This window comes from Cyprinus carpio, chromosome B6 (assembly GCF_018340385.1).
Source record: "Cyprinus carpio isolate SPL01 chromosome B6, ASM1834038v1, whole genome shotgun sequence".
NCBI classification, from domain to species: Eukaryota; Metazoa; Chordata; class Actinopteri; order Cypriniformes; family Cyprinidae; genus Cyprinus; species Cyprinus carpio.
Window position 1 is genome coordinate 24,943,078 of NC_056602.1, and position 144,179 is coordinate 25,087,256.

A 144,179-nucleotide genomic window follows, 5' to 3' on the forward strand; every position below is an offset into this window, starting at 1 on the left:
ACAGTTTTTTACTGTAAAATTACATGAATAGTGCTGTTTATTACAGTTTTTCAGTTTTAAAAAAACTCAGCACTAACCAATGAACATATTTTTAAAGCAGCATTTTTACAATGAAAATGAAATTTTTTTACAGTACAGCTTCAGAGAATTGTGGGTAGGCTCTTGATTTGGGCCACTAAGTTAACACTGAATGTGACAGCGAGAACTATACAGCCATTAGGCTGGAACATAAGTACTGCTGGCAGACGTCAAACAGATTCTGCATCCATGCTGCGGGGGAAAATGTCACATGTAGGCTAAAGAAAACCAATTTGTATATGCTCTGCAGGGGTATTCATGCCATAATCATGCTAGAAGCTGACATGCATGATAGTCACAAGTGTTCTAGTGAGTTTCAGTTGTTTAATATTCTGATTTAACCATACAATTAAATTCTAATTCATTTTCACTACATTTATGTAACTGCAATGAATAACAGCCAAAGTTTAGCTATTATAATTGGTAAATAGGTCAGTAATAATAAGCAATGTTCAATGTTTCAAAAACAATTTTAATAGCAAACCTTCTTATTTTGCTTGAATTTCACCTCAAACCCAGACATATTCTTTTCGTTACAACACAAAAGACAAACAGCTTCCATGTCTGTGATTTTTCACAGCAGGATGAATAGCATGTCACTGTTGCAAGATTTATCTTCTTGTTGTGTGGTAATAACACTCAATTATAGTGTGAAAAAATAAGGATGTGTAGCAGTTTCTAAAGAGCTAAACCTGTATATCACTGTCTGCCATTTCCAGACTACTGCTGGTTTATTTATGAACCCCAAGGGTTTGGGGGGGGGGATCTCGAGCAAAGGGGGCATGATAGGGCTCACTATGACGGCATGATGAGAAGAAGAGAATCCAGACCAATTTATTATTCCTTCTGTGAAGATGTTTTGGCCAAAGCCTGAGCCACCAGATGACGAGAGCCAGCTGTGATTAAAAAACAAACCTCGTCTTAATTGGTGCATCTGTCAAAATATACAGGTCATATTTCATCACAAATTATATTCTGCATAAAGAAAACAAAGCCTTTCTCTGCGGCATTATTACTTTAAATGACAATTAAACAGAATTCTCAACAATTCTCTTTACTGTTACAGAAAAAACTTACCTTCTCATATTGCATCATTGTATAAAGTAATGCTATAGAAGTAGTATACACACAATTTGAAATGGTAAAGTTTGTAAATATGCATCACGGTCATTTTTTACCATGCATTGAAATTTATTTTCATTTCAATATTACAAACGTGTATGGGTGAGACATTATTTCATTTTTGCAATACAGTAATGACAATGAGCTTAACCTCCTAATATTAAAGTGCGTGAAAAATAAATATAATCATATGCCATTAATATGTTGTATTTAAAAAAAAAAAAAAAAATATCTATGTATGAAAATATGTAGGCCTACATATAAAAATCTAAATAATACAAATGTGTAAAAAAAAGTTTCCTTCCTTCCTTTGGGGTGAAATAGGATGTGGACACACATGAGGTTCCATAGAGAAGCTCTCTTTTCTACTATAATTGCAAAACATCTCACATTTTTCACGGTACAAACCATTTTGATGTTTTTTTTTTTTTTTGCTCTGCCGTTCTGCTCTACATCCTGCTGGTCCTCGGGGATTGTCCGAGCAGCAGGAGTAAATCAGTTTCACTCTCAGTGTTGCCAAGTGCCGAGGCAATTTCTCAGATCAGGAAACCAAGTAAACTGCTGCCTCATTTCTAATGTCCACAGGTCAACAGTTCAATGGATTTACTAACACAGTCAGCAGGATATTCATTTTTCAAAACCAAAAGGAACCGCTCTGTGAGTGAGGCAATTATTTCACTTTTTCGTAGAACACGAAAGCTGATATTTAGCAGAACATCCCATCTGCATTTTTCTATGAAATGAAAGGGCGTTTCTTCTATAAGAACACCAATCAGAGATATAAACATTAAACGTGGGACTGAAATTAACTGGGTTCTAAATATTGGTCATATGACTCTTGAACTGTATTCCAAGCTTTCCAAAACCATCCAATAGCTTTGCATGAGTAAAGTAAAAAAATTGAAGTCATCATTAAGTTGTTATATTTTTGGAGCTTAATCGTCACACTCACCATCCATTTTCACAGTATGAAAGCAATGCTAACCAAAAATGAATTAAATGCTAATGAATTTTGTCTTTTATTTACAGATATGACCCTCATTTTTGCTACAACTCAATAGTGTCCTCTACACAGCATATCAGACAACGTTAAAACTCATTCTCAGACCCACAGGGATTAATTACATTGTGATGGGTCTTAGCCCAAACGCACATCAGGCTGTTTCGTCTGAGCAGAGGGGAATAATATCTTCTGGCAGCCTCAGTAAAATGGTAAGAAACGTGAACGGACCTCATGAATATCAATTATGCATTAAGCAGAACTGTGGTAAATTAGTAGGCTGGTCTATTGTGGAGGCATTGGGAGCATGCAGACTTGCATATTCATACCGGTTCACCAGAGTCGACTAAACTCAGATATTTGCTTGAAAAACAAATCGATGTTGAAATTGATTCATGCATGCACTGATGGTTAATTCTGATAATGGTTACCACAGTAACACCATTTAGACAGACATCTGCATATCAGCTTGTTTAATTACCAGAGGAGCATTAGTAGAATGCCATTATCATTCCCAAGGGTTGAAAAGGGAATTTTGTGATGTGAAATTGGATAATGAACCACATTCCATGTCGAGAATGTGCTATATTACAATTAATGACTTCCCCTCTGCTTCTGTTAAAACATCACGGCTAACAACAGGTTTGAAATGCTAATTGGTTGTATTTATAAATGCATAAACTGAATTTGCAGAATTTTTTCCTGAATCATCCCAAGGCAATTAAGATAATGATGACTGTAATCGGTTTTCTGTGGAAGGGCCGCTGTCTCTATTAATAGGTGCTGTTGTTGTATGAGCACTATTCACATGTCTAATTAGTGTCTAATGGAAGTTCGCTTATGATCCATGTGTTTCTGTGGGGGTTGGATGAACATCAGGGAAGAAAATTAAATTCAGATGTCAAATACATATATATATAATAATTTTATACATATATATGGAAGCCCATTTCCACCATTGAATTAAATAAATGAAAAATAATAAAATAAATAATAAAAAAATTCTCAAAATAGCATGACATAAATCCGCAATTCTGAATTTTTTCTCAGAATTTCATGATATAAACTCGCAGTTCTGATTTATAAAGTAAGAATTGCGAGACAAACTTCTCGCAGAGTTTTTTTCTCTGAATTCTGTGATATAAACTCACAGTTGCGAGTTATAAAGTCAGTTAACAACTCACAATTGCGTAATATAAAGAAAAATATAAACTCACAATTGCAAGTTATAATATCCAAAAGACTGATATGCTCTCTGAATTGCAAGGTTATGTCTCACAATTGTGACTTAACAACTCACAATTGCGTAATATAAAGAAAAAAGTCACAATTGTAAGTTTACATCTCGCAATTCTAACTTTATTTCTCAGAATTGCAACTTTAAATCCTGCAATTCTGAGGTTTTTTCTCACAACTGTGAGTTTATATCACACAATTCTGAAAAATTAAATTCAGAACTGCAAGCTTCTCTCACAATTTTGACTTAATTTCTCAGAATTGTGAGTTGACATCTCACAATTCTGAGGCAAAAAGTCAGAGTTACGAGTTTGTATCACGCAATTCAGAATTGCGAAAAAAGTCAGAATTGCGATTAGTTTTTTATTATTTTTTTTTATTCAGTGGCGAAAACAGGCTTCATATGCATAAATCTAGATTTTAAAAAAAAAACAAAAAAAAACAACATATTAATATCATATAAAAACTTATCAGATAATTTTAAACAAAAAAAAAAAATCAAAAATGGCGGGATAGCATTGTAACTTTGCTTTGCATTTATTACTTAAAGAACACTATGTACTTCTTCAATGACACAACAAAAACTACTAGCCTAACTAATAAAGTTCAAACATGATTAAACATTTACAAGTGACCAGTAAGTAATAAAATTATTAAAATAAAATACACAAATCAGAAGCATAGACACAATAGAACAAATTTACTAATAAAAAATTAGGCCTAACAGGTACAGGTACATAAATGTCACAAGTAACATAATACTTCATAGTGTTCATTGTGTAAATTAAATCCAGATTAAGCTTTGTTAAAGCTGTTTTGTTGTTTGATTACCAAATGACTTTAAGACTGAATACACAGATCCAATTTCTTTCTGTTTACGTTCATATCACTTAAGACACAACCGACTGTGTTTATGAAAACACTTGCTGGGATGGGTATTTTGAGATCATTTTATGTATATGAGAGAACTGAATTCTGTGTTTGGGGTCTGTAAGACTTTTTAATGTTTTGTTTTTGAAAGAAGTCTCTTATGCTAATAAGGCTGCATTTATTCAATATAAAATACAAAAACATGAATATTGTGAAATATATTGCCATTTAAAATAACTGTTCAATATATTTTAAAATGTCATTCATTCCGGTGATGCAAAGCTGAATTTTTAAAGCTGAATATCATTACTTCAGCCTTCAGTGTCACACGATCCTTCAGAAATCATTCTAATATGCTGGTTTGCTGCTCAAGGAACATTTCTTATTATTATCAATGTTAAAAACAGTGCAGTCCTTCACAAGTCTGTCTCTATTTGACTACTCAATTCTCACTATGCTACACGAGAGAAAGACTGCAGTAAGACACTTTCGGTTGTCCAGAGCCTCCATTAAATTGATCAATGATTCAATCACACCACTTCCTGGATGTAGGTGCATGTGTGTGTGCCTTCCTGTAATGAAAGCCCTTTATAAACAGTGTTTTAGAGAGAGCAGACAGGTTGGGAAAGCTCATAAGACTTGTGGGCTCCTCTAATTTCTTTTAGTGAACTTTCAAGTCATCGACTCGAATTGAACTTTGTCTCCAAAGACTGCATGCATTCACAAATTACACATATTAGGTTACAAACTGCTTCTGGTTCAGCCCGATGTTTTAGCTAGTCAACTTCACCACAAGAGGATTTTATTGTGCACTTTCATAGCTCATGTGACTTAATCCAAAAATAAATATTCTGCCATCATTTACTCACCCTCAAGTCATTCTGAACCTGTTTGACTTACTTGCTTCTGTGGAACATAAAAGGAGAAATTCTGTACAGGTTGCACTTTTCCATACACTTAAAATGAATGGAGTATAACACAAAAGCACCATAAAAGTGGTCCATCAGACCGGTGTAGTATTTCCCAAGTCTATTGAAGCCATACAATATCTTTGTGCCACGAACAGACCAAAATGAAAGTAGTATTAGTCACTGTGAGCTCTTATCCACTTCAAACGCAACACTGAGAGAAGGAATCATTTTGAAGTTAAAATAGTCTTAATGATGGATTTGTTTAATACAAACATGCTTTTTTTTGCTTCACAAGATGTTTATTGATAAGTCGTGTGGATTTTTTGTTGGAATTTTTTTTATCAGCTGTTTGAACTCTCATTCTGACGGCACCCATTCACTGAAGAGGATCCACTGATGAGCAAGTGATGTAATGCTAAATTTCTCCAAATCTGATGAAGAAACAAGCTCGTTTACATCTAGGATGCCCTGAGGGTGAGTACATTTCCTGTAAGGTTTCATTTTGGGTCAACTATTCCTTTAAGAAGAGCATTAAGACAAGCAAATGATTAAAAAAATATATATATATTTTTTTTTTGGATAAACTACTCCTCAGTCATATAAAGTATAGGCTACTAATATTCTCAACCCACAAATCCCTTAGGAAAAATACAAATAGAAAGAAAAGAGAAATGTCGGCAGTGCAAATCAAAATCTCTGACATTTGAAACTTTCCGTGAGACATTTACTAGTCTTTTTCCCACTGGCAGCATGCAACTCTCACAAGCACCTCATTTGCACCCCATTTAATCTAGAAGGAACAAATGAGATGTTAAATATCTTTCCTTTCTATTTGCAGTCAGTCAGCAGTGTTTCCTGTCACTGTTGGCATTTGTTCAGAACGCCTTCGTGATTCTAAACATGTTTGTTTGGTACGTTCGCTCTCCATCTCAACGTGACAACTAGAACAGCATCTGCTGCAATTCGCGTTTAACATTGAGGAGCCGTCTGAGCCGTCTGGAAGCTAATTGGGGTCGTGCCATCAGAGAAAAGGGCTTGAAGAATAAGCCCGGCGAGTGAAACAAGTTCATTTGTTCTAACTATAACACCAAGCTGAGCTGCAAACATCACAGTGATAGCAAAATCCTTTTATTACATCATATACTTTTTTGTGGATCAGAAGAACAGTAACCCGTGGACAATTCTAATATAATGGCAGAATTAAACCAATCAGAAATATTGTATTTGTGGCTGAATGGCAATTAAGTCAACACAATAACACAGAGGAGAGCTTACAGCAAATAAATTATTCAAATAGCTCAGCAGCAACCTAAGACTAATGACAATGTTTATTGAATTCATCCTGATGTGCTCCCTATGCCTCCAAATAATTCCCCTAAAGGTACAGCAGGAACGATTGACAGCAAAAACACAAACTGAAAATGTAAAATCAAAGAAAAAATGACTTATATACTTACACACATATACATATACATATACATACATATATATATATATATATATATATACATATCAGTTTTCAGTCTGTGACAATCACCATTATTATTTTTGGATGTATACAAATGAACTAAATCAACTAAATTACAACCTTAAATGGCACAAAAATGCTTTCATATGTGCAAAAATTTAACAAGGATTTTCACATGTAAAAAACTGAACTGAGGTTGGTCACTGTTTATGTTGTTTAAAGTAGACAGACAAGCTGGAAACATTAACTAGACTTCATGATAGTCAAAAGTCTAACTACACAGACTTTTAAAAAATACTTCTTGGTCTAAAGAAAGAGTCTCTGAAAGACATGAGAGGAATAAATCAAGTGTAAAAGCCAAGTAATGGTGGGGGAATTACAAATGACTGTTATAAACTAAAAATACAACATGACAGAATGGTACATAAACAGATTACCACACAGAAGGAGACGCTGAGAGACGGAGAAAAACAGAACAGGTATTCAGCGACAAAGCATGATGGTTATAAACACCACTGGAACACAATTAAGATAATTGCTCTGCTTCGGTTTCTGCTCTCTGGGGAACAACTAAACAATTTCACTTATCTCCTTGACATTTCACTTTACCAGATGCACTACTGTTTGTCTGTTTGTGAGGGTATAAATGAGTGTCTGTGTGTGTATGGTTTATATTTGTGCTTGTTCTCCCCATGCCCCATAGAGATTTTGACCTATACGGCACACACTTAATGCAAAGGTTAATCTATCATGCTCCTAAGCCTGATCGGAGTTCTCAAAACACAATCTTTTCTATTTTTCATTTTTATGAAACTTCAGAACAACTGCCTATTAAAATTCAGAAAAAAACCTTACACAAGTATTTAAATCATCACTTGAGTTATACATTAACATTTAAAAAATTGGGGTCAGTAAAATATTTTTGTGTTTTTTAAAGAAATCTCTTATGCTCACCAAGGCTACATTTATTTGATCATAAAATAGTAAAATTGTAAAATATTTGTACAATTTAAAAGAACTGTTTTCTATTTGAATTTTTTTAAATGTAATTTATTCCTGTGAAGCAAATCTGAATTTTCAGCATCATTATTCCAGTCTTCCGTGTTGCATGATCCTTCAGAAATCATTCTTATATGCAGATTTTTATTCAAATATTATATTAATAATAAAAAAAAAAAATTTAAAAAACAAAATTAATTATAATTATAAAATAAATTATAAGAATAATAATACAAAAGTATAATTTTTTTGTAATGGTTTTCCCTGGAACTTTTGAATTTTTTATGTATTGACATGAATATTGCCACATATCATGCAATTTGCTGTGTAGAACTGTGTAATAATTTTTCTAAGCAATCACCTTTATTGTAAATAATAAAACAAACTTTTGTGCTGTGTATAATTTCTAAGCAATCACCTTTATGGTATTGAGGACCTGATTCATAGGTAAGTTACCTAAATCACTTTTTGTACCAATCCGGGAATGATATTTTCATTTTATCTCCAAAAAATAAAAATAATTCAAATTAATAAAAAAAAATTAACAACCAACTAATAAATATTAACTAACTTTTAATAACATTAACCATTTTTTTTTCTTTAACTTAGCTAGTTATTTAATAAAGAGTTATTCTGAGTTATTTACTACCTGTCACCATACCATGCTGAGAAATGATTTGTAATTATGCACTTTAGGGCACAGTATACTGTATTAATATGAAGGAATTTTCCATATTCATGTTTTAAAGATGTTCGTTGATAGGCTAGGGTTAGGGTTAGGTGTGCGACAGCCCCCAGACTCACAGCATAAAAGCAAACAAACGATCAAATGAATAATATGCATATTACACACATACCACAAATATCTAACACTTGACACTTAAGTCGCTGACTTAGTAATACAATAACAAAAATCCAAAAATACATTGTATGGGTCAAAATTATTGATTTTTCTTTTATGCCAAAAAATCATTAGGTTATTAAGTAAAGATCATGTCCCATGAACATATTTTGTAAATTTCTTACCGTAAATATATCAAAACTTAATTTTTGTTTAGTAATATGCATTGCCAAGAACCTAATTTTTTACAAGAATTTCACAATATTTAGATTTTTTGCTCCCTCAGATTCCAGATTTTCAAATAGATGTATCTCGGCCAAATATTGTCCTATCATAACAAACAAACTGACTGTTTTTGTAATTGTTAAATCACAATACAACAAACACAACATACGAAAGTCCCCACATATAAAACCGCATCCAATATCTTAAGCACAAGACATTAAAGAGAACTTAGTTTAGTACTCACACGTCATGTGACAGCCGCTTTCTATACGCGTGCTTCGAATGTCTGCGCTTAGAAAACCGTCTATCAGATGTTTACACTGATATGGCTTTAAAACTCATGATTTCAGCATGTGATAATCATGATATGATAATGGTATGACATGATACAAACGAGCTGTAAAGGCAAAGTCCTTGTCTGGAAAAGAGGAAAAGGAGCAGTAGCTCATTTGGAAAAGAGGAAAAGGAGCAGTAGCTCATTTGCATTTAAAGAGACATGCACAAAAACAGTGTGTTTCTGCTTCCACTCAAAATAGGCATTTACAAAATGATATAATAAATGATCTGTGGGGTATTTTGAGACTTATATGTGACCCTTGACCACAAAACCAGTTTTTCGAGAATAAATAAGCTTTCCATTGATGTATGGTCAAAAGATTAGTGAGAGCGACATAGCACCCCCCCTAGAATTGCTCCCTAGAAATATAGAAATAAAAAAATCGCAAACAAAAAAAAAACGGATATTATATTATATAAAATATAAAAACCCTATATAAAAAAAAAACAAAATATAAAAAAAAAAATGGCACGTTTGGTCACCCTAGCATAACAGGTCTCTTTTAAAGGGGACTCTTTAATTTGCCAGTAAACATTCACCTGGAAATGTGTTAAAACACTATCAGAACACCTTAGCAACCAGATAACCACTCACAACCCAGCGATCACACAAGCACCACTCACATTTTCTCCAAATCTAGTTGAAATTCAAAAATACACTTTTCAAAACCCTGCGTGGGAGTAGGCACCACATATGCACCCTTTCCAAGAGACTGTGTGAGATCTCTTTGAGATTACGTAACCTGTCCTCACAAAAACACCCGAGGTTGACACGCGCATTATTCTTCTTTTCCCTGAGCATCTTCTCCATCCACTCGCCCTCCTCTGAAACCTTTCTTCCCGTCATCCACGCATCCATCCGTTCTGAAGCACTCTGTCAGGGAAAGTAGACATGATAAGAGAATCTAATCTCTTCTGTTCGTTTACCCCTGTCCTTTCATCATCTATCATTCCATCAGACGGTGAGAGGCGATCAAGGATCTGTCAGTGACAAGTCTTTCAAACCGAGGCTGTGCTCTGAGGAAACTGTGGGGGTGGAAGCGGAGGACAGGCAGCCAGACTTCCTCATATCAACTAGATCAGAATTAATGATCTAATCAGAACTAACTCAATGGAACAGGACTGTGTGCGCACACAGGCACTCACGGCTAAGCCTTCTTGTAGTCTACATCACTCTGGCAAATGTCATAGTGTATTTAGGATTAGGATTCATGTACATACTATAAAATGACATATAGATTTCTTTTAAGGGGATAAAAGGAACAGCTCACACAGAAATTAATATTATGTCATATAGACACATACAGTGATATTTTCTAGTGCAGAATGATTAATCAAAATGAAACCAAAAGTCCAACATGGGAATTTGGGCATGCAACAAGCATCGATTTGGAAACAAAATATGTGCTAGCATCTTCCCAAACCGTAAAAATAAAAGCCTGATAGTTAGCCATTTGTAAATTAGTTTACAGTTACACAGTAAATATTAGTTTACAATTTACAGTTACACAGTAAAATAAAATATTATTATTCTAACTTTTTTTATTTTACAGTAAAATTTAACAATAATAATAATTCTTATTATATGTAATATTTATTTTTTTATAATAATAATAATAATAATAATTTGTTGTTATTATTATTATTGATACATGATAACAAAATATTTGGCCAAATTGTGCAGCCGTACAAACAAACACTGCAAATCTAAAGATTTAAGCATTTTTAATTATAATCACAATTTTTATCAGAAAAAAAGCATGATACAAGTTCTCTCTTAAAAAAAAATAAAATAAAAATACTACATTTTTGTTTGTTCCTCACACGAAATGAATTATCTTTAATTTTGAAGCTTGTCAGCCATGGTCATATAAAAAAGAGACTCAGAACAACTCTGCCACAAAAAAAAAAAAAAAAAACATAGAAGATAAAAAAAACACACACAATTCATGTTGTACCAATGGGAAATATCAAACATAATTTTCAAATGAATGATGGTGTGTAGATGACAAAATGTCTTTTTTGGGTAAACAATCCCTTTAAGAAATAGATGTCTGATTTCTGGTCACACAAATTTGAAACGAAGCTTAAAAACACTGCCTTGGGTACACTGGAGTTAATCTAATTGAGAGTTATATATGGAAATCTCCCATCTCTAATCCAACACCAAAAATGAATAATGCAAAACAGATATTGAAAAAAAGAGAAGTGACTCAGAAAAGCTGTGTTAAAACAGCAACCGTTAGCTGAAGTGTTCCAGGAGGCGTCTGATGGAGTGCTGTTAGCTAATCTAATACCTCTTGACAATTCAGACCACTCCTGCAATCAAATGCATATTGAATCATAGTCATTTAGAAATTCAATCCAGTCTTGCATAGAAATGCTTAGATGTAGTGGCTATACACCAAGCACACTACATGTATTGTATAAAGCAACAATATTGTTGCATGCATTGGTTAAAATGAAAAAAGAACGCAGTTTCAATAGCAGAGGTAGCAATGATCGTAATGCCAATCTGACAGTCCAAAGATCGTTGGTTTTGTATGCTGAACTGGCACACTGGCATTTTTAAAGGTGAGCTGAAGATGAAAGTTGTGTGATTGACATGTTGACTACGCATGTTTGCCTTGACCATGACTCATAATGACCCTAAAGGCCCGTATGTGTCTGTGTGTCCGGGTGAGCACATCTCTCACCCACCCTGGCCGTCTTACCTCATGCCCACAGCATGTCTCAGCACGCCTGAAGCATATTTAGCAGGACTGTCTAGACCACTGACTGCACACAAAAACACACACACATACAGCAAGGACAGACACTGCAAACTGATTTAAACAGCCATGCAAGAATGCATATTTAATATTCAGGACATTCAATAAAAAATAAATAAAATGAATGAACAGAAATTACAAAAGTGGCCTTGTAAGTCATATTTTGATGTCATTGAATAGGCTATATTTTTATTGACTTATAGTTCATAGAAGATTTAAGTTTTGAGAACTAGCACAGAAAGTACTGCCATCAAACAAATTGACTGACTAATTGCTGATCCTATTAGACTGCAAAAGTTAAATCCCTCAACATCACTGACAAAAAATTAAAAAACCTTCAAAAAAAAAACAATATCACCTTAACAGTACTGTATGTATCATTAAAAGCATCTAAACTACTAAACGAGTCAAGCCCTGACCTGCACTGACATTTAAAATGTTGCCTCTCTAAACATCTCTTGTGCCTTCCAAAACGCCATTTAGAACTGTTTAACTTTAGCTTATTTTGTCCTTTCGGTATGGACACCTAGTGTACAAATACTGTGCACAGTAACTCACAATCTGAGAGATGCTCAACCGGCCTCGATTTTGCAGTATTGAATATGTATGATTCCTTTCTACATACACAAAATAACAGGCTCTTTCCACGAAGAGCCTTTAACATCTATGGAACCTTTCCATTGCAGAAAAGATCCTAGTGGGGAAAGGTTCTTCAGATTATTGAAATATTCTGCAGAAAACAAATGGAACCCAAAAGGATTCTTCTATGGCCTCACTGCGAAAACCCGCTAAAGGAACCTAAAATTTTTAGAAGTGAGAAGGCAATAGGAACTGCATACTGTACAGTGTACTGTCAACCATATTTTTTCATTATGTGCAAAACAATGTATTATGCAATACTTAATGTTTTAAACTGTAGTATGCTACACTGATGCAATGCAGTGAGCTCGTGACATTTCATTTAAAGAGTGCAGAGCTGTTATCATCTCAGAAATAAAAATGGTTAGGCCTATTTGCTATGCAATTTTTTTTTGCAAAAATGTCCTAATTCTCTAGAGTCTGATTAAATAAAAAGAATGTTAAAAATTGCTGTTCATATTATTTTATAGTAATATATATATTGCACACTGCAGAAATAGTAGAAGAAGTATGTTATGCCATAGTATGGATATTCGGAAAATAGTCAGGAATTTTGTCAAGAAGAGAAACCAAACACTGTGTTACTTTAGAGTACAAATAACATGAAATGCATATTCATAAAACAAAAAATGTCCTCAGTATACAGTAGTATAACTGTTTCCAACTCACTTAAGATGGCAGATGTCAAGGCTGTGATATCCGACTTATGCAGAGATTGGGCTAAACACAGGCAATCTTCAACCATTTCCTTTACAGTTATTATTTGAAAATATTGGCTTGTGTTGCTTATTTTCAGAATACATGTAGTAAAATTTGAATGTCAAATTAAAGAAAAAAAAAAGAAAAAAAAAAATCAAGGAATTCATAGCCAACTGGAATTACATGGAAAAAGCAATTATAGAACAAGGCCGAGCAGGAACATCCTTCAGAACAATGCTCTCGCAAAACCACTCTTTCAGTGGCAGGTGCTCCTTCAAACTAGCCCTTTTAATTCAACAACTAAAAATGTGATTTGGTTAAAAGGTTTTCTTTTTGTTTACAAATGTTCACATGAGAATTAATATATCAAGCATTATGTTTTTCCATGCGAATTGCTTCAAACTGTCTGCAAGCTTTGGTTTCAATCAAAGAACATGAAAAAATTTAAAATTAAATCATACCCAACAACCAATGATTCTTGTACCTCATTTGCATGCATTTGCTTTGGCTCTGGACCAACGGACAGTGAAATAAGCACAGCCAAGCCCACACACACACATTCCAGCACTACAGTCTGCAGTTAAACTATTAAAATGACTGGAGAGACAAATCACAGCCAATCACAAATATTTTCTCTAGACACAACAAAAAAAGCAATGAATGTGTCATCAACAGTGTTACACAAGCCATTTTTCTAAAGACCAAAGCATTTACAGTATGCTATTCCATTTCATACTTCTAGATGCACTGACACAACAACAACAACAGTAATAATAATAATAATAATAATAATAATAATAATAATAATAATAATAATAAGCACATAATTTAAAAAAATATATTGAAATTTGTTAGGGTTAAAATTCTACTTATTTTTTATTCAATTCAAAGGACTGCAACTTTCTCCCTCCACAAGATCTAATGCTAATGCAAAACACCCCACATGCAAAGCATCTGTTGTCTTCAAAATATTTCCACAAACAGTAGCAACATGGGGTGGAGTCGTCCACAGACACAGCTGCTGCTGATATTCTGCACATGTTGTGAGGTGAGAAAACAGTGACAGAATCAGCGGGCACACAAGGCAGGGATCAGAATACTTGTAAGCAATATTATTGGACACATATCTGCATAACGCCTTCACTGAAACTGATTCAGATGCTAAAGTTTTTCAACATGAAACAGCATTTGCAACCCATTTTATTTCTAAAAATAAAAGTACAAACTACACATAGAGAGTGAGAAATGAAGACAAAGAAGCACAAAACCTGAGAGACAGAATTCTAAATCGAAAGCAACACATATAGTGTGACATGGGTCTTTGGCCCGACCCCTGGTCTCCTTCTCCGGGGAGTCTACAGGGGCCCGGTGTGTCCCCCCGAGGACCTCTGTTTAAATCTTTTACACTGAGAAAGCATTACTCATATTGTGCTTGAGGTGTCCCCACTGACCCCAGCACTATGACTAATAGACTGCTTTACCGAGCCTGTCTCTTTTCCCCCAGAGGAGCAACAGTGGAGAACGAGAGAGAGAGAGAGAGAGAGAGAGGAAAGAAATAACCATGTAATATCTCAGGAGATTAGTCCCAGTGACAATTACATATTCAACGCCCTCCTTCTGAAGTCTTTCTCTCTCTCTCTCTCTCAATCTCTCTCTCTCTCTCTCTCTCTGTCTCACACACACACACACACACACAAATGCAGGCCAATGACATTTTTTTAAAGCAGGGATCAAAGTAAATATATGTTAGAATCTCAAAAATTTGTCTGCAGGTGAAAGAAATGGGAAAAATTGGCCTGATTTAATTTCTATACTGTATATTATTTACATTAACTTTCATAATTACTTATGTGAAACCAAATTGGATTTCAGATAACCTCTGATGACAGTGATGGCATTTACTGTAGATTACTAGCTGTACACTGCAAAGACACCTGACACTGGGAATCTGGCAAGAGCACATTATCTTTAATGGACACTGACAAGAAACCCATCCTTCGCGTGTTACCTTGAGTTACAGTGGTGTTATCCAACTATCTGTCTGCACAAGTGATATGAACTGTTTTTATAACCTCAGCTTTATCCAATCTATCATTTTTACCGCCCACGTTCTCTTATTTCTTGGAGGTCGGTAGACAGTCCATCATCAGCTCATGTCAACAGTAGGGGTGCACGATAAATATCGGCCGATAATTAATGCGCATCTCGACGTTCATTATCAGCGTGGATTTGCGCAGCTTGTCTGATAACAACGGCTCCGTGTAGTAACAGCTGCTCTGTGTGAAATCACGCACCTGATGGAATTTACCGCTGATTAGAGAACCGGCTTTACTGACGAGATGCGCATGAATTATCAGCCGATATTTATCGTGCAGCCCTAGTCCACAGCACGGTCACACGTCTCATCTCCAAACCGTATTGTGTCACCTAAAGGCTACAAGCTCCAGTATGCTTTATGTCAGTAGTTTAGTACATTTACATTTACATTTAGTCATTTAGCAAACACTTTTATCCAAAGCGACTTACAAATGAGGACAATGGAAGCAATCAAAATCAACAAAAGAGCAATGATATATAAGTAATACTAATACTAGTAATACACACTGCTTTTGACTTAGAAATTTTTGGATGGAGGCATCACTCAGAAATTTTCAAAGATTCTAGACAATTCATTGCATGAACCAAAGCCACAAACTACTAAGATATGGGATCATCTTACTTTTTAGGATCTCCAGTTTGCATTCACTTATAATAAAACTCACTCTTAACAACACAACATCATTATATAATCAAATCGACAAATTCAAACAGATGCAAGGGCTTCAATCTCAATCTAAACTACTTCTATTAGAATGAAAAGGAAAAGGAATAAAGCAATTCCAATTCAATCTTTTGGAGGAGATAAATTTGTCACTCTGAAAAAAATTGTATAATTATGTTTTTGTATTAAACTAGCAACATCCTGAAGGTAAACTATTTACAACATGACCCACTGACTCAAGCTATAAACTCATTTGATTTAAAACCAAAGGCACTGGGAATCCCAAAGCACTAAAAAAGAATGAATTCAAAGCAATCCCTGCTGAAAATGATTCTGAAAATCAGTAGAAAAGGTTTAACACAACTGCCCCAGATAAAAGCAATTGTTCTATCACTGACTGTACAAAAGTATGCTGTACTTTCTTCAAACATGGTTTTTGTAAATCTCAGTCAGATTTTTTACCACCAGTTTTTTTTTTATTCACAAGTCAAGTTCGATGCTGGTGGCTCTCTTAAGAAAAACAAAGAAAAAGTTATTAATACTATTAAAATTTTTATAATGCATGTTTTATTGTATTCTAAAGATGTCTTAGTCATCATTGTGCAAGAAATAAAGAATAAACAATTACTGGGCATAAAATATGCATTGCAAGTTTGCAACGGTAGCTAAAGGTCAACAGAAGTCAATCTCTCCTAAATGTTTGAATTTTCTACTTTCATGGTGTCACTGAAATATCTGCATTCTGAATTACAATTAGTCTTCTTTCTTGCATTTATTTGCATACTGAATTGTGACTGGTCTTTCATCGAGGTTACCAACTACATTTGTCCTTATGTGGACAAAATACAGGACACGCTGTTTGTCAGGACGACGCAGCATTTAAAACTTAAGTCGACCAAAAACTTTACCACTATTATTTTTCTGCCTTGTTCAGCATTTGATTCAGGAAAGCAAAGCTATAGCTGCTATTGTTGTTTCTGTAATAAATGAATTCCACAGAATTTTTCACAAGGTCCAACAGCAGAGATGGTGCTATAAGAAGTACAGCAGGTGCAATTTTGCAACAACACAGAACTGTAAGAACGTCTCAGTCCTAAAAGTGGTTCTGATCACAAAAGGTTTTGCTGTTGTATTCTAGGTCTGCAGGAAACATTCACTCTCCCTCTTCCACTCACTCTCTCCACGTAGTGTACACTCCACATCCTTGGCCTTGATTGCCCTTGCTGAAAATACTTACTGCCTCAAGCCCTCAAAAAACATGTCCTTGTCCCAAACTATTATGTATTATATGTACTGTAATCTACAATGGTATGATCTTCTTAAAATCATCAACCCGATTTAACAAATGAATTCCATTGATGAACAGCAATTTTAGATGCATGAGGCTGATTTTGAAAAGACATCATTCAGGTTCCCTCTATTTCCCTTCTATGTTTAAAAATACACACATTATCCCTTGCTCATAGATTCTGCTCAATTACCGTTCAGCTCATCCATCTTTGCCCTCTCATCCATTTATTTCTCGTCTATAGCCAGGCCTAAAACGTACAACAGCACTGAACTTTTAGCCTTGGCCAGCAGCTAGACTGAACGGTCAATACTCCTCCACTCGCTCTGACTAATCTAATAGTGTTATTGTTCTGTAGTGGAAAGCGCTGCGGGGTCATTAGACTTGTGAGATGGGGAAAAAGCCAACAATCAGGAAATAGCTGCAGGAACTCTGGCCCTCCGTGGCATCTCGACATCTGTCCATCTCTTTAAACAGACGGACCACAGAATAATGTTAGCCACAGGCGGGGAAAGCAGAGGGGTGAAGCGTGTTAAAGAAAGAGAGCGGGGGAAGAAACAGGAGGGAGAGGGGAGGATGAAAGAGCGTGATAGAAGAGTAAGAGAGAGAGATGGTGAAGGTGAGAGAGTAAGATCGCGAGCGAGGGAGAGCGAGAGGAATGGGGGAAGCAGATAAGAGATGCTGAGGGGACAGACGGGAGGGTGGAACACGGGCGATAACAGGGTGGAAGAACCAGACCATTGGACAAACTGTTCATACGTCCCACTACAGGCTCAACTAAGATTCAGACACTTTATAAAATGTAAAAGGTGGTTAGTGAAAGGCTAGTGACAGTGTTTAGAAAAGCTCAGAAATCCTTTTATAATGGATTTGTGTGAACTGCTGTTAACAGCAGTGACTTACAGAAGTAAAGCTGCAGGTAGCAAAATAATAATGCTGTAAGCCAATATGAATTGGTTTACACCACAAAATAATTTTTAGAGAATTAATTCACCCAAATATTGAACCTCTCTCATTCCAAACCCCAAATGATTTTTTTCTTAAATTGAACACATAAGCTGCTCTAATCAAGCTCCAAAAAAGTGAAAGTGAAAGTGACGTGACATACAGCCAAGTATGGTGACCCATACTCAGAATTCGTGCTCTGCATTTAACCCATCCAAAGTGCACACAGCAGTGAACACACACACACCGTGAACACACACCCAGAGCAGTGGGCAGCCATTTATGTTGCGGCGGCCGGGGTAGCACCACAAAAGTCATCTGTATTCCACTATATTCCAAGCCTTCTGTCCTCACACATTGCTCTGTCAGAAAAAGAGTCAGAATTTGTTCTCATTGGCTGAAAAACTTCTTAATCGTTGGATTTAAAGTTCATTCAAAACAAGAGAAATGTGATAAATTATATTTGGCATCACTGGTCAATCACATACTATGGTATTTTAAAGGCGCATTTATACTGTAGTTCTTTGTGTACTTTTTGGAGCTTGACAGCACCAATTACTTTTATTATATGGAAAAAAAGCAGTTCGGGCATTTTGCAAAACATTTTATTTTGTGGGCCACAGAAAAAAGAAACAACACGAGGTAAAAAAAAAAAAAAAAAAAAAAAAAAGATTAATACTCCTTTCTCAACACATTGGAAAAGCATCACAGTTTGAACCCTTATAATACAGCAGAGGTGGACTTGACTGAATCACAAAGGCAGGCTCAGAACAGCAAGCTTGTTGAGATGTTTTCTGAGCGTGTCTCTCAAAATTCCTCTCATCTCTGTCCACAAAAAGCAGCATGGTTCATTTTTAATGGCAAGCTACTCGATTCGACTATTCACACATACACCTGGAACAAAGAAGCTTTGCTGCAACAACCAACCGGGTGTCCGAATTCAATAATGAAAGACAAAATTAAGCTCGGAAAAGGAAAATCTGGGGAAGCATTTTAAGTTGTTATCAAGCGCTTTTGGATACAAGACAAATTGGGCAGCTTGATGACATGCACAGTAGTTAATTCACATAACACGTATAATATGATGTGGCATTTAAGATAAAGCATGCAACTTTCACATCGATGCATAAAAGACGTATAAAGCATCATAAAGTAATGCGGATTACCAGTAGTTGTGCGGAATCTCACTCAGATGATGCTGGGACAGGTGTAGTCTTCGAAGCAAGGTTGGCGTTTCTAATGTTGCTGGGCGAAATAGTGGTGAAAAAACGAACCGTTGCCTAGGTTTCTTGGTGAACAGTAGTGCAAATAAAGAAAATATTTTGAGCTCTGTCCCCTCAGACAGAGATGATGAGAGTGAGGAATGAATGCGGCGCGTTTCTCCTTTCAAAGAAACAAGCTGAGACTACAGTACAGAACGCCCGCGTCACGTGATCATCACTCCTCACTGTCTCATTACACGCGGACAGCACAATGAGCACATTTTCCAATCTGATGAAGATTTTGAAATATACTCTGGGGTATATAAAAATATTTTTTATGTATACATTTTAGTCTTGTATATGCATATTTTAATTATCATATTAATTGCGAGACTGAATTGAATATTTAAACTTGTTTTAATTAATTTGTAACACTGCAATACTATTTTAGTGAAATGCATACATAAATAATAATAATAATAAAAATAATAAATAAATAATTTAATTAATTAATTAATTAATAAAAATAATAAGAAACTTGGTGACCAGTCACAGCACAAAAATGTACCGTCCTTTATATTATCTTTTAACATTTTAAAAAATATATATGTATTATTGCCTACATTGTTTGTGAAAGACTGGATATTGCAAAAATAAATAAATAAAATCCTACTAAAATAAAAAACTAAAAAAAAGAAACAGTTTTGTCTTGAAATATGCAAAGTCAGTGTGGCTTTTAACTAACATGCAGAAATCCATTTTGCTGTCTTTTGACAGTAAAAATGGTTTCTTGAAGATTATTTGAAAATAATTTTCAGTGCAGTATTTAAGTAAATTTACTAAAAAAAGGAAAATTCACTTAACTTAAAATGGACAGTATTTAAGTGTTTACTTGATGGTTACACCATTTGAGCTTTTCGTAAAAAGTAGTTAAATCTAAATTAATGCAGAAAATTAGACACATTTTTTACACATGAATGCAAAGATTGTATTAACATGGATTTTCAAGTGAATCCCTTCAAATGAATTTACACAAAAACCATTAGCAATAACTCACAGTTCTCTCATTACAATGTGAATGTTTCCAAACACAAGAACCATTTATAGTTCACTCTCATAGTCCCTAACACATTTTTTAACCCATGAGGAAGCCACTCACTCTGATGTATAATTATGTTCTCACCAACTCGTGGTCCATCGAGCAACAGCTAAAAGGCTGTTAACTACCGCACACAGAAACCCGTTATTAATGGCTTTGCCGTTGTCATCTCTGCCAAAGCCATCGGTCGCTGCCTGTATGACACATTCTGAGCAATTTTTACACAGAAATGGGAGACCCTGTATTAGAAAAAAAATCCTGCTGACTGTCTCTTTGACTGTTAAATACATGCAAAAGAGCCTCCGGCAATGAAATCTCTGCTCATGTTGTGGCACCAATTAGTGAGCTTTACTGCCAGCCTAATTGAAGCATAATTACTAGGGTTGTTCGGTTCTGGGTAAATTTAAAACCAACAGAAGAGAAAAAGAACAAAGGTGCATGCCATGAATAACATTTGCAAAGTCTACACTAATGTGTGCACCTTTGTCCAGTTGTGCAGCCGGCTCGTGAAAAATAGCACCACTGGTTTTGCCAAGAGACAGAACAAATCCAGGATTTTACTCTCAACTGGATTCCACAGAGATATCTGCCCTGCAGCATCCTCCGCACCAGCATTTGTTAGTCTTCATTTCAAGCGTGTGTATTTTTAGTGTGTGTAGCTATATTGTGTAGTTATACTGTAGGTGTGTTGAGGATCTAACAAAGAGCTCAGAGCTTCCCCAAAATATCTGGTCAACCGATAAACCGACCATCCAACCAGCACCGAACAACTGCCAGCAATAAAGACGTATGCTCTTTCACAATCTGTGAGTTTTCATGTATCTCTTTGGCAGTCTGCCACCTCCTGTGTGCTCCCACACACACAGGTAATTTTGGAGCAGTGTGTAGGCAGCCTGGTCCAGATTTCTAATCATAGTAAGATCTAGATCAATAGGTGCCTGCAAGATGGAGTTTGCAGCTGAGAGCAGCTCTAGGAAAACAAAGCAATGAATACACGCTGTGGAGAGGAGACTACAGAAATAAACAGAGGCATAAGTGGGGAAATTCAATCGTTCAAGAGCTCAGTAAATGATTGCTTATGCAAGTTGAGCAGTGAAGCTCTCAAAATGATCAATGTCAACAATCAATCACTACTCTGCAATGTGTATTATAATATGTCAAAGGCATTCAAGACTGAAGCTTGTCACCCTGTCATAAGTCTAAACAACACTGTAAAATAAAATTGAAAGTAAATCATATACCTTTTTTTTCAACATGTAACATTACTGTAGCGCAATGATCTCACATACTAAGGAACTTTCACAGAACTTAGACTATAACTCTGGATATCAGAACACATGAAAAGAATGTGGATTTTGATGGCAATGAAATTATGGACCTGTGATGCTGCAGTTACTTTGCCAATAAGTCATGAAATTATCAAAGTATTACGAATATCATATGTACAGAAACTGGAACATTTTTCGTTATTTGATAACCTTCTGAGGCTGTACTGGCAAATGTTGTTAGTTGGTAATATAATGGTAATGAAACTGCAGGCACACAATGTTGAGGTTACGTTGCCAATTACCAAAGTGAACTGAAACATTCTTGGAGTTTGTACTAATGAGTTGGTAATTTGATAGCAATGAAATTATGATGCATAGTTACGTTGTCAATTAACTAATGAAACTACCAAAAAGTACCAATAAATTACATGACTGCTACATTGTGTGTTAGCTGGGAAATGTTCTGGCAATGTTCGCCCAAAATTATGAATAAACATCTTCTAGTAACATCAATAGAATGTATGTTCAAATTTGCCTGGTTTTTAATAATGCATGCAAAATATTTGCACAAATATGTCATATCAATCATGGAAGTTTTTTCTAAAAAGTTTTAGATGGACATTTGTCTAATGTTTTTTTAAATGCTATTACTTACTACTTGTTTTAAAGAACACTTAAAGGTATTCGTAATGTTAGCAAAATGATAAAATGAAACATTCCCTTAATGTTTTCTCTAGTGTTTGCATAACCAAGAAATAAAAAAATGCAGAGAACATTCAGAAGAAAAAAAATACTTTTAATAGCTTAATGGGAACATGATAAAAACGTTGTTAGAACATATTTCTGGTGCTAGCAACACCAAGGTCATGGGTTTGATTCCCAGGGAATGCATGCACTGATTCCCAGTACTTCAAATGCAACGTATCACTTTGGATTTTAAAAAGTCTGCTAAATATTAAAAAAAAAAAAAAAAGAAAGAAAGAAAGAAAGAAAATTTTTGTCATTGATGCACCTAATTGACCAGGACAACAAATCAGGAGTCTTTAAATGTGCACAGAGAGAAATTTGTCTGCTTTCCAGTGTGCACCTGACCGCCAATCCTTCAATAAATTCTGGATATATTTTGCCCAAAGATATTTATGAATCCTTTTATTGTAGCAGAAGGCATCAGTGAGGACTGGAATGATAGAACACATGGTGTGTGTGTGGGGGGTCACAGTGGGGATGTTTCACCTGAGTTTGAGCCTGACTGATTGCCCACCTCACTGTAAATATCAAGTGAATGACTCCTTTAAAGGTCACAATCATTTATGACTTAAAAAAAAGCAAGAGGGAGAAAAGCAGAAATGCAAAACTCACTGACGTTGTTTTTATCATGTTTTTATGCGGTAGCTAGTCTATTCTGTTTTGATGGTTACTCTTAGAGAAACCTCCTCCTGCTCTCTCTTATAGATAAGGGTGAGATTCTTCATCCTGAGTCTGGTATTTTTTCACTTTTTTTTTTTTTGTCAGTCAAAATGGCTAGTCTGATTGCTTTCAAAAGTAACAATACCTTTCTCCTCAACAAACCATATAATTTAGCACCTCATTCATGTCTGTAGCACAAACGGTGAATGAAAGGTAAGTTCCAAAGTATAATACTTTGAAAATTTTGAAAAATTTTGATTTAACCAATACATTTACATTTAGGCATTTACACTCTATTCCTTGTCAGCTAAAGCATGTGCATTTGAAGCATACGATGTGAACTGTGTGGAAGCACAGATGAAAGCATTTGACACTGTGTAAAATCCATGAGCTATATACTTTACTTTCTCATCTTATTTCATACAATCTGGAGGTGGTTAAATTGTTCACAGGCTCTAGAGAGCACACACTATACAGTGACCCAGAATGCACTGCAGGAACATAAGAGCCCACTTTAGTTTCAAAATGAGATAATTGGGCCAGTGAAAAAAGCTCCAGTAGAGGTAATGACCTTCAGTCCCAGAGCATGGTCACATCAGCGTGCAATAATCGAGGGGATGCACTATAGTCATTGTGACCTGAATCTACACCAAGCCTGCTTGTTAGTGGAGCTGTTACTGAACAGAGTGAGAGAGAGGGGGACACATAATGATGTCTCTGTGAGTCACACTTCTAGGATGTTGTCTTAACCTTTTGACAAGGAATCATCAATGGTTCCAACAAGAATAGTGCAGTAAGCATTCAGAATGACTCTTTTGAGGAAATAGGGATGGGAATCTTTCCGGTTTCATACATTTTTTTTTTTTTTTTGCCAAAAGTTATTTCTAAATATTTGGAAAAATCCCATTGCCAAACGATGAGATATTTATTTTAATAATAAAAATTTTTTTTTAAATTCTTGCAAAAGTTGTTTTCACAGATTTTAATAGACATTCTTTTTAGAGAGAGAGTGTACATTTAACTATATATTAAAAATGCTAAAATTGCACATTTATCATGCTGTAGATTCAGAATTAGTGCCAAAATAAGTACAGTAGTACAATGTTTCTTCTGCATCAGAGGAAGAACACACATGAAAAAAACATTAACGAAACTGGAAATGGAACCGCAAAAGTGTCCGGTTTCGGTCACACTACTTTTGAAAAAACTTCATGATTCATACAGTACATGACACGCATAAGTCTGGCTTTAGCATGTTACTAAGCTGTTACATAATATAAATACTGTATACATTTTATTTATATATTTGAACTTATTACAGTGCATTCTGGGACTTGCTTTTTTTTTGCAATCTACAATCATATGATGCCTTACAAAGTTAGGCAGCTCACTAATTTCTTGGAAAAAAATCCTAACGTGCAAGACAAACTCACATTATAACTTTTCTAGTGGACATCAGGACCACTAGCAACTTGGAATCTACTTCAAAACCTTCTTTAGAGCACTCAGCCCATGTCTTTTCCTTGGTCTCTTGCATCACATTTTATCTTGAGTCAGCTTCATCGCTTTTTTACATAATGTACAGTACAATGAAATACCTGCTGAATAATGATTTGAGAGGATTTTGAGGTTGGTGGGGGCTGGTTCAAGCTGGTTTAGAGCCCTGTGGAAAGAGACATCAGTGTTTGTGAAGTGTCTGAAGTGGGCAGCACTTCGATGGAGATAAAAAAAAACAACCCTGCACTCCTGCGGGAGGATAATGTGCAGAGATAAATTTTACACACATAGACAGCCTGACAATGTGGGAGAGAGCTGCTTTCTCTGGACTGTTAACCCTACTGATCAATACAATCTGATCTACTGAACTGCAGAGTTTTAGGGGGAGGGCAGGATGTATATGTGTGCAGTTCTTGTAAATGCAACAATAGAAGTGAGATGAAAAAAATGGATAAAAATGCAATAACAATTCTTTGTCACTCTTGAATCATAATTAAACTGACTACAAAAACGAATAATTATGGGCTGATCTCAACTAAAAGGTTGAAAGGCTTTCTGTGTGTAAGTGAGTGTTTGTACATGTTGAATGACAGGAGGATAAACAAATGGACAGATGAATCAGAAAGACAGACTGCGTTTATCACACTCTCATCTCCATAGAAACGACAGGATACCATGTTAACATAACGAGAAAGCTGTTAACAAGATTTGGTGTTTTGTCCAATCTATAACTTTTCCAGACTTGGATAAACAAGAAAGAAACTGATTTCCATCTTAGTTATAAAAAATAAATGTAAACAATTTCGATTTAAATAAAATAATACTAAAAAAACTATTTTAAATGTTACATTGAAAAGAATTATAAAAATGATACAAAATAGCATCTAACTATGATCAAATAAATTTAAAATAATTTAAATGTAAATAAAATGATTTAAAAATATACTCAAATAATTATTTTCATCATAATTTAAATTTTACTACTACTACTACTACTAATGATAGCAATAATAATAATGCACAATATTTAAAAAAAATATATGTGAGAAATAATGGGGAAAGTAATTCATCAATAAAAACCTAATAATGGTCATCTAAATTAAATCTAAATTAACAGGTTATATTTGAAATAAAATATAATTTAGCATCACTGAATCAAACTAAACACTTGAATTTATACCAACAAAACTTTTTTAAATCCAATAAAAATGTCTCTTTACATTTCTACACACCTAATAGCACGTCATAACAGTTGTAAGCATTTATAAATCTAACTAAATCAGGATGAACAAAACATGATTTAAAATAGACTGCTGCAAGTTTAGTGCTTTTCATATCAGTTATATCAAAGTAAAGCAATACAGAAAGTTTTCACATTATTCTGTAGTACAAATTCTACTGACATACACAAGTGGTTTCCAGACAGCATTATCATCATTACAAGCAGACAAAAAATGAAAGTGTTTCTTTTGTGCTGCAGTTCTGTCTGAGTGTTTGAAAATAAATGCAGTGGCCCATTCATTTCCAGATATAAGCCTTTGGAGCAGAAGCTGATCCTACATATTGCTTCTCTGTATCAAAATATTTGGGTGCGTTTAAGCCAGGTATTAATCTTCTGAAGTGGAGGACCATGCAGGAATTAAAGACAGCCTCTCGTTGCATGGACGAAGGGGTCCTTTGGGCTAGCGTTTAAGAGCTCAAATACTACTAATCTTAGCACGCTTTGGGTCAAGGGTTGAGCGCGATGGGGAATTCAGGCTGAAAGGAAACACATGACAGCATGGCACTATATTTTAATACTACATCCCCCCACAGGGACTGCACCAGGTTCAGAGTACTGATGAATAATTAATCTGTTTTCTGTCTTTCCCATTTGGCCTGCTTATTTTTCTCCGGTTGGCATTCTGTATCCCTCACTTCCCTCATATTTTCCCTCCCTCTCTTTCTCTCTAGAGCCCTTTCCAACAGAGTCTGTACTGTCATTCTGGTGATCAGCCTAATGACAGGCAATCTTTCTAGTTTGCCAAGCAATTGTGAGGAGCCATTTATGACAGCTATATTGCATAATTTGTTACACAGGAAGTCAGCAATCCATATACAATTTTCTGTTTTGGAGATAAAATATTTCTGTCACGCAATCACTCTGCCGTGAAAAGATGCAATCAGTCTGAAAACCATATATTTGCATTTCCCTTGTCACACACACAAATAATTACATAAACAAGTCTCTTGACAAATATAGAGCACATAGACCCCCTAAAATACACTTTAGAACAATACTATAATACATTTTAAGCTTTATTAACATCTTATTGTGGTAGTCTCATACCCTATAATTATTGGTGTCAAAGGGCCTTTTAAGGCCTACTTTGTGAACATGAAAACATTAATACAGCAAAGTATAGCGTTGATAATCTGAAAGCTAAATTATTATATAATAGAAAGCTAAAGTGCTTGTAATTGTAATGCATGAAATGATTCCCTGAGAAGCAGTTAAGCAGCTGCATAAACAGAAGTAGTTGAAAAAAATGGTATTCTTCACAATTCAGAATTTACATTTCAGTTGGGAATTTAAATTTAAAGTGAAAGAGAGTGGAAATGATATGTAATAAAGTCATAAAGTGATTAGTCATAATATTACTACACAACACACAACAAAAAAAAACACGTATAATACTACTAACAACACTTTTTAAAAAAAATAGGCTAAAATCTGTCATGAATTTCAATTATTACCTCTTCCTATAGGTATAGTTAGAGCTCCACAATTTGTTAAGGAAATTTGATTTATATTTGATTATCAAATATAGTTAAAGAAGCATTGTCAACAGCATATTTTAGAAATACTTTTTAAAATGGGAAATTAATCACATATTAAAACGTAAAAATATTAATAGATATTTTTAATATTTTTTATATTAAATGTCAATTAAATATTATGTTATTTTTATTAAAATAAAAAATATTTAAAATAATAAAATAAAAAAAATCAGCTTTTATCATTTAGCTTACACAGTTATAATAGTATTTTTATTTTTTAATAACAGTACAATAAGCAATAAGCCAGCCAACTAAAATAGTTGCACTGGTCAGTGTTGTGTTACCAACTGATGACAAACTGTGTTTTTTCCTCTTTGTTCTCAGCTCCTGACACATGTTCAGACAAATCCATATGCATCAGAAGTCGGTGTTCCACATCTTATTAAGGACCTTTAAGGTTGTTATGCACAAGTGAGCTTGATTACTTTTCACATACAATTGAAAAACTGCTTCATCATTCGGACTTGCTTTCCGAATAATGAATAAATCACCAACAGGCTGAATTCGAATGAAGAGTGTCCTGTACAAAAGCTTTAAAACCTTTTGAGGTCTTCTGAGTCTGGGTACTCAGTTAGGATTTTTTTTTCATCCTCATTTTCATGTGCATCTGTGTATGAGAGACAAAAAGAGCTAATTGAGTAGTCTTTCTTTTGATTATGTGATATAGCTGCTATACACAAACTATACACTGACACACATGTACACACACACACACACACACACACACACACACACACACACACACGCACACACACACACGTGCAACTGGTTTCCTTGGCAACAACAGAAAGGCACTAAAAATCAAATTTTGGGAAGTGCTTCTCATTTCCTCACATTCTTCATCTGCTTTTCATTCCAGATGACCTTTATGTGATTGTACCTTGCATAAGTGATAAAATAATCAAATTTTCAGTTACAGTTGGGCCTGACATTACTTTCAGTGCATATCTGTGTCCTTGAGCAAAACATCTGGGTCTGATAAAGCAATGTAATCTACAGAGCAGGCAGGAAATAAATGATCACCACATGTCGCCTTACTTAATTAATCAAGGTGCACAGATTGGTAACAGAGATTGTAAGCTTACTGCACTGCAATCTTAAAATTAACATGACAATTTTATGGATTTTAGTTATGTGTCTGCATTTTATACATTTTATAATGTCCTCTTCCAGCAAAATGGACCAGAATTACTAATAAAATAATAACATTTTTTTGTCCAACTAAATGCTCTCTAGCATGAGAAAGCCCCTCCCCTCTAATATAATTTAATATGAATAGCAATAGCAAGTAGCAAATTTTATATAACTTGTGAGCAATGCTGTACGTATTTATTGTATTGTAGGCTAGTAGCTGAGGGTCTTTGTCAAGCTGTTAATGTCTCATTAATCAGACACGGTTAAATTAAAATTGGTTCTTAATGCAAAGATAAGGATAAGATAAGCCCTTAAGGATGTAGGCTACTATTGATTAGAATGTGTCCTTCAAGGTGAACACAGTTTGAGGCACATGTGACATTTTAAACATTCATCCAATCTCTGTAGACCACATCAGAGTTTATAGCTCTCAGTTAACCCCCACTGACTCACTGAGAGGGGTACAAATTCTATTGTACTTGATGGCAGCAATGCTCCAAATCCATTAACCCTGTCTGTGCGTCTGGCTGTAGCAAAAACCTCTTTCACAATGCTTGTGTCGTCACAGCCGAAGTAGCGAAGTATTTGTTGAATCTAAAGCAGAAGGCCAATGACATGAGAATATGCTTGGTCTGTGCTGAAAGAAGGTTTCTATATTCAGCTGGAGCAAATTTTTTTTTTTTTTGTTTTTTTTTTAAGTAGGCCTATAACCATTTTTTTCAGTGTGAGTGTGTGTTTAATATAATGTTTAGTTAAACATCCTTTGAATTTGAATGAATAGGAAGGCAAATGCGTTTCGATGCTGGCTGAGTTAAAGCTCCATCAATAACTTGAAGGAAGAATGAGATTTGACAGGTGGACAGACAGCTGTTGAAAGTGGTTGACACGGGCAAACAAATGCAGAGTATGATTTAAATGAATTTGATTATAGTTTCGTGAATTCGTGCACGGTCCACTAGACAGTTCAGGCTTAACAAGGCTCGATGGCGCCATCTTCTGTATGTAAAGAAATAATAAATACCACCTTTCCAAAATGTGGGTTGTAAAAGTATTTCTAATTTTGTAAAAGTTTCTTATGCTCACCAAGGCTGCTCTTATTTGGTAAAAAATAAAAATATAATATATAAATAAAATATAACAATTAAAAATAAATGTTTTAATTTATTCCTATGATGACAACAATGAATTTTCAGCATCATTACTCCAGTGTTCAGAGTCAAATGATCCTTCAGAAATTATTCTAATCAATATGCTGATCCTCAAGAAATATTTACTTATTATTATTTATCAGTGTTGAAAGCAGGTGTACAGTTTTTTGGAAACTGTGATAAACAGGATTTTTTTATATATATATATATATATAATTATAAAACATTATTCCTTATATAGCCTATATATTTGTGTGTGTGTGTGTGTGTGTGTGTGTGTGTGTGTGTGTGTGTGTGTGTGTGTGTGTGTGTGTAAAGGAAGCTTACCAAAGTAAAGTTTTTAGTAAAAAATGATATTCAAGAGATACATATAGACCAAAAGGTCAAAGATGAATCTGAAGCATTTCATCATTATTTTAATAATTTCTATTTAAATTTCGTTTTGTAAAAGCAATGGCATAACAAATATAACACTATAAAACAATATAATATTTTATACAAATATATGTAGCCTATATTAAAAAGTGTTTATGGCGTATTTTTCACCAAAACTGGCAAAATCGCTCAAAGACGACATAAGATTTCGTTACGACGTGAGATGAAGTGACGATTGTTATTATTTACTTCTGAATTTTCGCACATAAACCGTTCATATGCTGCGGATACGTAAAGTCACCTGGTCGACAGAAGGTGAGTGCTTAAAACATAGTTAAAATAAGTGTTGAACGAACGACGAAGAACCGTTACATAAAAGGGTCATGTTGTAAATGAAGAGTGTGAAACAAAGCTCTCGATTGACGAGCTGGATCCGTGAGTCCACTGGGCGGCAGCACAGGAGCGGTCGCTGCCTAACTACATCATCTTTCTATAAACAACCCCAAAGAGACGAAGACGAGAGGTGGAGCCGCTGTGCTGACAACTGTCAAAAGAGCCGAGCCCTTCCGTCCTCAAAGCATCTCGTCTTAGCGCGGTAGAATCCGTTATAAGCCACGTGATTGAAGTGAGTAATCTCGTGAGTGTAACGACGTCTCTGTCGCTATTCCGTTATTGCGGAGCCGTTCCGGATGAGCGGTTCGCACTTTGGCAGGTTTTGACAGACTGCATGTCTTCCTGGAGACCCTCGGAGAAGGTGAGACGACCACGAGTGCGTATGAGCGCTAACTTATTTTCATACGTGCTGTAGAAATGATGCTGAGCGAGCGTTTTATAGACATGTGCCGCAAACGCGCTAGTAAATAAACGCATTTCCACGCACATGATGTGTAGATGTATTCTCATTTGGAGGGTCTGTTCGTGATTATTCAACACAGAACTATGTGCTGTTCCCTCCAAGAAAACACTTCATTAGCATCCACGTCGGGAAGGAAACAAAATGACCCCGTTTTAACAAGAACCGTTTCTTTGTGGTTAAAATTGGCGCAGATATCAAAAGAACCGCCAAAGTAAGAAGGGAAACTCACTTTGCCCCCTTCTGTGATCTCCAGATCATTACTGTGGTATATAAAGTGATGTTTGTTGCATGGTTATGCATGTTAGTTAATATTATTTAAAATGATGGAGTAAATATTTAATATAATATAAAATAATATATTTGTGACCCTGGACCACAAAACCAGTCATAAGTGTCTTTTTTATTATTTATTGAGATTTATGGAATATCTGAAAGTTGAATAAATAAGCTTTGCATTGATGTATGGTTTGTTAGGGTAGGACAATATTTGGCTGAGATACAACTATTTGAAAATCTGGAATCTGAGGGTGCAAAAAAATCAAAATAATGAGAAAATCGTTTTTAAAGTTGTCCAAATGAAGTTCTTAGCAATGCATATTACTAATCAAAAATTAAGTTTTGATATATTTAAGGTAGGAAATTTAAAAATCTTCACGGAACATGATATTTACTTAATATCCTAACGATTTTTGCCATAAAAGAAAAATCGATAATTCTGCACCATACAGTGTATTGTTGGCTATTGCTACAAATAAACCTGTGCTACTTATGACTGGTTTTGTGGCCCAGGGTCACATTTGTTGTTGGCCATAACACGAACATCTGTAGTATATTAGTAGTCCTTTCAGCTTGAATAAAGTGTACAAAACAATAATACACTGCACAAAAGAATAATACAGACTATATACAATATATATATGGTCAATACACAGCTGATCTGAAAGACAACACTGTCAGTTTAAAATAGCTGTTAGAGGGATTATTAGCTGAAGATGGGGATTTAGTTTTAAAGCACTGGACGTGTTGCATCAAACAGCCTCTTAAGATGGTGTAAATAACACTTCAGCTCTCAATCATCAGTTTATGTTTTGCGTCATTGAAAGCATCTGTAACTTATTTGAAATGTCTACAGTAGGTTTCAGCAGAGATACTGATACATTCGGAGGTGGATTCATACCTAACTGAAGTGTAAAGTGCGTTCTGTTGTAGAGATTATCCAACTAAAGAGACTTAATGTTAACTGATTGAAGGGGAACTGGAGGTCCGTGGTTTGGGAATTTGCTCCACGTGTTCTCCTTCACATAATCTGCTGCTTAAAGCTCCGTCACCCTGCACGGGACGAGCCTGGCGTTTGAGATTAGGAATTACACAAAGATCAGTATCTGACTACACTTTGTGACTGCAACAACAAGCTGTGGACAGTGTCTTATTAAATGTCACGTTTATTGTCGTGTTTTTCATCTTGGTGATCTGATTCACAATGTTTTCCTGTGAGCAGTGAGTCTGTGAGTCAGTGAGGATGTTTCTTAATGAGTAAATGTAATAATAAAGAGGGAACATTTAATCAGGGTTATTATCATTAACTAAAACAAATACTTTTAAAACATTTTTTGTTAATTGAGATAAAAGCTGAAATAAACATAAATAAAATAATAAAAATAAATTACATTAAATAAAAACCATTAGATGAAATGACAAAATTGCAATAATTAGATGAAATCTGAGTTGAAGGACTATATATATATATATAAACTTAAAATAATGACAATAGGACATTACAAAATTGCCAGAATTAGATGAAATCTGAAATAAAAATAAAAGCTAACTTAAAATATATATATATATGATCTAAATATGAGCTGTGGTACTAGTCCTGAGTCATCAGTCACCACTAATAAGTTAAAGTACTTTTTATATAATATATATATGTATATATTCATGTGTTCTGCAGAGATGTCAAGGCGAAGCACAAGGTTAGTGCCCAAAGAGGCATCCTTCCCTGATGATGACGCTGCCAGCACGAGCTCCACCGGATCCACTGGCCACATCTCTTACAAAGAGAGCCCAACCAGGTGTGTTTGTATTTGCTGGAGCTCTCAGTACATCATATAAATAGTTTGCATGTGCATTTCCACCTGATGCAGATGCTTTCTTGCAGAATCTTCAAGAAGAGGAGTGGTCGCAAGAGCACAGGCAGTGTTTCCCGCAATTCAAGTCGCGCGAGCAGTGTGAGTCAGATACCGACAGGGCAGCGCAGTGAATTCACTGCCACCGAAAATGAGAATGGTTAGTATCTGCACAATTATATATATATATATATATATATACACACACACACATATATATATTAAATAATACATTTATTATAAGTAATGTATAATATTAATGTTACTTTGCATATTAGAAAAATATATGCTTATCAATAGTTATATATATATATATATATATATATATATATATATATATATATCATATATCACATATCAATACACACACACACACACACAATTTTAAAATATAGCAAAAATCTAAAATATATAATAAACATTTCAGATGAACATTATTTATTTTTAGTGTCTCTGTTTTTCAGGCATGCCCTTTGCAACTCAGGGATTCTCCTCTGGATATTCCTCAGCTGAGGAGCATTATAAAAAATCCATAAAATCAAACCCTAGTAAGTGTGAATTAAAGCTGGGGGGGAGGGTATGGGGTCAGTGGCTAGTTGGTTGGTTGGTCAAGCAAAGAAGGTTGAAAAACATCTACTCTTTTTTCCCTTTTGTCCAGGTTCTGGCCAGTCTGTAACTGAACCACAGTTTGTTGTGTGGGACGTGTTTCATTCTCCAGGTATTAAGTGTATAAACCCTCTCTTCACCGCACTAACATAAACAATCAGGCTTTTTTTCCTACAATAGTCATGTGCTTGTGTGTGTGTTGCAGCTCAGGCTCTGGTTATGTTCTACTGGTGGCTGGGAAGTTCATGGTACAGCCTGAGCTCTCGACTGTCTCTGATCAATGTGTTTCTGCTCAGCAGGTACAGTGTGTGTGTGTTTGTGTGTGTGTGTGTTTGTGTGTGTGTGTGTGTGTCGTAATTACATATGTGTGGCTTTAAGAATATGCATGGTAGTTGCGTAATAGTTCACTGCAACTTTCATGCACTTAAACTAGAACCTTTTTATTGTCTAGATCAACATCAAAAATGTTTCAAACAACAAAAAACAATCTCAGAATGTTTTACAGAGTTTCACAGACTTCAGAATAGCAGAGAATTATGATATCCAGTTCTGGAAATGATTAAAAACTTAATTAAATTAAGTGACTTAAATTGTTTTCTAGATGCACTAGAAAAACATATATGTTTACACATGATCACATTTCCTCTTTCCCTCTCTGTAGATGTACATCAGATATGAGAAAGTCCGTCGTACTGGTCCTTCTTCTCATCTTTCTCATTTTTGGTGAGACAGCAGATAGTGACTCTTCTAAATATCGAAAACAAAATCTTTGTACAGTATTTCAAAATAACCCACTTTAAAACTTTATACAGACTACATACAGTACATCTAGCTGTAAAAATGCGTATGCATGTTCATGCCTGAGTGATAAACATTAATATGCAGTGGCCTAATATTGTGTTGCAGGAATATGGTACTGGTTCCCGTTTGCTTCTCGTTCTCCTCCTCATGAGGTTGTTTTCAAGACTCCGTCTGTTAAACACACAGATAGACCTGTGAAAGAAACCTTTGTGAGTAGATTTTCTCCAGGTTAATTAGACCTCAGAAAGAATCATGTTTCATACTCCGTTATTGTATATTTCTCTTAAACTACTGTAATTATTTAATTAAATGCACTTTTTGCTCTAAAGGATCATCTCCAACATGCCACCCTGTCTAACTTGAAGGAAGAGATCGTCAGCTTGCATGAAAGGGAGGCGACCCTGATGGTAATTCAAATCTAATCTCAAATCATGTTTGTCTGTGTCTTTTGAGGAGGAAGTGTCCCAATTTCTTTCTCTTTGTCTGTCTGTTATCTCAGAAAGACATTGAACTGCTGAAGATGGAGAGCATGAGACAGAAGGTGAAATCTGAGGTGAGGAAACAAAACCACACGTTCTCTCTTCCTTTCTACCACCTGTGTTTCTTCTGCCATAGCAACAAAGCGCAAAACAGGAAATGATGTCATCCACCTAATTATGTATTTGTGTGCTTGTCTACTAGATGATGCAAACTGATCTGAAGTCTGTGAATGATCAGATGAGGAAGTAAGTGTCTTATCAGTTTTTTACTTTGATTTTGTGGAGTTTGTTCAATCTTTTGCACGTTGCATCATTATTTTATGCAGTGATAAAAGAAATATGTTTAATATTCATTAGTGCCGAGTCTGAACATGAGCAGCAGATTTCTAATCTGAAGTCCAGCATCTCAAACCTGCAGTCGACCCAAGACCTCCTCAAGGAAAGAGTTGACGCACAAGACACTCTCAACACTAACGTAAGGGTGTTTTTAGCGCATTTAAATTCCTTTGATGTGTTGAATGCGGTAACGTATTATTCAACTAATGATGTCATTTCCTCTGCAGCTGAGAGCAGAGCTATCCGATTGGCTGATAAAACTCCTGAAAGATCCGAGCTCATTGGAATCGACCATAGTGCTCCGTCCTGAGCTGCAGAGGGCGCTGGAGGATCTGGAGAAACGGATACTAGACAAACTAGTGCATGAGAAAGAGAGCAGGAGAGACGAGTGGAGGACCGTGGGAGAGACGCTGCAACAGGAAGGAGCCGGAGCTGTCACTATACAAGTGTGTGTCTCTGTGTAATAGGATGACAAATGTAGAATTAGTATAGTAAAAAAAAAAAGTGTTTTTGTGGTGTTTTAGTCTTAGTTTGAAGTATACATCAGGATCATGATGCCTTTTAATGAGAATTTGTTTTTTGTATGTAACAGGATGTGAAAGAAATCGTCAACAGGGCAATTAGTCTGTATAGGGCGGATGGGATTGGACTGGCGGACTATGCCTTGGAGTCTTCTGGTAGTGTGTGTGTGTGTACAGTAAATATATACAGATATTATATATATATATATATATATATATATATATATATGTATGTGTCTGAGTGTATTAAAAATAAATAATTATACATATTATATATACAGAATATTTCAACATTGATAATAATAAGAAATGCTTCTTGAGCTCAAATCAGAATATTAGACTGATTTCTGAAGGATCATGTGACACTGAAGACTGGAGTAATGATGCTGAAAATGCAGCTTTGTATCACAGGGATAAATTACATTTACAATTATTTTCAATTGTAATACTATTTCACAATATTACTGTTTTTACTGTACTTTTCCCATTGATCAATTAATGCAGTCTTCTTTCAAAAACATTTAAAAAATCTTACTTTTGAACAGTAGTGTGTATATGTAACGCTACCGGACATGACTAAATGTGTGTGTGTTTGTGCAGGTGCCAGTGTGCTCAACACCCGTTGCTCAGAGACGTATAAGACCAGATCTGCATGTCTGAGTTTATTCGGCATTCCTCTGTGGTATCATTCAGAGAGCCCCCGGACTGTTATACAGGTGACAGATCACACAAACACAGTCACATAGACACAGATCTGACTCTCTAAGCTTCTGTGTGTGTGTGTTGTAGCCGGAGCTGTATCCTGGGAAGTGCTGGGCATTCCGAGGCTCGCAGGGTTTCCTGGTAATCGCGCTGTCTTACCCAGTAAGAATCACCCATGTGACACTCGAACACCTTCCCAAAGAGCTCTCACCGACGGGCCGCATTGACAGCGCCCCTAAGGATTTTGCCGTCTATGTGAGTTGTGATATTTGATATGTGATATTTCAGTGTTTTTTTTAATCATCTGCATAACAATGAAGCAACAGCTTTGAGATTCCTCGGCTGTCCTGTGTTCAGGGTATGTCTGATGAGACTGAAGATGGAAAGCTGCTTGGGACATTCATGTATGACCAGGATGGAGAGCCCATTCAGTCTTTCAAGCTTGCGGTGAGTCCAAATAGACTATTTATTATCTATCATCATTATATCATGGTAGTACATGTTGTATTTCTGTATTTAATATTAACATTACTGTTTTTTTTTTTTTATCAAAAAATTAATTCAAAAAAAAAATAATCTTTTTAAAAATTATATCAAATAAAAATAAAAACTTTCTATTTTAAAGCATAATAAAAAGAATCTTTAAAACGAAAAAATTTCTAATATGCTGATATAGTTTATTACGGTGATTGTAAAGCTGAATTTTCAGCATCATTACTCCATTATGATGTCACATGATAATACAAAAATAAAAAACTCAAAATAAAAATCCTAATTAATTATTAAATATAATCTTTAAATCACTTATGACCGTGATACATTTTTTAAGATTATTTGATGAATAGAAAGTTAAAAAAAACCAGCATTTATTTCAAACTTAAATAATTTGTAAGTATTTTCTTTCTGTCACTTAGGATCAGTGCATCCTTATTGAATAAAAGTGTGAATTGCTTTCACAAATTAAAAAATCTTACTGACCCCAAATTTTTCAACAGTAGTGTTTATTTACACTGATTTAAATAAAATAATTGTATTATTGGTTAACAATAATAAAATGTCTGGAAACATTAATAATAATAATAATAATTGAGGGAAAAAAATAATAAGTTACTATGTAAAATATAGTTTGTATATACATATAAATTAATTATACATTTATTAAAAATATATATTTTTTTGGGCTACCTTGGTATGACCTAGATATGACCTTTCTAGAAATTCTAGTAAAATTGTTTCTGTTTTCTTGGCTGTAGGATGCATCAGAGATCTATAGCATGACAGAGCTGAGGATCTTGAGCAACTGGGGTCACCTGGAGTACACCTGTGTGTATCGCTTTAGAGTTCATGGAGAACCTTCATTCGTCTGAGAGGAAGAGGATCTGGAATGATTCTTCAGCTTTGGTTTACTCAAAAAAAAAAAAAATGTAAAGCTCAAATGCACTGGACTCTTAAAGAATAAATCAGACAGCTTCCTAATGTACGGATACCAAAAAAACGCACACAAACGATCGACTGATATCAGAATGTACGTAGATCATTTGCCCTCTCAAAAAATATTTCACTTTGCATTCCTCAAACATTGATTTTCAAGTTATGAAAGTAAATATTAAAAGAAAAACATTACAATTTTATTATATTATAGAATTAACAATTAACATTTTTTATTTTTAATATTTTTTTAATATGAACAACAGGCTTATATTGTGTGTAACAGTAACTATGGTTTACAAAACCAAATGAAGGACAAAAAGTGTCATGCTTAGCTGGAATTTCCATAAAGCAGCATTTGTGTTGTATTGCTCTGCCTTTTACATTTGCTGTATCCTCAGTATGTGTTTTGCAATGATAGATGGTTCTGAAATGTGTTTATTCACGTCATCATTGAACCATATACCTCTTAAGAAGCTTCTAATAGTTTATGGTTTAGGTATGTCCTTTTTAGGTATGAGCAGCTGTTCTGATTGCACTCTGAGATGTTATTATTTTCCAACCCTGGCTCATGAGTATAGATAGATACTAGATGGTGTACGTCTCCTCTGCGGGATGGGGGAGGACTGGAGTCAAACTCAGGTTTTGGGTTTTCAAACCAAAGTGCTCTTGAACGTCCCAGATTATATAGTTCTGTTGTCTTCTATTTGTATATATGTGCTTAATGATGCAGTTTTTCAAATGCAACCTTAAAAGGTATAAATATTTGCATTGTCTTATTTGATTTAATTTGGCATCCTTTCTCGTCAAGCTTAATAGAGCTTCGATGTTAATTTGGCAAAAAGTTTCTGTCACATTATTGATATTGTTTTGTAAGAAATATTTTTTTTTTAAATAAATTTGAGATGGTACTTAATACTGTGTGAAAGCCAATATAAATGCATGAGTTGCACAAGACATTTTCATGCAGATCTGCATGTACAGCACTGCACTGATCTTTCCATGCTTCATTTAATAATTCATGGCTAAAGTTCATTCAGATAATTTGCATGGTTTATACACTGGCAGTTCATTTTACCCACACTTTTTATAAGTTGTTTTGCGTCTGCATTCCCTAGTGAGGACGCATCATCTATAGTATCAAACACAATAAGAAGAATCCAGTTTCCTTTATCTATGACTGACCAGAGAATTTCACCACACCCTCACAAATGCTTTGTTCTGAAAGGCCAAAACACTGCCAGGCTTCATTTGCTTTGCTGAATTAGAAATTAAACTGTTCAACTTACTTTTCTTGAGGGGTCTTGATTTCTGCAGCTCTAAGCTAAAGCAGTGGTTATTATACATCTAAATAACTCACCAGTTTCAGTTTTATCTGTTAAGTTCAATTCTATCAAGAATCAGGTGTGTTTGATTAATCAGAACCACTTGTTGGAAACCACTGTGCTATAACTATCCAAACTGATCCTCAGTTCATTCACAAACACAATATTTTTTCTTTCTAACAATTTTATTTCCATAACAGAAGTAAAACTGAAAGCACAAAACTAAATAAATTAGGTGATCTAATAAATACAGTATTGTAAACAAAACAAAAAAAGGTAAGATGTTTACACTGTCTTACAGTATTTACTACCATGATTATGGTGCATTAAAGAAAGAAATATATTCTACATTATAAAAACAGATGAAAATGGTACAGCTATTAAAATCACACTATAAAACTACAATGTCTTAGACATAAAATTCACCTATTTTACATTCATTATTTACAGTTACAGTGGAAAATCACCAAACTCTCCATAGGCTTTAAAATATTTGTTTCTTTGACAATTCCACACAACACACATCAGTGATTTCAGTGGGACACGCTCATTCTGAGAGTTCACGTGAACATGCATATGATCTGAAACACACACACACACACACACACACACACACACACTCGTCTTTCTGATGTGTACAAAATTGCAAACACACACACACAAGATGCTCCCGTATGGAATGCCGTGAGGGTGAATGTGTATTCAGGATGCTGGTGTTGAAACTGATGTTAAAAATCATTTGACCTGTTGTATTGCTGGCTAAATATCACATGCACACACTCAAACTCCACTCAAAAGTGAAAAATCTAACATAAAACTCATTTACAGGTGTTTGACATGTCTAAAAAGTGACAAATAATATAGGTTATTATAGGTGACTAGCAAGTATGTAGGTTTTTTACCTGAAAACTAAAATTTATTCTGGAGTGTTTAAAAACCGGAACAATGTTTAACAGCAGATTATATATATAGCTATGCTTACATAAGAAAAACCTCATTTGATGACTCTGATGTGCGTAAAAATCACAAATACTTATGGATGAACTATCAAGGGTGAACATACTAGGTTAAAAAAAAGAAGAAAACAGGAAAACTACAAGTCTAAAAAATGACAAGGCACATTGGAGCCAGGCATACTGTGTTTCCAAACATGTCTGTCAGAGCAAGTTGAACAGCAGATGGTGCTCAACAGACACATGGTTTGTACTAACAGCATCATCAATGGTCTGGTTTCGCAGCTCTTCCATCAGATGAAGAGGAAGAGGAAGAGGAAGGCTGTTCAGTGCACTCTAATCATGCCACGAGTCACAGTGCATTTTGGTCGCTCTCTGTGTTTCCCAACTTGACAATTTTCCCTCAACTTGGAGGGATTCGACTGTGCAAAACGCATAAACTACTGACATCTGAACTATTACTCATGAGTGACATTATGAATGTCAGATATTTGCTGTACTTTATGATCAACATTCACTTGCACTGATGCTAATACTTTGATTAAAGAGTACATCTGATTGTGCATTATAAAGTGACGACCTTACATTAAAAGTTTGGGTTGATGTAATATTCGGTGACAAGTAACTTAATGAAACGATTTAAGAAATGTTCTGTTTGTCTCCTCCTGGAGTGATCATAACTATCTGCATTTTATAGAGAAAGCAAGAGAACTTGTTACATAATATAAATACATTTAAATGCATCTTGAAAAGCAAGAACAGAAGACACTGACATGAATATAGGGACAAAATATCCTGTTACGAGTTAAAAAATGCTTGTTTTGCAGGAGTTTAATGTACATACATGTATGACGTCATATTGTTTCAATGGATGACATCATATGGTATTTTTTTTTAAATATACAAATATATATATATATATATATCATATATGGTGCTCTATAGTATAATATATATATATATATATATATATATTTATATTGGCTTAAAAAAAAAAAAAAAATATATATATATATATATATATATATATATATATATATATATATATTTTTTTTTTTTTTTTAAGCCAAGCTAACTTCGGCTTATCAAGGCCACACGCCTTTTATGATAGAGATACAGTTATCTAGAATACAGTATTGTCAGTCTGCATATGTTTGGCTTGTGGGTTTGTGATGTCAACAGCATAGCGGCTCGATCAGGAGTGACCCGAAGACCGTCTGTTTTTTACTCTCATAGCACAGCAGAAGTAACAGTTTAGAAAAAACATAAAACCAAGTAAGAGAAAGCCAAAGCGATTCCAACGCAAAATACGACACCTAAACGTCTTAAAATGATCATCTTTCTGATAAAAGTAATATGATAACTACTCTTACTCCCTGCCTTTCAAACTAAGAAGGTGTATCAAGGACTAAGAGATGAGTGCAGCCGTGGGAAGGAGGAAATGTTTGATTGACAGCCCGCTGACCCCTTCTCCTCAGTAGTTGCGTGCAGATGAGTGACCGGATGAGGAAGGCGGGGCTAGAGGAGGGGTTTAAAGTTGAGAGTCCGCCCCCAGGCTGGTGAGCTCCTCGGGCGAGTGCTTCTCAGCACCTGATGCTGTCTGGCGGAAACCTGCGGAGATTTCGTCGAACGTCCGGCCCTTGGTCTCTGGGACTTTGAAGTAGGTAAAGACGAAGAAGCACAGTAAAAATATGGTGAAGATGATGAACACGTACGGCCCACAGAGCTCCTGTTAAAGCACACAGAGAATAAAGTTAACCCAGCCAAATACAAATGTGTCCGTTTCCTTGATATAATTCTCACTGGCCTCTTACCTCGACATACTGGAAGGACATGCCCACGATAAAGTTCGCTGTCCAGTTGGAGAATCCAGCAACAGCAAAAGCAGACGGTCTTGGGCCTTGACTGAACAGTTCCGCCACAATGAACCATGGGATAGGGCCCGGTCCGATCTCAAAGAAGGCCACGAATGCAAAGATTGCTACGATGCTCATGTAGGACATCCAGTCGTACTTCTCCTGTTAGAGAGATGGTCATGAGATCAAATATATTGTAAACCTTTGGACCTCAAGGATGACTATTTGAATGATTACTAACTCTAAACATCGACACCATGGCATTTAGGTAAATATGTATTATTTGCATACCAGCAAGGCGAGAGCGATGGTCATCAGTACAGCAGATCCAGCCATTCCCAGCAGTCCCAAGAGGTGCAGAGACCTGCGGCCCACTCGCTCTACCACAAACAGCTGCGTAACAACACCAAATCATATTAATATGATGCAAAATGCTGATTAATACTGATTATCAGAAGAGTTAGCACCGTCTTGCATTACAATTTAAATCAATTGATGTAAATAAATAGTGTAAAATAAAAATAATAATAATTAAATAAACAATTTTAATAAATGTTATTACATTTTCATTTTCGATTTTATTTATCAAATATTGGAAATTTGCCATTTGATAAATATAGTATATATAAATGTATGTAAATTCAATGTATGTCATTTATTTATTTTAAATATTCACTATTTATATATTAAATATCATACAATATTCATTACTCGGGGCACATTTATTGCTAGTTTAACACGGAGTGAATTTTGAGGGAAATTATGTTAAATAATAACAATACTAAAATACATTTTAGTAAATGTAAATTTACTATTCATTCTTTTATTTTATATATATAATTAATAATATATGCTATGTAAATAAATAAATAATGGTTCCATTATGTTCATGCTGATGTCTGTTTGCATATGATACTCACCGACACGACAGTGAAAGCTGTGTTGACAACTCCTGCTCCAATAGTGGCGTAAACCGGCTGCTGCACACCTGCCTTCTCGAAGATCTTTGTAGAGTAGTAGAATACCTACACAACAGTGTTAACACCAGTTAGTCATGAAATCGAGTTTATATAAAAACAGTCAAGGTACAGGTCCGAGGTTTGTCTTTGTTGTACTAGTAAACGTGTGTGAGCAGGTACTCACAGCATTGATTCCAGACAGCTGCTGGGACAGCTGCAGCATGATGGCTATAGCGATGGGCTGTCGGTAGAGTGGAGAGCGGAAAAGTTCAGGAATGGTCACTTTCTTCTCTCTCATCATCTGTCTGCTCTCCTCCTTCATTTCCTGCATGTCTGTGCTCACATCTGTCATTCCACGCAGCTTTTTAAGCACTAAAGGCACATGAAAACATTTGTTTACACAACATTCCTACGCTGGATAAATGGAGATGTTTAGGTGCTGTGGGTCTGTGCTCACCTGCTCTGGCTTTGTCTTCCTCGTTGCGGATGATGAGGAGAAATCGAGGGCTCTCGGGGCAGAAGGGCAGTAAACAGCACTGCAGCAGGGCTGGGATAAAGGTAAAGCCAAGGAGGAACGGCCACATGGTGGCATTACCCATGATTGCGTCCATACCAAAGATCTACAATACAACAAACAGCACGTAAATATTGAGAAACACCCAAACAGTGACTGAAACGGCAAAAACGTCCTGAGTATGTATGTACCTGAGCCATTAGGATGCCAGTAACGATGCCCAGCTGGTGAAGGGTGCCCAGGGCTCCTCTGAGGGCTGTGGGGGCCACTTCACCCACGTACATGGGCACAAAGCCAGTGGACAGACCAGAGTAAAGGCCCACCACGAACCGCCCAATAATGAGCATCTCCCAGGACGCCCCAATCTTAGAGAAGCCCATCAGTGCTGCGGCGATGAAAGCCAGAACATTGGCCATGAGCATGGAGTTCCTCCTGAAAAGAGAAAAATAGAAAGAGATTTATAATACAACGTTAAAACCATCAGAAACAAGGACTGAATAGTATACAAGGAATTAAATAATGTAAAAAGACAGTGCCATAATTAATGTTAAAACAATATCAGTGGTTACAACTGTATTTCACCTTCCAAAGCGGTTGACAAACAGCCCGACGGAGAAGGATCCAACAATGCCACCCACAGAGAAGATGGCCACAGACAGAGACCACAGGGTAGTCATGGTTGTTTTTGTGATGGTTTCCTTATATCGATTTAACCATGTCTCATTGTAGAAGGCTTCAATGATCTACAACACAAATACAGTCACTTATTACCAGGGTTGTTATAGTTACTAAAACTGAGACTAACAATATGATTTTAAAAATTAGCAAAAACTATACAGGGATTATGTGTATATATATATATATATATATATATATATATATATATATATATATATAAAATAAAATAAAATAAAATAAAATAAAGCCCTAATAACAACAAAATTACAAACAACAAAAGTAAAAAGAAAACGTTAAGCACATTTTTTAATTAAAAAAATCTGAGAGCAAAACATCAAAATTAGAATTATCAAAAAAATTGTTTAATCACATATAAAGTATTTTGCAACTTAAAAAGCGTGATTCTTAATCATTTTTTTTAAAAAAATATATAATTTCAATTGTAAATTAAATGCTTTACTTTTTATTTATTTATTTTACACCAAAACTAATACATATTTAATTTAATACATTTTAATATCACCAATCTGCTCTGAGTTCTGGAGATTAATGTTGTAATGAGCAATTATGTCCAGCAAGTGGCTCAGTCTCATTCAGTATTAGATAACAAGGTTTGTAATGGAAACTGAGACCCATAGAGAGAGTCAGATTTCTCTGGGATCTTTGCAGATCTGTCTGCTGTAGCGTTAAGAGAAAGGTCATCCAATAAGATTCAAGCTGCATTATAAAGGGGAAGAAATTAAGTTTGTTCTGTATGATCTGTTGTTGTATTGAAGTCAAGAAGCCAGTTCTCTGCACTACTTCCTGTCTCTCCTTTCTCGTCATCAGCTGTCTGACACCTTATGTATGAAGAAAGCCCTTCAGCGCATCAGCATGACAAATATCATTCATGGTTAAAGTCATGTGCCTCAAGGTCATTATACAAACCTGTTACACAACACCTTTGTGTTTGTTTTTATAGAATCACCATTAGACACATGCACATAGGAAGCTATTACTTATACTAAATGTAATCTTTTCCCATATGCTAATCGAATAATCTCTTAAAACATAATAGTTGTAGAAACCACATTTAGATAAAGTAAATGCTGAACACAGTTGTCCACAGTCACAATCCACTGGCAGTGTATGAAAAAAGAAAGCCAAATGGGTTTTTGAAAAACAATGAGTGTGACAAACAGATAAAGGTTTTCATTTTGATTAGACCTTTAATAGATTATTATCCGAATGAACTCCTGCACTGAGGAGCACAGCAAAGATCCACCTGGTCAGAAATAATACAGTCCATTCATAGAGGAGTTTCACGCTAGAGAGTGCATTATAACACAGTATAGTTTTGCTGGTTTCAAGGGACTGTGGACAACAAGTCCTTTAGGGTGCAGTAATCTTATCAAAGTGATTATTTATAGAGAGGGTCTGCGTCAGACCCCCACCCACACACGTTACTCCTATTAAGGCCTCAGCACAGCCCTATCTCACGTGCTAAAACTATTGTTACAACCATCAGAAACACAAACAGTGAAAGCAAACACACCATTCTTTGCCAGAGGCCAGTATGTACAGAGTCAGGTGGTATTTAAATAGTTGAAACACTGTCTATGACAATAAAACTCTGGACGATAACAATAGGCAGATAAATGGCAGATGCTAAAATCATAATCTATTTTGTCTAAATTAATAAAAACATATATATATTTATACATATTGTAAATACATACATAAAAACACAATTTTTTTCTTTAGGTAAAGGTACTGATAAGTCAAATTCTTCTCTGGTTTCTCTAGACAGGAAGAGTAGTGTGATTATTTAGTGAGAATATTGAATCTATACACTCCATATAGAGTTAAAGCCAGAAAAGCTCCATTCACATAGGCATAGCCTGGCCCCTAGTTCAACACGGATGTCTGAACAAGCTGTGCTATATGTAAGAGATGACCTACACCCTGTACCAGAACAGAGCATATTTAATGTATATTTGATAGACAGTTAGTCGCTTATTATTTAACAAATGTAAATTGCCTTATAATGTGTGAATGAAAGGCAAAATTTCCCCGAGGAGATGTATAGAGTAACTCTGCAGTCCTCCTGGAGTCAGACTGGAGGCATTTGTGTTATATTGATGTGTGTATGTGTGTATGTGTGTGTGTGTGTGTGTGTGTGTGTGTGTGTGTGTGTGTGTGTGTGTGTGACAGGGCTTTTTGTGTGTGTGTGTCTACTGACAGACAGGGATTTGGAAACAGCTGCAGCAGTACATAATGGGGGAGCTTTTGATAATGTCAAAGTTCAAGGACACACCTGGGATACTGGGGTGAACAGAGTTTGTCACTCAAGAGTTTGCGCATGTGTTAGTATGTGCACGTCACTCACATTTTGCGGGGCATTGATGACACCTGTGTTGTAGCCAAACTGAAGGGAGCCGATCACAGCCGTCCCGACAGTCAGCATCAGCGGCAAGGTCAGTTGCTGTTGAGGGAAGAATAAAATAGAGTGAGTCATTTTGTGCTACACAATGAATTGTTTTGAATCTCCATCATCTCTCATTGTCCAATAGAGCTCTATTAAACTCAGGACAAAAGTGAAGATTGGCCAGACCTGACTGCAATAATCAGAACTATTCTCAGAGGTGTGGTGACCTATTGTTTGACATTCTAATAAGTGTCATGGTAGCTGTAGAGCTTGTTTTTATTCCGTCCTTCCTCAAAAATAAAAAACAGCACATCATTTTAGCCAAACAGTGCTAACTGCTAGTCTACCACTCAGATGACAACAGTTGTCTTACAGTTGTTTAAGAGTCTTTTGTCTGAAAGATTAAAAAAAGAAACACAACTCAAACAGATTTATATTTCTTCTCCAGTATTCTCAAAAGAATTCTACTGTTTAAATACCCAGCATCACCCCCTTCCTGGTGGACATTAAAGATTAGTGTTGCGCAAAATGACAAGCATTTCCTTCTTTTTCAATACAATAGAAGTATTCTCTCGCATGGATGACTTCCCAACAGGTTTTGTTTACTTGTCTGCAGATTTGGAAGATTTATTTTAATAATTCTCAGGGAAGTGCTCAGAGAATAAATCACTTTCTTCATTCCTATGAAAAAAAAAAAAAAACAAGCTGAAATATATTTGTTTTCAGACTGGCTGGTTTGAAAATGACTGGACAAAATATGATGAAATATGTTTGCAACACAGGAAACTTTGAAGGTGAAAGGGAACTGAAAGCTCATAAAATCAGTATAGTGTAATAATATTGCAGTAATACAATACTACATAGTCAATCCTGAGTAAATCATATTATATTATAATAAAAATAATAAGAATGAGAAAAACATTTTATGTACCAATAAGATTTTTTTTTAACAATTATGATTTTTGATTTAATATTATTTGACATTATTGTCATTAATTTAAGCATTTAATTTACTTACTATAAAAACAGAAGAGGATTAATTGTCATGAAAATAAATGTCACAGTGTAAAAAGTCAGGTACAAAAATAGCCTTTATTTTCTTATTCAAAATATAATTACCTATTTTTAGAGGCAAAATTTGACTGGGACATGAGAGGCTTTACATGATTCAACCTCTTACTATATTTGTTTCAACATAATCTACCAAAGTTTGGGTGAAATGCCATCAGAGCGCGGCTGCACCTCTTGACCCGAAAAAAAAAATAAAAAAAATAACTGTTCCTGCAAACTACAAAGACTGAACCTGAACTTGTGAAAGACTATGATGCAAGTCTACTCGACCACTTACAGAAGAATGTCTAATGGTTTAATCAGCCCCAACAATAAAAAAAGGGTTTGTGTAAACCTTCCTCTCCTCTGAAGGCATCATCGTCATTGTTTGGGTTCCTGTTATACCAGAAATCACTGGATTGGATTATTCACACGAAGAGGATCTCGGATGGACATTTTCTTCCACATGGTTATCCATCCACAGCTTTAAAACAAAACCATCTAAAGCATGTTGTGTAGTTTCTCTTTACAAAAAACACAAGACCCAAAAACCAATCCAAAAACAAATTTCCAAATACAAATTACTGACGACAAACACTTGCTCAAATACTGTTGTTGCATCACTGATACATACAGAAGTCATACAGAGCCTCAAGCACTCCTTAAAATAAAGTTTACTCAAACTTGCAACACACAGCATCAACAGGTTCTACACCTTTCAAGGAAATCAACCTAAAAAAGAATTACTTAATTCTAAATTTTAAGATGGGATCTGTTAAAGTTCTCTGGTTTGTTGATTCATTTTAAAAGCTAAAACTTCTCTTAAAAAGGAGCTTTAAATGTCAGGCTGTTCTTATTCGAGCTAGCATTTAGCATGTTAAATGAGACTGTAAACAGATCTCCATTCTGAACATTTTTCAAGGCTTGGATTCCTCTTTTATAAACAGACGGCGATGAGAAAGATACCAGTTTTTGATGTGTGAACTCCTTTCATTTGCACACGCATGCGTATTGCGTACACTCCTCTGCACAAGACGCAAGAGCTTACAGGGGGCGGGAAGTGGACACACCTTCACTTCATGTTGGTGTACAGAGCCTGCAGTTCACAGAGTTCACAACTATGCTGTTTAACCAGCCCTGAAACAGGAAGTCAAATACACACAAACACAAAACCTCTAGGAGGTTTTTAAATATATTTATTCTGTAGTTTAAAAAAGTCAAAATGGCACACAGGAACATGTTAACCAAGCCCGCACAAATGAAAAGGCAACAAACAGCCTTGGCACAGCCAACTTCCCTGAGTAGTTAACTATATCTTTCCTGCTGCTAAAACATTAGTTCTGATGGCAAACACAACTCAGAACAGATGCAGGGAGAGGGCTGGTGAAAAAGAAAGATGAAACCTCTAAATATGGAAGATTTGACTTTGCTAAGAAACATTTCTCTTGAGATTCCTTCCTTTACCCTATATTACTACACAGACATGCCTAGTTACACACTGAATACCTGTAAGTACATAAACACAGATCAAAAAGATATGTAAAGTTGGCCTGACCCTCTCCATGAAATATATTAATGTGTGTTATGCTTTTACAATTTTGTAAAAGTTACATAAATGGTTTAGGTGCTGCATATGAAAAGATCATTTTAGCTTCGTCATCCTGAATTCACGCCGCTCACACCATAAACAGCCACACCCTTCTGCTGATAGCACATACTGATAGTTGACTTGGACACATATTTTGGCTCAGTGCTCTCATTGTGTGTATGTGTATTATATTTAGGTTAGGGGAAAGTTAGGATTTCTTTTCGCTGTTCAAATAATAAGAGTAAAAAGGACTTCTTTTAAACATCACCATTGCAAAAAACAATAAAGAAAGAAGAAGATTGCATGAACAGTAGAGGCAAAATAACTTGGTCACTTCCTGTAGAAAAAATGCAAACACAATTTTCCTCAACAGGCAATTGGATGCTGGCTCTGTTGTAGCAACCAAACTAGCATGCAAATAAACCTCAGCATTCATTGCAAAGCGCAGAGGCTTTTTGGGGGGGGGGGTTTGGTCCCCTCTGAGTTACGTAACAAGTTTGAATTGATCTTCACATTGCTTAAGACATTTAACGCCTTAGATTCTGGACTACAGCTGATGCTGGGTTATTATTGCTTTGATTAATTTTTGTCCTTTACAATGTACTTTACATGGAAAAAAAAAAAAGAATAATTTGTTTTATTTTAGTTTAATTTTACCCTCCTCAAAAATGTGTGTCTATGCATGTCGGTATCTTCAGTCATCCAGGACCAAAAGACAACATAAACTAGGTTCAATAACTACTAAACTATAGATTACCAACTTAACAACAGCAACGCTACTGGAAGTTCTCTTACTTTATAGCCTCATTAACCTTAAAAAACAGTGGTGTGAGGATCTGTATCTTTAGTTAAACAAACAACAAAAAAAGTATCTTGTAGCATGTTTTGTAGCAAAAGTGACATGAAATACAGCCACAATAACACTTCTGTCTCTCATCAGGTAAAGAACACAAAAATGTAGTACATACTAGGGGTTTAACAGTACATGTATTCGTACCGAAAATTTATACAATACATGTGTACATACATAAATGAACATCTAACCCTTAATGTAATTGTTCAATTAGTGTTTCAACCGTGTCATTAAAACAGCTTTTAAACAAAATATCACGTAGCATTTCATTTACCTCAGGCAAGTCATCAGTGTCTACAGCTCGTTATTTATTTGCTAGATAAATTAAGTTTAGTGAAGAGCATTTTGCGAAATATTAGACTATACTTCATTATATTTACTTTACCTGTTAGTGATGTCTTAATTATGTAATGTATATGTTTAAAGAAATACATTATGAAAAATGGTCAATTAGTCCATGTGACATCAGTTGCTCAACTTCGGTTTTGTGGTGCTACGAGAATACTTTTTTTTGCACAAAGAAAACAAAAATGACAATTTACTCAGCCATTCTTCTCCCACGAGCAACGTCTTCAGCCATTTTGGAGAGTACCCAAGAATGTATTGGACATAATCAGCATTGTTTACATTGGGGGGAAAGCGCAAGCATGAACCTAACCTGCGTAATAACCATTGTTTACGCTTCGGGAAAAGCGTGCATGCATTGTAATACTATCTAAAATGGTGGAAGACTTAACTCAGGGGAAAAAATTGGTTGAGTAAATTGTTATTTTGCTTTCTTTGCACAAAAAAAGGTATTCTTGTAGCACTGCAAAGCTGAAGATTAGCCACTGATGTCACATGGACTGTTTTATTGATTCTGGACCTGGGAACATTTTTAGTTGCATTGCTATCTATGGAGGGTCAGATGGCGCTCCGATTTCATTAAAAATATCTTAATTTGTGTTCCGAAGATGAACGAAGGTCTTGCGGGTTTGGAACGACATAAGGGTGAGTAATTAATGACATAATTTTAATTTTGGGGTGAACTAACCCTTTAATGGGGAATTAACTTGTCACTAAAAATCACTCAAATCACTTGGGACTACTTGGTAAGAATGTATAAAAGATCTGAGAAATCCGGCATTTGATATGCCACTTGGGTTTGGCATTCCTATAACATTTAAACATTAAAGTGTCCAAACATATTTTGAGCCAATCAATGATGAATACAGGCCTGCAAGATGAGGAAGATAAGCTGCCTGGTCCGGCAACAAAGACTAAGATCTCTCTTTCTGCCTCTCTCGCTCTCTCTGAGGTGATGCTCCGAGTGGCACGTCCTCTTTCTCAAGCAGCATGTATCTGCCAGCTTCTACTTCTGTTAAGTCTGGGAGTCACTCCACTAATATCATGGTTTAACATAAGTCACTCACAACTACCCTGAATTACTTTTACACACTGCAACACATACATTTCTGTATTTTTTCAGTGCTAACAATGCTATCCTTCACTGGAACGGGGCCCCTCTAGGATTTACCACTGCTGTATTACAAACAATATTATATAACTTACAGTAAATGATCTCAAGAAAAAACTCTGCCCTCTCTTTCAAACGTCTGGCATTAACAATTACAGCTCAGCACCGATTCGCTTCTTGATTTTTCAAGGAAATAAATTACCTCACTGGAATTCTATCATTCCATAATCCGATTCTGCTTAAAAAATCCCTTTATTAGTGCCCAATAGGCTGAAATGACATTAACAGGGAAGTACATACAAGAGACGCAGTCATGCAGGGGTGAATAAGAAAAGAAAATGAGCCCGACCTGAGAAAGTAAAATAGAATTAAATCTTCTGACAGTCTGCTTTAGATTTAATCCTTAATCAAATGCTTCAAATGTCTTTTCGCAAATCGAAATTTCCGCTAAAAGCCTGTTAGTTCTGCTTGATATAGTACAGGTCAACTGTACACCCGCCCCCAATTACTTCATTTTACGTCTCTGTCCTGGTGCTCAGCAGTAATTTTTCAAGAAGAGATTAAAGAGATTAGACCGAATAACATGTTTTGAACCATATCTGAAATCTAAATAACACTGCCTTCGTACAAAGTATATGATGGTAAAGACATCAATGCACGTCTCAAATGAATGTCTTTCGAACTCAGATGCCTTTATCTGGTTGGTTTAATGTTTTTAGCCAATAAAATCCCACAGTCTTATGCGTGTGGTTCAGTGACTGGTGGAGGGAAGAATTAAAGAATGAAATTCTTAAATTATCAGTTTTTCATTTTATCTTTCCATCTTTACTTGGAAATAGTCTTTGTTTAGTCATTAAATAATTGCTTGGTTATCTAGAATGTGTTGTAGATCATTAGATATGACATTGTGCCTGGGAAGTCTGTATGAAACCAATTTCCTGGTGAGATACATTCATGAAAGCAAAAATGCTTTCTTCAGTTTAGAACACAGCCACGGTATCTGGAGAAAATAAAGAGAAAGAATAACAAAGTTGTTCTCCTACGCAAATACTAAAACGTGACAGGTGAATGACAGGTGGGGCACTGCTGTCTGTGTACAATACACAGTGATAAATGTACTTTAAATGTCTAAGCGTGTTTTATGGTCTGTCGTAATATTTAAAACCTTCCCATCAAGCATGCATTCTTCAGATGTTGTTTAATATCAGAAGCTGGTTCGGTATGAAAAGACTAAGCACGAGGGTTGTCTTAAACAACAATGCGTGTGCATGTTTCTCTGGCATTAGAGAGGCACGCAAGTGTGTGCACGTTGAATGAACAGCCCTGTACAACACAGGCAAAATACTAGGCAGTGTGCTGGGAATGGGAACACGACCTTACTGGCAGGGTTATGTTAAGTGTTCCCTAGCTTGAAGCCAGCTGTAGCTCTCCTTTCCCTAGGGACATCTCATTGTTCCCAGCACGTCAACCAAACACTAGAATAAATGCAGCAACAACATAAAACAGCTGAATTCATTTCTTAATACTTTAGGTCTAATTTAACTAAAGAAACTCATAATCAACAATGCTACATTTAGTATAAAACAAATTAACTTCAGTCATCTTAAATTCTAAAGCATCTCAATTCTTTGTTTCTATGGTTTGCTTTATCGTGATAAAAGAAATAATAAAACCCACAAGATCATGTAAAGTCACTAAGTGCAGGAAATCTGAAAGACACTTGATCTATCATGGGTGATCATCATGCAGCTGTGGTTAGGTTAGCCATGTTTAACTGTCTACTAGTCACGTATGAGTCTCTAGCTCTAGCAGTATTAGTCACTAGTTTGGATGATGCCCAAAATAAAACTAGAGATGGAGCCTTCCAATTAAAACATTATTATCAATTTTAAGGTGAATTAAGTCAATAAAATGCAGTCATATTTACATGCATATACACACAATCCAAATATTTATACACAACGACCCCATTATTGTAAATATATACACATCTAAAATAGTATGCACACACATACCAAAACACCATTAGTCTATATTTCTAATCTGTATGATGATATAAACAAACAAATATATTATAAAGAAAAAAGTATATAGTATATGTGTAATATTGTATTAAATTGCAATATTATATATAAACCCAGAAATTCCAACAAAGTACTTGAAGTTGAAGAAAAGAAAAGAAAAGAAAAGAGCTGGCCACTGATGGATTAAAGTGGGCACGTACACCACGATTCTCTGGCTGTGTGAAACCCTAGTATGCTACCTACAAAGACAGCACTTTAGGGCATCACAGGCGCCACCACTGATACCTAAAGATGCAGTCTTAACAGGCAGCTCATTGTGCTATACAGACACAGCCAGAAAACGCGTGTATGATGCCCAAAAATGCTGTCTATGTAGGCAGCTGAATTGGTTTTTAGAACAAAGCCTTTCTCTTTAAACAAACGAGTTCCTTGCATTTACTGACTAATTACGACCAACACCTACCAGTTTTTAGGAAACTAATACGTTGATATGTGTTTATCACAACTCACTTACCCATGTGACAGCTCGCAACATGTGGCACGGGTTTATTTTGGCTTTTCTGTCACATAACTAGTTTGTCAACTTTTTAGAGCTCGATATGATGGCTCGCGAGGCTATGCGGCTAAGCTTACTGACATTTAGAGAACTATTAAACTACAGTATTTAACTACACAGTAATACCATTACAGACCAATAACATTTTCCACATAATGTTTTGTTAGGGTTTATCCCCCGTGTTGAATTATTTTTGCATTTTGACGAGAAAAACAAATAGTTTTTGTTGCGTTACCTTTCCGTCCTCCATCACGTCTTGTCAAATGTTCGATGACGTCTCGACGTGCGTTGACTCAGTTGAAACTTCGACTTTTTCCTTCGGTTTTCCTCAGAAAGCAACTTTTAAAAAAAAATTAAAATAAAAACAATAAATAAATAAATACAGTTTCGCCAAGTATGGTGTAGCTTAAAAGGGAGACCGAGAAAATGCCTTCAGATGCCTCTCTTCAACTTCTGACAGCTCCCTAGTTCTTAAATAAGCTTATTTCTCCTCTTTTTTCTTATCTGGTCTATTTTAACAAAACTAAAGTTATCAGCTCGACCCGGTGTGTCTGAGATGCTGCCCGGGTTCGCCGGGTATATGTATGACGCAACAATATCGGGCGTGGGCTGGGCTGGACTGGAATTGCGATCTGTGATTGGCTCACACCGACTGCGTAAAAGAGCGTGCAGAACTATACATCAAGAGCCAGTCTTTTCTTTGATAATAATAACCATAGTACACTTCTGTTTTAAGACGGTAAAAAGTTAGCATGCCTTTGGAGAATGCAGTCAATGTTTATAATAATAATAATAATAATAATAATTATATATATATATATATATATATATATATATATATATATATATATATATATATATATATATATATATATATTTATTTATTTATTTTTTAAAGAGAACTAATATACGAACAAAATGCTTAATATTACTGTTATAATTGTTGCAACCTAATATTTTATAATAGCTTAACACCATTTCTCAACTCTTCATTTCTTAAACCTATTTATATAGTTGGTTTACATGTTTAAAAAATAAATTCTAAAGATGTTAGTAAATTAATACTGATCCCAGATCCACTCTATTATGGTAAGTTAAAGATATTGGCAGATAAATATGAACACATAGAAAAGAAAAAAAAAAGTCTTAAGCGATATACAGTCTTATGTGGCAGAATCACTTATGCAAAGACATCATATCCTGCCAAGAGAGGAAACGGGTGTCCAGGTAACTATGTGCTGCATGAGCTGCCTATTCAGGACCCTTTGTACCAGATCAGTGATTAAACCAGTCAAACTGAACAAGTGTTTGTAGAGAAGCTCAAAGAGCGATTGTGTCTCACTCCTACAGACAATTCCTTTTGGATCGTGGGAAAGCTAGAGATGAGAGGGGGTAATACGTAACAACTCATTACGAAACAGAGGTTTTGTTCGAGTTGGTTGGGAAGTATCTGCTTATCGCATAAGTAAAATAATCAACCTGCAAGAGCAGGAAACAACAACGCATTGGCACAATATTCAAAAGAAATGTTACATTTCTTTGATATGCTAAGAAAAACAAAAACAGACATTTCTGAACAATCAATGATAGATGTTCTAAACCTGGGAGACAGAAAAGAAAATAATAAAATAAACGTGACAGTCCAGGATGTTCGTCATCTCAAGCCTTCAGAAGAGCGTAAAAGGAGTGAATCATGCTCTGAAACAATACAACGCAGGAAGGTGCTAAAATTAAAAGATTTCCAGTCAGAATATACTCTGTTAAATAAGATTCATGGAATGAATGCTACTCGTACTATTGAAATAATATAAATAACATTAAGAAAAGAATACAAAATTATGTAATAATAATTTTTTTTTAATTATATTATAATTAAATATTATTTACAATGCATTATTTAAATAAAAAAATACAGGTCCTTCTCAAAAAATTAGCATATTGTGATAAAAGTTCATTATTTTCCATAATGTAATGATAAAAATTAAACTTTCATATATTTTAGATTCATTGCACACCAACTGAAATATTTCAGGTCTTTTTATTGTTTTAATACTGATGATTTTGGCATACAGCTCATGAAAACCCAAAATTCCTATCTCAAAAAATTAGCATATCATGAAAAGGTTCTCTAAACGAGCTATTAACCTAATCATCTGAATCAACTAATTAACTCTAAACACCTGCAAAAGATTCCTGAGGCTTTTTAAAAACTCCCAGCCTGGTTCATTACTCAAAACCGCAATCATGGGTAAGACTGCCGACCTGACTGCTGTCCAGAAGGCCATCATTGACACCCTCAAGCGAGAGGGTAAGACACAGAAAGAAATTTCTGAACGAATAGGCTGTTCCCAGAGTGCTGTATCGGTTTGTGGGAAGGAAAAAGTGTGGCAAAAAAACGCTGCACAACGAGAAGAGGTGACCGGACCCTGAGGAAGATTGTGGAGAAGGACCGATTCCAGACCTTGGGGGACCTGTGGAAGCAGTGGACTGAGTCTGGAGTAGAAACATCCAGAGCCACCGTGCACAGGCGTGTGCTTTTGAACCAGAAACAGCGGCAAAAGCGCCTGACCAGGGCTACAGAGAAGCAGCACTGGACTGTTGCTCAGTGGTCCAAAGTACTTTTTTCGGATGAAAGCAAATTTTGCATGTCATTCGGAAATCAAGGTGCCAGAGTCTGGAGGAAGACTGGGGAGAAGGAAATGCCAAAATGCCTGAAGTCCAGTGTCAAGTACCCACAGTCAGTGATGGTCTGGGGTGCCATGTCAGCTGCTGGTGTTGGTCCACTGTGTTTTTATCAAGGGCAGGGTCAATGCAGCTAGCTATCAGGATATTTTGGAGCACTTCATACTTCCATCTGCTGAAAAGCTTTATGGAGATGAAGATTTCGTTTTTCAGCACGACCTGGCACCTGCTCACAGTGCCAAAACCACTGGTAAATGGTTTACTGACCATGGTATTACTGTGCTCAATTGGCCTGCCAACTCTCCTGACCTGAACCCCATAGAGAATCTGTGGGATATTGTGAAAGAGAAAGTTGAGAGACCCAATACCCAACACTCTGGATGAGCTTAAGGCCGCTATCGAAGCATCCTGGGCCTCCATAACACCTCAGCAGTGCCACAGGCTGATTGCCTCCATGCCACGCCGCATTGAAGCAGTCATTTCTGCAAAAGGATTCCCGACAAAGTATTGAGTGCATAACTGAACATAATTATTTGAAGGTTGACTTTTTTTTGTATTAAAAACACTTTTCTTTTATTGGTCGGATGAAATATGCTAATTTTTTGAGACAGGAATTTTGGGTTTTCATGAGCTGTATGCCAAAATCATCAGTATTAAAACAATAAAAGACCTGAAATATTTCAGTTGGTGTGCAATGAATCTAAAATATATGAAACTTAAATTTTTATCATTACATTATGGAAAATAATAAACTTTTATCACATTATGCTAATTTTTTGAGAAGGACCTGTATTATAAATGTATAAGCCTATTTTATATATAACTAATATATATATATATATATATATATATAAAATCATAGAATTTTGCATATATACTTTAAATCTGAACATACAAACCCCTTGCCTTTTGTTTATTTAAAGCTAATATTTCTAGTCACATACAGTTTAAATGAAATGGTGACACTTAATATTTAATAATATATTTTATTTAATATAAACTTAATATTTTTAAAATTAAAATGTAAATATTAGTCTTTTTTTATATTGTTCCTTAAATCTGTGCCTGCTTGGATTTCCCTTTGCAGGCAGCATGCGTGTGTTGGCCTCATTCAGAAATACTGCCCAGTCAATCTGTCAAAGGCAGAACAAGCAGCCATACACTCTCTTACTGCACGTAAGGGGTTAGCTAATGTGCTCTTTTGTTGCGCTAATGTGCTTAGGTGGCATCTACACTCATTCCATAGTGAGTATCAACTGCACCAACCAGCAACCATGTGCTTCATTCACTATGAGAACTCTGGTTAGGAGTTAGCAGTGTATTTCTGGGAATTTTAACACTGTATGTTTATATTCATGAGTAAACAACAGTACTCAGTTTTAGGACAACCTCACCTCACATTTCATTCTCCTTGTCAAACAACAGGGAGGGCAATCTCAGACTGTTGTCAAAACACAAAAGCTGCTCATGAGGGTGATATAACTTCATATTTTAGAAAATAAACATGATCTGTGGATTAGCTGACAACTAAATGTTTCCTTACAGATCCGCAGGCCTGGACGGAGAAAGCCATGTGTTTAATATAAATCAGCCTGGGGCTGTTTTTATTTTCTACCTCGTTCATGGATGTTTGCAAAGGATAAATTTAAAATAAATTGTTTTTACAATAGACACGCCATTATCTTGGAGGGATCACAATGATGAGTCTACAGTGTTAGGTTTCCAGTAAATCGCAGGTAGTGAGGGGTTTCATTGACTGAGTTGTGAAAATTGACCTCTGAATACGGAAACTGGACAATAGTAAAGTATGTATCTTACAACATCGAGATACAACAGACAAATAATCACACCTTGCATCTAAGCGGGTGGTTTTCCTTCAGCTGTGCTGGAATATGCGTTCTTGGGACCCCCTCAGGCCTGGGTTCAGGTCTTCAAAAGAGGATGTTTTATTATGAAACAAGTATCAAAAGGCCTTTCTCACTCCCCCATGATCGGGCATTTAAGTTTACAATAAAATTGAATGAATTAAGAAATAAAAACGACAACAATAAAGCAGTTGAAAAGAAATGCTACACTATGCAATAGAAATGCAAATAATAAAACAGAATAATGCACATATAACTGTGAACCCCACACTATGCAATATAAATTTTCCAAGGAAATTTTCATTTAATAAAAATAAATAAATAATAAATAAAAAAAACTAATAAAAATAAATAAATAATAAATAAAAAATAATAATTTTGACCTTTTTTCAAAATAATGAAAGTAAAAAAAATAAAATAAATAACTTTGGCTATCAAACATCAAATAGATGTAAAAGCAACATAATGTATCATAAAAGTAGTTCATACTACTTATGCAATATATACCAAGTCTTCTGAAACTATACAAGATTTGTGTGAAAACTGAAATTTAAGAGGGTTTTACACAAACATCTATACTGTATCGTTTTTTTGTTGTTGTTGTTTGTTTTGTGGTGTTTGATATAATTGTATAATGCAGAAGTCACTAAATGCACCAATCTTTAATGATTATTGTAGGCTTTGATAGTAGTTGTTAAGAGGTCAGAAAATAAGTGGCACTGCCCAGCCCTAAAGACAAGTTCTTTCAAGAATATACACACAAAAGGTTGATTCATTTGGGAAATTTTACCTTTACTTTGAATCACTTCTAGCTGTAGCATTTAATTGCAATCTGGAAAAAAAAAAAAAAAACACTTCAGAGGAGTTAGAGCATATACTGCAGTGCGTATAATATAGAAATCTATTTTTATATGAGCAACAGCTTTATTTAGAACCAACAACAACGTGTAGCTAAGGTCGAAAGGTCGTATAGCTAAATTAGCATAGCAACATGCCAGAAAATCTGGGCAGTCAAGGCCACAGACTGACCTTTTATCTATATATCTTAGCTGTCCAAACTAATGCCCAGTCCTCTGGCATCCTTGGCCTCTATGTACAGGATGGATGAATGGCCTGGTCAGTATGTCTTTGTGTCGTTTGAGTCACTTGGAGTGAATTCAGACACAGTCCTGGCCAGCTCATACTTTGGCCTTGCATATGCACGTTCTTACTGGTAATCTAAACTTCACTCTACCTATGACATTTTAGCACCAGAACAGTTGAGGCAAGGGCTTTCATAACTGTGAAATCTGATACATTGGTTGCAGAACTGACAAGCCTGCTACAACAGCGCCGAAATGCCCAATGCCTTCTCTGCCAGTTTCGCCCTGCTGAGTCACTGCCCCATTTAGGCCAGCTGGAGAAGGCCCGGCATGTTTTGTGTTACTGTAGAATGTGTAATATTGCAACAAAAATTCCCACAAGACATCTCATATCCGCTGGCTGAGAGAATGCAAACAAACAAAGCAATGCTGCATTCTTAAATAGCAAAGTTCAATTCATAGAGCTCAAAAACTCTAAAAGGGCATTTGTCACATGGTCTTGACAGGTGCCTCATTGCCAAAGTTTAATTCTATAGTAAATAATACTCATGTAAAAACATGCATAATCTAAACAGTAACGTAATAGCAGATGTTCTATATAAAAGCATGTTAAAGATGTCTTAGAAAATTCTCAAATGCATTCACCCCCGACAGTTCCTATCAACATACAGTACATTAATCCATAAGGACAACCAGTCTCCTAAAATGGTTCTGCTGGCTGTTTGCCATTATCTATTATTGTTATCTAATGCCAGCATACCTAAAATTCAACCAATCACAAACTGACTGCAAAATAAATGTTGTTGTACTTTGAGAACCATATCAGTATGTTAAATAGTAATACTAGTATTAGGATTTGATTTTAAAAATTCCCTATGTGAAGTTTTTCACTTTGTAAACAAAAAATGACCACATGATTTTTATTTATTAGGTCAGTATTGTGTAAATACTAAACAATGACATAACAGTAAAAGTGCGTCGCTCTGCATTCAAAGGACTTTTAATGGTTTAGTGAAATCCTTACACAGTTGCCAGATCTTTTCTGATTCAGAATGAATGTGGTGGAGTCCAATAAGGTGGGGCACTTTTAGTACGGTCGTTCATAGCTACCTTATTCTGAGCCACCAAATAGACTCAGGATTGCTTGTTATCAATAAAAAGTTGTCTGATTGTTTTACTGCCGTAGTATTTCCTTGATTAAATTAAAGACACGCAAGATAACACAACAAGGCAGGCTTCTGCTAACAATGACTCACCTTCTATACTGATATCAGCTGGAAATGTCTGGCTGATGCAATAGTAATTTTAGTAGCTGTACAGATGTGAACTGTAATTATATGACCCCTGAATTATAAATGACTACATTGCTTATTTACTCAATCCACTCTGACCAGTGTCCGCCTGGGCACGCCAGCATGATGCACAGGTTTATCAGTTCACTGGGGAGCAAAGTTTTGTTGACAAGTTACCTGGTTGCAGTGAGCACTTCTGAAGAAGAATGACACTTCAGTGAAGTCTGCAAGGTTCATTTCATCAAATCTCTGAAAGATAACAAAGGAGTTCGGAGCAAGTAAACAAATTATCCTCAAGCACAACTATATATTCTGCTTTGTTTTGTCCACAGGCCAAGAAATATGTGAACGATTTAATATGTGAACGATTTAATAAACTGCACCAGTTCTTTCTTTCTTTCATGAGAAGGAAAAGAGAGTACTGTATTTAAAATGAGCTACAGCTGGACAAAAGCTCTCACGCAGGTTTGGAATGATATAAACAAAACAGAACATTAATTTCTGGGTGAACAATTCCTTTAAATAGGTTTAATGCATTAACTTTTAAAAATAAATAACTATGTTTACATTCTAAAATGTTTTGTGTCAGTGTAAACAGGAGCCTATAGCAACAGTGCAATTATGGAGGAAATACTCAATTGATACATGCATGGAGCAAACAGGGCCTGAATTGTTAATGATAGTCCAGGCTGGCTGATAGAAAGAAGCTTGGAAGGTGACCATAGGTTACTATATCAACTGCCTGGGGTATAATACTGGATACTGTGTCTGGAAATGTTAGAATTACTAAGGTAATTTTATCTAAGGAGCTCAGCTGTGATAAGTGTACGTGCATTCATACATCGATTGCTACTGTTGTTTATTAAAGAGCTTGTTCAGTAGGGATCTTTGTGAGACCTCAATTCCACAGATTCTTGATTATAATTCACAAATCCTCATGTGCAGAATGGTAATCTATAGAGTTTCAATCCCTTGGGACCTGGGGGCCCACTTTGATTGATTGAGGGGGGTTTACAGGCAACATTTAATCTCACAGTAATTAAAAGGGGGAATTAGAAAGGGGACAGTCAGAAATATACTGGCCTATTGTAAACATGCAACCCTTTTATAGATTTTCCCAGGGCTCCTTTGCTACGTGCAGCCATTTTATTTGGGTAATGTGCCATTTTTCTTGGCTCCAACTTGAAAATAAAGGATTCTGTAATACAAGTCTTCTTCATTTGATTCTGAACGTGAAGCTTCGTCTCCATGGCACATCATCAGGTTCTCTGTGGATTCCTTTAGATTTCCTGGTAAAACTATAAAAAGATTGTGACTGGTAAGGGTGGGATACAGAAAGTCGTAACTTATTCTTGGCTGGGCCGCTAAAGAGATCCATCCTACCTGACATTAAGTAGGTAGATGCCGCCCTCCTGAAAAAGTAGCCCTGGTTACAACAGTTTCTATTGGCTGATGCAATTGTAAAAAGTTTTTATAGCATCGGACTGTAGAGAGGTTAGAATATATAGACACTACCAAACACAGCGTTGCACACAAATTATCTTTTAAAAAGGATAAATTTAATAAATTCCAAATGTATCTAATTAGATTAGATTTTTTAAAATGAAATGATACAAAAATAAACAAAATAAGCATTTAAATAAATGTCAAATTATTTAAATATAAATAATAAATGTCAAATTATTTATATATATATATATATATATATATATATACACACACACACACACTAAAGCACTTAAAAACAAAAATATGTAATCTTGAGCTGGGCTAATCATTGTCTGTGCTTATATTTACTGACTTTTTAATCAATTCATACATTTATACCTTTATTTATTCAATGGTTAATTATTGCTAGGCCCTACTTAATGCCTTGACATGTGGAACAGCACAGTCTATCAACAGGCCTATACATTTTACCTACACTGAAGAATGCCAATATATGCCTGTTAGCTTTGACAGGAATTTATAGACCGAAAAAAGTATGAAAGTTATTGCATTGCATAATAAAATATTAAACCAAAAGACATTCATTTAACAAAAAAAAAGTACCACAAACCTTTTAAAACACGAAGGTTATACAGCTTAAAAGTTTGGGGTAAGTAAATGCCTTTTTTGAAAGAAATGAATACTTTTATTCAGTAAGGATATATTAAGTTGTTCAAAAGGGACAAAGACATTTACAATGATACAAAAAATTTAGGCCTACATTTGCTGTTTTGAACTTTCTATTAATCAAAGAATCTAAAAACATGCATCACAATTACCACAAAAATATTGAGCAGCACAATTGGTTTCTTGAGCACCAAATCAGCATATTGGAATGATTTCTGAACATCATGTGACACTAAAGACTAGAAAAATAACAATAACAATAACAATAACAATAATAATAATAAAAAAAATGTAGGAATTAACTACATACTGTATATCAAAATTGATATATATCAAAACCGCTATTTTACATTGCAACAAAATTTTACAACATTATTACAAAATTACAAAAATTGTAGCATTGCTGGGCATTTCTTTCAAAAACATAAAAATACTTTACCAACCCCAAACTTTTGAATGATAGTGTACTTTTCAAAAGGAAGATAATCTTTTTGGCCCCACTGTACATCTTTATTTAAATAAAACTGAATAAGCAAAACTGATGAGGAAATAGTGAGCGTCCACTGAACCTAGTCATGCTTCATCCCCTCTGGCATTCATTATGTCCAATTAAGCATCTGCCACTCCAGCTTTTCCCTGCAACTGGGCACAATATAAAAACAGGCTGTCAGCCAGAGTTAAGCCAAAGCGCTTTCAAACCAGCAGAGCATCAGGGTTACCATCCTGCCTCAGTCGAAAGATCACTTCGTAGTCCAAACAACCTGGTTTTCTTAAAAGCATGCAGACAGACTAAATAAATGTAAAAAATAGTTGCATTTTCCATTCAGTTGATTGAATATTTGAATTCCACGTATCTGTTTGTGTAGAGTCTATATGTTTTGTCCAGCTGTTGAGCACAATTCAAAATGCTTGTCAAAGTCGCTAATAAACCAGAATTTTCATCAGATCAGTTTGACAGAGGAAAATCCACACCTCCATCCCTTTAGACAGGCACAGGATGAATGAGAGCATTTATAAGCTTTCATTACAAACATATTAGCATTCCACTAGTAAACAGAATACTTTTGTGACGTGTTTTGAAAGCATGTGGATACACCAGGAAATATAGTTCAGGTTTATGACTGCAAAGTAGTCAAGTGATCATACAGGAAGTAACATACTTTATCATTTGAGTCATTAAGTGTGACCGTCTCTCTGTGTGGGAAGTTGGTCTTTCATTAGAACTGGATTTGAATATGTGTGTGTTTGTGTTTGCAGTCTGGATCAGACTGGTTTAGATTTACAAGCACATGATGCTGAGGTGTACCAACTGTGTGCCACCTATCACATCTCTTTTTCCTTTTACTCTCCTTCTGTTACAACCCCCAGTGATCCTGCTATCTTGCCATCAAAGACTCTCAGTCTTTTCAGTCTTAAATCTTCTCTCATGATGGCCCCCTCATTGGACCATGAGAGATTTAGGATTCTGCTCAGAATAACACGTGCATCTAACTTTAAGGTTAAATTTTCCTGACTGTATAAATTTTTTTAATCCCATTTAATCCAATTTTCTTACTTTCTACCGTTTTAATCTTCTAAATAATATAAGGTCTTAAAAACTGTAAATACAACCAAAATAAACAATTATAACTAATATAATAAAAGTGAATCTGCATGTGGATGCATTTGATAATATGCATCACATAATTAGTTTTTTATTCATTAAAATTGCATGTTCAATATTTATCAGATTGATCAAAATACCAAATGTAAAACAGTCATAAATATAAATTTTTCATGTGCAATAATTATAAAAGAATTAACAAAATGCATTTTTTATTAGTAAATAAATTTTTTATTAATAAAAATGATAAAATATTGACCAAAATGCTGATTGATTTTATCATTCTGTTTAATTTCATTCATAACAGTTACATTTACAATAGCTATAAACATACTTTTTTATTTAAAAAAAGATAAATTTAAACAATTAAAAAAAAAATGTTTTTGCGAAGGAAATAAATTACAGCTAGTTTTCTAAGCAATCAGACTTACTCTATTTGCCTTGGGAGGTCAAGCACAATTCACATTTTCTTCAGAAAGAATAAAAAAAAGATAATATTGCTATTTTTTTTTTTTTTAGTTTAGTTTTGTTTTACTTCCATTACTGGTTCTTCTCTTTCTTTCACAGTTCTCGTTAATTTGAAAAACTCTATCTCTCTGCCTCTTTATTTCCCTTTTATACTTTATCACACACACTCACAAACACTCTTTCTTTCTACCTAAACCTAATTCCCTTTACTGGGGAAGTGAATACTCTCTCACTGACACATACACACCCTGAAAACCAAACCCGGTAGATGTGTGCGTGCCTGCGAGCATGCACGTCTGCCATCTGATGGCACGTCCCACCTCTGTCATCTCACATCTATTTTTTTAAACAGGAATTTGAATGAAACAGCAACTCAGCTTCTGAAGTGTTAACCACAACCTGTTATGACGGTTAATCCTGCCTTATAGAGCCACGGAAAAATGTAATGACCTCGTAGCAACAGCACAGCTTCAGTCAAAATCAGCTGAATGGAAACAGTGACGTTTCGTGGTAGCATCACATGCTGTATCCTTCTGCTTTCTTAAAACCTTTTGTCACTGGAACAGTTCTAAGCTATATGTGCTTTCACATGCACTTACAGTACATGTCTATTTCAGTTACTTTGTTTTCATTGAAATAGCAGATGCAGTACAGTACAGTCAAAACACTGGTTGAGAGAATGAATTAAAAATAAATTCAACCAATAATGACAATTCTGTCATAATTTACTCACCCTCATGTCTTTCCAGACCTGTATTACTTACTTTCTTCCATGGAACAAGGAGAAGCAACTCTGAAGATGGTGCTGGTTGCTCTTTTCCATGCAATTCCTAAGGATTTCAGCCTTAAAAATGACTTAAAGCATGTTAAAAAGTGTCACAAAAGCAGTCAATACAACTTCATATGAGAACATTCATTTCTGAATTAACTAAATGCTTGAATTAAGCTTTCTTGACAAAAGTAAATAAATAAAATAATCATATCAATAAATTATATGAATAAATAAATTATTTGCCAATGTATTATTACAGCAGTCAATAAAGAATGTGAATAGCTATTCAGAGAAAGTGTGGCTAAAAAAAGCAAAAACAATGTTTGTTTGTTTTTTATTAGATTTTTTTACTAATATTTTTATTTTATTTATTTTTTGTATTTGTATATTTTGTCACTATATAATTCAATGATTTCATAAATAGTTTTATTGACAAGTTTAAATTTTGTTATTAAAATGAAGTAAAAGTAATATCTCATATTAAAAGTAATATCTTTAAAAATCTCATATTATTTGCAAAATGGATGCACAACCATCTTTCATTATTGCACACAAAGGTTGTCTAAGGTCACACTTCTGAAAGTGAAAATGAGATGGATGTAGAAATGCAAAACTTCTAACCACCGCAGGGGAAATGTGCAGCATAGTGTGTAATACAGACTGTGTTAGACTGCGCTGGCACTAACCGCCTGATACTGGTTAAAATGCAGAATAACCTGCTCACAAACACATTCACTAGAAAGGGGAGGATTGGGTTTCCCTTTCAAGCACACAAACACACATCCAAAAACAAACTCAAAGCTCACTGAATGTCTGCAAGACGTCACATTCAGATCAGAAGCCAAGAGACTGAATAAAAAGACCCAAAGAAGGCATTCAGTGAGTGTTAGTATTTGCTTACTGGTCCTTGCAGGAGCTTAGAGAGCATGCCGTGAATGCTTTAATACTTTATTCATTTCCACTGTAACTGTGGAAACTGCATAGCCAGACAAACGCAGCTTAATATTAGCTCATCATTAGCCAGTTCATATTACATAATTTTAATCTCACTCTTTGTTTTGTAACTCTTTCTTTCTTTTTATTCAGTGGGTAAAAAGTTGCAAAATCTGTAGTGTGGACTGACTGGCGCCACAGGTACAGCGGGATCTTTTTCTCACTAATGTCTGATGCCAGATACTTCATTTATTCTCCATTTAAAACATTCAAATAAAAAAAAAATCTAACTAAAATAAACAAAAAAACATAATTTTAAAACATTCAAATAAAAAAAAAATCTAATTCAAATAAAGCATTACTCTGAAAATACTTCAAATAAACTGCAGGGTCTCATTGTAAAAAACATCTGCTATAGGCATCAACACAAAAGGTCAAAATGTGGTTCAATGATCAATAATTTTCCTAGGCAAAAATTATATAAATGTTCATTATATTTTTTGCATTTATGAATAAAACATAAATATAATGTAGTATAATAACTATTATTCTCAGATCTAGGAACTTTAGTTTCTTGAAAAAAACTTCTCATTACGCCTACTTTTGGTAAGTCTGCACTTGAAATAAACTTCTCATTGTGCCATTAAGGCAGACACATCCATCTCTCAGATCTGATCATCCATGTGAACACCAAATCCCACGTGGAAACAGTCCTTCTAAGTCACCATGCAAAGAATCAAACAAGCTCTTTGAAGACCATACATGGCCAATCAAGATACAAGGAAAAGGGAACGGTCTTCTCACGTCAGACTAAATATCCTGACTGCAAAGGTCACAAGTCAGTCACGTAACTATTCAAATAAACAAGTAACAATGAGTGAGGAATACTGACAACTGTTATGTAAATATACAACCTCAGTGAGCAATCCGAATCAAAGCACCATCCACACTTCCTTTGAGAGAGACTCCCTTGCAATTCTGAAAGAAAGGAAGGAAAAACTATCTGAAATGCAGTATTATGTGTTCAAGTGTAAATGGACTTTTAATTCTATTTTTGTATAGATGACTGGAACTAACTGCTGTATAGTGTATGTTATATATCTATATATGTGTGTGTGTTACGGCTGCACAATTGGTGAAAATCATAATTGTTGATTATTCCTTTGAAATTGAAATTGCGATTATTAATTACGATTATCACAATTTACATTAAATGATGTTTATACCATTGTTTGATGCAACTGCATACCGTATTTTTATATGAAAATAAACAAGCTGAAAACTTTTAGTGCTTTTCTATAGTATTAAGCCTCAAATGTAGAAAACTAACTAGAACTCAAAACTATACATTGGATTGGTTTCTTCTTTAAATTATAAAAAAAGTTAAAAAAATATGAATGGTATTATAATGTTATACTAAAACTAAAATTAAAATAATGTGAAAAACCCTTAAGATAACATGTAGAAAGAAAAAAACGCATCTTAAGCACGCAGAATAACATAAGTGGACTTTGAACAATTAATTGCCGCTGTGAACGATTACGTAATTGTGGCATCCATAATTGTTATCGTGATTAGAAATTCGATTAATTGATATATATATATATATATATAATATATATATATATATATCTATAGGGTTATATATCTATAGTCGGCAGGAAGTGGTATAGGGTCACTGAGTGTTAGATGGTTAAATCACTGATGTTAGATGAAAAGAAGGTGAGCGGTTTTTTCAATTTGTGGTTACTCTGTGTTACTCTGTTACACAGCACACCTAGGCGGAAACCCATACACACAGATTGTCTTATTTTTTTCTTTCATTTATGTTCAGTTAATGTTTGAATGTTTTACATTATTGTATAAATACATTATACTATCTAAAAATGCTATTGCTAAAATACAACAATATAAAAAAGGTTTAACTGGAATAGAGATTTTTTTACTTTATGCACAGCAACTGACAAAAGAACAAAGGTTAGAGTGTTATTTTTTCAGGCAATATTCAATAGCTTTTTTGTAATAAAGATGGTCAAGATACGAACTGACTCAAAAAAAAACAAAACAAATAAACACTCTATTAACTAACCACCAACAACAAATACATCCTCACTACACAAAAAAAAAAAGCATAGAGTTGATTATATATTTCAGTTACTGTATGAAGTCTTGGTTGAGCATTATAACTGAAAAGGACCCATGCAAGCCCCCTTGTGGAAGAATGAGTTTTTTGTTCTTTTTTTAACAATGCCTCATCTGATGAACAGATGTTAGGACAAAAGATTGAGATCTTCAGATTCCCACAACCTCATGATCCAGCGGCCTTCTGAGACTTGCCTGTTCATTTCTGACCCATGTCCTCACTAACCTCACATCTTTCCTCTGTTGTCCTTCTGGTATTTCACACTAGGCCATTAGAGGGCACAGTGATGCCACAACCATCCCACAATGCCACAGACGGCAGAGGGAGGAGTTTAGCAGTCACTACCAGACTAGAACCTGCCACATTAATGCAATGATGGATTACAGTTCAGAAGTGTTTTACAGAAAACACATCACTATAAATAATGGCACCTGTCAGAGACCTGTCAACATGCAAGAATGGGAGAGAACATCATTTATCAATTAAAAAATGTTTTAAAATGGAAAACAGATGGTGTCCTCTACTATATGTAATATGGATCAAGTGAATTAGATTAGTGGATTGTAAAAATGTTGGTTTGGATGAATATATGACCAATCCAGACAGCAAAGCACAGTGGTTAAATTCACAAAGAGGGATGACAGGTGGATACAAAACCACACTAAATCAATTACAGAACTGTCAAGCAGTCTGCCATGAATGCATTCAATCTGACTGCAATCAACATTTGTATTTGGTGATGAGGTCAATGGGAAAATAAAGAAAAGCTTTCACAAAAAAAATCTCATGGCAAATACTACTATTTATCTGCCTTCCTTGGTTAAAAATAAAAAGATATATGTATGTGTATTTATTTTCAAACTATACAATATTTATAATCATTATACTTTAGAAAAACAGGCATATCAATATTCCAGCTAACATTCTTATGACAATAGCTCAAAATTCAAACTATAAAACTAATTATGTCCACTAGATGGCAGCCATAACATAGTTTAAGTGTTTCCTTACACTGACCTACTTTTGATATCACACCAATCCACACATGCCTCCATCCTTAATCAACATACAGAAAAATGATACAAATTTAAAACAGCCTACAGTGTTGAAAAACTTTACGCTTAATAAATCGGTCTTTCATTCAAGATTAGAAATGGCAGAACACTTCTGCTAGCTGTGATCTCATTTAATGGTACATTTCCTCGTTGCTTTGAGGTCAAATGAGGTGATGACATACCAAGCTAATACTATAGACCCCTGCTTGCAAAGGTTCAACCAAACAGTATAAAAATACTTACTAATTTGATTAACAAATTAAACCCTCAGTTTTTTTCAAAAGCTTTAAAGCCTATTGTGTTCCACACACGATCATACCGCGGAAAATACTCAGGGGACATCAAAGGAACCATTGCAGGTATTTCTCAGTGCTACAACAGGACATCAGCGGCACAGAGGGACTCCACATAAATATTTCATCTTCTCGCCTATGAATTATGCATATTCTATTACACGCCCACATAATATGATGCTCGTATCAATTTGGAGTTCCATTGCTCTACAGGGTGACGGCTATGAAATCCACCTCTCAGGTGAAATGTGATATACCGCCGGATGCCTCTGCTTCTCCACAGTGGGGCTTATGGGAATTACTGTTTTACTGGAAAACAGGTTAAGGCAGTGGGTCACTGTGTCTGGAAGCAGAGTATCAGGGGAGCTGTTGGGGACCAGATAATTAAGTACTGGTCAAATCAGATAAGTCATATTGCAGATTAATTATTTATGAAAAATCCTTATGATGCATACAGAGATTTATGAATATCAGACAACTGATGCTATATAGGGATGTGTGTGAAATTAAAATAAAGTATAAAATATGATTTGTACCTAGCAATCATATTGCTGTGATATATAATACTGATTTCCAAGAGCATGATAAAAAGACAAGGCACGTAATACACAAACTCTTCACATTAGCTACAATTAATTTAATTGGATGTGAAATAAATTGCTATTTTGGATGCATCTGCTCTGCCTTATGATAAATCATAAGTATTGAAATATACACAAGATTTCCAAATTTTCTTAAGAACATATAAGCAGTGCTTGTTGGTCCAAATCTCAACACCTTAAGGTACAGTACTAGGGTTGTTAGTACTACAGTTGCTAAGATGTTCAAAACGGTTCAGATTTTTCTAGAAAAAAATTGAGGTAACAAACATTTCAGGGTACATAAATGTACTGTATATTTTTTGGTATACTGCAGCCTTGCATTTACAAATAAATAGACACGCTAGATATTTTCCAGTGGCTTCCACCTCCCCCCATGATGAGGAACAAACACATGACCACTGACATGAAGGCCAATCACCCTCTGGACCAATCAACACACTCGGAATTAGCCTTGCAACCAATCAGCTTAACCCCAGGGCCCTGAGGACTGTGTTTTACTGTGATCTTGGTGCCCCATTATTTGAATATATTTGCATATATTGCAACCCCATTGCCTACACAGAACCCAGCGGACCATAGGATGTTAGCATTGTCTTTATCTAAAAAACCTGAGATAGAGATTGAAGAAAATTACTTAAGATGATACAGTATCAAACATGGGATAAATTAAAAAGATTTTCTGCTTCATTATTTCATTATTTGGCAACCCTTTAAAACAAGGTCCAATTCTTTAATAATAGGTAATGCATTGCATACAAAGAACAGCTATTTTTACAGTATTTATTAATCTTCTAAATAAATAATTCTTGTTATTATGTATTATGTTCATTCATAATACACTAGCTTAGGTTAATTAACATTACTCCAAATGTTTATGTATTAGTATATACAAAATTAACATTAACCAAGATTAATAAATGCTTAAAATGTAACCAAACTAAATCATTATAAAGTGTAACCTTTATTTTCATATAGAAGTCAAAAGCTACATTATATATTTGAGAAACGGCTATGCTTTCACAGCTCAAACAATTCATGTGTAAACAGATCATTATTGAAGGCATCATTCATATGCTTCTCGCTGGCGTCAGTAAACTTTTCAGCATGCATTTCAAGCAAGCCGCCATGAAATCCAAAAGAGGCATTAAAGCCCTTTGTGTTGCCATGGTGCTGGTAGACTGACAGAACAAGAAGCAGGGGAGGGATTTAGGAAGAAGGGGGAAGGTCATGAAAGCATACCGTCCTGTGATTGGCTGAAGCCGTGTCACATGTGACTTTTGGAATGCTAATGCTTAGATCCCCCCCCACTTTCTCTCTCTCTGCTCTGCGGTAAAGCTTACAGCACAAACACAACCCAGAAATGGTGTAGGATAGCAGGAAAGCAGGACGTAATCCAATCCTAGGAAAAAAAAAAAACAAAAACAAAAAGCTAAAGTAAGAAATAATTATATGCATGTTGTGAAATTCCTTCCTTCTGGTGGTTCTTAAACAAGGCGGAAGGATTTAGGCAGAGGGAATGTGTTTGTTTTCTTACTGCATGCTTCCAGACCCGTTTCAAAGCCAGCCAGCCCAGATCTGACAGCTCGAGGGACGTCAGTGTGGATGTGAGGGCACTGGCCTGCGGCTGGTAAACCTGTAAAGACAAAATACACTTTTAGTAAGACAACAATACTATTTTGTAACACAAAACCTGCCATTCTTGTGTATAACGATAAGCTTGAATGCATAACACATTACTTACTTTCGATTAACTCCAAATCTTAAGGATGGAAGGAATATTATCAGCCTTTTCAAAAGCATAAAGAATTGGTTTCAAAACAGTCTATCTGAAGGATATTTCTTTAAAGGTCAGTTTCCTTCACGCCAAGTACAGTATGTATGTGAATCTGAAAGAGTGGAGTCTGGGGTCAGGGCCGGGTCATTGTGCCCTTGGCATTCCATGTGACCCACATTAGGCCAGATTATATAGAATGGATACCATGTGAATGAGTGCGCCAGACCACAGTGCAATTGGATGATTGTGTGCATGTGCATGTGTGCGTACGTTTAAAATGCTCTTCTCTTTAGTACTTCCAAGTTGGTGATTCAGCCAAATAACAACACAGCTGGATTAGAACGAAAGGCGCAAAGCGCTCCAAACCAGATCCTGTGACAAAAAAAAAAAACCTCTGCATCGTATTAAATCCAGAATGTTCTTATCTGCAGATTCCCAAACATGCAAAACTCCATTCTGCCTCATGGAATTATAATGCTGCCACTTGGTTCAGGTTGTTTGCCTTTATAATAAACATGCTCACGTTATTTTGATTACTTTGTTGATAACTTACGGTAGGTGGGTTTAGGCCTTTTTGTTGTCGCAGTAAATGAACAAGTTTCACATCGTGCAAAGCATCTGCCTCAGCATTTCCATCAATCTCTGACGGGACAGTTTTATTTTAGTTTTAATTAGTTGTTGAGACTAAAAATCAGTGAGCAAGATTATAAATCACACTTACAGATTCAAAGCAACAAATCTGACAAATGAGATTGAAAATACAACATCTTTTAATAGGCTAATATGTGACTGGAGGCATCTCATGAGTATACATCAATTAAATGAAGACAGACTGAGTAAGTAAATTACTCAGTGCACCTTTAATTTAAATGCTGCTGTGTTTATTAAGGTGATGAATAAACAAAACTAGGCTAGCCATATGAAAGAATAATGACAAAATCATTAATCTGTTTTTACAATTGTAATAAGGTTTGCAGCGCCAGAGGACAGTGTTGTTTACGTTCTGACTGGATGTTGTAAAGTGAATAAAATCATTGTATAAAATGATAAAATTACTCTTACAGATTCAAAGCAATGAATTTAAACTAGCTATACATTTTCAGAAGAAAATGAGCGAGCTGATTTGCCATGCAAATCTCACCACTTTGTTACTAGCGTGTTCTGGACTTTCACTATGTGCATTTATACTAGCTTTGCGATATTCCATGAAATTCTACTCTCTACATATGGCTTGGGACCCTCTTTTAATGATTTTTCCAGCCATTATTTTGTCTGACAGATGTAAATCGTTAGTCTGACTGTTTAGAAAATAAATAGCAAACCTCTCCTCAACAAGACACGATTTAAAGTATCATTCACGTCCAAACCACAACAAATATGAGCAATAATAGCTATGCTTGTCTTAGAAAATACAGTCTGTGTGGAAGAATCTGTCTGTCTGCCCATCCACCCATACTTTAATCCAGTAGCTTTTTCTCAAGCTGCCTGTTAAAGTGCTTTTTTATTAAATAAGCCATCTTCCCTCCCTCCTTTGTGCAGTGACCCAGAATTCTTGTGAGTGGGACTGAAGGTTAATTGCACCGGGAGCCTGATTGTGTGCGCTTACTCTAACGTGCAGATTACTTGAAGGAATTAGAGATTCGAGTGTCTCAGTTTTAACCCAGAGTCAAAGACGGATCCCTCAGTGTGCATATAAACGTGTGTTACCCGGCTTAAATTGTGGGTTTGCACAGTCCATGCTGTCCCCCTAGATATGATCACCCAGCTTAATTAAAGAAGTCCAAATGCAACTTATGTGCTCTCAGATTCACTGACAAGTCTAAGTGTCCACATGATGTTTGGTGTGTGCTGCATCACTGACTGTGCAGTGCTGATGTCTACATTCTCCAGGATAGCCATAGAGGTGTTCTGCTTTGTAGCATTATGACACTGAAGACAACAAATGTTAAACAGAAAGAACATGGGCTCATTTTTCAAACACTTGCCCAAAATCTTTGGAAAAAAAAAGAAAAAAGTATGCAGTTTTTCCACAAACTACTTTTTCTGGCAGGACGTTTTGAATTCAAAGGTATTAATATTGGCATCTAAAGTAGGACTTTTAAAAAGAGCTGCCCAGAGCAACATTTATTTATTTTTATAACTAAAAGTGCAATTTCTCACCACTGAAACATGCATGTACATGCAACATCTGGCATAAATGTTCATTTACTATAGAAAGCCACTGCACAAATGTGCTATTTGCATGCACTGTAAGTCATTTACTACAAAAATGTCCAATAACGGGGGGTCAGTAAGACAAAGTTAGTAGTATTTGGCTGCTCATATATCTTCTTATGTTGGTTCTCATGAGACTGAAAAAGACAATAATTTTTAATAGGCTAATATGACCTCTAATGACAGTACGTATTATTTTAAACAAATAATGTTATGAAAACTGTTATACAAAAAAATCACTCAAGTGTAACTATAATTTACATTTTGATAAACAGCCAAAACTATGCTGGCTATATAAAAAATAAATCAATGAATGCCTAAAAACCAATGCCAACACCATTATTCTTTTTTCTTTTTTTTTTTACAATAACAATAAGGTTTGTGGTTCCAGAGGTGCTCATTACGGACATTCATATCCTCCTTCGCATTAATAAGTATGAGGGGCCCCCACTGTAGCCCATCTTAGTGGTCATCATCAGTGTACTATATTCACAGCCTTCTAAGGGTGAGTTAATCCATCTCCACTGCATTGATGCTGCGGCTCTGCAGAGGGAAACAGAGTCACTTGGGAACCTCTGTCTGGGGTCGTTCCGGCTCTACTGCCACAGAACGGGGTACCAAAGGAACACCAATTAACTGAGTCTCAGAGGAGATAGAAAAGAGAGCAGGATAGAAAGAAGGTGAAAAAGGGTTACAGTGAGACTTTTCACTGTCATGCGCTGCCATTAGTCAAGTGAAGCCCACCGGCAAGTGTTCTATGACTGTGATTTTTGTTGTTCATGCCATATAGCATGGCGTGCATATCTCAACTGCGTAATTGCTTGTATTGCTGCATGTAAAGTATATTATCACCCAACTCTAATCTGCTAAATGCAACTATAAGGCATGAAGATATTAAGATGTTATAAACATTAACCATGATTTTTCATAAAGGTGGCCTGAAACAAAATGTATTTTAAAAAGCACTACAGAAATAACATCTTAATTGAAGTTGAATAGCATGCAACATAATGGATACAGATTGATGCTTGATTTCAATTTAATTTAAAAACTGTACAGTTTAGTGTAAGAATAGACAGTTTATAGAGGACCATTTCATATCCATCATAATTTATTGGCACCAGTCCGGGTTTAATTTTTTTTTTTTTTTTTTTACATTTTTTCAGTGCAGGCTTTCAAATTTGAAGTTATCTAAAATAAAATAGCTAAAGATTATGAAGAAATGTAAAAGGTACAATAAAAGCTATAAAAAAAATACATATAAACAAAAATACTAAGTATTTGATTAATTTAAGTAAATACAATAAAAATAAAACTATTATAAAATATAATAAAATAAGAATAAATGTAAAATCTAAAAAAAAACTATTTTTTAATCATTTATTTATATAAAAAAAAGTAAATTAAACACGATTGAAATATTTAAATGTAAACAAAAAAAAACATTAACAAATAAGTAGAATTATTATTTTTTTTAATTCTGCAACTGTCAGTAAACTCACTAATCAACATGATCAAATCATTTAAGGGATAATGTAGCAAAAAAAAAAAAATGAACTCATTGATGAGATGCACTGTTACCAACATAACCTGACTAGTTACTACTGACAGACTGATTGTTACTATGAGTTTTACTGCAGTTCATTAAAATGCGCTAAATTAGTTCAAATTTAGTGATGTGAGAGACCGTAAAATCAGCATTCCTCCATCTCTCAATGCTCTCGCATCTGTCCTCAGCCCCTCCGCTGCTCCCGGTAGCTGCCCATCCACGCATCATTTCCCTGCCCCCCATTCATTTCATGCTGAGTGGATGAGTGAGTAACTAATATGGATCAGACCCAGACCAGACAGACAACAGCACCCCCATCCCATCTCATCCCATCCCTTCCCAGTTTACTGCCTCTTCCTCATCTGTCCATCTTGATTTTCCCATCTATATCATTGCCTGTCTCCTCGCATATTCCCAGTTTGTCTTTTTCTCTGTTCACTCTCATTCTTTCTATCCTCTGTCTTCTGCATGGATGGAGCACATGTGAAAATGACATTGAAACAAGACAGAGGTAATAGACAACATAAAGAAAAGGAATGGATTGAGCAATCATGCCAAAAAATATAAATAAAACAGAATGGATAGACTAAAAATATATTATTCACTAGAGTAAATTTTCTCTTTTCCTTCTCTTTATGCGGTTTTCACCTTGCCTACCTTCTTTCATCCTCCTCATTCCTTCTCTAACCTTCCTTCTTCCACCTTAATTTATCCATTCCCACCAGAAGCTAATCTATATGCTAATAAGTAGATGGCAATCAATGACGTTCATGCCCATCTGTGTGCAATCAATATATTATATGAGAGAGTACATTTCAGAATCACACAGCCCAGAGGTGTTACACGATAAGTACCTCAATTTACTTTTCAGGACTGTGCCGTTCTTATCTCCTCCTCCAAGGTCAGAAAGACCCCCTTGTATGTATATTTTCAATTTAGTAGGGCCTCTTCAGGATGACCAGAATGGTCTTTTGTTGTGCCCTGATTTAAGCGGGTCCCAAAACCCTATTTTACTTTCTGTAGCAGACACAATCTGAATAACACATCGGCCGCATGCGGTCTGTTTCTCATGAGTGTGTGGTTTGATTGTGATTGCCACAGCGGTTGGGGGTTTATACCCTTTGCTAAGTGTTGCTCTAATCACTGATTATTAAGAGGCAGCCTCATCAGCACAACACTTCATCAACCAACACTGTGAACTGCAGTGTTTTCTGACTTCACTTTCTGCGCTTGGTGTCTCTTCTTTGTCTTTGTTTTTAGCACCACCATTAAAGGTGCTGTATGTAATTATTTGACTGCCCTAAAGCATAAAAATACTATATGTTTGTTAATATTTAGAAAACATGAGTTTACATATGCAAGTTCATATATGCATTTCTCTGAAAAACAATGCTACAGCCACTTATTCTGTTTTGATATGCGTGTTCCGTGTCAGAATGTCTGTTTTTGTTTTGGTCTGTTTAACTCCACCCGCTGCTCATTTTAACCAATAGTATTTAGACACCCCGGGCTGCCAGTTTTTTCAGAAAACACAGTGTATTGCTGCCATGGAAGTGAGCAAACAAACTGCATCAGAGATCGTAGATTGTACCCAGCATTCAAAAAAGATCTATGACCAAAGGCGCATTAAAACTCAGATTAATTTAACTAATCAATTTACAGTGTAAAGCCTGTCGCCCTCTATTGTTAATTGTGATAACTCCTGTTGCGTAGCCTCAGTCTGGCAACCCATGTGAGTGAAGAGTCTGAGGGGGAGGGGCAAGAGACAAGGCTCTCCAATATTGGACTGCAGTACCCATATGAACCACTAGCTGTCCATATTACATACTGCACCTTTAATTACAACTTATCCTTACTAGAATATTAAATTTGCTCAAAAAAATAAATAAATAAATGAGTGTTTGCTGCTGCAGCATAACTCGCTGCCGCAATGCCAGGATGTAGCTATGTGGTTGCTAGGGCATTTTAGCATAGGATCATGCTACATTAATGATTTGAGCTGCCAAATTTTATTAATCAGGATTTAGGTTTACTGAAGTCCCTAACCTTAAGTATTATGAAAACAGCATTTCTAAATACATTTATTACAACATTAAATATAAGTATGATTTCCATCAAAGTCTTATTTTCCGGGACAGGCCTTTTCCTCTGTCTTGGCAGGACGAGCATCACCAGTGAATATTCTGAAAGGGGGAGACGGTGGTGCTTATAGAGGGGGATAAAAAAATCATTACCATCATCCTCATTAGAGAAGAACCAATTGTCCAATCAGTACACAGCTCTGCAATAGGGCTCCAAAAGGAACCCCCAGTTGGCTGTTGCTAGGAAACCACAGAACGGGGGGGGGGGGGGGGGGGGGGGGCTCGCATGCGTGTGTTAGATGGAGAGTATCAGGGAGAGAGAGAGTACGTCTGTGTCTGGCGACTGGGACGGTGGATGCTAGCGGTGATCTGGTAGGATTGGAGTGCAGAACGCACACTAGACAAAGAAGCATTTGGGTCCTGAGGCATGGGGCTCACCACGGGGCCAAACGGAGCTTGTGCTGCCCCTCAGAAAAGGTAGTAGCTGGGTTTTTGTCTGGGAGGTGGGCCCTTGGCTAACCTGGATGTCTGTGAAATCTCTCAGTGCATGCATATTGATGCATGTCTGTCTCTCATTTCCATCCTCATCCTTCCATCTTACCTAACGTCCTTGTAACTTTTTTTGCTTTTTGGAATGGATAGTTAGTTTGTTCTGTGTTTTGGAATTACTGACAGACTTATTTTTTAGCTCTACTAAAGGTGACAGTGCATTTAATAGTTGCTTAAACTGTACGCTGTAGAGAGCCTCTTATTGGCTCGATGCATATGGTTGGCTGGACCGGAAGCCTCAGAGGGACCCGGGACTTGGACTCAACATAAGAGCTTACCTCTCATTAGCAGACCCACTCAAGTGCTAAATTTGAACCAAGCAGGCTTTAATCATGAGTGTATGGCATTTCATGATGCATTTCCACCATAGCACATTCTACTGTTTACTAAGGAAAACAGCTGGTAACATCTAAAAAGATTGTGATGGAGTACTACCATAGTACTATGTGTATTATTTATGCAGTATATAGTATGCATACTAGACATGCACTATACAACTCTGAAAATACATGATACTGTATACCTACATTCTACATATTTTCCCAATTTCACTTTCCAGTTACAAATTATGAATTCACCAACATCAACTGCAAAAATCACATCGTTTACATTAAATGCATATTATATATATATAATAAAATTAAAAATGACAAAAAAAACGCTGATTATTTGCTGAATTAAACATGCAAAGTTGGGTGGTCATGTGACATTTAGCATATTGTTTGATATTATTGTCATTATTGTACTGTATACTTAAATGAGCACACTATGCAGTAAGGAGCATGCTAGTATGCCACTGTAAACACACTAAAGTAAACTTGTGCAAAATCCAGTGTCTTCACATTTCTACAACGTTTAATAATATTCTAATTCTGTAACCATGTTCCCAGATATCCCTATGGCCTTTCCATTAATGCATATTAATGAGGCTCAGGACTTATATTTAGATTATCTAATTACAATGCCCAACTCCATTAGTTCTTTGGAGCGCAGGAAATGGCTTAGGGGGAGGGCCCATTGATATTACACCATTTCTTGGCGTAATAACGGACCTAGAAAGGGGGGAGGCATAATGGTTTGTTGTGGGTAAAGAGGGGGTGATTCGGGGTAGATAGGGAGGGGGTGAAGAGTGTGTGGGGTTAGTGGCTCTCAACCATGTGCGTGAGTAATTAAATGAGTATAATTGAAACCATGCCACACTTCCCCTCTAAAGCCCCCCCCCCCCCCACAGCCCCGTCCTTGCACTCATTCTCTTTCTGTCCCCCATCTCAATCCCATTAACACTTTCTGTCCCTGAATAACAAACCTCAGAAGACAGAAAGGAAAGGAGAGAAGTCATTTAAACATTAGTGCCTATGGCGAACCCTCAGCCCAGGTACCTATACCTATTTTTCCATTCACTAGCCCTGATTACATGCTTCATGTTTATATGATGGGATGACCGACATATGACTCTCTTGTGATGTATTTATGTCTAAAGTTTAAAGAATGTTTCAGATTCAAAACAAGCTCTGCCCACTGCATCTGTGGCATGCTGTTGATTATCACAGAAAATGAGTCGGACTAAAAACAGGCATCATGTTTATAGAATGCACTTATAATGGAAGATTATTAATGCATTCTAGAGAATTGGTGTTGGTAATGTTTTCGAAATACTTAGGTCTCTCTTTTTTTTTAGCAAATCTGCATTTATCTGATCAAGTAAAACAGTAATATTGTGAAATATTATTACGATGTAAAATAACTATTCTCTTTAATATATATTAAAATGTAATTTATTCCTGTGATGCAAAGCAGAATTTCCAGCATCATTTGCTGCTCAATAAACATTTCTTATTATCAATGCTGAAACAGTTATTATGGAAACTGTGATACCTTTTCAGGATTCTGATGAATAGAGTTTGAAACAACAGATTTTACTTGGAATTGGAAACTTTTGTAACAATAGTAATTGTCTTTACTGACACTTTTGATCAACATTCTAGATAATCTTTCTCAAAAAAATATAAAAAATAAAATAAAAATTCTAATGATATATACTAAATGATATATACATGAATATATATATATATATAGAGAGAGAGAGAGAGAGAGAGAAGCAAATGTGCAATTCCCTTGGCCCAATCAATAAATGCATTATTGTAAATAGAATTAAAAGTTGAAATTATTGTCAGTGGTAATCAAGAGCATGCTGAAAAAGCTTAACCAATATAATTTATTTAATCACACTGTATAAAAGTAAACTGAACCAAAACAGTAATGTTTTGTTGATGCAAGTATTGTTTGACAACCTTTAGCGTGGTTCTGTATCGCATATTGACATGGGAAACTCTTCTGACTGGATGTGTAATCCATCTTCCATGACCGTTCATGTACTGGTAACTGGAGACTGCTGAGAAAAAAGGTTTACTGAAATGTAACACTTAAATTCAGTGTCCGGGATCGGATGAACTCAGATGCAATTATAATGTCATTTCCAGAAAAGTACAGTATGCGAATGAAGTGATGTTTACATCTTAGGATACCAGCTTGGACCTTTCTTTTGTATATTAACTTTATAAAAAAAAAAAAAACAACAACAACACTATGATGGTATCAAATGGTAACACCATGATACTTTGCTATTTACCATGATACTGAATGACTGCTGTATTTATAGATCATGGTATTTACATGATACTTCAAAGTATTTCAAAGAACACTATGGTAATACCATTAGGGTTGCATGATAAATCGAAATAAAACAGAAATCCTGATATGGCTTATTGTGATTTTCAAGGCCTTGATTTAATAATTTTTTTATAATTATAATTTTTTTACCATTATAAATTTTCTAACCATACTGATATACAATCACAAAATTCAGGCCAAATTGTGCAGCACAGTAAAAAAAAGTAAAAATAAAATAAAATAAATAATTGCATTTTCAACTGCTATTGAATTTTTGATAAAAAAAAAAAAAGTACTTTTTCCCCCCAAATCATGCAGCCATACAAACACGGCATTATCCTTGGTACTGTGTAAATAACATGATAGAACTAAGATATTCTTTTTGTTAACATCAAATTTCATAACTACCAGCTAGAAATTGCTTCATTGTCTCAACAATCTCAACAAAAGAAGGCAATTTTAGTAACTGGAATTTACCAATTCTTATTCTGTCTGTCTCAGCTTGCGTCGAGTGTGGCAGCGGGGCAGTCGTGGTTCAAAGGTGAGGCATCGGGGCGGCACAATGGAGGGCGAGCAGAGCACTCCTGCCTCCAGTGCCAGCAGCAGTACAGGTACCAGTACCTCCACCACAAACTCCACAGGCACCACCAGTGCTTCCACTGCCATCACTGTCAGCTCCAGCAGCATGAGCAGCGGAAGAGCGGCCGTTCCACAGATATCTGTATACAGCGGCATACCTGACCGACAGACTGTACAGGTGCGCATTACACTCACCCTAAAACATTATCATCACTTCAAATATCGACAACTGAGTTCAGAAATGCATAGTAATTGTGTTGATAATAATAATTGCGTTTGCGATTCACCACATCTCTCGTCAAACTTTCTTGTATAATCACTCACTGCACAGCACCACACGTCACTTTTTTATTGCTTAAATGTTTAATTATTGGACTTTTAATCCATACTGCCATCTGCTGGTGTGTTTATTACTGCAGTCAGAAGGGGAAAGAATGATTTCCAGGCTTCACATTAATTTTTTTTTTCCTCTGTTGTGAAGGGTTATTGTTTATTATTGACTCAAAGGTTGACCTTTGACCTCTCCCTACTAATAAATTAAGAGGGCTGGGAATTAGACACTAGCTGTGTCCCAAATGATGCACTATACACTATGCACTTATACACTATTTACTTATGCACTATGTACTCAACCATGCAGAGTATGAATTATATTAAGGTTATTCTGTCATTCATAATCAGAGACTGATCCCTTTGCTACGTAATTAAAGCTGTGACAGTTGAGTGCATGAAGTGTCCAACATTCCACACTTCGTTTACAGAATATAACTTAAGTGCATCATTCGGGTATTTAAAGTGCACTTTTTCTTTTTGGAATTTTCAGTGTGAACACAGTACTCGCACTATTTATTCTACAAAATGTCATAGAATAGTGCACAAGTACGCGATTTGGGATGCACCTACTGTTGCTAGATTTCAGCCGATATTAATAATATTAATAATCTCTTATCCTGTTTAAACACAGTAATAGTAGTACATTTATGAGTAAATCATTTTTCCCCCTTTTTTAACGAATAACAATAATAGTAATATGAAGGGTCCTATACTGTACGTTGCTGTTGTTGTTATTATAATTAATATTAATATTGTTATTAATAATAATGATGATGTAGTATAGCACACTTCATCCATAAAATGCTGCTCAAAGTGATTCACATGACATGAATTAATGGCAAAAACAGCAACATCCAATAAAATCCAAAGTAGTTAAATTATTTCAAATGCATCCCCTATGTTCACTTAATTGTGTAAAGAAACCTAACTACATTTCTATCTTTAGAAATTGTGATACATATGTAGTGACATAAAATGTACTAGAAACAGGTAAGACCCAGCTGCTTCTTTCAGAGTATTCTCAGTGCAGTGCACGATCACACACAAGCAGCACTGCTCATTAAACTCAGTTCAGGCTGCACTTTACACACACCAAGACCAGGGGTCAGGAATCCTGTTGCCTAGCAACTGTGCAGTTGTGGGCAGTTCAGTGAGGACATAAAGGAAGGATGACGGAGAACATATTATAGCTGGGAGAAAAAGATAGGAAGGTATCATTAGTGATGAGAGCGATGCACTTATCTACACTGTCATCTTCTACAGAACATGTTTTTTTGAACGTCTGCTCTTGTTCAGGTATTTTGGCATCTTGTTTTGATTTTGTTCTGAATGTTTTTGTCATATTATGGCATGCTACCTCAGAATCAGTAGTAACTCTTAATCTAGGAAGGTTCTCATTCCTTGTCCACAAGGTTTGCAATCTTTATTAAGTAACATTATTCTTAGAGATTATGACAATACAAAATTTTATTTTTATATTGAATGTTTAAGTATCTATTTGGTTATCATTAAAATAAAATATAATAAAATGTAACTGTTATCCTATACAATGTCAATGTGTTATTGTTATTATGTGTTGTAAGACTTGCAGTGGCATATGTGCATAAAGAAGCCTTGTAATACAGTGGCTAATATTAAACATCTTCCTATTCAATTAATATTAATATTATGATAATATAACCATATTAAACATCAATGCTGACCTTGAAAACAATATGGGAAATAAAATACAACAGAAGAATCAGAGATCTGCTTTTTTTTCTTGTTGCAGTTCATTTTCAGACCAAAAGGAGGAGACAAAGGCATATTATTGAGACTGTGATGAAACAAAACGTTGCTAAGTAAACATTAATAGGTTAGGATTGCAATCTGACCTATAACAAACATTCAACACCACCTTGAATCACAGCTTGCAACTTGCAGCTACTTATGATTTAAATATCAAGTTTGTCACTTTTTTTAATAAAAAGTGAATACAAATAGAAATACATGAGACAATTGTTGACACAGCAAAGGTACAGAGCTATAAAAAATGCAGACATGTCTCCACATTTCTATTGAAATCTCTGACTTTGATTGGTATCTCGGCAAATATGAGCAGAGTTTGAGACACTACTGAGATTGAAACTCTGGAGTAAATGTCAGATTACCAAAAAAAAAAAAAAAAAAAAAAAAAAAAAAAAAGAAACCCACCACCAACAACAAAAAACTTAGAATACGGAGACTTCAGCTAAAGTCTCCATTTGCACTCCATCTAATCTCATTGCTCTCTATGCACGAAACAAGAAAATATTGAGATCGAATCAGGTTTCTCACCTTTCCTCTGCCTCTATTAAATGGTAGGTGATCCAGCAGGCTCTACACAGACAGCCCAGCACAGCGGCGCAGTACCTGCAGCAGATGTATGCAGCTCAACAGCAGCATCTGATGCTGCAAACGGCAGCTCTACAGCAGCAGCACCTCAGCACAGCGCAGCTCCAGAGCCTCGCAGCAGTGCAGCAGGTCAGTTAGCATCCATAGTCTCCTACAGCAAGCATAATACTCCCAAATACACTCTTACTCTCTCTGTCATGTTCCTCCCTCTAAGCCAGTTTAGCAGCCGGAAGACAAAACCAGAATGGGACCTCATCTGCGCAGAACGGGCCATCACAGACCACAGTAAGCTTTTATTTGGAAGCATCCTCTAAAAACAAGCACATTATAATCACGTCAGTATCTTTGTTTGCATGTGACAACATTCAAGCTGCTCATGTCACAACTCTGTCTCTCAGATTAATTTAACCACGTCCCCTGCCGCTGCTCAGCTGATCAGTCGTGCCCAGAGTGTAAACTCCGCCCCCTCTGGGATCTCCCAGCAAGCTGTGTTGCTAGGCAACGCCTCAAGCCCCACCCTGACAGCCAGCCAAGCTCAAATGTACCTGCGAGCACAGATGGTGAGCACACCTGTATAGCCACAAACACAAGAATCTTTCATGTTTGTGAGGTTGCTTTCCATATTTATGTATATTTAAAGAGTGAAATACTCACTTTTAATCAGTCACTGCTTTTTTGCTAAATGCCAGAAATAAGTAGGATGAATTCAGCTAAATAAGGCCACTGATAATTGGTGTGAACATCATTTTACTGTGTTTTTAATGTAACGTTAAATGTATTGTCTAGATAATTACTCCAAAATTTTTCAACGTACACAATAAAACAGTTCTAAATGAAAATAAATTTGCAACTATTTTACATTTATTGCATAAATATAATGGCATAAACAACAATAGTTCTAATAATTAATAAAGATATGCATAATGCATGTTTTTACTGTTGTAATCTAATGATCACATAGTTATTACAGTGTCAAAAGGAAGAAATGATGCAACAATTAGAAATATTTCTGCTTATTGGTTATTCAGACATAAAATATGTATTACATCAGTCATAAAAAGGCCATATCAGTCAATCTAGTGGCAATATTTACTTGAATTCACCCAACTAAGAGGTTAAAAACTAACTAAACTATTATAATTTTGCTTTACTTAAAGCCTTTATGTGTAATGCATCATAAGAGTAGTTTTATTGTATTTATTATGCATTTTAATTCCCTTCATAACGCATGGTATGTTTTTAAAAATAATTTTAATCAGTTATAATACATTACAATACTAACTAATCTATTGACAGTTAAACCTGTAGAAAATATATAAAGCATTAAAACTCATGATGATATCAAACCTTCAAATATTCTAATGCATTTTACCTTTGGTTACAATTATTTATAAAAAGATATAATGCATTACGATGTACATTATGAATACCTTTATTGTTATACATAAAGGTTTTAGGTAAAGTGGTACCACAATTTTTCTAGGAATAAGCTGTTTGATCATTAATGATGATTCCAGTTATTTTTATGTTATAGCCAGTAACTGATGCTGGCCTATCAATTTATGCATCCACATGTACTACAGATAAGGGCTGATATTTAAAAAAAGAATCCTATAATATTATCTGCTTTTATTATTAACCAGCGGATCGTGATAATTAAAACTGCTATACTTATGATGGTTGATGCTGCATGAGCATTTGTTGGCTCCTGTGAACACTCTCTAGACCAACCAAAGTATGATGGAGGGTTTCCTGAGGACGTGGTGTTAACGAGCATCTTTATGTGTGATTACTTTAGGCTCAGCAGAGTAATCTTGTGCATGTAGCCAGGAGTCTGGGCCGAGCCGTCCCTCTGTCCTCTCAGCTGATTCTGGCTCCTACAGCTACAGTAACTGCTCTACAGTCTGACACTAATACAGCCAATAACACACAGTCTGCCTCTGCACAGGTACACTCACGTATGCTGATATACATTACGTTAATACATGCACATTCAAACGTACCAACGATTTTACAAACATTTCTTATTTGCATTCATGAATATGCTGTGCTTAAAACAATTTAGCTTCATGAAACATTCATAAAACTGTGGATTTCTTGAATCACAAATCCTAAAGGAACATTTACAGAATTACTTGGTATTTCAATAACTGTATAATATTGAACATTTATTGTACTGTACATGTATTGATTCAGCAGACTCTTTTATCCAGAAATACTTTAAGGAATCAATGCTAAAAGATCCTAAAAGGGATATTATATGTTACCAATATACCACAACGCAAAATTATATTTTATATTTTGATCTTTTAGTTCATCAGGAGGATAAAATGCTTCTGATTATGATTACGATCATTATGACTGGCTCTAAATTATAATAACAATTCCAAAAGGAATATTGTGCATATTACTTTAGGATCTTTAGCCTATATGATTCTGTGCAAATTATAACTTTAAATACTACAATTCAAATGTTTTGCTATATTTGAATTTAAAGGTTTATTGGTCGATTTATGACTGTCACAGGTGCAGAACCTTGCCCTTCGCAACCAGCAGGTGGTGTCTTCCACCTCTCAGTCCTCAGGCCTCCAGGCACTGAGTTTAAAGCAGACCCCTGTCTCCATTCAGCCCACCCCGCTCATCAAGACACCCAGCCAGAGTGCTTCCAGCTCAGACACTGGGAAAAGCAACGTGAACGCTGCTTCCTCGGATGGAGTAAAGATGGGAGAGCAAACAGAGATGAAAGCAGTTAACATGAGTCGTAATGTGTCCTCGTCACATGCCTTGATCACACCAGGTAAACTCAGACCCATATGGCCTATAGTGCTGCTAAAAATATTGCAACACTTATGCTATTTCCTAACCCTAAAGTAAACGATTCCACTTTGCTGAGGCATGTTTTGCAATGATGAGTGTTTTTTATTGGATTTAAGAAGTTACAGTGACGTCTCTCACTTTGGTTAACATTTGAGCCAGTGATGTTGCCATCAAGCACCTTTTGTCAGAAGTGGTCCAGAAATTGTTGAATGCGCACATTTGGTCTTTAAACAAACTGAAAGGTTCAATTCAGTTCAACAGAAATGCTTTCTGACATGTGCACTCTAATAAGATCCAGCTTCACTTCTCTGTCCATCATGTCACACACCAAGTAGCAAAGAAATGAGAAATGCACCCAAGGCTACATTTGTTCTATATGGCTTACGCTCAAGTGCATTAAAGCATGCGTTGCATTTGAAGGGCACACACTTTCTCAGATCAGATCAAGTCTTTCAGTGCACTTCAACATTTGACATACCTGCCATCCATCATTGCACTGGTCTGTAATCATAACAGCTCACACAGGGCAATTATCCTGCACATTTAGAAGCAGGTACTTGGGCCTGTCGAGGCTGGTAGAGACTTTGCTATGTGTTTAGTTGTGCTATGGTAGAAGACTAAAAAAGGCCTCAGATTTTTGTTTACAAAAAATTTAAGTATCTTAGCTCCATGGTCTAATATTAGCAGCAGTCAAGTGCCAAAATAAGTAAAAATAGGACTTTTGTGGAGTATTGTGTGACCAAATTAATCCAGCTCCCCCCAAAAAAAGTTTTGTAATAAAACCTTAAAACTACTCATGCAAAATACATTTTCACATCAGTTCCCAGAAAAAAAAAAAAAAAAAAGAAAATGGCAAAAAAAAAAAAAAAAAAAAGCTTTCGCATTCCAGAAAAGAAAAAATCTGGAATAAATGTATTCATAAATATTGATGACTGATGGCTACTGGCTATTTAAAAGAGGCAATGTGTAATGAAACTGTGCTTGTCTGTACTGCAGCTACATTTGTGCATTTACGTCAACTCGCTTCATTTAAGTTTCTCATTAGAGAGCTGCATTTCTTTCACATTATACTATGTCAGTGATCGTTTGCAGGTGTAAGGTTTATGCCACTGTTTATGTGCACAAATAATCAGAATGACTGAAGATTAAACAAGCTTCAACTTGATTGAACAAGTGTGTTTGAGAGGGTCCAAGTGAGCCTCAGTGGAGAGGAAGGGTAAAAACCTGACATGTGTGTTGGGATGTAGTTTCCATAGCAGTGTGCTCCAGAGAGTTGATGCGATGCGTGTTATGATTCATGGTTTTCCCCTTGTGCATTAACGATATTCACAGAAACTCATCCTGGATTATTCTCTTGAATGAATGAATCGTTCAGTTTGCTTTTAAGAATTGTCCAAATGTTATAAAAATCTGAATATTAGATTAAAAATTATGTGAATGTGGATACTGGAAAGAGACTGGACTGGAGATTTTGCTATAAAAAGTCTAACTAATTGCTTATACATCTCTTCAGAATATAATTCCCAACTGACTGTCAGATTTCACTCCTCCCTTTTGTTTTGTAGGAACTGGCAACGTCAAAACCAGTAAAAATTGTTTTGAACAAAAGCTTGTTGTGAAGTTCAATGTAAATTTTGATACTTTTGTTTGTATTGAATAATTGAAACTATTCTATTGAATACAACCACACACTAGAGGGCTTGTTAAAAGAAGTAGGAAATAAAAGAGCCACAGATATTAACATACCGAATATTGTACTGCACTTATATTACTAAAGTAAAAACGGCATTACTTATTGTAGAGAAAATGCACCCACACAGGAAAATCTTGCTCAAAAATGGCTTCTCATGGCTTAGGAAACTGAGCACAGTTTGAGACACTGATCTCTTTGGAAACCCTAGAGGAGACGCAGGTTGTTTATCTGAGGAAGAGTGTCTCTCTTTTCACAAGAAACATATGATGAGATTTGGCCCAACATGTGAAAAAAAAACAGCTATTGTATGTCTTCAAGCATATATGTCATAGTTTTAATGTGTTATGTGTTGTGGCTTTGCATATAGCTGAACGTTCAGCAGGAAATTTCGGGGTTTTCCAGGGTTGCGCTATGCAGGGAATAACTCATCAACTCCTTATTCTGAACATCCGGGAGAAAGAGAGAGTGAGAGAAAGTGAGCACAGGGGATTGAGTCATCTGAACACACCATCCCACACCATTCACATTAGATGGAAGAACATTCCCACATTGAACCTTTTCTGTTTGCTATTAAGAGTTTTAAAGAAAGACTGTATTTGTTCCTGACGTCTGCTTCCCATATTCAGTGTGCATTTCATGTGACAGAACACACACACGTGTATATATATATATATAAATATAAAAACCACACGCTAGCTAACTTTCCAGCCAGTTGGAGTTCCTCAGATTCTTTTACCGCTCATAAACTTTTGAGGTTGTGATCTCAGCGTCTTAAGGTTTTGTGTTTGAATGTTCTCCTGCTGAGTTAATATTACATTTTAACACACTTTCCTGCAAGTCCTCCAGTCAAACACCTAACCATAGTTTTAGAACTCATCCAGTTTCCAATGTCGTAGTCCTGGATACAGAATTTGTACTGGAAAACCCAATCACAGAGACAAATATTATTATATACAGCAAAAAGGACAAACTGAACAACAAAATAAAATAAAAGTAAAATAAAATTTATTGAGATGTAATTAAGGTTCCCACACATTGGACTCAAGGAATTGCAATGACTTTTCCATGTTCTTTCCAGATGTTTATGATTTCCTGGATAACTATTTTAAAGAATCATTTATATTCAGACTGATTCACTGCTGAATCAATCAGATGGATTTGTGAACTGGTTCGAAATGGATTCATTGACTAAGGCCACGTTCACACAGCAGCAAAAATACGGTTGTCAGTCCTGTATTTGAGTCTTTAATAAGGTTATGTTCACACACTGTTTGATTATTTACGAGTGTGATAACCGCATTCTGTAACCAAACTCACAACTGTAAATTTTCAGTACTCAAAACCGCATTATCGAAACACACACGCTGTGTGAACGGAACAGGACTGGACAACTAGTTGGACAACAAACGTGCGTCTACCATGTGACACATGTTTTCATGTGTTTACGGTAATTTACAGTGACAGAGAAATGAGCTGTGTGTCAACTTTAAGTTTAATTTAGATGCTGTCAGTTTTCCACCCGAGCCGCTCCCGTCAGTTTTGTGTTCTGCACACGATTAAAATGCTCCCCTCTCCACCCAAATTTAAAAGCTGCTGTCGGTTAATGAAGATTTGACGGATGAACTCGTGACTCGATTGGACTCTTGTCGTGTCAGAAAGTGATAAGACTTTCAGTTTTATGGACGTCGCCATCTTTGATTTTACTTTGGTCACTGTGGCTATGGTTACTGGTAAGGAATACGGGCTTGACTCCCATTGCACATTCATACAGACAGTATTCTACACACAACTGCAAGCTGCTGTGTGAACGGGACATTTCAAGACTCACATCTGCAGAGAAAATGTGGTTGTCAATCCCAAAAACTGACAGTGTGGACGTAGCCTAAATGAATTCACTTATGGCTAGCAATGTCAGTTTAACAAAAGCATTATTTAATTAAAAACAAAAGCATACTGATAATAACATTTAAAGAAACAGTGTTTTAGAAAACAATTTTAATATTCCCATGACTGAGGGAAACCTGTGCAGTTTAGGAGCTTACCTGCCATCTTTAAAAAAAAATTATATTGTCCAAATGTATGAAATTCCATGCAAACTTTACTGTCGTTTAAATTTGGAACTGTCAGTTTAATGTGTAGTCATGTGAAACAGTATGTGTATGTAATAGTAAGTGTTTGTCTTTGGTTTCTCCTTCCAGCGTATGCCCAAATCCAGCCGCAGGCCCTGATTAAGCAGCAACCACAACAGTTTGTCATTCAACCCCAAGCCCCACCCACCTCAAGAACCCAGCCTCAGTTACTGCAGACCGCCTCGGTCCAGCCCCACCAACAGACAGCCTCACTGGCCATCCAGAGCTCCGCCCAGACCTCATCGGTAGCAGGAATCATTCCGGTTTTGCCTAAACCAGCACTTCACAACCAGGGATCGGCTCAAAATCAACAGGCCACCATCTTCCATTCAACCGTAAGCCACCATGCCCTCAGCCAGCACGGCTCACACACAGGCCTGGCCCATGCTAAAGCTCAACCGGTCCAACTGACAGCCATCAATCTCCAAATCCAACCAGCACAACGCCAGGTAAGCGACTCATTTACTAGAACAAGATTGTAGATTGAAGATAAGGGGCCTCATTCATGAAACAAAAGCAGAACAAATTTTTGTGTAAATCGTTAGTAAAGCCGTTCTAACATAAACTTTCAAATTTATGAAAGTGCTCGTATTTTCAAAATGTTAGTTGGTACAAAAGAAATGTAAACCTGCTTTCTACCATGTGTAAAGTGGCATAAAGCGTAACGTGTTCGTTTTTGGCAAACTAAAGGCACTGCACACCATAATAATATTTCACAAGTTTGTATGGCCCGACCTTTTTTTTTTTTTTTTGTAGCTGAGAATAGAAAACTGTTCAACTTTGGATAAAACACAGCGCTTGTCACTGTCATGTTTTACCTAGCCATCCAATCAATATCGGAGGGGTGGGAAAAACACTTCACCGACCATCTATCCTACTTGACAATGACTGAACATTAATGAAGAAGCTAATATTGCTGGTTACTGCATTTTTATATTCAGTAATATTCTTCAAAATGAGATCCTAGTAGGGCTGGGCGATATATCGAACGATATGATCATGCGTATCTAGTCAGTAAATTGCGTACCACTGACAAGGTACGCAATATCGCATTCATTATCGAAGGCGATTCATCTTCGATAATGAACGCGATATTGCGTACCTTGTCAGTGAACTACGGCTCTGTCTATTAAATACCGCTCCATTTGAAAGCAGGTGATGGCGATTTAGCGCTAATCAGGGAACCGGCTTTACTGACTAGATACACATGATCATATCGTTCGATATATCGCCCAGCCCTAGATCCTAGTAATATGTTACTGCTGTGGATATTACAATTCATAGCAACCAAAGTGCCTTGAAAAATGCTGCGCCACCAAAGTGTTCTTAAATGCCACCAATTGGCCATTTTCAGAAGAGCGCCAAGCTAAACATCTTTTAGTCTTTTTTGCATTTGGGGGCAGCTGTGGCCTAATGGTTAGAGAATTGGACTTGTAACCAGAAGGTTGCAGGTTCGAGTCTTGGTGCTGGCAGGAATTGTAGGTGGGAGGGAGTGAATGAACAGTGCTCTCTTCCACCCTCAATACACATTGTTGAAGTGCCCTTGAACAAGGCACTGGACCCCCAGTTGCTCCCCGGGTGCTGGATATAGCTGCCCACTGCTCCATACTTGGCAAATGTCACGACTTTCACTTTTCACTTTCATTCATGCAATGTACTGGATCGAAACCTAAGAAGGGAGTCCAGAATATTCCGCTGCGTTCCCATACATGTAACTAACGTAGCTGTAAATCAGAGGTGGGGATTATGCTAATTGTGAATGAGCGTGCATACGTACCCCATTTACGAAGGATTGGAATGCATTAACATACGCATGTTTAACTATCAAATATGATGTTTATGAAGCATTTGTGAATCCTGAGGAGAGTTTTTGGTAAGGTCTGTTTTAGGGGCGAATTACTCCAAATTTACTCATATATTTACGCAAGTTTCATGAATGAGGCCCAATTTATAATGTTCAGAAGCAACTAACTTCTTCTATAATATTCAGGCTTCAAGACTTGCTCAGGATGACAAGGAGAAGCCCACCTCTTTGGTGGTAAGAGAGATTTGTCCACCAGTACAAATGCAGCCAACCACTACGACCCAAGGCACCGACCCCCCTGAACAATCCAAAATCGACACTGTAAATGCTACATCTCAAACTCAAGGTACAGTGGCCAAAGAGTCTAAATATAGTTTCTTAAATCAAACAATGCAGTCATCAAGAATTTAAGATACAGAGATGATGATTAATTACTAGGCGCAAGACCTCATGAAAACATACACAATCAATAGACTTCTGTGCTCATTAAAAAGGTATACACTTTTTAATGAGCACATTATTCTAAACTGATTAATTGTGTGTGTATGTTTTCATCCAACAAATATTTTTTTATTATAATGTATATTTTGGAGAGATCAATAAAGACTGAGTGTAATACACAAACCAGTAAAACAAAATACAGTTGGAATAAAAACGTATACATTTAATTGCATCAAATCACTTTTGTGCAGCGTTTTGCTTGAAATGTGTGCTTGTGCTGCTTTTTGACTTTTTGTATTTTCTCATCTAATGCAATGACATTCGTACATTGTATGTAGGCTATAACTTAAGTGTCACAATATTTTCTGAGGGCACTGTATCAAATACCACGCAGCTTGCAGGAATTAAAGAATCACAGCTGCATTAAAATTCAAAGCTTCTGACACCCACACCAAGAACTAGAATTGCCAAAAGAGAAAGCAGTAGGATGGGGGGTGGCATGCCATTCCAACATACAGTAATATGGACCAGAATTGACTCTGGGCCAGTCACATGACTTCCTTTCCTGGCAAAAGGCACTAGCAGCCTTGCTGCCTAATCTGTCAGTAACTTAACAGATAAACTGGTTTTGGACCAAGACGCTTTCCTACCATCAGATAATGCCCAATATAGCCTGCATAGAAGACACAACCGCTGCCACCCGCCAGTGAAAGATTCACTGAACCTCTAGTCTACAGAGTCACGTGACCTGCCGCTTCCAGGGAAAGAGCGATCCGCCTCTCTCTGGCAGAATGTGCAGCGCTTGTGCGTGGGAGTGGAGCACTAGAAAAGGAGCTGCGCACACTACATGTTGCGTAGACCTCGCACGCGTGGCGGAGTCTGAGTGGACATTCTGTCATTAATATAATCGCAACAGGCGTGTGGGAATGAGGCTCCCCCCGTGTTTTGAGACGGAATTGAAGAGCGCCCCTTGGGGAAATGACTTTTTATTGCGCTTTGTCGGTAAGCTACAGTATGTCTTGACACTCTTGTGTTTTGGAGCCAGTAGTTTTGGTTAGTGGACTTAAAACAAAAACGCAGGCGCGTTTATTTGAACTGTGTAGACTTTACAAGCTGTTTTAAAACGCGACGCAGTTGACGCCAGTAGTGTCTACATGGTCCATTTAAACGGCGCAGACTGAACACAGTAAAAAAATACAGCAGGAGAGATGTATTCTTGTTTAAGTGATTTAAGTTTCAGACGCCTAATGATGGTGGGATGTTTCTTAAAGTTATAGTTCTCACAAAATGTAATCAATTAACGTTACTCACCCTCATGTCGTTATTCTTTCTTCAGTGAACTTCAGTAAGGTAACGTTAAAGTCTTTTGACATCTTGTCCATACAGTGACGGTGGATGCCGTTACAAACACTTCAAATAAGTACTCCATACTTCAAGATTTTAAGTATTCTGATGTTATATGATAGTTTTTGTCTAAGGAACAGAAAACTTTTGTCTTTATTGGTTGATAATCTTCCCCTCAGTCAGATGTTGCTCTCAAATATCATTGCGTCAAGATTAAAAATGGCGCGCCGCTCTAATTGGACGTCATTGATGTCAAACGCCATTGGCTCTCGAGGGTCTCTTGATTGATTTTGAAGCGATTTACGTACAAACGTCAGCTGTATGATGTTCTACATACAAAACGACTGCATACATAATAATAATAATGATGATGATGGGTTGTAATGGCATGGGAGAGTAAATTATAGCGAAAAACATAAAACATCTAACGTTAGCTTTGGCTGTTTAAAAGCCATTTATCATTTTTACAGTTTTATTTTCCCGCTGAACTATTCCTTAAACGTTCGTAAACTTTATAAGTGCATTGTTTGTATCTTATTTCCAGCAGCTGTTTTTTTGTCCCCCGCTGATGTTTGTGCTTCCGATGTTTTTGTGGTTGCTATGGTGATGAGCCGACGCTTTGTTTCTGTGCCGCCGCCAGGCTCTGTGGAGACCGCGCGCGAGCCCACGGGAGCACCGGTGACCCCGACCATGACCTCGGCAGCCCCAAGCGAGCCGCCTCCGGCAGCTGTGACGGGAAGTGTGGCACAAAACGGCGAGAACAAGCCACCCCAAGCCATTGTGAAGCCTCACGTCCTCACGCACGTCATCGAGGGTTTTGTCATTCAGGAGGGAGCTGAGCCATTCCCCGTGAGTTGTAGTAAAATTACTACTACTACTACTACTGTTAGAATAGTGGACTATTTTAGAATCATTTATTTTAGCAATTTTAAGATAATAATTACATTAATAATAACAACAACAACAAAATAACAATTATTATTATTATTAATAATTCATTATTATTAATTGTAATGATGTTAAATTTTATCTAATAATTAAATCTGATAATACAACATCAACAATAATCATAAATTAGTTTTTATTTGTTTAGTTATTTATAAAAAAATATATAAATACTAATATAAATTTAAACAGGAAAATTCACTCAATAATAATAATAATTGCTATTATTGTTAATAAGAATTATTGTTGTTCTAAAATTAATATTATTCATAATCATTTTAATGCAACACAATTTAAAAAATATTATTATTCTTTCAGAGGATTATAAAAAAGTAATACAAATTTAAACTGAAAATTTATTTAATGATAATAATAATAATTGTTATTGTTGTTAATTATTGTTGTAGTTCAAAAATTATTATTATTATTCACAATAATTTAATGCTACAATAATAATTATCATCATCATTGGATTATTATTATTATTATTATAATTATTAATTTATTCATTAATTCATAATTTTTGTACATCCTGTATTTGACTGTATGTTAGTGTAGAAAAAATATTGTCTGTTATATTACATTTACATTTAGCCATTTAGCAGACACTTTTATCCAAATGATTACAAATGTCTGTTGAGCTGCTTATTCCAACCTAACACAAGGGCCCGCAGTATTCCAGTATTGAGCCTGACATCATTACATTTGTTTACTGTATTGTCAGGTGGAGAGACCACCGGTGCAAGCAGACAGCCCCAAGAAACCAGACACGCAGCTTCCCTCAGATCCAGAGAAAACAGCCAGCAGTAATTCCCTCAGTGCCACAAACTCAGACATGGAGGAGGCTGGACAACAAGGTAGACATTTCATTTAGCAGATTCAAATAAATACTGTTTTTCCAAAATGCATGACCTTTTTAAGTGTCAGGGTTTCAAGTTTTGAAAGATTGGAAATTCTGCATTGTTATGAACAAGGGAGCGTCATAAGATATGGAATTTCCTGTTTGTGAACTTTACCATTGAAACTTTGTCTAATCAGAGTGCAGCATAGTAAGGCCTCACCATTCCAGCGGTTACACACAAACTCTGTTTCAGCTAGTCATAAATAAAACTGTAACTTAATACTTAACATTTTATCATTTTTCATCAGACACGAGGACCCAGGAGGAACCGGAGGAGCCCAAGCTCACATGTGAGCTCTGTGGATGGGTCGATTTTGCCTACAAGTTCAAACGCTCAAAACGCTTCTGTTCCATGGTCTGTGCTAAAAGGTTAGAGATTCAAAATCATTTTTCTAAAATGAAAATATCTAGAAATGCATGATTAATATATGTATGCATAGATACACTTATTCATTCAGCTGCTACCAAACTGATAGCTAATAATATATTTCTGTGAGGTGCAATATTTTTATCTGTATTGTAATGTATAACCCTCTTGAACAGATACAGTGTAAGTTGCACGAAGCGGGTTGGTCTGTTCCACCCCGACAGAACTAAAACAACCAATCAGATAAATCAGTGGAGAAGGAGGAGGTCTCATAGTCCCAGAGGCAGGGAGGCCAAAAAGCAGGTGAACAGCTACTTCAGTACAATGTTGTAGTGGTTCATCCCACAATGTTTTTGTATAAATATATATAGTAAATCATCCTCATATAGTCTGTTCTATCCCACAGCGGCTCTCTGTGTCTCAGCAATCTCAGGGAGAATCTATATCCTCACCGCTCCAATCTCAGCCTAGTCAAGGAGAGTCCAGTCCCTGTTCGGATATCTCCAGCTATGAGGAAGCAACTTCCCCGCTCTCTGCAGCCAGTTCTGGCCCAATCATTTCTCAAGGTGGGGTCGCTGCTAACGATCCCCAAGAGCTTCCTCTCTTCAGTCAGCACTTCCTGCCAATTGACCCCACCAAATGGAATGTGCAGGAGGTGTTTGAGTTCATTCGCTCTTTGCCAGGTAAGTCGCTCATATCATTTGGGTATATGTATATTTTGTACCATATTCCAAGTGCTCTAAAGACAAGTTTGGGTTCAGTATAATTTTCCTTTAGGAATTTAAAAAATATATATATATATGTTCATCAAAGAAAAAATGAAGCAGCACAATTGTTTTTAGCATAATGATAGGAAATGTTTCTTGAGCAGCAAATCAGCATATTAGAATGATTTCTGAAGGATCATGTGACACTGAAGACTGGAGTAATGATGCTGAAAATGCAGCTTTACCATCAGAGGAATAAATTACATTCAAACATAAAATAGTTATTTTAAACTGTAATAATATTTCACAATATTGCTGTTTTACTGCATTTTTAATCAAATAAATGCAGCCCTGGTGAGCATGAGAGACTCCTTATAAAAAAAAAAAAAAATATATATATATATATATATATATATATATATATATATATATATATATATATATATATATATATATATTTTGAACAGTAGTGTATATGCACATGCACTTGATATGATATTTGGTCATAAAATATAACAATATAATAAAAAGATGGGATAAAAAAAGATAAATAGAAAGTTATGATGTAAATCAAGTTTTAAATGACTTCAAATTTATTTAAAAATGTGCTGTTTAATGATGCAAATTTTTGTGACTTCACAATTAGGTTGCCAGGAGATTGCAGATGAGTTTCGTGCTCAGGAGATTGATGGACAGGCCATGCTGCTACTGAAGGAAGATCACCTCATGAGTGCCATGAATATTAAATTAGGACCCGCCCTCAAGATCTTCGCTCGCATAAACATGTTGAAAGATTCCAAGCCTTGAAAAGGCAGCAAGTGTGTGTGTGTCCTCTGATGTCACTGACCTTGACCTAGTGACTACAGCACCCCAACTGCACTACATTTTTTTTTTTTTTAAATCAACATCTAAAAACTTTATACATATTGGGGCAAAAGCCCAAAACTCCACCTCCTCATGAAAAGAACCGAAATAAATTCAGCTGGAACAGAAAATGACCCGACTACCTATGAAAAATCGCACAATAGTGACTTAGACCGAATGGAAGGCATTATGAATCAGTGATTTGGAATTATGACTGGACTTAACTAGTTGTATCGGTGCTCAGAAGAAATCTTTGGATAATGTACGTATCACAACAGTGCTGTCCAAACAGAACTAATATTATCATGTGGTTTTACAGTCCCACATCTTGGCCCAGATGTCTCTGGATTGTACATTTGTTGTTTTCAGGTATGATTTTGTCTTATTGTACATGTCAGATGCTTTTGTACAGTACAAATATGTTTAAGTAAATTATTCTTACCTTTGTGTGTGAGTATTTGTTACAGAGTTGAATCACAAAAAACTGGTGCTATTTCACTGTCACATTTACTTTGAGAAGACTTGAATAACAGAAGCACAGGAATGGAATATTCAACTCTAAACCTGAAAACCGATACAACCTGTAAGAAGGGATCCAGTCTGATAAATGCCTGTCAACAGCGCCTTATTCAATGTGTGTCCGTACAGACGCTCTGGTTTTGAGATGCACATTAAATTGTATTTGTCTTGGATATTGGGAATGACGCTATGTTTGGTTTTAATTGTGCCCAGATTTGTCCTTGTGTGTTGCAAGAAAGGATTGTGATGATGAATTGGGTTTTTTGTACAATGCTTTGCGAAATGCCTGTATTTATCAGATGAATGAAATTTGTAATATAACATTTTTAATGAAGGATTTTTGTGTCAATTTGTTGACCTTATATCACATTTTCCTCACATGGCTTAATTATCATTGTTTGATTTATTCAACTCTTAATTTTTCATTACATAGATTAGATAAAATACCCAACCAATCCTGAAAATAAATATATCATTTTGCAATTAAAAACCTAACATACTTATTTTTGTAAAACTTTTTTTCTTTTAATTTTTGTAAATAAAATGCCACCCAGTTTGATATTTTAAAGGCATTTGTCTACAGTAGTCAACAAGAACGCATTTTGGTTTTATAAAAACTTTAGATCCACTTCAAATGTTGACTACTGTACTTTAAACTCTGAAATGAATGTCCAAATACTTTTTGGGGCTGCTCTTATTTTGTGTGCTTCTAATTACAATAGGACACCACTAGGTGGCACACGTGCATTTCTTCAAATTTAACTAACCGTCTACATATTTTCAACATTTAGAATGAGTTTAAGAGTGGTTATTTATCTAACTCGACCCTGATATCATAAAAAACTTTGTTTTCACAGAAACCCGTCCAAATATGTCGTGAATAAGACGTGTTGGTGGTTCAGGACCGAAGAGTGTTTTATAGACTCACCGCTGGCCGCTGCACAAAGAATCCCATTTTATAAACTTTTCCCGTTACGCCCCGCCTCCTGTCCCTGCGTCTCGTTTCTAATTGGTCTATTCAGCTAAAACGCTTACACCCTATTGGCTACGTAAGATGTCTGTTTGCGTTCCTTCACGCAGATGAACTTCGGTGAAGCCGATCCTCAACAACGGTGCTGCTCGATGAGAGATATTGGAAACTGATCAAACCTGGCATGGCACCCACAACGGTGAGAACGTTATCTTTATAACATATCGCTTAATACTTATAAAGAAAGAAAAGTGAAGAAAATGAGCACGATAGCAGAGAAAGTATTTTTTCCTAGGATTGTATGAATAGTTTGAATACTTAATGCTAATTAGTTTTTAAATAGCCAACAGTTCTGACAGCAGCTTAAGCCAGTACACGTCCTTCCTACACGGAGTTTTTTCAGTTATATGAGGAGAAGCATATGGAAAAGGAAAAAAAAGACAACTTCAAATAGTCCAGACATCGCTTTTTAAAGTAAACAGTCTTATTTTACTGCTTTTTTGCTTGTGAGGTCTGCATAAATGTATAATTTTACCATGCTATCTCGAACTATGGTCTCGAAGCGTAGTGTGCTGTCTACATAGGTAGCATTTTTGCATCAATAGGCGTTCATCATTTTTGGGCATCATACATATGACGCTTTCCGAGTCTGATAAACTCTAATGATGCCCAAAACTGCAGTAAAGTTACATTAGGTTTGGATACATAACATCACAGAAAAAAGTCAGGGAAAAAAAGGAACTTTTGATCACAATTATATATTATATTAAATAATTTTATATTATTTTCTAACTCAATTAGGTCTCAGAAAATGGTCTCGTAATTTTTGTACGTTATATTTTCAAAATCCTATTTGCAAAAAAATAATAATAATAAAAAAAAAATCTTTGAACGTGAAAAAAATAGGATTTTGAAATATGTGCAACAATAAAACAAAATCTATGAGAACGTTATTTTTAACTGCTTAAAACAGTTTATGAAGTCTGTACAGCTGATCACATCAACAGGCAGTTGACTTTGGGCCATCTGTTTTGTAGCTCACAAGCAGCTTGAGGATTAAATTAATTACCTTCTGACATGTCTGGTGAGCTTGGACTCAAACACTGCCTGCTTCAGTCTAGCTCCAGGGAGAAATGCTGGGTAATTTAAGAAGCATTCAGGCCCGATGTTGAATAGTGTAGCACCCTTTAATTCAGAAAGGCACGGGCACCATTACAAAGGAAATGCCAAATTAGTCAACCATGAAGAACACCATTGGCTAATCCTCAAGTGCACATAAGAGAAAGGTTTTGTAGAGATATAATGATCTCTAAGAATGTTTTGACTCTTTTTATCACCTTTTCCTATAATGTTTCATTCTAAATCACAAGTTTTAGTAAAGAGACACGCTTGCGAATTTTATTTTATTTTTTTCACGTGATCTATATAACTGTATAGCACTTACTCATGCATGAAATAATTTTCTTAGGGTTTTATAAAAGGCATAGTGAATTTGTGAAATTAGCGCGTCTATAAAGTATGGCTTTGCTTAGGAACACACTTCAAATTAGCACGGTTTGAACGGGTAAACCACAAACCATGAAAGCTTTCTTGCATACTCACGGCTTCAGATCTAGTACGCAGTTCCCATCGGTGCACAATACATCAAAAGTCATGTGACGGCTGTTTACAAGCACAGATTGACTGAAGGTTGCACGACAACACAGATGAAAAGGAGAATTTGAATTCATGCACTGCAAAGTACAGTAATGCGAATTATGGCAGCTCTGATGTGAAAGTCAAGCTTCCAAATTTCAGCTGGAGCACAGTAGCTGGACGTCTTCCGTCTCTGGCATATTATGTAACACTCTGAGACTCCTTCGTGTCTTCATGATGTGGAAACTTTGGCTAACCACACAAAATCTCGACATGAAGCGGGGTCAGAAGGAAGAAACCTAGATTGAGTTTCATAAGATTATTTCAGTTGAAGCTTGCAGCGCAGGGTCAAAGCATTTATGCTGTGCGACGCTATATGGGAAAGTGAAATTCGATACTTTCAGGGTTATCCATGCACAATTACTAAGTATTTAGAAGCGAGAGCTCAGAAAGGAATTTCAGTCTTCCAACAAGAAGTTTCTTTCTCTAGCTGTCCATCAAGAGAAAAGTCGTGGAATGCTGCTTTAGCTTTGATGTGTGACAGATGCTTTGACTCATGAGAGTAAAATGGAAAAAATGACCTGCTTTTTTCTTTTCCTGTGAACTGCACAGAAAGAAACACAACATGGGAATGGGAGTTTTTCTGAGATCACAGCTGTGATCTATAGCCATTATGTTCTCGGACAAGCCTGTTAACCCTTTGATAGCTCCAGGAGGACTGGTTTAAAATAAATTGCTTTTGATGAAGCATAATGGCTGCAAACAAACCTCTCAGAGATAAAGAGACTGAAAGTTGTGATGGGTTTAATTCAGTCTGTTGATTTAGTGCACTTAGTTATGAAAGAATAAAGCAAAAATGAATTGAATCATGGCCTGATTGGTATGTAATTTTTCAACGATCAAAGCAAGCCTGTTTATTATGGAAGCCTGTTTCCGCCACTGAATAAAAAATAAAAGTCAATTGTGAATTTTTATCTCTTGGAAGATATTTTTTTATTATATTTATTTTTTCAGTTTATTTATTTATTTTTTCCACAGAATTCCATGATATATATTCAGAAATACGAGACAGAATTGCAAGATAAAAACAAATTTTAGACTTTGTTTCTCACAAAAGTTTATATCTCACAAATCTGACTTCATTCCATTTTTGTTTTTCATAATTGTGAGATATAAATTTTGCAATTACCAGTTATAAAATCCCAAAAAAATTTGGATGTAAAAATTCCTGCAATTCTGACATAACTCGCAGTTGCGTGTTATAGAGTCAGAATTGCGAGCTATAAACTCACAATTCTTAGAAAAAACTACCTATTTATAAAAATTATACAAATGTTTATCTTTCAATTCTGACTTTATTTCTCAGAATTGTGTTTATATATAAATTCGCTATAAACTCACAATTCTAAGAAAAAAACTTCAAAAAAATTATAAAAATTTTCATCTCTCAATTCTGACTTTATTTCTCAGGATTGTGTTTATATATATAAACCCGCTATAAACTTGCAATTCTAAGTAAAAAAAAAACTATTCATAAAAATTATAAGATTTTCTATCTCTCAATTCTGACTTTATTTCTCAGAATTGTTTAGAAACACTTTTTATATTGTATATAGCAAAAAAATAATAATAATAATGTTTTTGCATGTTCTTAGCATCAACAAACTATGAAAGTCAGTTTCCACCACTGAATATAACATAAAATAGGTAATTCCGACTTTTTATCTCACAATTCTGACTTTTTCTCAGAATTGTGAGATAAAAAGTCAGAATTACCTATTTTATGTTCATAGTTTGTTGATGCTAAGAACATGCAAAAACATTATTTTTTTTATTAATTTTTTTTGCTATATATAATATAAAAAGTGTTTTTTAATGTAACCTAAAAAGTACTTCTAAAATAATTATGCTACCATTTAAAAGTTTGGGGTCAGTAAGATTTTGTTTAAAGAAATTAACACTTTTTATTTTGCAAGGATGCATTAAATGTTGCTTCCAAAAACCTTAAAAAATCGTACTGACCCCAGTGTGTGTGTGTGTGTGTGTGCATCAAATATGCCTGTAAGTGGTATTGATGTTTAATGGCATCAATAACTGAAAAAATTTGCATGCTGCATCCATACTGGAAACCCAAAGAAAAATTATATAGTTAATTTACTTACTGTGGGTTTGTATTGTTTATTTTATTATAAGCAGCACACTGTATAATCAAGACAAGCACATGGAGAATACAGCAGACTGCAGTCATTTGGTCTGCAGATGGAAAGGAAAGGAGAAGATTTGTGGACATGGAGATTGTTGCCTGACTACATGTTTTCCAAACAATTTAGTATAGACTTTGTCCTAATGTAGTGTATCGTTTGCTGAAAACAGCCATTAGATTTCGTATTTAGTCGCCAACTCAGTTTCTCCGGTTTGTTTTCTTTTCAGGAGTCAAGGCTGTATGTGGAGGCTCTGAGTAAGCGAGATGTGCTGCTGCTCTTCAGTGTTCTTGAGGGAGAGCTGGAGGCCAGAGACTTTGTCATACAGGCACTCAAGGTTAGTCCAGTCCCGTCAATGGATGAGAATCTGTTTTTTATAGTTTCTTTGTAAGCAGCAGTCTATAGCAGTACGGGCAAATCATGCTACTCTTGGTTCTTAAAGGAACAGTTCACTTCACTTCAGTTTTTCTGTGGAATTTTTGGAGAATCTTCATACAGCCCTTAAAACACTGTAAACGAACCATAAAAGAGCACTACAAATGATCTGTGCACTACATATCTAAGTCTTATTAAGCTATATGATCATTTTGTGAGGAACAGAAAGAAAATAGGCATGGTGGGCCAGTAGTGAACTTGACAAAAAAATTAAATCATTCCTGTGTCATGTACAATTTATCCAGGAGCATCTGGACTAATTTATTCATTCAAGATGTTTAGATGTTCAGCTATGTACAGAGCTGTTGCTGCATGTTTATCCGAGCAGCTGCGACCAAAGTCATACATTAATTTACACCATTAGGGAGCTAATAAGCGGTTCTTATGATCTTGTGGTGTGTATTTTTTGGAATTCCTTGGAGAGTTCCCATCAACCAAATATATAAACAAGCCCAGATTGTCCTGCAGGAATTTTATAATGACCTAGATAGTTGAGATTGATAAAGTCCATCTCTGGTTCTCGTGATGGTTTTACTGATGAGGTTTTGCTTGTTAATGAAAAATTACATCAATATTAATAAGTCAATACTTCAATAATAGTATGCTTCAGTAATTGCGTATTGACAGTCGGTAGTTTGCTGTCAAACACATTTAACTCTTTGCACAGCAGACTAGATAACCCTGAGAGACATTATAGCTGTATCACTCAACAAAAGCCAGATGTCCGTCTGGCTCAGAGCTCAACTGTGCACGCTAACACTAACTAAAAAAGTAGTGTATAAAATAACACTAAGAAACCATCTACAGCTTTAGCTTTCGTAAACACTAGAAATGATGCCAAATTCACACATTTTTGGAACAGTTGCCAAGATCCTACTCTAAATGTAAAAATGATTGATATTTGATCATAACCGCTGTTAAAACTTATTTTGTTGTACTTCCTGTGTTTTGCTATTTCCTATGTTCCCAGTTCAACTGCGTTCAGCAGGGTTTAATTAGAGTTGACTGGATTCTCATTCACTTTGCTTTTTCACCAAACACTTTTCTGCTAAATATTTATTTTTTCTGTGAGTCTCCTACTACATTCCAGCATTTTTGCTGGGCCTCATGATCATCCCACACTTCTGGTGGACACCAGGCTTCCAAACACTGCCTCAGATCCAGCAGGCTGAACTAAACTCAGGATGAACAATCAAATCTGCCTCACTAGAGTACTATGTAAATACATTGCAATCATTCAGCACCATTATAATGGTGCAATTCACAAAAATCCTGTTTTAGTCCTCTAAATCATATTCCAGTCACAATAAGTTTGCATATTTAATGCACTAATAAATTAAGTTGTTACAATGAGATGTGGTGAAATGTAGCCTGAAACAGGTTTTGAGTTTTCTTTCAATTTATATATACCACAGTAGCTGCTGAGATACTGATTTGGCAATGTAGGAATGACTCAGAATCAGCCAGACAGTGAGCAAGACAACTTCCCTTTCTGAGGACATCATTTGCGTTTGTACAAACGCCAGTACTCTGGGCCCCTGATCAAGCCTTTGAATGTTGTTTGTTCTCTTCAAAGCCACACATAAACATGTCAAACATTATACGCACATTTCCTGTTGTCTAGTTTCAGCTTTAAACTCTATTGTAGTGTCGTCTGTTCATCTGATCATGTTAGCATGGTAATAAAATTCAGCATCTGAGCTCTCAGATCATGTTTTTTTTTTTTTGTGGTAAATCTCTATGGAAGGCTGAACAGATATTATCTGCTGCATTCCTGTTCTTGAAAGCATTGGACTGGGGCTATGTGAGCATCACAGACCGTAGATTTGGGGTATTAACCATTCCTCTGAATCACTTTTAGGTGACTTCTTACGTAGATAGCATATATTTAACCCAACTGCATATTTCTTCTAAACCTCTTTGTGGTTTTTAGGGGCGATGTTCTGGCATGCTGGGATTACAATCTCTGTCACTCATTGCCTGCTTTGAATGAGGTCATTAAGGCATGACTTTTCTGCTTTGACTCTCTCACACACATACACATTGCAAATTTCCCTTATGCATTTGGTCAAAGTTAAAGGGGAAAATCAACAGGAGGGCAGAAGTCACATCCCAACATCTCCTAATTTCTGTATAACTTTATTAGTCATGCTAATCGTACATCCAAACACTATTCATTATTTGCTTGTGGTGCTTTCTCTGAAAAAAGAGGGGAACTAAATGGTATTTTGCTCAAATAATCATTTCCATGCTTATTTCTGCCCCTTAGCAGCTGTTGACTTTTGCAGGAAAACTTGAAAACATTTCATGACTAACAAGTAAATAGACTTTGAGTTCCAAAAAGAATGCCTTCCAGGTGTTCAGCTCAAAGTTAAGCGAGTAAATGTATTAACAAAAATAGCTTTCTATATTTTACTATCAAATGAGTGGTTAGTATGATTTTGAGAGTGCAGGTAGCAGATACCAACAGTATCTCACTATTTTATCCCTGGTCTCTCTAATGTTCTCAGTGAAGATACTCTTTATGGTAGCTTTATCTATCAGATAGACTAACACACACACATGTTTGAAGGCACCAGACTGGCTGACTTATCTTAAGTCATTAGTAAGGTTAATCTTCCCAAGGCCCCCATAATTGCTCAAGCTATTAGCCTAAACACACACACACACACACACACACACACACAATTGAAAACATCATAAATATAGAATGGAAAGCAGACATCCATTAACTTGATAAACAAAAGGTTTTACATACAGTACATACAGCTGTTGATTATTTGGGCTATTTGGAGCTTAAATGACCAAGTACAGTAGTCAGCTTGAATACAATACTTTTATTTTAGTTTACATTTTGTGCTATATGGAGAATGGACAAATATTAATTAATAAAAAATATAACTGATATATTTATTACTAGTATGTTTATTATTTATTACTTTTTAATATAATATCATTAAATCATTACATAATTACATTTTTAATCCTGTATAAATATAATGCAGAAATGCAATCATTAAAAGTATATATATTAAATGTATATATCGGCTTAAAACACATCTCTTTCATCTTTATTTGACCCTCTAACTTTTGCACTCACTATTCTAATTCTGTTTAAAAAAAAAAATCGAACTACCTTTCTAATCTTTTTGTATTCTATCTATTTTCTTTTCATTTATTATACAATTATAAAAAAAGACCTCTAACACTAGCTTGCTCTATTCTTTTTCTATTCTATCTGTTTTCTTTTTATTTATTATATTATTATACATACTGTATATAGTCTGACATATCATCTTGTAACCCTATTTGACCTTTCTTTACCACACTTTTCTTTTCTGACTTAGTATAAATATAAATCAAAGCTGTTACATAATATAACAAGATTTTACTTATTATGTAACAACTCCTAGATACCTATCTTAAAGATGTCTACTTCAGAAATGCCTACCCTTAATTAAGTTTTTTCCCCTTGATGTTTACCCCTTTTTTTCCCGTCATAATTCCCAGAACAAGAAATTTACCCAGTGAATGCTTATTTTTTTCCAGTTTGTCATTGGATACCTTGGTGACAACTGAAATCCCACAAATTCCAAGACATGCATTTTTGTTACAGGTTGCATGCAACAAATTACATTCATCTTTAAAGCTGCTGTGTGTCATTTTTACAGTGTTTTTAAAACCCCAAGCTCTCATTAAAGTATTGCTGGTAATGTCACCCACCATCATTCTCATTTTCTTGTAAAGCACTTCCAGCAGGCTTCCTCTAGACAAAAAAAAACAGCCTTTACCCTCTTTCTTTCTCACCACTTCTGCTTCAGAGACTGTAAAACACTCATTGTGTCACGTCTGCACGGCACGTTTATCTTCTCCAGCATCAGTGCCACAGAGGTTCACAAAGAGTCAAAGTGTACTGACTTGCACTCATTTACCACGTTCATCATGGCTAGTGTGTGAGTTTCTGATAATCTTAAATTCCTGGAGAAGCAGAATCTTAGAAGGTTTTATGCTGCTGAACTTGAGTAAACCATTAAACAGCAAATACTCTCACACACACTTACCAGATGGACATGCATGTTCCGACCTGAATCCGTCACTCTAAAGAGCATATGAGCCGAGTGATTTGACAATGCAGTGGAGAACCTGTGGTGTATCAGGCATTCTATCAGGCATCTCTGTGTTAGTTTAGCATCGAGCCATCTATTCTATCTACATTTCTTTGACTTTTTCATTTCAACATGGTATATGTACATGGTTTATACTAGGGCTGCTGGATTTTGACACAAATTTCACGAATCGATTTGGATTCACAAGCTTGCGATTCGATTCGATTTCTGATTTGATGAAATATTGATTATTTTGGATATTTATCAGGTACAGAATATAGGAAAAAAATCTCTAACTAATGCAGTAAAATAAACATGGGAGTCAGTTGGTACTACAGTACTATTATATTGAAGGTAAAAATGTACTGATTTGTATACAAGTGCTTGAATTACACTCTATTAAGTTGTTATGATAATAAAGATCAATATTTTTTTACCCAGCCGTTGTATATACTCCCTTCTTTGGGAGTTGTCTTAACAACATCAATGTGTATAGGGTAATATTGGATAATACAGTTTTGTGGCTGCTAATGATTATATATGGTCAATAAATTTTCATCCTCTATAGATAGGTGTGGCAAAACGTTAATTTTGGACTCTTAGTATGTGTTTTAATGTATGTCCATCTGTGTGTCTTTACCCTCCTCCAGACATTCATTTTCATACCTCTATTCCCTGTAGATATCTAGTCATTTTTCAGAAGCTCCCAGTCTTACAGCTTTCAGCTGGACTCATAAAACCTGCCATCTCTTTCCAAACTACCCTGTATGAGGTGGGGTGTTTCATCCCACCTTTCTCTTTATGTTTAAGCTCAACCTCTTTTGTTGCAACCAAATACATTTGTTAGTTTAAGTAATCACCTACAACACTCAGAACTCACACTGCTCAGAACACCCTAGTAACTCCTTAGCAACCACCCAGAATACCAAATGTAGCCATAACCTGGCAAACTGAGTAACTTTTTTTTTTTTTTTGCTGTTGGTCTCAGATTGTTGACACTATTTGAATGCTGTAATTTAAGACTGTCTTTAGCAATCAGCAACTCTCTCTTCACTGTTCAACAGTTCCTTTCGGTTCCTTATCCTTGTGTTTTTTTTTTTTTTTCTGGGTGAAATGTTTTAGTTCAGAGTCATTTCAGGAGGTATTAAATTACTCCAGCTGGAACTTTTTTTGGTGTCCCGTTCACTGCATTGACCCTACCTAAACTGTAGCAATTATTTCATCCCTATATTACTTAAAACAACAAACACCGGGAGCTGAATGTGCACACACACACACACACACACACACATATACACACAGAGCCTAAGAGAATGGTTTATGTTGCTTTTGGCAGGGTCATGTGCTCTGTGTCATCTCGTTTCCTGTTTAGAAAGCAAGTATGTACCGAGTGTGTCTGTGTGAAAGAGAAAAGTAGAGGCAGCTTTACAAGGCTTGCAGAGTTGTTTTGAATAGAAGCTACAAAAACGAGCCGCAAACTACCAAGACAACAGATCTTGGAAAGCGTTTTCATATCAAAAGTAGTGCTGTCAACTGATTAAAAAAATAAATAAATAATCACACATTTTTTCATAAATGAATCGTGATTAATCACAGTTAATCCCAACTAACATTAATGTTTTTAAATATACTTTTATATTGCAATATTTCACATGCAATCTTCAAATTAATGTAGAAACAACATAAAGACAGTATATTTTTAATATTTGTTTAATGGCATATTTTTTATGACTGAAGGCCAGTATCACTGATACCAATACTACTGATGTCTCTAGGAAATTGTTATTTTTTTCCCCTAATATTCAACCATTGACTATAGCCATTCAACATTACAGTATAATTGTGAGCTATCAATTAAAAAAAATTATTAGACTTTAAAAACTAACTTCTCATTTAAGTGAACTTCAAACAATCTTTACATAAACCCATTATAATAAATGTCATATTCACCTTTGCCTTTGAAAATATACAGAAATGGAATAAACTTTATCAAACACTAAATTCTAAATTAAATATAGATGAGTCCTTACAGCTACAAAAAGTTATTGATTTCCTCTTTTTTTTTGTTCTGTGATTTACAGACATCACAGCAGCTGGGTTATTAGCTTTTTTTGGCTGCTATTCATTTAAGAGCTGCTGCTGCTGAAAGTGACGTGGATCTGACACGCATGCTTGTATAATTTCACTCGCGCTTTAATATGAAATGATAAAGACTACAGCGAGCGGCATTGTATTTGTGTGTGCGATTGAAGAGCACACGCTACGAGCAAAGTATAACGGCAGACAGGACAGAAAAATTTGTTTTTACTGACATATGGCCTGACCACAGTTCACTGTTGTTCAACTGAAGCTCCTCGTCACCTGTAGCTTTTTCATGCCCGTGTCTGGCGCTGAGCCGAAGTGTGCGTCTGAAAAAACGCAATTGTTGTCAAGAAAAAAAGAGACAAGAAGCAGCAGTTTTGAGTGTGGTGGCCAACCCTAGCTCCGTTCCTGTGTTAACACACTCATTTTGACAGCACTAATCAAAACATTATGGAAAATTGGAGTTTAAACACTAATTGTTTAAAGTGAAATGTGCAGCTATCCATCTAAAATAATCCAATAAATCCCTATCTGTCTCTGTTTTGCTACAGGCCCAGCGTAGAGATTCCTACATGTGGGAGCGATATGGCAAATACAGCCTGAGCGACCCATTCCTGGCCCTGCAGAGAGACAGTGAGGTCCTCCAGAGCTCCGGCCAGACCAGGGGGGACGGAGGAAGTTCCTCCCAGAGACGAGAGGGGGTCTGTGGGTCCACGGCTCGCTCGGATCCTTTGACGGTGCTGAAACTGGTGGTCGGACACTGCAGAAGGATGCAGGAGAAGATGCTGAAACAGCTAGCAGCTGCTGAGAACAGACACAGGAGGGTGAGTTTGTGCTGCATAACAGCTGAAAGCCACTTACATCGATACTGATGTGAGCATCATATCATTTAAATTGGATTTACCAGGTCAAGGAGAGATTGGATTGGTTTATAGGCTAATCTTTATCTCATCCTGTCGCCCCTTTGTGGTGGTTTCAGGTCATTGTTGATCTGGAGGAGGAGAAGAGGAAGCATGCTGAGGATACTGCAGAAGGAGATGATGTCACTTACATTCTGGAGAAAGAGAGAGAGCGCCTCCTGCAGCAGGTACAAAGAACTGAAAATATTATAGTGGTCTTAATTTGAGGTACTACAGGGGAACGGGCTACAGTTTTTATTGTCAAAATGAGTCTTTGCTCTGTTATTTTAACAAAGCAAAGAACCAATAAATGCATCCTTGGTGAGCATATAAGAAACAACTCCAAACTTCCAAACCAAACATTTTAGAAAAAATTTCTTTCTGCAAATCTATGAATCTATCAGTGTATTTCCTACTAATTTGTGTATTTTTTATACATGTGTTTAGTTGGAGTTTGAGAAGGCGAAGACGTCCCGAATGGAGAGGGAGAACAAACGACTGCACGAACAGTTAGAAGACCAGCGAGTCCAGCATAAACAGCTCATGACAGCGCTGAGACGGGAATGCAAACGCTCCGGCACGCGCGCACACGAGGAGTCCCAGCGTGCCAGCGAACTCAGCCATCGCCTCGATCGTGAACGAGCGGCCAATCAGGCTCTGAGAGCGGAGATCGAGGAGGAAAAGAAGCGGGCTATGCAAATGGAGGCGAGGCGAGAGGAGCTGCTGGCTGAGTTTGACACTGAACGGGAGCAGCTTGGGCTGAGATTACGAAAAGAGGAAGCACGCTGTAGAGCACTACAGGAAGAACTAGAGAAGCTGAGGAGCGAGATGAACAATGCAGAGGAGAACTCAAACAAGACCGAAATAAACGGACACCATGTTCCTGCGGAGGAAGATGGGAATGTTGAGAAGCAAGGCATGCTAACCAATGGGAGCTCTCAGACCAATCCACAAGCTCACAGCCCTACAAACAGCAATCACTCACCTGACATACCCAGTATACAAGCGGCGTACCAGGCTGGTATCAACCAGCGCTTCCATGCAGCCCGTCACAGGTTCCAAGGCACCTTTGATCAAGATTCTCAGACCGTCTCTTCCCCTCCGAATTCTCCATGTGACCTCTCACCCTGTGCAGCCCATGTGGTTTCACTAGACAGCGTTTCTTCTAAACAAGCAGCCCGCAGCACCGTCACACAAGCCCTGAATCGCCTCGGCACTCCGCAAAGTCCCAGCAAACCAACTTCCCCCAACAGTTCCCCTTCCGGCACAGATTACCACACATTGGCCCACTCTGGGATGCTGTCTCCCACTCTCAGGTCTCCAACTATCCCCAGAGTCGACAGAGGGAACCCACCTCCCATCCCTCCCAAGAAACCAGGCCTCGCAGACACGCCGCCTTCACCAGCCACACTCCGAGCTGCTCGCTTGGCTCAAACGCCGGCCAACTGCGGACGCAGCAGCAACTCCGAGAACAGCAAAGAACCAGACCTGGTGCTGTATTCTAGCGGCTAGCAAGCACAAATAATGAACTTGATCGTGTCAAACACTGTTGATTTTTCAGGTTTTTAAAATCATTTTAGAAGTTTGAAACATTTTCTAAGTAACTTTGCAATGTTACCATATTTCATTCAGATGCATGTTGATTGTGTGCATGAATACATTATGCATTCTGTATTTTACCATGAGAAAACTGGTTATCACTGACAATCACCAGCTTCTATAAATAGTTTTATATATTGTTATTCAGACAAATATTTATATAAAAACTGCCATTCAAAAGTTTGGGGTCTGTACAGTTTAAAAAAAATAAAAAATCAGTTATTTTAAATTGTAAAAATATTTTACAACATTGCTGTTTCACTGTATTGTTAATAATATAATAAATGCAGCCATGGTGAGCATAATAGACTTCTTTCAAAAACATAAAAAAACTTACCAACCCCAAAATCTTGAACAATAGTGCACATGATTGTGTATCTGAACATTTTACCATCTAGTTTTTACACTGAATTATATATTTAACAGATTGCATGTGCAAATAATCCTTTGCTTTCTGACATAGCAGTTTGTTTTGTATATCTAAAGGTATTGGATATTTAGCCTAATATTTACATCTCGCTCAGAATCATGTTACAAATGTTTGTATCACATTATAATGCTCTGTTTTGTTTATCTTTTAAGTTTGTATTCTTTTTGTGATCTGATATGAATGTTATTTTTATAACCAGTATCATTTTTACATTTTTTGTTACACTTGTAGACATGGGCTGGAGCAAAAGATTTTAGTTTTGAATATTTGTACTGCCTAAATCCAGCCAGCAGAGGGCACAGTATCACCCATCGTCAGCCATTCATAGGCTATATTTGGAAAGGAATACTAGTACACAAGCTTACTGCACAGTATACCCTGTATTTTAAAAATAGTATGTGAAATAAAGTTATTTTGAGATTTAATCCATTTTTGTGTATAAATGTGGTAGTCTTGTGATAGTCTGCTCAAATAATGGTGCTTATATAAAAAAAAAAAAAAATGCAGATACCGATTTATTTGTCACACTAAAAATAGCATTATTGCATTGCAGTATTAATTTTAACATTAAACTGACCAATCAGAATAAAGCCGTGTGATTGTTGAATGAATGTTATTATAAAGTTTTATCCTTTAATGAACCGATAACATTAAACACTCACTATAAGCTCAAAACCACAGAAATTAGACAATGTATGATTGTCATTTTGATGTTACAATGAAAGCACAACCGACCCTTAGATCTTAAAGCATCTGCTGTCTCAAACTCTGGGCAAAGCATTTGAAAAATGTGTGTGCATCACAAGCATCCATGTGAGACTAACAGGAGCGGGGATCACAGTTTAACCAGCCAGGAGCCTATCCCTAAATCCTAAATCCCCTCTTTATGTGTGTGTATATGTGTGTGAGTGTGTGTGGCCCGGGAAACAGAGAGGCAAACACGCATGAAGTATGTGCCACTCTGCCCCCCGGTCACAATGGTCTTACCAGGTTCCAATCAAGCGCAAACTCACAGCTTATGCAGTCTAGAGCTGGACTTAATGTGAAAAATACCATTTGAATCTATTAAAAAATATATAATAGAAATTACATTAAAATAATAGAAATTAAATATAACATTAAAAACTTTTTTAAAAAATGTATAAAATAGAAAAATGAAAATCCTGTCATTATTTACATGTACTGAAAAATCACAGCAAAGTCTGATACAAGTGTGAATAAATAATTAGCGCTGTCAGTTTAACACTAACTTAATTAATTAGTTATGAAAAAAGAACTGATTAAAATATTTTAATGCCGTTAATGACCACCTTACAGTCCATACATTATGAAACATACATTATACAGAACATACATTATGTTCCTTAAATTCAAGATATTGGGGCAAAAAATGCCCCTATGAGTTTTTGTCACAATTTATATTGTATGATAAGCAATACCACATGAGCAGCAAGAGCAATATTAGTATATTGATATTGCTTTAATATAATAAATACAATATATTTAACTTTTTCATATAATAATATATTCATTAACTTTAATCCATTTTATTACTTATATATAATAATTATGTATTTAAATTTTTAGTGAACTACTAATTTAATGTCCCCTAAAATATCAGTGCTGCTATTTCTGCTGACTACACTGGTTTATCTGTAGATGTCCTGTGTGTCAGTGGATGGTCACCCCCTCTGGTAGATGCTGCTAATTAACATTCCTGTGTGGGACAGTAGGTCGAGGTTGCGAGGCCGACAGGGACGCATGCCTGGCCTGGTGAAATCTGTCTCCCACACACTGCTATAATCACCAGCTCCTCTAGATCAGGGGAGGGGAGGGCACTGACCTCTCAGTACAGAAAGGACACATTGGTGCCAATGGGTTAAGTATTCTAGTCACACACTGTTTAGAGACAACAAAAGGTGATGCTCTCCACTGTATGAGCCCCAGTGGTGGTTAGATTTGGCATTTAATCATGTTTAGTAGTGGTTGCTAAGGACAGCATCATTATTACTATAGGTCACACTTAATGATAGTGTTAGTGATTTGAACAAACTTGTAAACCTATGTATTTGAAATATTATGGCACATAATATACATAGAGAGAGAGAGCAAGTGAGAGAGAGAGAGAGAGAGAGAGAGAGAGAGAGAGAGAGAGAGAGAGAGAGAGGTTAACACTTTGGTACAGGGACCAATTCTCACTATTAACTAGTTGCTTACAAATACTTACAAAGCACATATTCTGCTTGACCATATTCTATCCCTAATCCTACCCAATATCTAAAAATAACTATATATATATATATATATATATATATATATATATATATATATATATATATATATATATATGGGTCTATTTCAAAGACTTTAAATTCAGATTTATACTCTTTCAATATGAGTAAATACATGGCATGCAAACAAAGTGGATTCTACGCCAACTTATCTCCTAATGCGTCTATTTCCTCCTTTAATGATCTTTGGCAGGAAGCTAAAGGACAGAGTGTGAGTCTAGTGACCAGATACATTCTTTCTGGAGCTCTTTGTTGTTTACTTTGTATTATGCAGTCCCCCCTCCATCCAATACCAGTGATCTATTTTATGAGCAAGCTGGGGTGATTATGTACATTGACAATGTCACGTCCCAAAATATTTGAGCAATGGCTGCTATCTTTGTTTAGAAGGTATTCAGTGAGTTATACATAGACTAGCGTACGCCAGTCGGGCATGTTGATACCTAAACAAACACTGGACATACAGTGATATTACATTATAATGAAGCATGTTAGCAGATACAGGCAGATAGATAGACAGACAGACAGACAAACAGACAGACAGATAGATAGATAGATAGATAGATAGATAGATAGATAGATAGATAGATAGATAGATAGATAGATAGATAGATAGATAGATAGATAGACTGTTTGTTCAGTTACTTTTGCCTCCATTTTAGCCATGTATATATCATTGTTTTATCATTTAAAACCTATACAACTATCAATGTTTTGCTTTAAAATTTTACTTGTGCTATCTGTCCTTAAAATAAATGAAACTTGGTTTATATTTGTTATGAACGCAAAATTCTTCAGACTTTTTAAATATAAGTGTCTAAATATAGTTTCAAACGTTAGTCTGTCGGAGGCAGAAGTCACTGCATACCATGGTACAGCACAATTACCTCACTAAAATAGACATTAAATTAGATATATTTTTATGTTAATCCAAGGTACTACAGTAAGCATGGTATTACCATCGTGGTAGTGTCCAAAAACGATGGTCTACTTCTTTGTAAGTGGTCAGAGTAACGCGTGCTTTTATCTGTGACAGCATCGCGCGCGCCGCTCATTCATCTCGTCTCCTCGTGCTGATTTCAGCCAATGAGCGCGCAGACTGCCCCACCAATCAGAGAGCTGCCTCTGGATCTAATTCTGCGGGACAGATACTGTACCTCACTCACTGGACTATAAACGAGCACATTCAGATTCGACTTAAAGGAACTCAATCTGGATAGGAAGGAATACTCAGTATTTTATTTGGATGCTTCTGTTCTCATTCTGAGTGATTTTATCGATTCTGTCGTGGAAAGATACACTATTTGAATTATGAAGGATAAAGTATCTCAAGAGCTGTTATGAACCTGTGACTTTTTTTTTTTGTAATTATTTATAAACTGGCCGTGTAAATCATGCGAGGGTTTGCTGGAGTTCAGTCACGCAGTAAACCGAGCGGCTCTGCTCACAGGATTTACCTGCTCTTCATCTTACTGCTGCTCATGTTCACTCCCAGTGCGGACTCGTCTTGGTGGTAGGTGTTTCTAAGTGTTTTATTGGCACAAGAGCCACTCATTGGCTAACTTAGGTGCATACAGACTTAAATTAAACTAACAGAACTGTTCCTAATAACAAGTAGCCTACGCTCATTGAATTTGTGTCCAATATGGGACAAATCATAACAATAAATAATTAATTTCGAATCAAATAAAAATACTTAAAAAGGTTTCAGTGTAATATCTCGTTTGATTAAGAAATGGTTCCAAATTATGATGGAAATTCCAAGATAAGTGGATGCAGAATTGAAATTGGAATTAACTGCAGATCGGATAAATTCTTATGACTGTAAGAATTTAACTAGAAAAGCAAAGTTTTCTGGGTCTAAACCATTGTAAAAAAAAAAAAAAAAAAGTGTTTAAATTAGATTTTAGTTTATGCCTACATCATATTTAATACATTCACTTTTGTACAAGGGTGGGAAACACGTATTTTTCCTCAATGCAGTAGCACGGCTGAATTCAGTAAACTAATTCCAACTTTTGTCCATCACTATAGATATGACTCAGGTCCCCTATATTTACAGTATGTGATTAGGATAGTCTTTTTCATGATCCACCTGCCGGAAAAAAAATAATCACACATTTGATCATCTAGAAAAGTAGAGTACAAAATAAAAAAAATAAAAAACATTTCAGATTACAGTAGAGAAATAATGGTTTAAAAGTGTGAAAAAAAGCCTATGTCAAAATAATATTATTACTAATTTTCAGCAAATATAAATATACATTTGAGAGTCTAAACTGACTTATAATGTGTGCATTTGGTGCAGCATATATATATATATATGTGTGTGTGTGTGTGTGTGTGTGTGTGTGTGTGTATGTGTCTATATATATACACATGTATATACATGTATATACACATGTATATATATATATATATATATATATATATATATATATATATATATATATATATATATATATATATATGTATGTATGTATGTATGTATATTATGTAATTCAGACCTCTTTAAATTGATTTTTTTTTTCATTTATAGACCAATTTGGTCCAACGCATGATAAAAGGAAAAGCAGTTAGTAATTTACAGTAAGTGATATATGTATGACACAAATGAAAAGTACTAAAATAGCAAATAAATAGTAATTAATAGCAAAAAGATAAGTATAATCACGCCAATATTACTGGAAAAAACTGATAAAATGATAAAATCAGAAAGAAAAAAATAGCTCTAGATGGCAGGTGATGGCAGAAATCCATATAGCACTGTGTTTAATCATTTCTCAGGACAGTTGTTAGTAAAGACAGAGAAGTCTGATGTCTTAAAGTGACATTGATCAACACATTCCAGACTGTACTATGACAGGTCTTGGCTGGATCAGTAGACCTACTTGTGTGCTGAACGCACCATATAAACACACTTGCTAGGGTGATAGAGATTTGAAGTGACTTAGTTCTGAAGTTATTGCTTTTCACCTCCATTTCTTCCCTGCTTAACACCAGACATGATGACACAATGGCAGAATTCGCCTTTAAAAATGTCTCTAATTGCAGCATTCATAAGTTCCCCATCACGTCTCAGAGGTAGCAATATCAACATAGTCAGCGCACTGCCTGGTGCCCCACAGCTGAGTAAACAACATAATCTCAGTCCATGCTATTTTTTGATACTTTCAATTAAATTGAATGCCGGGTTTCTCTCACGATGGACAATAATACCGTATTTCATGAATGGGAAAAGAAGGGTTATCGTCTGTATCATCTATGTTGAAATAACTATACGTATGGCCCCTTTTGCCCTCCATAAGGCAGTGGGGATTCGGCGGCGTGAGTCCGCAAGACAAGACAGCCATGGCAGCATGCCCAAAACCGTGTGAGCCAGTGGTGATAAATATCTCTCAGTTCCTACGGTAATTTATACAGTTATGGGGATTGTTGTCATCATTGCAATCAATTCACGCGTAGCGGTTTTCTGGCTCACGTGCAGCGGCCTTTCCCAGTCCCAGCCGCATACAGCTGATAAGTGTTCTGGAACAGAGAGGGAAAGCGAGATTGTGTTTCTGTGTGTCAAGGATCAACAGGGCAACCGTGCAAAGCCGGCAACAGCAGGCCCTCCCATGGATGCTATATAGCGAGAGGAATAAGTCTTTCGCTGGGCCGTATGTTTGCATTAGTATGTCATTGCGTGTGTGTGTGTGTGTGAGAGAGAGAGAGCGAGCGATAGAGACAGCCATAAGAGGAGTGGAAATTGTCCAGTAGGTTTTTGTACGGAGTGCTGTCGCACAAACCCAGACACGACTGACTGGATAATGAGATCCGGGAAGGAGACAAGGGCGTGTGAGCACAGCGTAAACCTCGTCGAGGGTGTCTGTGTGGTGGGCTTGAACAGACAGGGTCCACCAGGTATTTGTCAGGCTGTTTAAACAAGAAACCTGCAACATAATGACAAATATTAATGCAAGATTGTCAATTGTTGCTGCACTCTTGTAGAGATTTGTCAACAGAGAACCATGGGATGTGAGACAAATTGGGGTGTATCTAAATTATGGAGCAATAAGTAGCTCTTAAAAGGATAGTTTGTCTCAAAATGAAAATTATGTCATCATTTACTCCCTTTCATAGTGTTCTAAGCCTGTAGGACTTTTTTTTTTTTTCATTTCTGGAACACAAAAAAACATTGGACCCCACTGACTTTCAATGCATGAAGAAGAAGTAAAACACTCTTTTTCAAAATATCTTTTGAAAAATAAATTTTCAAAATATCCTCTTTTGTGTTCTACAGGAGAAAGTAAGTCACACAGGTTTTGAATGAGCTGAGTTTGTGATGAAAGAATCTTCCAATGCAACATTATGGAAATTCGCAACTATTTTATGTTTCATAAATTTGTACAAACTGTTCGTTCACATGTTTTTGCTCCACTGACAGTTTAATGAAATGGGGTTGGGGTGGACCTTGGTGTAAAAATCGTACACTTCTGCATGAATCATATCATACAAATTCATATAAAAAGGCCGTCTTGTAAAAGTTTTATGTTTTCTCATGAGACTGGGTTGGAAGTTTCATTTTTGGGTAAACTATGTTTTTAAGACTCTGTGAACAAAATTTTTAAAGTTTTTGCAGACACAGTAAAGTATGATAGGGGTATCATTATTGCAAAATATCTTAAATAAAGGGACATGAAATATTGATTTAAGTTGAAATTATTTTATTATGTGTGAAGAAACAGACGGAGACATGAAACTAGCACAGCTATAGGAAATCAATTGGCTGGGAACATGGGCAATTATTCAGTTTAGTGGTCGCTATGCAAAAATATTTATACCACAGAATTATTGACAAGTCTGAATCAAGCATTCCAGAAAAATGTGTATTAAAGTGTGGCTGACATGAACTTTGAAGGTTCAGTCTCTAAAAGAGATGGACCCAGAAGAGCAGGCTGACTGAAACAACTATAAAGTGGTTTGTTAATTAATTATAATTGATTTGATAATTCTGCATTAAATTGATTTATATTCACAAGACATTGGGCAAGTACTGCAATAGCAATGTATATTTATATATTATATTTATTCATTTAGCAGATGCTAGGTCAACTAATGTGTCTCTGTTTGTTTCTGCAGGTACATTGGCGCGTTAGGTGCACGGGTCATATGTGACAACATTCCAGGGCTGGTGAACAAGCAGAGGCAGCTCTGCCAAAGACACCCAGATCTCATGCAATCCATCGGAGAAGGAGCCAAAGAGTGGATCCGAGAATGCCAGCACCAATTCCGACACCATCGCTGGAACTGCAGCACGCTGGAGCGAGACCATACTGTGTTTGGCCGCGTCATGTTGCGCAGTCAGTGTTTGTGTTACGCTTCATTCCTAAAAATGGCTGAGATCAAAATCATACAGTAATAAGACATGATGTGCATAAATTATGCAACATTGTATCATGTAAAAAAGCATATTTTATAAGCTGTGTGCAAATGCGAATCTTACCAAAGCTAGTAGAACCACCCCAAAATCGAAAAAGAAAGTCATGAGAAAGCATATTTTGCACAAGGAAAAAGTCAATTCAAGGACAGTATTGTAACAAAATGTAAAAAACAAAAGTATATTTAAATATTTATAAACATTTTATAAATAATATAAAATGTTATATTATTAAATTATTGTATAAATATATAATATTATACAAAAAATATATGAAATATATTTAAATTGCAAAATGTTTTTACAGTAGTACTGGAATGGTAATATTGGTTATGCATTAATTTAAATATAACTATATAAGTATTTTTTTAAATGGGAATCCAATGTGAACTACAATTGAGAATAATGGAAAAAACAAAAACACATCAAAACAATCAAAATCTTAAAAGTAAAAATAAAAAAGAATAACCAGAATTTTGAAAAAAAAAAAAAAAGTCTTAAAATAGCCTTTTTTTTTCTTTGGGTAAACATAGACATGTTTTCACCCATGCATATTTGCCCATAAGGTTATGCTTTAGTCAAACAGCTTGAGGTGTTGGCATATAACTGTACAGTAAATTGTGCAACATTACAGCTTTACTTGCTACAAGAACAAAAAGCATGAAGTCAAGACAACAATCCCATCAATGTTGGATAGATGTCAGGAAAAAGGGCTTTAAAATCTCCACTTCCCAAGAATGGGCGAAAGTCTGACAGAGAGTGGATATTCTCCAAATACAAGTGGCTAGTCGGGAGGGGGTTCTCTACAGGCTGATGTATAAACAGTAATAGGAGATGTAAATATTTGTGCAGATGACTCTGGCAGACAGACAAAGCTGCTCTTTTTGATATATCACCCTCTGTTCTGGCTCAGTGCGCGAACTGGAGGAGGAAAATGAGCAAAATAGGGGTCATTTTGCGCTACTTTGGCCAAAAAAACACACCTCAAGGCTATGAGTGCAATCGACCAAAGAAACTAAAGGTGAAGGAGTGTCAGCCTGAATCAGTCGAATGTCTGAAAGCTCTAGGGTGGCCTCCCGCACTTAGGCCAGCCAAGGGGCTTAAACCTAGGGATGATGTTAGAGAGTTGATATAACAAAAGCACAGTGGATTTAACACCATAGTAAGAGGCTTACGCCTCATCAACTTGCTTGGCTCTATTAAACTACTGAAAAGCAAAGTTTTTAAAGTTAAAACACTTTCTGACAACTGTAAGTAAGCCATTCGTTGGCTGACGCTAAAGTCAACATAAAACCCTGTGCGTAACCCAGAAATTATACACTAAACATTTTCTTTTGAAGATTACAGTAGAACTGTACTGCATTTTTAACATGCTATTATGAAAAATCTCTCACTTTTCTTTCATCAGGTAGCCGTGAAGCAGCATTCGTTTATGCGATCTCCTCTGCTGGGGTGGTTTATGCCATCACCAGAGCGTGCAGTCAAGGAGAGCTGAAGATCTGTGGCTGTGACACCAACAGGAGAGGCCGAGCGAGCGATGAAGAAGGCGACTTTGACTGGGGTGGATGTAGTGACAACATCAACTACGGTATCAAGTTTGCCAAAGCTTTTGTGGACGCCAGAGAGAGGATGGTCAAAGATGCCAGAGCACTGATGAATCTGCACAACAACCGCTGTGGGAGAATGGTAAGGGTCAAGATGATCACATTTGATGGTTGCAAAATATACCCTAACAGGTAAGCAGGTTATGATCCTGAAGGGGTTATAAAACATGTCCTAACTTTACAAAAGCTAATTATAAAAATGTGAGCTTGTCTTTTAATCTGCGTCATTGACTGGTTCATAGGTCATGGGTTGAGTTCTGTTTTCTTTAGGCAGTAAAGCGTTTTATGAAGACTGAATGCAAGTGTCATGGAGTCAGTGGGTCATGTGCTCTCAGGACATGCTGGCTGGCTATGTCTGATTTCCGGCGAACAGGGGACTACTTGAGAAAGAAGTACAATACTGCTGTGGAGGTCACCATGAACCAGGACGGTTCAGGCTTCATGGTTGCTGACCGAGATTACAAGAGAACGACCAAAAATGATCTAGTATACACTGAGAACTCTCCAGACTATTGTCTAATGGACCGTTTGGCAGGTAAGCAACAAAGAGCATGCTAAATGTTTTTATACCATGATAGTTGGGATATCAAAAAGTAATTGGGCAAAATTCAGCCAAAGTCATATTTTACCCCAAAGTCCCAAGACAGAAATAAGAAATTGTATTAAAGAATAGAAAACTTACGTAAGTAGTAGTACTATTTAGATTTTGCATTTAAACACATTTCTAAAATAATTTATTACTACAATGCTGTGTAATGCAATGCAATGCAAAAAAAGATGCATTAAATTCTAAAGTATTGATACATCATAGTATTTGTTGCACTACAAATAATTGATGGCAATTAAAATAAAACTAATTGCCTTCAAGTATTTTTTTAATACAGTAATAATTAAAATTATTAAAATTATTAATGAGAACCACCTGAATATTGAAATGACACATATATAATTAAATATCAGAGAAAAAGCACTCTCAGACACATTAGAGTTATGACAACTATGCAAGAAATCATCATGGAAAAAACTTTTATAATAGTAAGATGTGCTTCATTTGTTTGCTTCAAAAATGTTTATGTTTGTTAAAAATAAATACAATTTATATTTTTATTTTATCATCATTTATTTGTTTCTGTTTTGGTTTTGAGGTGAACAACTATATGACCCAGACTTGAAAATACCCAGTTGCCCCATGGAAAAACTACAGTTACCATGTAACATTTTTCTAAAGAAAAAAGATCTTGATCAGATTAAGTGAATGGCCTATCGACTCACAATGGAATCATTTTACTAAATGCAAAATAATGACCCTGATTTATTCCATTTCTGCTACTATATTTCAGGTTCTCTGGGTACAGCAGGACGGGTGTGTAACAAGTCTTCCAGAGGCATGGACGGCTGCGAGGTCATGTGCTGCGGCCGCGGGTACGACACCACGCGTGTAAATCGTGTGAGCAAATGCGAATGCAAGTTCAAGTGGTGCTGCGCTGTGGAGTGCAGGGACTGTGAGGAAATTGTGGATGTCCACACCTGTAAACCACATAAGAAACCCGACTGGCTCGATTTGACCTGACTGCCATGACCATGACCAATCAGCAGCTACTGGTGCTTTTCTGTTCTCAGGTTTTTGAAGTGGGCCACCGCATTGTGGAATGTGTAGTTTCTGACTATAACGCTCTGATCTCCACTTGCAGAACCCTGAACTTTACCCGCCTTCAATGATGCAAGTACAGAGATTACAGGCCAGTCTGGAGCACTGGTAGACGGTTGGTGTCATGGGAAATCATACAATGGGCATTGTCTGGTGTTTAACAGAATTAACTGTGATCAGGACACAATCCTTTCACTATTTTCAAACTGTAAACACCTTTTACTGATAGTATATGTGTCTATATACATCAAATTGTGTTTTTTGACAGCTTTGATAAATGCATTGATGGAGTTTTAGGGAAAGAACAATATACAGCATCAGTTCAAGATTCCCAAAGAACATAGCAACAAATCGCATTTCACGACAAGAACAATTCCACTTCATGGTCCAAAATAATAATTTGAAGGATGCTGTAAAAATGTTCAACAGTGATAACTGTACTTCCCATTTACTTCAAGGACCATCATTTTGATACACAACTTATGCGTGAAAGAATTTGATCAGTGATATTAGGCGCTTTCGCACCAGAGGAACCTTTTCATAGTTCCTAGAACTACTGGCAGAAGTTCACACCACAGGAACTAGAACGTATTTTGTTCTAGGAACTCTGTTTTTGGGGAACTAAATTAGCTCCTACTTCAAAGTAGAGACTAAAACAGTTCTATAGGAACTACCAGTGACATAGTGTACGCTGATTGGCCAAACACATACAAAACACCGGCTACCCAACATTTTTAAAAAGCCTTGAAACTCCACAAACATGGAAAACAGCCATAATGGCATTTACCTCTTGTTTGCAGAGTTCTTTTCTCAGCCTCAATGATTAACACTGCAAGTTGTCATAGGAGATTTAGTCAGATTTTCATGCTCTTTTATTTGCTTAAATTGTGCGTTTACATTCCATCTCTGTTATCACAAAACCTGCAAGACACAACACAGCTCCGATCACATCATCCTCCATTCACCAGTTGTTGATGTTTGTAAATTACCACGAATAAAGACGTCAGTGCTGGCCGCTTCAGAATTCCTGCTGATGATGCAAATGCAACCAGGAAAATGGCCCAAGGGAGAAATTGGTTCGCTAGGAACAACCATGCTGGCTAGTTCATAGAACAAAGTTCCATAGAACTATGCGGCGCAAAAGTGCTTATTGTGTCATTGTATATCAGAGAAATATATCTTTCATGTTATCTTTTAAATATCTAAGCACTTAAACATCCCTTTGAATATGAGCACTTTTTTTTTGGTTTGGTATACTGGTTCCAAAAACTTGTCTACGATCAGTATCTCAGTATTTTCCCTGATGGATTCTTCAGTGAAATGTGATGTTTATTGAAATAAAGAGTCCGAACCATCAGATACCATGACCCCAGACTGTTTGCACACAATAAGATGAATTTCACACACAGCATACAAAATTGTATACTGAAGTCTGATAGATTCTGTGCAGTTTCTGAGAATAAAAAAGGCATAAATTTGAAACAACAAACTCATTGAATTAACTGGTTTTCAATGCGTGTTGCATCAAAATTCTGAAATACTTTGCGTTTGGGTTGAGGTAGTTAGTAGCAACTATAAACCATATCTTCATGACGCATTCAAAGAAATAACAGCCATTAAAAAAAAAAAAAAAAAAAACCCTCTGAAGCTAAATGGCCTCTCTGAATGTTTTACTTCTTGCTTCATATATGTCCATATATATATATATACATATATATATGTCTTCATGTAAAACCCACACTAAATGTCAAATCATTGCTAAAATAAGACAGCAGCTTACTGAAATTGAGCAGCAAAAATAGTCAGGTAAGCATGACTGGCATTCTTCACCATTCATTTTGCAGCACTGAATGAAGCACCTTGGTTTGACAACATGGTTGTTTCTAAATTTGCTGTTATGATGGATGAGTGAAAGAAGCGCTTGAGTTGTCATGATGGTCAGTAATGCATGTCCAAAATGGTGGCACCATTAATCAAAAGCAACCTGAAACTTTGTCTGGTAAAGACTGTGGAAGTTCATTTTGTCATTGTACAAATTGCAATTGACAAAAGAGGCCCAAAAGGAAAGGCTATGCTATACAAACAATATCCAACAGCATATATATATATATATGAACTTCCAAAGAATTTTCAAAATCATTAGTTTGTACTGTATATTATTGATTATTAGAACTGAAGAAAAAAAATCTGCCATAATCAAAATTCAGATACTCACTATTTGATTTCAGTCATGTATTATGTTGCAGTTCCTAAAGAAAAACTTAACTTGTTTAGATTTATTAATTCGCCAAAGCCAATGTTTACTCATTTTTGGCACTCAACAAGTGTTAATTTTGGCCCCTGCACACAAGTGATTCTGATCTCGAGCCATTCTAATTTGTGTCACGTTGTAAGACAGAGCTGCTTGTAGCTGTTTGACCGGATTTGCTTTCGCCTCTGTAATTCTTATATTAAGATTGAAGTCTCAAAGGGCGCCAATAACTCTCTATTGTTGCTTCATTTTCAGCAACTCATCCAAAGATACATTTTTCCAATTGTGGAATGTCAGAAATTTCCCACAGCTAGTCTGACTATGTTTTCCGTTGTTCAACAGTTCCACCTCACACCTCGTCTTTGCCAGAAAAACTTGTGTTGAGAAAGACTTGTGGAAAACATGTCAGAGTATGTTTACTTTTGAACATTGTAAAATTACCCCCTTGGCAGCGTGTAACCACTTTGTGGTTAGTGTTGAAATTTATGTATGTTCCTAAACAGAATCGGCTAACATTTTAATTAGCGCACTAATCCGTACAGGGACGTATTGATAGTGTCAAGGCGCTGAAAGCTAACATAGCATTCAAAACTTTTGTTCTTTGGCGAAGACTCTGTGTATATTCGCCGAGTCACGTGATCATGTCCTCAGAGCCCAATATGTGTGTGGTCTTTACAACTGCATTTTTAGTCAATTGTCCAATATACCAATCTTGTTGTGCTGAAAATAAACCAAAGATAGATAAATAAAAGAAACGTGAGCAACTGGATTTTAACATGTTAATACTGAGGTTAAAAATTAGCTTAAAAATTCAATGAAGCAAAATAGGTAAAAAATAGGGTAGTGAATGAGCAAATTTCTAAGTAATTTTTATTGCAGTTTTCATATGGCAAACAATACTGAATGTGTCATTTACTGGATTCTGCATAAGCAAATATTATTTTAGTTTCTTATCTTCACAACTCTCTAAACCAAGTACTAGTTACTACTACACCACTTGAAAATACTTTTGTGTCCTTACGAATACTCTTGCTCATATAGGAAAGCCGCATTGGGAACGGTGTACTTCCCACTGCAGGCTTTAGCCCAAAGATTCACAGCAAGTGTTTGGTCTTGAGGGCAGATTTATAGGGGAGATAAGCGTTATATATACGTGACCTTTGGGGACGAGTGTGGCTTGGCTCGAAGAAGCGGGTGGTTGGAAGCGTTAGCACGCTTGCTGTCAGACGGAGCTTACAGGCCGGCGGCGTTGGATTAACACATAAAAACTCTTATCTTGTGAGTCAGCTGGCAAGAATGTAGCTCATCCAAAACTTCCAAAACAGAGGCACAGCAGCACTACAGGGAGTAAAAGCAGAGCTCTTTATTTTTGTTAAAGGCGTTTTGAGATGGAGATCTGTGAAGAGATATGAGAAACACCTTAGCAACTGCAAATACTCCTAATAGCAGTACTCTAGCAACCAGCCAGTGGTGTGTTTCCCAAAAGGAACTATGGTTGCAAGTTCCATCGTTACCAATAGAGTTCAACAGAACTAACGACCATAGCTAACAATGCTTTTGGAAAACTCACCCCAGAATAGCAAGCAACATTAGCAACATTTTAGCAACTACCCAGACCTAGATACTAGGGTGTTGTGGGTGGTTGTCAGGATGTTGCTATGCAGTTGCTACATGACATGCCCATCCATAGCAAATACAAACAATTTGAATTGTACAAAAATGTATGATATTTAGAAAAAACAAGGAAAAAAAAAAAATCAAACCAAAACACACACCAAAAAAAAAAATGTATGATATTTAGAAAAAACAAAGATGCGAACCTATCCTCATTCCAAAACCTAACAGTCAATGGGGCTTAAGCAGATCATGTGAAAACATACAGTTGAGAACATAAAAATTCATATGAATTTGCCAACAATTCAATAAAACATAAAATAGTTTGGATTTGCCATGCAACCTTGCTTAAGTATCTTTTTGGCTACTTTGTAGTTTTACTGAGAATTAAAAATATAAGCAACTTTTACTGTCTACTTGACTTCATTTTTGAATAAATATATGTACTCTTTACACCAATACACTTGTGATGAGTCACGCAATTACAGGTTACATTTTACATAGTGCCTAACTATTTCTGCAACAGTGTATTTCTGCTACAAAGGAAGTAATATCGCCATCTACAGAGCATTGAAGGTATTACATCGTGTTTTGCCTTTCCTTTCCCAAACTTGTCAACAAGGCTACTTTATGTGAATGCAAGTTCATTAGCAGGTAGTTGATGAATCACATGTATTTCATACAGTATATGAGATAAGGACATAGCTGAGGGCTTTTTAAAGGATACTGACTTACGCCCTTTCTAAAGGGGTCATCGGATGCCCATTTTCCACAAGTTGATATGATTCTTTAGGGTCTTAATGAAAAGTCTATAACATACTTTGGTTAAAAATTCTCAATGGTAGTGTAAAACACCCTTTTTACCTTGCCAAAAACAGCTCTTTTCACAGCAACCCATTTCGGTGCATGTCCCTTTAAATGCTAATGAGCTCTGCTCACCCCACCCTTCTCTTCCTTGGGGTAACGAGCTGTTATCATGAGACTGTAAACTTTAGCCACATTTGTCGTGGAACTTGCTAACTAGCACATTATTAGGAAAGGCAATTTGCAAAGATTCATTAAAAAGAACCTTATACTAACTACTTCTGTAGGTGAAGCTGGATCACGAATGATTCACGTGAACATAGACTTAAGTAGAACAGGGCGCATGACCCTCAAAAGCAAAAGAAATCCACTGCATCTTCAGTGGCTCAGATGTCGAGAGTAAATGACGACTGCTATGTTCATTATTACATCCAACAACAAAACACCTCAATAGGAGACATTCTAGTCTACACCTGCTCCTGCGTAGAAACAATGGAGGACTGTTGACAGCTCACTCAGGGTGGGTCTATGCTTAAACACCAGTGTCAGTCAACAATCGTGGGAGTGGCCTGGGTCTGTGTGACGTCACTCTGCCAAGAATCTGTGAATGGCTTACATTTATATTTAATCATTTAGCAGGCGCTTTTATCCAACAACAACAGTATACAAGTGCCATGACAAGTCTCAGTTAGTCTAGCACAGAACATGTAGCTATGTTTTTTTTTTCCAAGAATAGAAAAGAAAAGAAAAGAAAAGAAAAGAAAAGAAAAGAAAAGAAAAGAAAAGAAAAGAAAAGAAAAAAGAAAAGAAAAGAAAAAAGAAAAGAAAAGAAAAGAAAAAAGAAAAGAAAAGGTAAGTGCTAGTATTAGTTGGTCAAGTGCTGGCGAAAAAGATGTGTCTTTAGATCAAGGGTGTCAAACTCAGTTCCCGGAGGGCCAAAGTCCAGCACAGTTTAGATATAACCTTAATTAAACACACCTGATCCAGCTAATCTAATTATTTAGGCTTATTTGAAAACTACATGATACGTGTGCTGGAGCAGGGTTAGAACTAAACTCTGCAGGGCTACGGCCCTCCAGGAACTGAGTTTGACACCACTGCTTTAGATGTTTTTTGAAGATGAGTAAAGACTCAGCTGTTCGAATTGAGATTGGGAGGTCATTCCACCAGCTGGGGCACAGTCCAGGAAAAGGTCTGTGAGAGTGATTTTGAACCTCTTTGGGATGGCGCCACAAGGCGCCGTTCACTTGCAGAACGCAAGCCTCCGGAGGGCACATAAGTTTGAACTAGTGAGTCTAGGTAAATTGGTGCCGCGCCAGTGGTCGTCTTGTAGGCAAGCATCAGTACCTTGAATTTGATGCAAGCAGCTACTGGTAGCCAGTGTAACCTGATGAGGAGAGGAGTAACGTGAGGTTTGTTTGGCTCATTGAAGACAACTCTCGCTGCTGCATTCTGGATCAGTTGCAGAGGCTTGAAAGGACATGCAGGAAGGCCCACCAAGAGAGCATTACAATAGTCCAGTCTGGAGAGAACAAAAGCTTGGACAAGAAGTTGTGTGGCTTGCTCTGACAGGAAGGGTCTGATCTTCCTAATGTTGTATAAGGCAAATCTGCAGGACCGGGTCATTGTAGCAATATGGTCTGTGAAGTATAACTGATGATCGATCACAACTCCTATGTTTCTGGCTGTCCTGGAAGGAGTTATGGTTGACGAACCCAGCTGTGTAGAGTAGTTGTGATGAAACAATGGGTTAGTTGGAACCACAAGCAGTTCTGTCTTAGTAGGTTGAGTTGAAGGTGATGGTCCCTCATCCAGCTAGAAATGTCCCTCAGACAGGCTGCAATGCGACCAGCTACCCGTCGGATCATCTGGTTGGAATAAGAAGTAGAGTTGAGTGTCATCAGCATAGCAGTGATAAGAAAAGCCATGCTTCTGAATGGCTTGATCGGAGACATGATTTATTGGGATTTTTATCATTTTTATCATTTTACACTGCCAAGACACATTTCAGTTTAAACAATATTTCACGAGTCCGCCTTGCAGATAATAAAGCAAGAAGAATGGTATGTGTATTTGGCGTGCTGTCCAAGGAGAGGGCTCTGAGCTTTGTAATTCTTCCTGAACCTGGGGTACCCTCCCCCCATCCAGGGAGAGGGCTCCGAGCTCGACAATTGCCCAGAACGCAGAGCCCCCCCAGGGGTCGGGGTGGTGGAGGGATGCTGAACGACTAGAGAGAATAAAGGTATGGTTGCTATTATTATTTATAGTGGTTCTCTCTCGTGGTGGTTGGATAGATGATGTGATTACTGATAGTGAATTGGCAGGGTTGATTATCTGTGCATGCTACTCCCAACATTTGTTGTTAAACATCAGATAAAAGTGAATTTTGCCTCCGATGACCCATTTAAGTACTTTTGCTTAACCGAGACTTCAGAGTTTAAGAAGCTGTCAACCTTGATTTATTGCAATTTTGAGGTGTTTGAGGACTAGTGCATCGTTGAGCCTACATTTAGTATGAGTAAAATACTTAAGTAGGCTACTGTTAAAATCAGATACACTAGGAATTTTACTAGGAAAAAAAAAACCTATGGAAGTTTTTCCTTTGCATTTTTGAAAATTTCCACATTGTCAAACACTGTCTGAATGATCCCGCAAAAACAACTTTAAATGCTGTTATTGGCAATGTCACTTTTTAAAGGGGTCATATGATGCAATTTCAAGTTTTCCTTTCTCTTTGGAGTATTACAAGCTGTTCTTGCATAGATAAGATACCTGAAGTTGCAAAGACTAAAGTCTCAAACCCAAAGAGATATTCTTCATAAAAGTCAAGACTTGTCCACGCCCTCCTAAAATGCCTCCTAAAGTCACTGTGTGGGAAGATTTGCATAACACCGCCCAAATGTTTACGCAAAGAAAGAAGGCGTAACTTTGATTCATGCTGTAGTATTGTTGCTGCCGCATTGTCGTGGACACGCTGTGTTTCGTTGTGAAAGCAAAACTACTTAGTTTGGTCTTCCAAAAAAGGACACAACTAGAAATCAGTGGTTAAGTTGTATTTACAACACTGTTCCAGAACAGTTGAACACAAATATTCAGATGTGTGCAGCGCATTTTACGGAGGACTGTTTGTAAAACCTGGGAGAGTAGCCTTCAGTGCTGTCGTTTCTATCAGTTTGAACTTTGCAAGGACAGTCTGGTGCTAAGTCACATTTAAGTACATATATTAAAGAATTTGCCACTGATGATTCAAACGTGAGTTTTGAGCAGTGTAGAGTAGCGCTTGTTGTTTGTCGTTTCTCCAATCACAAATGCAGACGTTTTTATGTTTACACAGTGCGATACGCAACGCAACACGTAAAAAGATAGTACAAGTTATTATAATCTGTAATTATGTCCCGACTGGATGCAACAAATGCCTCGTTTGTAATGGGCATTACATTGTTATTTATTGGTTTTGTCTCATCGTGCCAGGACACGGCCTCACAGTATGTTAAGGGGCATAACATTTCCGTCACACGCTTGAGGTATTCAGCCAATCACAACGCACTGGATAGCTGGCCAATCAGCGAACACCTCGCTTTTCAGAATGATGAGCTTTGTAAAAATCGATGCATTTCAGATAGGCGGGGCATAGAGGAGCAACAATAATGTAGAGTATGTAGAAAAGAATGTGTTTTTTGAACCTTAAACCGCATAAATACATTGCATTACACCAAATACAATGTACAATTTACCAACAACAAACAACACATTAAAACAAAAAAGAAACACTATGGGCCTGCGCACATATGCATTCTTCAAGTACTTGCACATGCCTACAGACTGAACACATAATACACACATGCATGAGTTTTCACAAATTTGCATTTTCGTAGTTTAGACAGGCAATAATGGTATCATTTTCAAAAAGTTGCACTTTCAAACTAGTTTTTAAAAGTTTGCGCTTTTGTATTTCCCCAAAATGCGGTTGCAGTTATAAATTATTGGCCAACACACAAGTTTTAAATTTTTAATTGAAAACAGTGTCGTGTAAACGCCCCCTTCGTAAACACTAAGGCAACATAAGAGAGGCATGATATGCTGTAATACAGACACAGCTTTAATTTAACACAGCAAAGACTTGCATATAGGATCTCATGCGACAGTATCTGCTGCAAACATATTTGCTTGGCTGTCACTAGCTTTTGTTACACTCAGAGGCTTAAGCCTGCAGTAAACTGCCAACCTTATCAAATCCAGACCCCTGGAGAGCGCCAGTTACGACACTCCCAAATGTACTTAATCCAGCTGTAGGCCACCAGCTCTGTCAAGGCCTGCGATGATATCAACCAAAACATGCCCTCATCCTTCACAGTCATCCACCAGGTTGATTTTCTGGGACATTAACCTCTTTAAGCAGTGTTTGTTTGTAAATATATCACTGAATAAACATTATAAACACTGGATAAACATCACTGGTCTTTTTGGCTCTTTTCTACTCTACATGCAGTACCTTATGGAGCTTCATACAGACCCTGCATGACCCCGTCTGACTGTTGTATGGACGACTGCCAAAGAAAGCAGGTGGTAGCGGGACCTTTGATGATCAGACACTATGCATTCGTCTCATATGTAGCTGTGGACATCCATGTCCATGCCAAATATGTTGAAAGGGAATAGTTGCGCTTAAAGACACTGGAGCAAAAACTGGTTTTTGAACAACACTTCATAACTTCAGCAGCCATATTAGGCAATAACACATGACTTTAAGAAACTATAAAACTAATGTTAAAAAAATCAACTATTCTTGTTATTTTGCATTAGAACTGTTTTCAACATTGATAACAATAAGAAAAGTTTCTTGAGCATATTATATCATCTGCATCAGCAGAATTATTTCTGAAGGATTGCATGACACTGAAAATAAAGTAATGATACTGAAAATTAAGCTTTGCCATCACAGGAATAGATTCAAAATAAAAACAAAAACAAAAAAAAAAAAAAATAAATAAAAATAATAAAATTACAATTCAATTCATCAAAATCAAATGAACCCTGCCTTGATGAACATAAGAGACGTCTTTCAAAAACATTTAAAAAAAAAAAACTTACAGAACAGCAGTGAAATACAAAATAACAGTTTTTTTTTATTATTATAATTAGCCTAGATGTAATTTGCTGAATTAACCCTGAGGTCAAACAACAATAGAATGATTAGCATTGCTTCATACTAATTTTAAACAAAAGTATATATTATATATAGTATATGCATATCCCATATTTAGTGCATAGGCCTACTGTACAATATGCAGAAAGGATTATGCTAGTATTCCAATCATAATGAAACAGTTAGAAGACTCCATCCCCACATCAGAGGTGCGCTCACAGCAGGACACTTAGTAGGTTGCTAAAACCCACTTAGTGTTAAAAAAACCCACTACAGGTATGCTACAAACCCATGATAGTGATGTTTACTATTTACAGTAGCTAAAGACATACCTGCTTAGAAGATTGAAAAGTTAAAATCTATGATTATCTCGTTGAACACATATTACAAAACTACAAAAAAAAAAAAAAAAAAAACACTAAAATAAGCTTCCGGTCTCATCCGAGTCCATCTATTTTTTAGAAGTGTAAAGCGCAATTCTTTTTTTTTTTTTTTTTTTAGTGTGATTGGCATTGTAAGTGTCATTAAAATGTCCTGCCCATGTTTTTTAACATTCAGTATTTTGGTGAAACATTCTGATAAGTCTTGTCTGCCTGACAATTATGTGAACATGTTCCACATGATTCCATCAACTATCTCCAGAACCATTGTCCATTAAAACCAAGAACTATAAATATAACTATAAGATATTGTAACTACATTAGCGTCCACTTTAACGCACAATAATGTTCTGTTTATTATAAGCGTACTGAAGGTTTGCAGTCTCCCGCTTTAAATACTTGAGCTCTTTAAAGCAGGATGGATTATTAAAAGCTTTCTAAAAGTAATTCTGAAAATATTGTTCCTCTATACTGTTACAGTTGGGGTGTAAAAACTTTTTTTTTTTATTGTTATATAGTTATCATCCTTAGTGTGAACTGGCCTTAAAAATATCTTCCAAATCTGGCCCATTTGTAGAACAACATACCATTATATATAAACAGATCGATATTCATGACCACAACTGCAATGCATGACAGTCTTTTCTAATGTAAAATATTTAATAACACTGTCTTCAAGCCTTCATTTTATAAGATGATGAAGACTTTAATAGTATTGTATGAACACACAGTTTCATCCGTGCATCCAACTCAACCTCAAGCTGTGGATCTGAACTTTTGTTAAGTGAGGTCCTCTAAAAACAGACACATGATTTACTGCCGAATCTTCAGGGTACACAAGGCCAGTTTTTTTCTTCAATGATTGCATCAGCACTGTATCACTGTGGCAACCTGCCCTGCGGCCATAGCAGACATATTTAAACGGGATTAGAGGCAGTCACGGCACAGAGGTTGAGAAACGGCCATTTAGTTAACGTTCATATTGACTTCTGCTGCTCTCAACCATGTCAGAAGGCATTAAATACTACAGGAAAAGAGAAGGCAACGTGTGTCAAAGAGCCATAACATTTTTATTGTCAGTACAGGTGGGACACATGTACAGTAGTGTTTTCAAGTGCGTCTGAGCTGTGCGTGTACGTCAGACGTTTGTTAGTTGATGCCACAGGCAGGAGGGCATAAAATTCTCCATCTTGTCTGCAAAAAAGCCCAGTGGTGCAAAGAGGGTGCTGAAGAACTGCAGAGAGACAGAGAGAGACACAGAGAGAGAGAGAGAGAGAGAGAGAGAGAGAGAAAACAGTAGCGGAGAGAGAGAGAGAGAGGAGAGGCGAGATGAGAGAGAGAGAGAGAGAGAGAGAAAACAGTCAGATGGATCTGAATTAATAATCACAAACATCTTAAATTTCATGCAAAATATTTAAGAAACAGACTTTTACATTTCTAAAGTAAATGGGTGTACTTTGCCAAATTTAAACATTTTTGAGCAGAAAGCACAAATTGAAAAATGTAAAATATAAAAGTTACATTCAGTATTTATAAATATATATGCAATTCAAATATACATATTCAGGATTTTAAATTCATTTATTCAGAATTAAAACTATGTTATATAACAGTTTTAATTCTGAATAAATAAACATATACATATATGGATTCACAATCACATTTTCAGATTTATTTTATAACTATATTTAGATCTACAACTGCATTTATCCAGATGTACATCCATATATTCATGATTAACACTGAATATAATATGATATATTATATATCTGCAATGCATATATCCATATATATATATATAGACTTAAGTATACATTTGGATTTACAATTATACATTTAAAATTATAACTGTGTATTTAAGATTTATTTAGAAATATTCCAATTTCATATAATTATTTCAGGTTTGGCCCTTGATAACTGTCATTTATAGTAATCTAAATTAAACTGAGATTTTTATTATTAAGAAAAACATACAGAAAAAAACTGGAACACTGAATATTGATAAAAATATTTAAATATTTGAGGTTTCATTTCCAATCTCTGGTAGTGTCTGTACAGTAGTTTGGTGTTATAGTACAGTAAACACCTTTTTACCAAACAACAATATTGTGAAATTAATGAATTTCAGTTCTAAACTGAAGTATGACCATGGCCGCTGTGAGCTGATGTTGACATCAGGAAATCTATGAGAAATGCATGTCCATCCTGAAGAAAAAAATATGAAAGCAGTGCTTTTGCTTGTCTTATCTACCTCATTCATAGACTATTCAGTGTGACTGAGCCACAAGCTGTCAGAAAGTTGCCTTTAAAGTGCCTGAAGTGCTAGACATAAGTATGATAGAGTTTGTCCCTCTGGGAAACTACATGGAGGTCCTGACAGACACAAACAAAAGGAGAAAAAACTCTGGATGGCAACCAACTTCAGGACCATAAAACTGGCGAGAATCAGTCCCTTTGAAAAACACTGAAACCTCCACGATTCAATCCACCATAAACAAGCCTCAAATGTGTTTATGAAGCGATACATTTCACGGATGAACAGATGTTTATGACGGAATATGGGAAAGGAAGCCCGGGGCCGCGTGTCGCAGAGGGAGGAAAACGAGAAGAGTGGAGGCTGGAGAGGTATCATCCATTTTAACCCAGATCCAGGAAATAGATAGTGCTAGCGTAAATACATGTTGTAACATGACAAACGAGGTTGATAAAAAGATAAAGGCCAATGAGGCTGCATGTCCTCACATTCAGGAGTTTACTGCAATTGCAAATTAGGGTATTGTTCCCCAAGGAAAACAAGATGTTTGGAGTGGACGGGGAACAAAGCCTGTGTGTATGTGCGCGGGCAAGCGAGGGAGTATAATGGAAAAAGAGCAACTTTGAATGCAAGTCGGAGACGAGGCCCTTCCGTGGCATCTAGTGCAACAACTCAAACTTGTTCTGAAATCAATCACTCGCTTTTAATTCACCCAAATGAATGTAAACAACGATAAGAGAAGAACGCACCGCCACGAAAAGGGCATCCTGGCCTTCGGAGAGGCTAAATGTTGTTGTATGAACAGTTCAAAGGCCTGCTTGGCTTAACTTCTGCTCCTTAATTTCTCTTCTCCATTCTGCTACCTACCTTACTGACTGAGGACTGTAAATAAGTTACTGTGCAAAGTATTGTAAGTCAATCTATATACAAATAACAAAATATAAAATCATTTAAACTAATTTTGAATTTGTTTGGCACTCTAGCAGTTAATGGAGCTATGTGGAGGGGTTTTTACTTAAAAAAAATCTTTTAAGATAGAGTTTTCATTTGTACATGTATGAGCCAACCATGATGTAAAAAAAGAATGACACCTCGACTGTCCACTACGGTTGCCTCTATCAGCCTGTAGGCTCAATTGTTTGTGGAGGAGTCGGGCCCGAATTGGCGCGAAAATTCAGAAAATGTGACGTCATGCGCGTTCTCGTCTACTTGGGCTTACAATCGTACGGCACGCCAGCCATTTATAGTAAGCAGCGTGCGGCAATAGTGTTTTCAGATGGACTCTGTGGATGGAAAGAAGCGACCAGCCTCCGGCAGCACAATTCAGACACCCACGGACAGTCCTCTAAGTAAAAAAAAAAAAAAAAAAAAAAAAAAAAAAAAAAGTATCTAGTGTGGCAAAAAAGAGAGAGAGCGTGCGCACTGAGAACGAGCATGAGACTGGCTGCAGTTCCTCTAACGGCCACTGGTGTCAGTAACTGTTAGAAATTTCAGAACCTACGCAATGCTCCTTTAATAAAACAGAACTGCACGCGTCTTGTGGAAGAACACTGTAGCCGAAGCGACTCCTCTCTGCTTATGTCTATGGTGAATCATGCAGGTACTGGGCAACTCCTCAGCGGTTCCTACCAGAAATATTCAGAATTACTCGCTTATATATATTTTGAACACAGAAAAATTTATGGACTGCAGCTTTAACTTTAAAAAATATCGGATTATCTCGCTTATTATATACATTTTGTAAATTTTATTGAACACAGAAAAAAGTTATGGACTGCAGCTTTAAATTTTTTTTAAAATAAAATTAATTAATTAATTAATTATATATATATCTATATATATATATATCTAATATATATATATATATATATATATTATATATATATATATATATATATATATAAGATAATATAAATGTATCTCTCTCTCTCTGTCTTAAAATCAAAATACCTAAATATACTATATATTCATTATTTATTTTTAAGAATTATAAGATAATATAAATGTATCTCTCTCTCTCTGTCTTTCTATTTATCTATCTAAATATACTATACTTGAAATGCAAAAGGCTGAAATTTTCTTCTAAAATGAGCATTTTTATTAGGCTCCTCTATTTTATGTTCAGTTACTTCACTTTAATGACAACAAAAAGGACCTATTCATTGCCAATAAAGTGAAATGACTTAATTCTTATATTGCAACACAAAGAAATGTTTATCTTGGGAGTTCAGTAATTGTGTACTTTCTCTTCTAAACAAAAAAGAAATAAATAAGGGCAAAAACCAAAAAACAAAAAAAAAAAAAAACAAACAAAAAAACAGTTTGGTGAGCACAAACACACACACACACTTTTGGGTTTGGTGAGGCATGCAGATACTCACGGCTTTGACGAAGACCCCCATGAGCTCTGGAAACTGGTGTGTGAGCATGGCCAACATGGCACAGAAGGAGCACAGGCCCGCTGTGAAGAGGATGAAGAAAGGAAGCTCCTTCTTCGGATAAACTGAGACCTCGTGAAATGCTGGAAGAAAAAGAAAAAGATAAAGACAGGTCAATAAGTACCCTATTTTCCTCTTATTTTTAAGCATTTTCAAACCACTTGCAAAAGGTATGGTCACACTTAGCATTGCTCGGGGAAATTTCAGGGGCGAAATCCTGTTATTCCAATCACACAGATTTAACTCGTGTTCAGGTTGTGAATTTGACACACTGACCAACAGAAAGGTTAGAGATTTTAGAGAAAGAAATATTTTAGAGAAAGGTTGAGATTAATAACTTCTGTAGCAAATGTAGGTATTGCTCATTGTGAATGTTAAAGCTGCAGTCCGTAAATTTTGCCTCTTTGTCGCCATCTCTGTTTGAAAACCTGCAATTGCAGTTGTTTGTGGAATTATCTTCCTTGTGTGGGTTCCACTCCAGAACAACCTAATCTTTTAAGAATCTAATTTTTTTATGAGTGGCAGTCAGTCACTGCACCAGTGTGGATATTTACTGTAGGCTGCTTTGCAATCACTTCGCAATCACAGACTCTAGCACGCTACCCATAAAATATGATCCAAATAAGAATTTTCACCGTTTATTGTCATCTGAACAAGTAACAAGTCTGCCACGTTAGTTCTGAGGAAAAAAGCATTACAATAAATCACGCTACCCATGGTGATTTAATCTAAATATCAGTTAGCTCATATCACATCAAACCATGCAAATTATTATTATTATTGTTATACTTTATTCTATCTAATTGTCATACAAATAGTGTGTATTAGCATGTAGATTTCAATTTCTGTACAGTCTAATCTCTAATTGTCATACCACTCGAATTTCATATTAAGAAATTATTTTAACGCAAAAAGCAAATTATGCTCCCTTCAAACTAGTTATCTTTAAAATACAAATCTTGTGTAATTACAGTCTATCTGTAATCAGAAGCACATTTAAAACTGGAATACACTTTAATTTCATTCACATGTGTTTCATAAACAATACTTTCTGGATTTACAATCCGCCATCAAAATGATACATTTATTTATGTAGCTGCAGTGAGAAAAGGCTATAAACCATCCGCCACCTGTAGGATCCTCACATGCCATAGCCTTGTAGCCAACTACATTAGTATAAGCTAACCGTTGTGAATCGGGCTAAAGTAAGGTGATAGTTTTGAACACTGGCTGATTATGTACTTGCTCAAATATTGATTTCGGATCATTTTCAACCAAAAAAAGTTACGGACAGCAACTTTAATGCATTAACTAAGGTTAACTAATGGGATCTTATTGTAAAGTGATACCTATTGGTCTTTATAATTCTTTTGCACTTTAATCTGTGTAAAATGTATACTTTTTTTGTGTATTGTTTTATTGTATTTAAATGTTCAGTTATTTTTGTTATAAGAAAAAAATTATTAAACCTGTTATGCTGTATTATGACAACACTTTTTGCAACTAAATACATAGTGTATACTTACAAGGCAGAAGCTCTCTGTCTGCAGTTTCTGTGTCCTGGGTAAGGATAGACTTACAAGGCAGAAGCTCTCTGTCTGCAGTTTCTGTGCATCCTGGGTAAGGATAGAAGAGATGACCCTTTTCCAGGGGGTATGGAATAATCCGGAAAGCTACAAGAGTCAAAAGGTGTCAACTGATATCAAGTGAGATGATTTACTTTTGTTTTACAGTAAACAGCTTACAACAAAGTATATTTGTTGTTTTCAGATACTACATGATGATAATAGCAAACCATGCTTGAAGTACTTCTGAAGTACCTTGTAATTTTCATGGTAAATGAGTAATCATCATATTCTATACATGAATGTGATAGTATGTAAAAAAGAACAGATGTGCGCTGTACATACTGCCTTCCCAGGTGCAGTGTAGCAGGTTGAGCGCCCCCTCTGCCCGTTTCCAGTGCTGCAGGTGAAAGAAAGCGTACGCCACCGCCTCACTGTCTCCCCTCTTCAAAATATGCTCAGGTGGCAAAATCAGACTCTTCATTTCTAATAAATACTGCAACGACACACAAAACAAAACAATTTTAATTACATTAACTCAAGGAAACAAAAGAAATGAAAATTAAGCATTCTCAATTCTTAATACCATAACGCAAAAAAGGTATTATAGAAACAATTGTTTTCATTATATAAATATATTATGTATAATATTACATTATTTGAATATATATGTGGTAAAGTATTTAAATACATAGATACATAAAAATGATCAAACTTAAAAAAAACCTAATGCATTCAGGAAATTATGGCCAATTAATAAGGCAATTATGTGTCATGAAAATAATGTTACAATGACAAAAAATATTAATGGTCATTTAAAAATGCTAAATTATTATTTATTTTCTTAATGCAAAATATAATGAATTGTTTTCCCCTTTAATATTGGGGTGAAATGTGACCCAGATATTTACACATACACTGTAAAAAAGAAACAAAGAAAAAAAAAAGATAATTTCCTGGCAGAAAATTACTAGTACATTTTCCAGATATTCAACCATAAAACACAAAAACACAAAATGCAATGTATAATTCAAAATACTGGTATAATGTCGGAGCTGATAGCTCAGTGGGCAAGTGCGAAGACATATAACGCCGTTACAGGCGTCCCGAGTTCAAATCCCAACTTGAGGACCTTTCCCAATCCCACCCCCCTCTCTCGCCCACTTTTATCACAATAAAATTCAAAACACAAAAAAAGAAAAAAACAAAAAAAAAAAAAAAATCACTAAAAAAAAAAAAATATGAAAAAAATAAAACCATATAAAAAAAAAATCTATATGAAAAATGATTTCATAATAACACTGTACAGTAGGCCATATTTCTTTACGAACAATTCTTAAAGTGTACATATGAGAGCTTTATACTTGTACTGAGCCTGTATACTTAAATTCTCCCCTGCTCTGGGCCCCGGGATGAATGTTGTGGAGGGCAATACAGCAGGATTAAATGGTATTATCCAGAGGATAACCTACCCAAATGCCCCTGGCTGTAATTATGGTACATTACAGCTGAATTCGACTGATTCCCTCTACAATGTGTCAAGCGCACCTTCTGAATTATTAACAAATATCCAAACATATCTTTCAGTAACAATCACCATGTTGGATATGTCAAATGCGCGCAGACATGGGTAATTTAGCTTTATGATCATGCTGACATTCGACAGGCAGCTGTTCTACACAACATGCCCGCACACAAACACGGTCACCTCTTTTAATGGCGGATCAAGTGTCAGTGATGGGTCTCTTTTATGTGGAGGTTCCTCCTAAGCCCCTGCTGAACTCCCATAAGCCTGTCTCAGTATGTCTCGTATCTCTTTTCACTCGACTGTACAGACCCTGTACGATGACATTACACTACAGTGGTCTTTGAGATGCAAATGTGAGGTACAGGTTTACACTGACGGATGACATCATGCATTATAATTTTTCTAGGATGTCAAAGTTAACATTTAAGAGATTAATACAATGTTTAACAATAATTTAATGCTTTTACCAAATTACAGTACTTTATTTATTTATTTGTTTTTTCCATAAAACTAATATTACCACTGTTGAAAAAGATCAAAAGTCGGGGCCAATTTTTTAAATTTTTTTAGATTTTATACAGCAAGCATGCATTAAATTGATCAAAAGTGACTGATACACACACACACACACACACACACACACACACACACATAATATATATATATATATATTTATACACACACACACACACACACTATATATATAGATTTATTTATATTATTATTAGTGCTGTCAAATGATTAATCACATCCAAAATAAACGTTTTTGTTTACATAATATATGTGTACTGTGTATATTTATTATGTATATAAATACACACATACAGTATAATAAGTTTAAATATTTACATGTATTTACATATATATTTATATTCATATAATTCATATTATATATAAATATATTTAATATATAAACAACATATTTTTCTGAAATATATACATGCATGTGTGTATTTATATATACATAATAAATATACACAGTACACACACACACACACACACATATTATGTAAACAAAACTTTTATTTAAGATGCGATTAACCTTTTGAGATATATACACACACTCTCTCTCTCACACACACACACACACACACACACACACACACACA

General features: G+C 36.0%; 7 protein-coding genes and 1 long non-coding RNA gene across 14 annotated transcripts in view; 4 read left to right on the forward strand and 4 right to left on the reverse strand.

Moving 5' to 3' along the window:
* LOC109091565 (rap1 GTPase-activating protein 1-like) overlaps positions 1 to 19,599 on the reverse strand; it is a 68,186-nt gene extending 48,587 nt beyond the window's left edge. The window contains exon 1 of the mRNA XM_042726457.1: positions 19,356 to 19,599. The gene's annotated coding sequence lies outside the window, so the exon portion shown is untranslated. The remainder of the gene's footprint in view (positions 1 to 19,355) is intronic.
* A 10,727-nt stretch (positions 19,600 to 30,326) lies between these two features.
* On the forward strand, positions 30,327 to 38,164 carry LOC109051133 (SUN domain-containing protein 2-like). 3 transcript variants are annotated; one of them, XM_042726465.1, is made up of 18 exons: positions 30,327 to 30,454; positions 32,947 to 33,067; positions 33,154 to 33,281; positions 33,586 to 33,669; positions 33,780 to 33,839; positions 33,933 to 34,026; positions 34,389 to 34,450; positions 34,634 to 34,737; positions 34,858 to 34,935; positions 35,028 to 35,081; positions 35,210 to 35,253; positions 35,365 to 35,482; positions 35,571 to 35,789; positions 35,936 to 36,020; positions 36,465 to 36,580; positions 36,654 to 36,821; positions 36,924 to 37,013; positions 37,820 to 38,164. In XM_042726465.1, the coding sequence occupies exons 1-18, from the start codon at positions 30,418 to 30,420 to the stop codon at positions 37,931 to 37,933; spliced, it is 1,776 nt and encodes a 591-aa protein (XP_042582399.1). In that variant the 5' UTR covers positions 30,327 to 30,417; the 3' UTR covers positions 37,934 to 38,164. The 3 variants fall into 3 exon arrangements, with proteins under 3 accessions (XP_042582399.1, XP_042582401.1, XP_042582400.1); XM_042726467.1 differs by lacking the exon at positions 30,327 to 30,454 and adding an exon at positions 30,584 to 30,908; XM_042726466.1 differs by lacking the exon at positions 30,327 to 30,454 and adding an exon at positions 30,587 to 30,893.
* A 3,120-nt stretch (positions 38,165 to 41,284) lies between these two features.
* LOC109051134 (solute carrier family 2, facilitated glucose transporter member 1-like) lies at positions 41,285 to 61,383 on the reverse strand. Of its 2 annotated transcripts, none has more exons than XM_042726469.1 (10): positions 61,312 to 61,383; positions 46,648 to 46,743; positions 44,184 to 44,344; positions 43,793 to 44,033; positions 43,545 to 43,707; positions 43,272 to 43,459; positions 43,049 to 43,153; positions 42,420 to 42,521; positions 42,087 to 42,290; positions 41,285 to 42,001 (listed from the first exon to the last, which is right to left on the reverse strand). In XM_042726469.1, exons 1-10 carry the CDS (start codon positions 61,369 to 61,371, stop codon positions 41,804 to 41,806), a joined length of 1,518 nt encoding a protein of 505 aa, XP_042582403.1. In that variant the 5' UTR covers positions 61,372 to 61,383; the 3' UTR covers positions 41,285 to 41,803. The 2 variants fall into 2 exon arrangements, with proteins under 2 accessions (XP_042582403.1, XP_042582404.1); XM_042726470.1 differs by lacking the exon at positions 61,312 to 61,383 and adding an exon at positions 54,449 to 54,791.
* A 9,993-nt stretch (positions 61,384 to 71,376) lies between these two features.
* On the reverse strand, positions 71,377 to 96,041 carry LOC122137707. The gene is made up of 3 exons (XR_006155044.1): positions 95,436 to 96,041; positions 72,653 to 72,751; positions 71,377 to 72,517 (listed from the first exon to the last, which is right to left on the reverse strand). It is a non-coding gene; the product is annotated as an uncharacterized LOC122137707 (long non-coding RNA).
* On the forward strand, positions 79,054 to 100,105 carry LOC109092204 (polyhomeotic-like protein 2). 3 transcript variants are annotated; one of them, XM_042726462.1, is made up of 15 exons: positions 79,054 to 79,213; positions 82,457 to 82,712; positions 85,211 to 85,369; positions 85,454 to 85,525; positions 85,639 to 85,800; positions 87,039 to 87,188; positions 87,767 to 88,037; positions 91,949 to 92,328; positions 93,870 to 94,029; positions 96,109 to 96,317; positions 97,138 to 97,270; positions 97,563 to 97,683; positions 97,858 to 97,984; positions 98,088 to 98,364; positions 99,035 to 100,105. In XM_042726462.1, the coding sequence occupies exons 1-15, from the start codon at positions 79,164 to 79,166 to the stop codon at positions 99,193 to 99,195; spliced, it is 2,688 nt and encodes an 895-aa protein (XP_042582396.1). In that variant the 5' UTR covers positions 79,054 to 79,163; the 3' UTR covers positions 99,196 to 100,105. The 3 variants fall into 3 exon arrangements, with proteins under 3 accessions (XP_042582396.1, XP_042582397.1, XP_042582398.1); XM_042726463.1 differs by having other exon boundaries at positions 87,039 to 87,128; XM_042726464.1 differs by lacking the exons at positions 79,054 to 79,213; positions 82,457 to 82,712 and adding an exon at positions 83,706 to 84,163.
* Positions 100,106 to 100,784: 679 nt separating this feature from the next.
* Positions 100,785 to 114,553, forward strand: LOC109092191 (CTTNBP2 N-terminal-like protein). Its single transcript, XM_019105945.2, has 5 exons — positions 100,785 to 100,940; positions 104,807 to 104,914; positions 111,752 to 112,024; positions 112,180 to 112,287; positions 112,547 to 114,553. Exons 1-5 carry the CDS (start codon positions 100,926 to 100,928, stop codon positions 113,609 to 113,611), a joined length of 1,569 nt encoding a protein of 522 aa, XP_018961490.1. The 5' UTR covers positions 100,785 to 100,925; the 3' UTR covers positions 113,612 to 114,553.
* A 3,043-nt stretch (positions 114,554 to 117,596) lies between these two features.
* On the forward strand, positions 117,597 to 126,449 carry LOC109092192 (protein Wnt-2b-A-like). The gene is made up of 5 exons (XM_019105946.2): positions 117,597 to 117,932; positions 121,541 to 121,761; positions 123,247 to 123,524; positions 123,713 to 123,977; positions 124,783 to 126,449. The coding sequence occupies exons 1-5, from the start codon at positions 117,814 to 117,816 to the stop codon at positions 125,010 to 125,012; spliced, it is 1,113 nt and encodes a 370-aa protein (XP_018961491.1). The 5' UTR covers positions 117,597 to 117,813; the 3' UTR covers positions 125,013 to 126,449.
* Positions 126,450 to 136,336: 9,887 nt separating this feature from the next.
* The window catches only part of LOC109092193 (suppressor of tumorigenicity 7 protein-like), a 15,172-nt gene continuing 7,329 nt past the window's right edge, over positions 136,337 to 144,179 (reverse strand). For both annotated transcript variants that reach the window (XM_042726471.1, XM_019105950.2), the window contains 4 exons: positions 141,888 to 142,038; positions 141,558 to 141,650; positions 139,921 to 140,060; positions 136,337 to 136,519 (listed from right to left, as the gene is read on the reverse strand). In XM_042726471.1, the coding sequence (XP_042582405.1) occupies positions 136,424 to 136,519; positions 139,921 to 140,060; positions 141,558 to 141,650; positions 141,888 to 142,038 (480 nt within the window). In that variant the 3' untranslated portion in view covers positions 136,337 to 136,423. The remainder of the gene's footprint in view (positions 136,520 to 139,920; positions 140,061 to 141,557; positions 141,651 to 141,887; positions 142,039 to 144,179) is intronic.

What these genes read in the sequence shown, in the direction of transcription:
- LOC109092192 (XM_019105946.2), top strand. Translation starts at nt 117,814, where the DNA reads ATGCGAGGGTTTGCTGGAGTTCAGTCACGCAGTAAACCGAGCGGCTCT. An exon ending in AGTGCGGACTCGTCTTGGTG is followed by an intron (nt 117,933 to 121,540) that starts GTAGGTGTTTCT and finishes TTGTTTCTGCAG; the next exon opens with GTACATTGGCGCGTTAGGTG. An exon ending in TCTAATGGACCGTTTGGCAG is followed by an intron (nt 123,978 to 124,782) that starts GTAAGCAACAAA and finishes ACTATATTTCAG; the next exon opens with GTTCTCTGGGTACAGCAGGA.
- LOC109092204 (XM_042726462.1), top strand. Translation starts at nt 79,164, where the DNA reads ATGGGGCTCACCACGGGGCCAAACGGAGCTTGTGCTGCCCCTCAGAAA. An exon ending in TGTGCTGCCCCTCAGAAAAG is followed by an intron (nt 79,214 to 82,456) that starts GTAGTAGCTGGG and finishes TGTCTGTCTCAG; the next exon opens with CTTGCGTCGAGTGTGGCAGC. An exon ending in GCCTCGCAGCAGTGCAGCAG is followed by an intron (nt 85,370 to 85,453) that starts GTCAGTTAGCAT and finishes TCCTCCCTCTAA; the next exon opens with GCCAGTTTAGCAGCCGGAAG.
- LOC109051134 (XM_042726469.1), bottom strand. Translation starts at nt 61,371, where the DNA reads ATGAACCTTGCAGACTTCACTGAAGTGTCATTCTTCTTCAGAAGTGCT. An exon ending in GAAGTGCTCACTGCAACCAG is followed by an intron (nt 46,744 to 61,311) that starts GTAACTTGTCAA and finishes TTCCCTCAACAG; the next exon opens with CAACTGACCTTGCCGCTGAT. An exon ending in AGCTGTCTGGAATCAATGCT is followed by an intron (nt 43,154 to 43,271) that starts GTGAGTACCTGC and finishes ACTGTTGTGTAG; the next exon opens with GTATTCTACTACTCTACAAA.
- LOC109092191 (XM_019105945.2), top strand. An exon ending in CTGAGAACAGACACAGGAGG is followed by an intron (nt 112,025 to 112,179) that starts GTGAGTTTGTGC and finishes TGGTGGTTTCAG; the next exon opens with GTCATTGTTGATCTGGAGGA. An exon ending in GAGAGCGCCTCCTGCAGCAG is followed by an intron (nt 112,288 to 112,546) that starts GTACAAAGAACT and finishes ACATGTGTTTAG; the next exon opens with TTGGAGTTTGAGAAGGCGAA.
- LOC109051133 (XM_042726465.1), top strand. Translation starts at nt 30,418, where the DNA reads ATGCTGCGGATACGTAAAGTCACCTGGTCGACAGAAG. An exon ending in ATCCATAAAATCAAACCCTA is followed by an intron (nt 33,670 to 33,779) that starts GTAAGTGTGAAT and finishes CCTTTTGTCCAG; the next exon opens with GTTCTGGCCAGTCTGTAACT. An exon ending in GTGAATGATCAGATGAGGAA is followed by an intron (nt 35,254 to 35,364) that starts GTAAGTGTCTTA and finishes AATATTCATTAG; the next exon opens with TGCCGAGTCTGAACATGAGC.